Below are 144,179 nucleotides of genomic sequence, written 5' to 3' on the forward strand. Positions count from 1 at the left end.
GGATCAGAGGTGGAGCAACCACATCTCGAACCGACACCCATACCAGATGCCCGCATTTCAGGCCCAGGTGTTAACCCACTGTGCCACAGCACTGGCCCCAACTCCATGTCTTTCCATCACATTCTTTGTCCTTTTTCCCCCAAGTTCAGTTTGCAGTGCCAGTGCCTATCCCACTCGTCATACACACAGAGTGGAATTAAACTCTACATTTCAGGCCCCTCACAACAAACAGCAGTGAATTCTCCTCTTGCCCTTTTTCCATTTTCTCATGTACATTCAGTTTTCCTGTTCTTATTGCTCTGTGTCCTGCTGGAAATTGGTCATGTCTCAGTCTGTTTTCCTTCCCTCTATCATTTAGTTCTTCTCCATTTGCCTCACTGGGGATGACATTTAATATACCAATCTGTCCGAGTAGTTGCCAGATTTTATTGGTCTCATTATTTACAGCAAATTATTTTCATGTAAAAAATAACAAGTATTTTGATAATATTTGGAGGAAATAGAAAGATACATATTAACATACTTTATAAACAATTTTTTAAGAAATAGCAAGTGCATAAAACTCATTGGAATTAGGTCAAGCACATAAATAAAGTGTCACCTAAGTATCAGCTCTTTAAACACCTTCCTACTTTTACCACCTCACAACCCAAGGCCACTCACTTAAAAATGCTACAGGTTTTAGGCCTGGTCTGGGTTCTCTGTGCTTTTAACAACTGAATGGCTGCATCATATTCTTATGAGCAATTCTTGCATGAGTGAACTGAAACCTGATAATAAAGAAAAATCCATTTTTAAAAACATTCTTGCATCCTGCACCATGACATAGCAGGTTAAGCCATGGCCTGTAGCACCGACATCCCATATGGGTGCTGATTTGAGTCCCAGCTCTCCTCTTCCCATCCAGCTCCCTGCTAATGTGCCTGGGAAAGCAGTGGAAGGTGGCCCAAGTCCCTGATCCCTGCACCCACATGAGAGACCTAGAAGAAGCTCCTGGCTCCTGGCTTCAGTCTGGTATAGCTCTGGCTGTTTTGGACTTTTGGGGAGTGAAGCAGCAGATGGAAGATTTTCTGTCTCTCTCTATCTCTACCTTTCAAGTGAAAAAATCTTTAAAACATAAAATAAAGAAATTATTTGCTACCCTAATTGAAGATGTTCTCCTGTAGTTTGTCAAGAATGTTAATTCAGTCCTGTGTTTATACTTGAGTCTACAGACCACAGTCTGAGCTCCTTTCACAATCACTAAAAATGAGCTCCAGAATAAGGGAAACTCCATTGTAGTGGTTTTGGAATTAGAAAATTAATATAGAAGCAAGATTTTTTTCCCTATGATTATGCTTTCTGTTGCTAGGTAGATTACAAACTAAGCTGCACCTTATCAAAAGAAAATAATATGCACACAGAATGCAATCCCAATCTTTGATGAGAGCAAATATAATCAGGAGATGCTGGTGTCTTTTGAAGATCTGGCTGTGGGATTCAGCTAGGAAGAGTGGCAGCATGTGGACAATGCTAGTAGGACCCTGTAGAGGGATGTGATGCTGAGAACTACAGTCTTTGGGTGAGTAAAACTCACCACAGTCTTTGGGTGAGTGAAACTCCCCTGAAATGGACCACTTTATTCCCATTTGACAAATAAATGGACACCTTGCAAGGTTTTGGGCTGGGTAGGTTTAGGAATTGAGTGCATGAAGGGTGAGCAGAGCATTTAAATGGGCACTTTTGCTGGGGCTGGCACTGTGGCACAGTGGGTTAAAGCCCTGGCTTGAAGTGCTGGCATCCTATATGGGCACTGGTCCAGCAGCTCCTCTTCCAATCCAGCTCTCTACTATGGCCTGCGGTAGCAGTAGAAGAAGGCCCAAGTCCTTGGGCCCCTGGACCCTTGTGGAAGACCCAAAAGAAGCTCCTGGCTCCTGGCTTCGGATTGGCACAGCTCTGGCCATTATGGCCACCTGGGAAGTGAACCAGTGGATGTAAGACCTCTCTGTGTGTCTCCACCTCTCTCTGTAACTCTGTCTTTCAGATAAATAAAATAAATCCTTAAAAAATAAATTGGTACTTTTGCTGCATAAATTCTAGGACCAAATATTGTCCTTCAGCACTCTAACTTACTGATTTCACAAAACCAGTATCATTTTCTAGGAGCAGGGTGTTACAGCACCAAACGTCAGGAGGTCTTCAAGCTGGAGCAAGGAGAAGAGCCCTGTGTGGTGGCAAAATCCATCAATCAGAGCCTCTCAGGTCAGTCAACACACAATGGGCAGGGAGGCCGGGACTAAAAGAACTGCAGAAAGAACTCAGCAGATGACAACTGTGTAGAGCTCTTATCACTAATTTTTCCCCATCCCTGCTCTGAGAACAGCTGGTATCATGCACCAGACACAGGGATTCTGCGGTTTCCAAGGAAGGCTGCCATGTGTATGTTCATCTACTTGCTTTTCTGCTCTTAGTGAATATTATCTTAGATTTTTACCAAAAATTCAATCAATTTCTGCCTCTAATAAGGCTGTTTTCTAGATTAGACAGAGCCTGTACATTCTACCTTGTCCTTGTCTCTACTTTTTTAAGGTAAACAAATTTCATGTATTTCATGAGTGTATGTATTTCATATATGCAGATTTAGGAAAATAGTGATTCTTCATCTCCTGCCCTTCCTCCTGTCCACTCTCCCACCTGTTCCTCCTCCCTTCCTCTTATTTCTGTACAATTTTTACAATGATCTATTTTCAGTTTACTTTATACTCATAAGATTAACCCTACACTAAGAGTTCAGGAAATAGTAAGAGGGAAAAAGCCCATTTCCTCCACAGCAGCCTTGTCTCTACTACACACCTGGCTTCTTTTTAGACATCCATTTATGTATTTGTTACTTCTTTCAATGCTTATTAGCTGGAAAGTCATAGGCACTGGTTTCTTACTGGTTACAGAGACTGAACTCCTAACTCGTGCTTTCAGCCAGGAAAGGCATTGTGTTGCCTAAATCTGAGGACTGCACCAGTGAATGAGAACTAACTCCTTCTCCCTCTCCCTCTCCCTCTCCCTCTCCCTCTCCCTCTCCCTCTCCCTCTCCCTCTCCCTCTCCCTCTCCCTCTCCCTCTCCCTCTCCCTCTCTCTCTCATGTTTCTCTGTATTTTCTCTCTCTCGGTGGCTGATTCTCAAATAAATATGTAAGAAAAAATAATACACTGTTGGCAATAATTGAAAAGTAAACCAGTGGATGGGTTCTGGTTTCCTATGTGCTACTCTCTGGATCTCAAATCAAGAGTAGGAAAGAAGTAAAAATAACAGCAAAAGACACCTCTGTATTATGACATCAGAAATTGAGACACTAAGCAAAAGGAAATGGGTGGTGCTAAACTAACTGAGAGAATCAGGAGAATATGGTTACCAAGGCTACATGAATCCATGGATTCTCAGTGAATCACTGACATTTTTTTGGGAGGGGAGATTGTACTTAAAGTTTTCCTTCAAGGACTGGCACTGTGGTTCAGTGGTTTAAAGCCCCAGCCTGTAGTGCTTGCATCCCATATGAGCAGTGGTTCAAATTCCAGCTGCTCTAATTCTGATCCAGCTCTCTGCTATGGCCTGGGAAAGCAGTAGAGGATGGCCCAAGTCCTTGGTCCACCCTCCCCCATGCCGCTCTTCTCTCAGGGTGTAATTATACTTTCAAATAAATAAATAAGTCTCTTTTTTTGACAGGCAGAGTGGATAGTGTGAGAGAGAGACAGAGAGAAAGGTCTTCCTTTTGCCATTGATTCACCCTCCAATGGCCACCACGGCTGGTGCACTGTGGCCAGCGCACCACGCTGATCCAAAGGCAGGAGCCAGGTGCTTCTCCTGGTCTCCCAGGGGTGCAGGGCCCAAGCACTTGGGCCATCCTCCACTGCCTTCCCGGGCCACAGCAGAGAGCTGGCCTGGAAGAGGGGCAACCAGGACAGAATCTGGCACCCCAACCGGGACTAGAACCCGGTGTGCTGGTGCCGCTAGGTGGAGGATTAGCCTATTGAGCTGTGGCGCCGGCCAATAAATAAATCTTAAAAAAACTTTCCTCTTCTGGGGATTAAAAACCTCAACAATCATTAAGGTTAAGTCTGCTTTTGGGGTCCTTTGATCTTGTATCTGGATGTACATGTCTCTTTCAAGACCTAGGAAATCCTCAACTACTTTTTTAAAGATTTATTTATATGAAAGGCAGAGTTACAGAGATGGAGAGGCAGAGGCACAGATAGAGAAGCTTCTGCCTGTTGGTTCACTCCCCCAAATGGCCACAATATCTGCAGCTGCGCCAGTCTTAAGCCAGCAGCCAGGAGCTTCCTCTTGGTCTCCCATGTGGCTGTAGGGGCCCTAGGACTTGGGCCATCCTCCACTGCTTTCCCAAGTGCATTAGCAGGGAGCAGGATTGGAAATGGAGCAGCCAGCTCTCAAGCCAGCACTGATATGGTATGCTGGCACTGCAGGCAGCAGCTTAACCCACTATGCCACAGTGAAATCCCCCTCAACTATTATTTTCTTCAGCAGGTTCTCAATGCCTCTTCTCTTTTCCTTCATGTATACCTGTAATTTGAATATAATGGTATTCCAAATTTCGTATAGACTTTTAAAATTCTTTCCTGTTTATTTTTGTTTGATTGAGTTGTCTTGTCCTCAAAGTCTGAAACTCTTTCCTCCACTTGGTCTCTTCTGCTGTTAAAGGTCTCAATTGTATTTTTAATTTCACTGATTGAAGATTTCATCTCTAAAATTTCTACCTGGTTCTCCTTAATGATTTCTATCTACTTAGTGATATTTTCATTATGCCATTTATTGATTTCTTCATTTCTTTAACCTATCTGTATGCTCTTGCATTGCATTGAGTTTTCTGACAATCATTCTTTTGAATTCTTTTTTTTACATTTAATGGAATTTATTGCTAAATGGTAAATGCAGGTAATGGAAACAGGAAAAGACTAAATTAAGGGTATAGGCATTTAAAACACAGGCGCAAATGTTGAGATGGGAATCAATTTAGTCTTGGAAGTCTAACTGTAAATTCTGAAGTTTTTATCTCCCCACTATATTTAGGCACAATTGACAAGTGAAAATCAAATATACATGCTATGTATAATATTTGTGTTGATATATGTGTACATTGTGAATGAACCACCACAAATTCAGAGTATGGTAATTTAAGCAAGCTGGTGATGTTCATTCATTTAGTGAATAAAAACAAAACAGGCTTAAAACTAGCTGATATTCAGTTTAAAACCTACTTACCTTACTAAACTTAATAAATGAAAAAATTGGGGAAAATATGCAAAAAGACTATCAAGAGCCAAGGAAGGGATTTGTTATGAGCAAAAAGCTGGTTTGTGATTCTTATTCTCACCACTCTCTTGGAATCCGAGACAATGAGAATACTTTATAATATTTTTTTCCAGAGAGAAAAAGTCAAATAATCTGCCCCATATCCTTTGCAAACCAGGAGAAGAATGACAGTCCTGGAGCAGTGAGGAGTCATCACTTCCTCTAATCACTCTGCCCTGTGAGCTGTGGTCCAACTCCATGCCAGGGGGAATGGGTAGAATATACTTGGACTCAGTATGATCTTCTGTTTCCTTAAGGGTCTTGTCTAAATGGTAACTTTTCCAGGCACGGATTCTGGTATTTTATGATTTCTAGTTGTCCATTGTGTGCATCTACAATGCAATAATACAACTCAAAGCATCTCATAACAATTTCTGAAGCACCACGTACTACACAACAAATGATTGTGTGAAATTTCTGCTCAAAGAAAGTAAGCTTTTCCTTTTTGTTTTGGGTATGGATTGCAGGAAGGGATCAAAGAATAGAAACTTTTCTTTGATTTTGTTTTTCTCCGGGACCTTTTTCTTATACTTTCTTTTTTTTTTTTTTTTGAAGGTGGTCAGAAAAGCAAAATTTATTTAAAGACAAAGTACATGCTCAAGGAATAATTGCTGGTGCTGGTGTTGTGGTGCAGTGGGTTAAGCTGCTACTTTCAATGCCAGTATCCCATGTAGGAGTACCTAATCACATCTTGGCTGCTGCACTTCTCATCCAGCTACCTATTTTTTTAACCTTCAAACGCATTTATTTTATTTTTTTAACTGTTATTTAATGAATATAAATTTCCAAAGTACGACTTATGTATTACAATGGCTTCCCCCCCATACCGTCCCTCCCACCCGCAACCCTCCCCTTTCTCACGCCCTCTCCCCTTCCATTCACATCAAGATTCATTTTTGATTCTCTTAATAAACAGAAGATCAGCTTAGTATACATTAAGTAAAGATTTCAACAGTTTGCTCCTACACAGAAACATAAAGTGAAAAATAATAGATGATTTTTTAAATGATGATGAAATCAGATCAGACCTATTGTCATGTTTAATCCCAGTGAAAGTCAAGTTGGGAATTGATAATTTCTTTTTTTTTACAGAAGATTAGTTTAGTATACATTAAGTAAAGATTTCAACAGTTTGCACCCCCATAGAAACACAAAGTGAAATATACTGTTTGAGTACTCGTTATAGCATTAAGTCTCAATGTACAGCACATTAAGGACAGAGATCCTACATGACAAGTAAGTGCACAGTGACTCCTGTTGTTGACTTAACAAATTGACACTCCTGTTTATGGCATCAGAAATCTCCCTATGCTCCAGTCATGAGTTTCCAAGGCTATGGAAGCCCTCTGAGTTCTTCGACTCTTATCTTGTTTAGACAAGGTCATAGTCAAAGTGGAAGTTCTCTCCTCCCTTCAGAGAAAGCTACCTCCTTCTTTGATGACCTATTCTTTCCACTGGGATCTCACTCACAGAGATCTTTCATTTAGGTTTTTTTTTTTTTTTTTTTGCCTGAGTATCTTAGCTTTCCATGCCTGAAGTACTCTCATGGGCTTTTCAGCCAGATCGGAATGACTTTAGGGCTGATTCTGAGGCCAGAGTGCTATTTAGGACATCTGCCATTCTATGAGTCTGCTGAGTATCTCGCTTCCCATGTTGGATCACTCTCCCCTTTATTTATTCTATCGGTTAGTATTAGCAGGTACTAGACTTGTTTATGTGCTCCCTTTGACTCTTAGTCCTTTCATTATGATCAATTGCGAACTGAAATTGATCACTTGGACTAGTGAGATGGCATTGGTACATGCCACCTTGATGGAATTGAATTGGAATCCCCTGGTATGTTTCTAACTCTACCATTTGGGGCAAGTCAGCTTGAGCATGTCCCAAATTATACATCTGTTCCCTCTCTTATTCCCACTCTTATGTTTAACAGGGATCACATTTCAGTTAATTTTCAACACTTAAGAATAACTGTGTATTAATTACAGAATTAAACCAGTCATATTAAGTAGAACAGACAAAAAAATACTAAGAGGGATAATGTATTAAGTTGTTCATTAACAGACAGGGCTATGCTGACCAAGTCACTGTTTCTCATAGTGTCCATTTCACTTCAACAGGTTTCCTTTTTGGTGTTCAGTCAGTTGTCACTGATCAGGGAGAACATATGGTATTTGTCCCTTTGGGACTGGCTTATTTCACTCAGCATGATGTGTTCCAGATTCCTCCATTTTGTTGCAAATGACTGGATTTCGTTGTTTCTTACTGCGATATAGTACTCTAAAGAGTACATATCCCATAATTTCTTTATCCAGTCTACCATTGATGGGCATTTAGGTTGGTTCCAGGTCTTGGCTATTGTGAATTGTGCTGCAATAAACATTAGGGTGCAGACTGCTTTTTTGTTTGCCAATTTAAATTCCTTTGGGTAAATTCCAAGGAGTGGGATGGCTGGGTCGAACGGTAGGGTTATCTTCAGGTTTCTGAGGAATCTCCAGACTGACTTCCATAGTGGCTTGACCAGTTTGCATTCCCACCAACAGTGGGTTAGTGTCCCTTTTTCCCCACATCCTCGCCAGCATCTGTTGTTGGTAGATTTCTGTATGTGAGCCATTCTCACCGGGGTGAGGTGAAACCTCATTGTGGTTTTGATTTGCATTTCCCTGATTGCTAGTGATCTTGAACATTTTTTCATGTGCCTGTTGGCCATTTGGATTTCCTCTTTTGAAAAATGTCTATTGAGGTCCTTGGCCCATCTCTTAAGTGGGTTGTTTGTTTTGTTTTTGTGGAGTTTCTTGATCTCTTTGTAGATTCTGGTTATTAACCCTTTATCTGTTGCATAGTTTGCAAATATTTTTTCCCACTCTCTCGGTTGTCTCTTCACTCTCCTGACTGTTTCTTTTGCAGTACAGAAACTTGTCAATTTGATGCAATCCCAATAGTTGAATTTGTCTTTGACTGCCTGTGCCTCCCGGGTCTTTTCCAGAAATTCTTTGCCTGTGCCAATATCTTGAAGGGTTTCTCCAATGTTCTCTAATAACTTGATGGTGTCAGGTCATAGATTTAGGTCTTTAATACATGTGGAGTGCATTTTTCTGTAAGGTGTAAGGTAGGGGTCTTGCTTCATGATTCTGCACATGGAAATCCAGTTTTCCCAGCACCATTTATTGAATAGACTGCCCTTGCTCCAGGAATTAGTTTTAGATCCTTGATCAAATATAAGTTGGCTGTAGATGTTTGGGTTGATTTCTGGTGTTTCAATTCTGTTCCATTGGTCTATCCATCTGTTTCTGTACCAGTACCATGCTGTTTTGATTACAACTGCCCTGTAGTATGTCCTGAAATATGGTATTGAGATGCCTCCAGTTTTGTTTTTGTTGTACAAGATTACTTTAGCTATTCGAGGTCTCTTATGCCTCCATATGAATTTCAGCATCATTTTTTCTAGATCTGAGAAGAATGTCTTTGGTATCTTGATTGGGATTGCATTGAATCTATAAATTGCTTTTTGGAGAATGGACATTTTGATGATGTTGATTCTTGCAATCCATGAGCATGGAAGATTTTTCCATTTTTTGGTATCCTCTTCTATTCCTTTCTTTAAGGTTTTGTAATTCTCATCGTAGAGATCTTTAACATCCTTGGTTAAGTTTATTCCAAGGTATTTGATTGTTTTTGTAGCTATTGTGAATGGGATTGATCTTAGCAGTTCTTTCTCAGCCATGGCATTGCTTGTATATACAAAGGCTGTTGATTTTGGGGCATTGATTTTATATCCTGCTACTTTGCCAAACTCCTCTATGAGTTCCAATAGTCTCTTAGTAGTGTTCTTTGGATCCTCTAAGTAAAAAATCATATCATCTGCAAAGAGGGATCCTTTGACTTCTTGCTTCTCAACTTGTATTCCTTTAATTTCTTTTTCTTGTCTAATGGCTCTGACTAAAGCTTCCAGAACTACGTTAAATAGCAGTGGTGAGAGTGGGCATCCCTGCCTGGTGCCAGATCTCAGTGGAAATGCTTCCAACTTTTCCCCATTCAATAGGATGCTGGCCGTGAGTTTTTCATAAATTGCTTTGATTATATTGAGGAATGTTCCTTCCATATCCAGTTTGCTTAGAGTTTTCATCATGAAAGGGTGTTGAATTTTATCAAATGCTTTCTCTGCATCAATTGAGATAATCATATGGTTTTTCTTTTGCAGTCTGTTAATGTTGTGAATCACATTGATTGATTTGCGAATGTTGAACCATCTCTGCATACCAGGGATGAATCCCACTTGGTCTGGGTGGATGATTTTCCTGATGTGTTGTTGTATTCTATTGGCCAGAATTTTATTGAGGATTTTTGCGTCTATGTTCATCAGGGATATTGGTCTGTAATTTTCTTTCAGTGCTGCATCTTTCTCTGGCTTAGGGATTAAGGTGATGCTGGCTTCATAGAAAGAATTTGGGAGGATTCCCTCTTTTTTGATTGTTCTGAATAGTTTGAGAAGAAATGGGATTAGTTCTTCTTTAAATGTCTGGTAGAATTCAGCAGTGAATCCATCTGGTCCTGGGCTTTTCTTTGTTGGGAGGGCCTTAATTAGTGTTTCAATTTCTGTTTCAGTTATGGGTCTATTTAGGTTTTCTATGCCTTCATGGTTCAATTTTGGTAGATTGCATGTATCCAGGAATCTATCCATTTCTGATAGATTTTCCTGTTTACTGGCATACAGGTCCTTGTAGTAATTTCTGATGATTCTTTTTATTTCTGTGGTGTCTGTTGTTACGTTTCCTTTTTCATCTCTGATTTTATTGATTTCGGTCTTTTCTTTTTTTTTGGTAGTTGGACCAATGGGGTGTCAATTTTGTTTATTTTTTCAAAAAACCAGCTTCTCGCTTGGCTGATTTTTTGTAGTGTTTTTTTGGATTCAATCCTGTTAATTTCTTCTCTGGTTTTAATTATTTCTCTTCTCCTACTAGATTTGAGTTTGGTTTGCTGCAGTTTTTCTAGGTCCTTGAGATGCGCTGAAAGCTCATTTATTTGGTAGCTTTCTAATTTCTGATATAGGCACCTATTGCTATAAATTTGCCTCTCAATACTGCTTTTGCTGTATCCCATAAGTTTTGATATGTTGTGCTGTTGTCTTCATTTACTTCCAGAAAGTTTTTGATTTCTCTTTTGATTTCTTGAATGACCCAGTGTTCATTCAGGAGTATGTTGTTCAGTCTCCATGTGTTTGCATACTTTCTGGGGTTTCCTGAGTTGCTAATTTCCAGCTTCATTCCGCTGTGGTCTGAGAAGCTGCATGGTATGATTCTAATTCTTTTAAATTTGCTGAGACTTGCTTTATGGCCTAGTATGTGATCAATCCTAGAGAAGGTTCCATGCACTGCTGAGAAGAAAGTGAAGTCTTTAGATGTAGGATTGAAAGTTCTGTAGATATCTGTTAGATCCATTTGGGCAATAGTGTTAATTAAATCTGCTGTTTCCTTGTTGATCTTCTGTCCGGATGATCTGTCTATTTCTGAGAGTGGAGTATTGAAGTCCCCCAGTACTATTGTATTGGAATCTAAATCTCCCTTTAAGTCCCTTAACATATCTTTTAAATAGACCGGTGCCCTGTAATTAGGTGCGTATACATTTATAATAGTTACATCTTCCTGTTGAATTGAACCCTTAATCATTATATAGTGTCCCTCTTTGTCTCTCTTAACAGTTTTTCTATTAAAGTTTATGTTGTCTGATATTAATATGGGTACACCTGCTTTTTTTGGTTTCTGTTGGCATGGAATATCTTTTTCCAACCTTTCACTTTCAGTCTGCATGCCTCTTTGTTAGAGAGATGTGTTTCTTGTAGGCAACAAATAGTTGGGTTGTGTTCTTTGAGCCAATCAGCCAATCGGTGTCTTTTAACTAAAGAATTCAGACCATTAATGTTTAATGTGACTATTGATATGTAGTGACTTTTCCCTGCCATTTTCCCTGAGCTATTTTCTAGTATATGCTTTGAGCTTCCCATGCTCTTTTACTGGTAGGTTTTCTTCCTTTACCTTCTTTCATATTGATGGCCGTGTTTCTGTGTTTCTGAGTGTAGCACATCTTTAATTACCTTTTGCAGGGCTGGACGAGTGGCCACAAAGTCTTTCAATTTCTGTTTGCTATGAAAGGTCTTTATTTCACCTTCATTCACAAATGAGAGCTTAGCAGGATATAATATTCTGGGCTGGCAATTTTTCTCTCTTAGCACCTGTGCTATGTCTTGCCATTCCCTCCTAGCCTGTAGTGTTTCTGATGAGAAGTCTGCTGTGAGTCTAATTGGAGATCCTTTGAGAGTAATCTGACGTTTCTCTCTTGCACATTTTAGGATCTTTTCTTACTGTTTCACTGTGGTGAGTTTAATTACCACGTGTCGTGGTGAGGAACTCTTTTGGTCATGTTTATTGGGGGTTCTATGAGCTTCCTGTACTAGGATGTCTCTGTCTTTTTCCAAACCTGGAAAGTTCTCTGCTAGTATCTCACTAAAAAGGCCTTCTAATCCTTTCTCCCTCTCCATGCCTTTAGGAACTCCTAGAACTCGAATGTTGGTTTTTTTAATAGTATCCTGTAGATTCCCAACAATATTTGTTAGATTTCTAATTTCCTCTTCTTTTTTTGGTTTGACTGTATGTTTTCCTGTGCTCTATCTTCTAAGTCCGATATTCTCTCTTCTGCTTCACCCATTCTGTTTTTAAGGCTTTCTAATGTGTTTGTCATTTGATCTATTGAGCTCTTTATTTCATTTTGATTTCTCCTCACTATCACGCTTTCCTGTTCTACTAGTTTCTGCGTTTCATTTTGATTCTTCCTTCAAATTTCATTTTCACGAGAGAGATTTTCAATCCTGTCCAGTAAGGATTTCTGTAGTTCAAGGATTTGATTTTGAAAACTTCTAAATGATCTTATCATAAATTTTTTGAAATCCATATCTTGCATTTCTTCTAACTCATCATTTTCATAATCTTGCCTTGGGGTGTTTTGTTTATTTGGAGGCATCATAGTGTCATCATTGATCTTGTTCCCTTGATTTCTGTGTTTGTTGCTTGGCATAGTTAATTCTTCTTTCGTCACTGTGCGTTTTTTTTTTATTATTTTATGCTATGTCCGTGTTAAGTGGACTGCCTGCTGTTGGAGAAGCCTTGGAGGCTTGAGATGGGTGTGGCCTGAAAGCTCTGCTTGGTTCTTCCAGGTTATGGGTGTGCAAAGGTGACACCCTCAGGTTATGCGTGGTAAATCTCTCTCTATTTATTTATTTATTTATTTATTCAGGGGGTAAGTAATACCGCACTGCATGGCTGTGCAGAATTGATGGTATTTAGCTTCCGATCTCTGGATTCTACCCAAAGAGTCTGTGCAGGCTCTGTTTCTCCTCTGGACTCCCACTGGGTTGCCTAGGCTACTGAATTGTAGTGACTCAGTTCCTTAGCTCTCCCCTGTTGTTATGTAAATCCAGAGAGGCGGCCTGCTCTTTGTCTCTTGCAAAATCTTGTAAACTCTTGCAAGCCTTGCAGCCTTGCCACCTTTGCAAGGTTGGTGTAGCGAGAAACCCCCCCACCTTTTTTTTTCCTTCTCTCCGGTAGTGAGTCTGGTGCACTTTCCAGCTCCCGTCTAGATTCTGACCCCCATTTCCCTGCCAATGTCTTGGGTTATTGAGATCACCTCCCCTTCCAGCGCCGATGGGTGGACTCGGAGCCCTTGGCTTTCCTGCTCTCCCCACTGGTGTCTGTGTGACATGCATTCCCCTTCCTGCACTGGCGCGCAGACCCTGCAGCTCCCGCAGCTCAGCTTCCATGTGGTGGGCGACCTTGTTCTCCCAGTAGATCCAGAAGAGTTTCCTCTGCGATTTTTTCCTGGTCCTTTTTCTGAGGCTACCATAACTCCCCTTTTATTAAACTAAATTTTCCCGGACTATCGGTGCATGCCCTCACTATTCTGCCATCCTCTTTTGAATTCTATTTCTGACATTTCATGGATTTCCCTTACTTCAGGATCTAATTCTGGAGAACCATTGTGGTTTTTTGGGGGCCACATGTACCTTGCTTCTTCAAGTCTCCTGTCCCTATGCTGACACCTGTGCCTCTGGTGTGATTATCTTTTTTTTAATGGAGCGGATGTTATTGGTAGAGCTTATGGTTTAGCAAGAATAGAGATATCAGAGCACGACTGGCTGTTGCAGCCATTTAGGGAGTGAACCAGTGGATGGACGCTCTTTCTCTCCATCTCTAACTCTAACTGCCACTCAAATAAATAAAATCTTCAAAAGGTAGGTGTCACTGTGGCATAGTGGATAAAGCGGCCACCTGCAGTGCCGACATCTGATATGGGCACCAGTTCTGATCCTGGCTGCTCCACTTCTGATCCAACTCTCTGCTATGTCCTGGGAAGGCAGTAGAAAATAGCCCAGTTCCTTGGACATGTGCACCCATGTGGGAGACCTGGAAGAAGCTCCTGACTCCTGGCTTCTGGCCTGGCTCCAGCCATTGTGGCCAATTGGGGAGTGAACTGGTGGATGGAAGAACTTTCTCTCTCTCTCTCCCTCTCTCTCAGCCTCTGCCTCTCTCTAACTGTCTCAAATAAATAAATAAATACTTTTTTTACAGGCAGAGTGGACAGTGAGAGAGAGACAGAGAGAAAGGTCTTCTTTTTGCCATTAGTTCAACCTCCAATGGCCACCGCGGCCAGCACACTGCGGCTGGCACATCACGCTGATCCGAAGGCAGGAGCCAGGTGCTTCTCCTGGTCTTCCATGGGGTGCAGGGCCCAAGGACTTGGGCCATCCTCCACTGCACTCCCTGGCCACAGCAGAGAGCTGGCCTGGAAGAGGGGCAACTGGGACAGAATCCGGTGCCCTGACCAGAACTAGAACCCAGTGTGCCAGCGCCACAAGGCGGAGGATTGGCCTATTGAGCCACGGCACCGGCTTAAATAAATAAATCTTAAGAAGATAAAAAGAAAAAAAAAACAGGCAATTGAAAGACTCCAGTGAGTCCTTAGGGCAGATAAACATGCAAGTACCCATGACCTTCCCTGCCTGCATGGTGGAGGAGATGGTTGAAAGGAGAGAATCCTTTCCTACCTCTCCTGTTCCAGAAAGGGCCAACAGTAAAGTTTTGGATCACAGTAGCCTGAGCTCCCCCCCACACCCCCAGTCTACCACATTCCCTCTCTTGCGACAGACATTCCCAGCTCTACTAGTACATGAACAAAACTATGATCACTCTGGAGAAGATCCTAAGTTTGAGCAGAAGGTCAAGGTAAAAACTGAGAAGGCAGGAGGAGTGAAAAACCAGGACTGCCCAGCTCTTGGGCCTATCAGTCTTGTGTACATCTTCTTCCTGTTCCATGGGGAATGAAGATTGATTGGTCTGAGAACATTCTTAGGGGCTTTTCTGATGTTTTGTCTGGAAGAAATCAGAAACTTCTATAATCAAAAAAATTTACAATATTCCATGATGATTCCATCTGGAATCAAGGGATTTCCCTCTCCCCCAGGGCCTTTCAAATGTTGGTGTGTCACTTGTGCCACCCTGTCGAATGCACAGGGTGCAGGACTGCAACTCTGAAGAGGCAAACAGGTCTCCCAGGTTCTGAAGAACCTTGACTCACCGGTGTATTCTGATTCCTACAAGTCCATGTGAGCTAACCCAACTCTTCCTGCACATGTGCAAAGTCACATGAATGTAGCTTTTGAGACAAGTGTCCATCTCTCAGTGGCTTATGAAAATTAAACTTCAACATATGCATATTCCCTTGATGACTTTATTGGGTTCTTTTTTGATTTAACTTGGATTTTCACTGAGTCCTTTTACCTACTGACCAGTAGAAAAGTTATGCACACAAGCCTACCGACCTCAAAAGTAGTAACTCAGGGAAAATCCCTGTGGTGTAGCAGATAAAGCTGCCGCCTACAGTGCCAGCATCTGATATGGGCGCTGGGTTGAGTCCTGGCTGCTCCACTTCCAATGCAGCTCTCTGCTATGGCCTGGGAAAGCTGATGATGGCCCAAGTCCTTGGGCCCCTGCACTCACGTGGGAGATCTAGAAGTTGTTTCTAATTCCTGGGTTTGGATCAGCCCAGCTCCAGCTGTTGCAGCCATCTGGAGAGTGAACCAGTGGATGGAAAACAAATTCTCATTCGCTTGCTCTCGCTCTTTCTCTCTAATTCTGCCTCACTCTTTCAGATACGTAAATAATATCTTTAAAGAAAAAAGCAGTAACTAACTCAGAGAGAGACTTGGTGTTAGACATTCTAGTGAAAGACCTGAAAATGAAGCAACTACCTTCTACTGAAATCAACAGACCCCAAAATAGAAATCCACATGCCAATTCTACCTGCCCACGAGTTCTCAGCACTGGTGCCACTTTATCACTGTTGTTTTTCCAAAGGATCCTTATATATGTAAGCTACTGAATACCTCTGTGACCATTTTGTCTCATATTGTGCATAAAATTCGCAGTTTACAACATTTTCACATTTTTAACGACAGTTGTTCATTACCCACAGGCTAGTTTATATTTTCCCATGATTCTACAGCATGCGCACTGTGAACCCCATGCCCATGTTTAGGAACTGTGCACAATCAATCCGCCCTGTGCGCATGCGCAGTGTGATCTCGGACATTTCGACGCATGCACAGTGTAAAATGGCCGCCATGGCCAGGAATGAGGCGCATGTGCAGTAGGAAACATACCCAGCGCACATGCGCACTGTGACCCTGGGCAATTTGACGCATGCACATTGTGAACCTGGGCCATGTTAGCTCATGCCCATTATGACTCACGGATTTTGCGCATGTGCAGTGTCCCCCAGGCACCGCCCCACCATGGCCACGCGCCGTGCACCTGGGGCTGCTGCTGTTGCTGCTGAGCACGGGGCTGCACGCCCAGAGTGAGCTGGGGTGTGGCCAGGGATGCCGGGGGCGCCGGGGTGGGGGCACAGCGACCCCCCGAAAACAGCCCCAGGGTTCACGGGTCCTGACTCCACCCCATACTGAACTCCCGGCGTGCACCGCAGCAGCAGCAGGGCTCTGTGGGCTCCATCCAGGTCTCCAGCAGGTGCAGAGGGGCTCCATCCGGGTCTCCTCTGGCAGGTGCACGGGTCCCCAGGAAGCTGTTGCGGACCCGGATGAAGCCCCTGTGGGACCCAGACGCAGCTCGCGGGGTCGGTCTGGGGCCCTGGGAAGCTGCTGGGAGCTCGCGGGGGGGCCCGGGTGGAGCTTCTGGGGCAGATTCTGGGGGTGACAAAACATTCTGGACTTTTTATTTTTTTTTTCATGGAAACCTCATTTTTTGTTGCTTTTTGACCTTTTCCTGTCAAAGAAACAAATTTTCTGACTGAAAAAATATTCTAGAATGTTCTGGAGTGTTCTAGGAATCGCTTCCATGTTGATTGTTGGCCCCTAGGCCATTTTTCTCATTTTTTAAATCTTTTTTTGTCAGAAAACAGGTTTTCAGACTGAAAAAAATTTCTAGAAAATTCTGGAACATTCTGGGTTTTTTTAAGATTTTTTTTTAATGGAAACCTTATTTTGGCTCATTTTTTTGCCTTTTTTCTGTAAGAAAAACATGTTTTCTGACTGAAAAAAATGTTCTAGAAAGTTCTGGAATGTTTCTAGAAGTCGTTTCCATGTTTCTCCATAGGCTGTTTTTTGATCTTTTTAAAAAACTTCTGTCAGTAAAACAGGTTTTTTAACAGAAAGAAACATTCTGGAACCTTCTAAAACAATCTACAATATTCTGGAATTTTTTTGAGGATTTGTTTTCCGCGGAAACAGATTTTTATCTTTTTTTGACCTTTTTCTGTCACAAAAATGGACTTTCTGACTGAAAGAATATTCAAGAATGTTCTAGAAATTGATTTCTTGTTGATATTCCCTAGGCTAGTTTTTCTCATTTTTTTAAACTTTTTCTGTCAGAAACAGGGGTTCCCTAACTGAAAGAACATTCTGGAACATTCTGGAATTTTTTTTTTTTTTTTTGAGATTTCCTTCATGGAAGCATCATTTTTGGGCGATTGTTTTTACCTTTTTTGGTCAGAAATACAGGTTTTAAGAAAGAATGTTTCTAGAATGCTCTGGAATGTTCTAGAAATTGCTTTTGTGTGTTGATTGTAGGTCCCTAGGCCATTTTTTCTCATGTTTTTAGATTTTTTCTGTCAGTAAAAGAGGTTTTCTGACAGAAAGAACCTTCCAGAACATTCTGGAATTTTTTAAGATTTTTTTTCCATGGAAACCTCATTTCGGGTCATGTTTTTGACACTTTTCTGTCAGAAAAATGGATCTTCTCACTGAAAGAATGTTCTAAAACACGTTTCCTGACAGAAACATCATTCTAGAATTTTCTAGAACATTCTAGGATGTTCTAGACATTTGCTTCCATGTTGTTTCTCCATAGGCCATTTCTTTTCATTTATTGACTTTTTTTGTTAGAAAAATGGATTTTTGATGGAAAGAACACTCTACAACATTCTGGAATATTCCAGAAATTTTTTTAAAGCATTTTTTTCATGAAAGACTCACCTTTGGCCTTTTTTCAACTTCTGTCAGAGAAACTGATTTCCTGACCCAAAGGAAAAAAAAAAGCTATGTTCTAGAGCATTCTGGAACATTCTAGAAAATTCCAGAAGCGAGAAATGCCATACAATCTTCCAGATTTGGTGCCAGGTGTTCGCAGGCAGGTCCTGGCACACACTCCCATGCTTCCCCTGGCCACTTTGTTCTGGCCAGAGCCAGCCTGAGCCCAGTGCAAGTAGAGCGAGAAATGGGATTAAAGGATTTCACACTGTGGAACTGGTCTGAGCCAGTTTTTTCACTGAGAATGAAATCTCCAGGAGCGTTCAGGTACCTCCTCCCGTCCCCGGCGGTAACCCAAATGTTTGCACGACCTCGGCCCCGCCTACTCCCGCCCCCCCAGCCCCAACTATAAATAGACGCTTCAAAGACAACGAAGACGAGGATGAGGACGGTGATGAAGGCTCTCCTCCTCGCCCTCGTGGTGGGCGTGCCCTGTGCCAACGTTGACCCCACCCAGGCATTATTAATTTGCGTCATTAAATCGCATCATTAATTGACATTAGTTCACGTCATTAGTTCGCATCATTTCTTCGCATCATTAGTTTGCATCACTAATTCGCATCATCAATTTGCATCATTTCTTCAGGTCTCTGGGCCCTGGCGCACCATCACCATTGCCTCTGACAACCCCGCCCTGACCGCGGACAGCGGCCCCCTGCGGGTGCTGCTTGGAAACATTCAGGGCGGCAACGCACTGACGATCACCTTCTTCGTCAGGTGAGCATTGGGGCAGGGCCAGGGGAGACGAGCCGAGCCCAGAGTCAGAGACACAGGGGGGAGCAGTGGATCCCAGAGACGGGAGAGCAGTCGAGCCCAGAGTCAGAGAGCTGACGGTTGGCTTAGATGTCAAGTGAGCGGGGGTGGGGCCAGGCGAGCTAGCCAGAGGGAGAGACGGGGGGAGCAGTGGAGCCCAGACTCAGAGAGCAGGGAAGATAGGAGCAATCGAATCCAGAGAGAGCCAGGGGAGAGCAGTCGAGCCCAGAGTCACAGAGCATATGGCCCAGGGAGAACAGTCAATCCAAAAGACATAGGGAAGACTAGCCAAGCCCAGAGAGAGAGCAGACAGGAGCAGTCAAGCCAAGAGACAGAGCCAGGGAAGAGCAGTCGAACCCAGAGAGTCAGGGGAGAGCAGTCAAACCCAGAGAGAACGACGGGTAAAGCAGTGGAGCCCAGAATCAGAGAGCAGATGGCCCAGGGGGGAGCAGTCAAGCCCAGAGACACAAGGAAGATGAGCTGAGCCCAGAGAGAGGGCAGGCAGGAGTAATCAATCCCAGAGACCAGGCATTCATGAGTAGTTGATCCCAGAGCCATCGAGTGGGTGGGCCAGGCAGGAGCAATCTATCCCAGAGAGCAGGCCAGGCAGGAGCAGGTGAGCCCAGAGACCAGGCAGGCAGGAGTAATGGATCCCAGAACTGTCCTCCCGGCCCATCCCCCCACCCAGGGAAAACGGGGTCTGCACCCTGCACACAGTTGTGGCCCAGAGGAACGCGGACGGCGTCTATGCAACTGTGAGTGCAGGGGGGGATTCTGGGACGTTCCAGAAAATTTCAGGACATTCCATGGGGCAGGGGCAGGGGCAGGGGCAGGGGGTGGGGGTGGGATTGTCTGTGCACAGCCCTGGGGGGGGTCGCAGGTGACTCCAGGTGATATTCCAGGAAGAGAGCTTTGCAGAATGTTCTACAATGTTCCAGAATGTCCCAGAATATTTCAGAAAATTCCCAGAATATCCCGGATTTGCTCTAGAATGTTCCACAGTCTTCCAGAAATGTCCCAGAGTGTTCTAGCATTTTCCAGATGCTTCCACAAATGGTCCATGATGTTTTTCTGGAATGTTCTAGAACATTTCTGAATCTCCTGGAATGTTCTAGAACATTCCGGAATCTTCCAACTTTGCGCCAGACAATTCTAGGATGTTCCAGAATGCTCTACACAATACCATAACGTTCTGGAATGTTCTAGATAAAGCTTCTGGGATGTCCCAGCATGCCCCAGAATGTCCCAGCATGCTCCATAATGCCCTGAAATGTTGCACAATGTCCCAGCATGCCCTGGCATGCCCCAAATGCCCGCCTCTTCCCCACAGTTGAGGGCCATAACTACTTCAAGTTCCTGGAGCAGGACAACGGCCACATTGTCTTCCTCAGCCAGAACGTAGGTACTGATGGCACAGTCAGCTGCATCACCCTTGCCGCCGGTGAGCACCCTACACACACGCGTGCATACAGCCGGCGCCCACTACAGAGAGCCTGCCCCCAACTGTATGCATTTGGCACCCACTAGATAAAGTGAGCAGATACAATTGGCACCCCCAGACAGGGCGAGTGTATACAGTCGGCACCTACTAGATATCCAGGTGGCTTTTGCTGAATGTATACAGTCAGCACTTACTAAGCAGAGCCATCCTGACCCCATCCTATCCTGGGTGCATTTGGTCAACTGTACACAGCCGGTGCATACTGGAGAGAGAAAGCCATCATGACCCTGACTGTATAAAGTTGGCACACACTAGCAGAGCCATCCCGACCCTGAGTGTAGACAGTCAGCACCAACCGCATGCTGCCCCGGGTGGGTCCGGCCAGCAGTATGCAGCCTGGGTGTATACAGTTGGCGCCAACCCCAGTGGTACACTGAGGGCACCAACTAGATGGAGGCACCCTGACTGCATATAGCTGATGCACACTAGACAGAGGCACCCTGAATGTATACAGCCGGTGCTGACCTTGTGCTGCCCCGGCATTAAGCAGTGGGTACCCACTAGACAGCGTAAGTGTATACAGTCAACACTGAACCTGGTGGTATGCAGTGGGCGCCAACTAGACAGGGTGAGTGTATACAGTCAGCATTCCCTGTAGCCTGGGACCAGGAGCTGAGTGACGAGCACCTGGCGCGGTTCACGGCGCTGACAGAGGAGACTGGGATTCCCAGGGAGAATGTGGATTGTGTGGCCGGCACGGGTGAGCCTGGGGTGTGGCCGGGGTGGAGGGGGTATGGCCAGGTGGGAGTGGGGGCGTGGCCATTGTGGGCATGGCCATAAGTCAGGGGCGGGGCCGGCATGTGAGAGCTGGGTGGAGGGGGCATGGCTGGCACGTTCCAAGGGGCTCCAGAAAAACCCAGAATGTTCCAGGGAGTCCCAGAAAATTCCGGAACGTTCTGTGCAGCCCATGGGCTGCCCTGTGCTGACTCAGCTGTGTCTCTCTCTCCCTGACAGACACCTGTCCCCAGTGACACCAATGCTGAGGCCCCGGTGAGCAGAGCCGTGGTGCCAGCTGGTCCCCGCACCTCCCCAGGAGAGCTTTCTGGACATTCCGGAATATCCCAGAATGTTCTGGAATGCCCTAGATGTTCCCACCAAGGCCACAATTGCCCCCAGTGGGCGGGGCCATGTTCTAGATTGTCCAGATTATTCTAGAATGCCCTGGAACATTCTAGATGCTCCCAACACGGCCACGATCGCCCCAGTGGGTGTGGCCATGTTGCAGAATGTTGCAGAATGTTCTAGAATTCTCTGGAATGTTCTTGAACATTATTTAACATTCCAGAACATTCCTTTTTTCTCTGTTCTCCCCCCCGCAACAGAACAGCCGAGATACTCTCGCCGATGTCTCCCTGCCCCTCGGACGCAATCGCCACTGGAAGCTTCCAGAATGTTCTGGAATGTTCTAGAATGTCCTGGAAGCCTTTGTCCCCAGCTCACCCTCTCTCTGCTCCTCTCTCTCACTGACGCCATAAACTGCATTGCACACGACTGTGGGTTCTGTGGTCTTTCTGGAATGTTCCATGGATGGACCCCCACATCTGGCTCCCAGAATCCCCTGGGAGAAGCCAGGACCCCACTTCTGGCTCCCAGAAACCCCTGGGACTCCTACTCCAGCACCGTCTTCCCCACCACCTGTGCCTTGTGGGGACACAGGTTTGGGGATCAGGACTGTCAAACACCATAGTCCCGCCTCTTTCTGGCTGCCAATCATGATAACACCGCCCCATCTCTAGGCCCTGAGCTTCCACCAGGGGCTCCATCCGGGTCCCCAACAGGTGCACAGGGCTCCCAGGAGCTCTATCCGGGTCCCCAGGGATCTATCTGGGTCTCCAGAGGTCCCTAGGGATCTATCCAGGTCTCCAGGGCTCCATCTGGGTCTCCGGGGCTCCATCCGGGTCCCCAGCAGGTGCTCATGGCCCCCAGGAGCTCCATTTCTGGTCCAGCTGGGACCTCAACAAAGCTGGGATAACCCAGTGGCCGCCAGGCCAGGACCATGGGACAATCCGGGAACCGTGGGAAAACATGGTGCCCTGGCACCTCTGGGCTGAGCCCAGATTCGGGGGAAGGGAGGGATCGCCGAGCCCCAGTGAGTGTCCCTAAGGGCAGAGACCCCCGCCCCTCCCCCACCCCTGGATCTGGGTCTCCAGGGCTCCATCCGGGTATCTAGCAGGTGCACAGGGCTTCATCCGGGTTCCCAGTAGGTGCCCAGGGGCCCCAGGAGCTCCATTTCTGGTCCACCTGGGACCCCCGAAGCCTCCGGCCAGGACCATGGGAACATGGCTACGCAACCCATGCAGGCGCCCTCAGGGCCTCTGGCCAGCTCTCTGTTGCTAGGCAACAGCCACAGACAACCCGGACCTCTGGGCTTAACCCAGTTTCTAGGCAACGCTAGCGGGCGCACTAATTCCTTAATGAATTTTTAATTTTTTAAATAAAATTTTAAATTAATTTTAATTGAATTTATTTTAAATTAATCTCTGAATTTTTAAAATTAATTTTTAATGAATTTATTTTTAATTATTTTGGACAGCAGTGGCAGCCATATTGGATTCTGGCAAAACTTCTCTGACAGAAACTCGAGGGCGTCCCTGTCAAGGAAAGTTGCCTTTCGGACCCAGGACCGATTTCCTGACAGAAACTTGTATGAGAATTAAAATGTTTTTCCTGAGTGACAGGTTTCTGAGTGATGGGCAGGGGTGATCGGTGTTGACAGGTGTCCCCACTGAGACCCCTGGGACCCCCAGAGACACTGAAAGACACCCAGAGACCCCAGAGAACCTGAGACACCCAGAGAACCCCTGAGACCCTCACAGACCCCCCAGAGCTCCCAGAGACCCCCTGATACTCCGAGAGACACACAGGGACCCCAAGTGGCCCCCAGAGATGCTGAGAGATCCAGAGATCCCCAGAGACCCCTGGGAACCCTGAGACCCCTGGGACCCCCCAGAAAACCCCTGAGACACCAAAAGATGCAAGGGACCCCGAGTGATCCCCAGAGATGCTGAGACCCTGAGGGACCCCCCCCAGAAACCCCCAGAGACACCTGAGACCCCCCAGGAACCCCCAGAGACACCCTGCAGTGACTGTAAGAACTCAGAAGTGGACCAGAAGTATCCAAAAATGGGTATAAAAGGGACGGAAGTGGACCAGAAGTGACTTAGGAACCCAGAAGTGCAGGGAAGGAAGGAGGGAGCCCATTGAGCTCAGAACCCCCCCCCCCAACCTGGGCTGAGAGCCCTGCCCCTGGGTTGAGAGCTCCCCCCGCTCTTTTTAAAGAATTTTTTGGCATCGCGGCTCTTGTCTACCCAGTCCCTGTCCTAGTACAGCATCCTCCGCCCTCTGCCATCCACAGGGTTCATGCCTGCAATGCCCACAGCAACAACCAAGGGGTGGGGCCAGGCTGGAGTTAGGAGCCTGGAGCATTCCATCCAGGCTTCCAGCAGGTGCACAGGGCCCCCAGGGGCTCCATCCGGGTCCCCAGAAGGTGCACAGGGCCCCCAGGGGCTCCATCCAGCCCTCCAGAAGGTGCACAGGGCCCCCAGGGGCTACATCCAGGCCTTCAGCAGATGCACGGGGCCCCCAGGGGCTCCATCCGGGTCCCTAGAAGGTGCACAGGGCGCCCAGGGGCTCTATCAGGGTCTCTAGCAGGTGCACGGGGCCCCCAGGGGCTCCATCCGGGTCCCCAGAAGGTGCACTGGGCTCCCAGGGACTCCATCCAGGCCTCCAGCAGATGCACAGGGCCCCCAGGGGCTCCATCCAGGTCTCCAGCAGATGCACAGGGCCCCCAGGGGCTCTATCCAGGTCCCTAGAAGGTGCACAGGGACCCCAGGGGCTCCATTAGGGTCTCTAGCAGGTGCATGGGGCCCCCAGGGGCTCCATCCAGGCCTGCAGCAGGTGCACGGGGCCCCCAGGGGCTCCATCCGGGTCCCCAGAAGGGGCACGGGGCCCCCAGGGGCTCCATCCGGGTCACTAGAAGGTGCACGGGGCCCCCAGGGGCTCCATCCGGGTCCCCAGAAGGTGCAGGAGGCCCCCAGGGGCTCCATCCGGGTCCATAGAAGGTGCACGGGGCCCCCAGGGGTTCCATCAGGGTCCCTAGAAGGTGCACGGGGCCCCCAGGGGCTCCATCCTGGCCTCCAGCAGATGCACGGGGCCCCCAGGGGCTCCATCCAGGCCTCCAGCAGATGCACAGGGCCCCCAGGGGCTCCATCCGGGTCCCCAGAAGGTGCACGGGGTCCCCAGTGGCTCCATTCAGGCCTCCAGCAGGTGCACGGAGCTCCCAGGGGCTCCATCCAGGCCTCCAGCAGATGCACGGGGCCCCCGGGGCTCCATCCGGGTCCCCAGAAGGTGCACGGGGCCCCCAGGTGTTCCATCCAGGCCTCCAGCAGGTGCACGAGGCCCCCTGGGGCTCCATCCGGGTCCCCAGAAGGGGCACAGGGTCCCCGGGGCTTCATACAGGTCCCCAGAAGGGGCACGGGGCCCCCAGGGGCTCCATCCGGGTCCCCAGAAGGGGCACAGGGCCCCCGGGGCTTCATACAGGTCCCCAGAAGGGGCACGGGGCCCCCAGGGGCTCCATCCGGGCCTCCAGCAGGTGCACGGAGTCCCCAGGTGTTCCATCTGGGCCTCCAGCAGATGCACGGGGCCCACAGGGACTCCATCCGGGTCCCCAGAAGGTACACTGGGCCCCCAGGGGCTCCAGCCAGGCCTCCAGCAGATGCACGGGGCCCCCAGGTGCTCCATCCGGGTCCCCAGAAGGGGCACGGGGCCCCCAGGGGCTCCATCCGGGTCTCGAGGGCTCCATCTGGTTCCCCCAAAGATCCATCCAGGCCTCTAGCAGGTGCACAGGGCACCATCTGGGTCCCCAGGGCTCCATCCTGGTCTCTAGCATGTGCACAGGGCCCCCAGGGGCTCCATCTGGGTCTGGAGGGCTCCATCTGGCCCCCCAGTGTGGGCAGCCACAGGCAGTCACTCCCTTTGTTTACACTTAAACATATGAATGGAGACTTCCTGGCACAGACAATTAGGCTAGGGAGATTCCAGAAAGAGGCAGGAAGAACCTAAACCTTTCACAAGAGATGATATAGATAATCAGTCACACCTGAAACCTGCATTTATCACCTAAGTGTAATCAATAATTAAGAACCTTATCTGGAACTCTTTGTAACCTTAAAAGCCTTTTTGATATGTAAATCTTTTGTGCTCCTTCTTGTAAACAACTGGTCATGTTTAAATACTACTGGATTTGTTCAATAAACGAGCCTTGATCAGGACTTGTCTTGGCTCCATTCTTTGTCCTTGTCCCTGCATTCCCACTCTGTTTCAGGAAACCCGGTTCATTGTGCTGCAGGCCGGCACACCCCAGAGATCCATCTGAGCCTCTAGCAGGTGCACAGGGCTCCAACTGGGTCCCCAGAGCTCCATCCGGGTCTCTAGCAGGTGCACCGGCCCCCAGGGAGGGAATGCATGCACGGGGTGACAGAAGAAGAAACACAAGAGGGGGCCAGCGGGGACCCAGATGGAGCTCCTGTCATGGATTTAACACTGGGGTGATGATTTATGACACCTAATGTAATATAACCCCTCTGTGGAGTTGTTATGACAGGAAAAAATATGGAAGAGTCAAGATGGCGGGCAGCAGCGCGCAGGGGGCGGAGCAAAGGTGGAAGGGGAGTGGCCTCCGTGTGCCCCGACCCCTCCCAAGGACCCAACATGGCCGCACCGAGGGCGCAAGATGGCGGCGCGCAGCGGGGACGGGGCCTAAGGGGCGACGCCGCCCGGGAGTCGCTGCCCCCACTGGCTTCCCTCAGCTTCTGTCGCCGCCGCCCGCGTTCCCCGGACCCTCAGCCGCCCTCAGCACCTCAGCCGCCGCCACCTTCGCCCTCAGTGCCCGCGTCCCCGGCGTCTCCCGCGTCCCGCGCGCTCTCAGCGCCTCAGCCGCCTGCGTCCCCACTGACCACTGACATGGAAGCCGGGTCTCTGCGCAGACCTCCTCTCCCAGTCCCTCCCCTCCCTGCCTGCCCCTGCTGACGTCACTGTGCCCGCCGTAGAGTGTGTCCTGATTGGTGATGTCTTGCCCTCGCTGCCCCTGGTCCTGATTGATTGGTGATGTCTGCTGTGGGCAGGGCGTCCCTTAGAGTGCATCCTGATCAATTGGTGATGTCTGCTGTGGGCAGTGAGTCCTGTAGAGTGGGTCCTGATCTATTGGTGATGTCTGGCCCCCCACTGCTCCCCTGCAGGCACCCTGGCCTGAGTCATCGACCTGACTGTGGACCAGGGTCATCGACCTGAAGGAGGGCATGTGCCTGTCCACCTTCTGGTTCAGCCACAAGCAGTGTTGCTGGATGTCCAACGAGACCACGTTCAAGGACCCGAACCACTGCCCACTGTGGCAGACGTGGGCGTAGCTGCTGGTCAGCTGCTCTAAGGTAGGTGGGGCCGGGGGCGGGGCCTTGGGACTGAGGGCATTGGGGGTGGGCAGGGCCAGGGGACCCAAGGGCATCGCCCTCAGCGTCGGCCATGTCCATCCCCTCTGTCCACCATCCAGGGGCCAGCAACTACGTCCTCAGTTACCTGATGTACGTCTTGTGGGCGCTGTTGTTTGCCTTCCTGACCGTGTCTGTGGTGCATGTGTTCGCATCCTACACCAGCGGCTCTGGGATCCCGGAGGTGAGTGGTGGATGTGGTGGGCGTGGATCCTGTGGGTGGGTGTGGCTCCATGGGTGGGCATGGCTCCCAACACTGTCCCTGACCCTCATCTCCCATCATCACCCACTTCAGGTCAAGACCATCCTGAGAGGCTTCGTGATCCGGGGCTACCTGGGCAAGTGGACGCTGCTAATCAAGACAGTGACGCTGGTGCTGATGGTGTCGTTCAGGCTCAGCCTGGGCAAGGAGGGGCCCCTGGTGCATGTGGCCTGCTGCTGCGGGAACCTCTTCATTGGCCTTTTCTCCAAGTTTAGCCACCACGAGGGCAAGCGGCAGGAGGTGAGTGGGGGCCGATGGTGACCACCCCAGAGCCTGCTGTCCAAGGCCCGCCCCCTTCTTGTCCAAGGCCCGCCCTTGTCCACAGCCCCGCCCCTTCCTCTCTGAGGCCCCGCCCCCTCACTTGCACATGCTCCTGAGGCCCCGCCCCATCTTGTCCAAGGCCCACCCCTTACTCTCCAAGGCCCCGCCCCCTCCCAGCCCCTACTCCTCCTCAGGAAGCCGTGGGAGCTTACCAGCCACTGTCTGTCCTGCAGGTCCTGTTGGCTGCCTCCGCCGCCGGCATCTCTGACTTTCGGGGCCCCGATCAGGGGTGTGCTGTTCGATTGGAGCCAGCACTGTTGCATAGCAGGCTAAGCCTCCGCCTGTGGTGCCAGCATCCCATATAGGCACCAGTTAGCACCCTGGCTGCTCCTCTTCCAACCAGCTCTCTGCTTATGGTCTGGGAACCGTAAGTTCTCTGCATATGCTATAAGATGGTCCAAGTCCTTGGGTCCCTGCATCCGTGTAAGAGACCTGGAAGATGCTCCTGACTTTGGATCAGTTCAGCTCTGGCCGTTGAAACCATTTAGGGAGTGAACCAGCAGATGGAAGACCCTTCTCTCTGTCTCTCCTTCTGTCTGTAGCTCTACCTCTCACAGGCGGACATCAAACATCAGTGCCCCACTTGAATTTAATCTGTGTGTGTGGATAGTTTTTAGAGACTTTCAGGTACTGAAAATCACTACTCCTCCAGCAGACCATGTTTCTCTAAAATTAACTTTTAAATTTATCCTCAAATTACCCAATGATGCCCACAATGGGATATGGGTAGGCTAATTTGGAAAACTCCCCAAAGAAGTCCCTGACTGGCTCTTCATGCCTATTGTGCAAGCTGTGATTCCTGTGTAAAGACTAACAACTGGCAAAAATGTGCAGAACTTGTTTCTGACTCAAGCAAAAATCATAAATAATATAACTTCTACTCTGGAAGACCACTACATGGTTGTACATTTAGTATCTATGGTTGTCTGAGTATTCACTTCACACCTTGATTTCTTCTAGGCACGGGGAACTCTGTGCTATAGCAAACACTGCTTACTATGGCTATATACCATAAGAGAGGTAAAATAGCTGGGGATAAACCCATCTGTTCCCCAAAGTAATAATAATTTCATTTTTGGTCATTGTTTTGCAGTTGGCTGATGTGTCCTTACGGAGTTTCAAAAGCCACTACACAGTTATTGACCAAGTGATGGGATGCTAAAGAATACAGTCTTGTAGTTAAGGGGACAGATGCATTGGCTGATATGGGTACAAAGCCCAGCAATCAAGGTCCCTCGGATGAAGTATGAACACTCAGTGATCTGGCCATGGCTGCTCCAGGATAATTACCAGATAAGCCACTGTCTGCCATTATAGCATCGATTCAAGTCCCAGCTGCTCCACTTCCCATCTAGTTCCCTGCTGATGTGCCTAAGAAAAGAAGAAGAGGAGGAAGGGGAGGAGGGGGGGAGGAGATGGAGAGGAGGGGGATGGGGCGAAGGGGGGAGGGTGAGGAAAAGGAGTAGGTTAGGGGGAGAAGGAGGGGGGAAGGAGGACAAAGGGGAGGGGGAAGAGGAGAAGGAGGGGTAGGTGGAGGGGGATGGGGAGGAGGCAGAGGGGGAAGAGGCAGAGAGGGAGGCGGGGGAGGTACAAGTGCCTAGCTCTCTGCCACTCCTGTTGGAGACCCAGGTGTTAAGAGTTCCTGATTCCTGGATTCAGCAGATGAAAAATCTCTCTCTCTCTTCCTCTCTTTATGTAGCTCTACCTTTCAAATAAATAAAGAAATCTGAAAGAAAGAGACAAAGAAAGAGAAAGGAAGGAGGCTTCAAGAGTGAGGAGCAGGAAGAAAGGGAGAGAGAAAACAAATAAAATTCCAGTCATTTTCATGAAATAGAAACTTAAGGACAATGTTGTATGTTGGAGGAGTGTGTCAGTAAGTTGCTTTTTAAAGTTTTTTGTTGGGGGGCTGTACTATGTCAAAGCAGGTTAAGCTGCCATCATAACATATTGCAGTACTGGGTCAAGTCTGCTGCTCAACATGTAAACCAATTCTCTGTTAATGCACCTGGGAAAGCAGCAGCAGATGGTACAAGTGCTTGGGCCCCTGCCACCCATGTGGGAAAATTGGATGATGTTCCAGGCACCTGGCCCGGCCTCGGCTGTTGCACCCATTTTGGGATAAGAAAAAAATTCGCCCCCCTCCTCTCCCCTCTCCCTCCTCCCCCCTTCCCTTCCCCCCTCCCCCTCTCCCCTCTCCCTCCTCCCCCCTTCCCTTCCCCCATCCCCCTCTCCCCTTTCCCCTCTCCCCTCTCACATCTCTGTCACGCTGACTTCCAAATAAATGCATGAATCTTTTTCAAAAGGTTCTTTGGGAGGCCAGCACTATGGCACAGAGGGTTAAAGCCCTGGCCTGAAGTGCCGGCATCCTATATGGGCGCTGGTTCTAGTCCTGGCTGCTTCTCTTCTGATCCAGCTCTCTGCTGTGGCCTGGGATGGTGGTAGAAGAAGGCCAAGTCCTTGGGCCACTGCACCCACATGGGAGACCAGAGGAAGCTCCTGGCTTTGTATTGGCACAGCTCCGACAGTGGTGGCCATCTGGGGAGTGAACTAGCAGATGGAAGACCCCTCTCTCTGTCTCTACCTCTCTCTCTAACTTGTAACCCTCTCTTTCAAATAAGTAAAATGAATCTAAAAAAAGAAAAAAATAATAATAAATAAAATAAAAGGTTCTTTTAATTATGCTTCCATTTGGGATGGCTTGGTGAGCAGGTGGCAGCTCACCACAATGAGAATAGAACTACATCTGTTTCCAGCCACCCTGACTCCCAGATGTCATGAGAGCAGCTCATTCCCTGGGCCAGGCAGGAAACAGAGGAAGCCAGAGAGATGCAACCAAGAAGGGTCTAGGGTCTTGAGAAGGGGTCAACTATGGGGTCACAGCATCTCAGAAACAGTTGTTTCTACCTGAGAATCAGCAGAGAACACTTTCCCACCTTCCTTCACAGGCATAGGAAGAGAGTAAGGTCATTGGAATGATCTGTGGCGTGCTTGAGAGCAGATTCTCAAAGCTTCCATCTGGAAGGTTATAGAGGAGGACTGACTTGGTCCATCTGGACTTCCATGCTGTTGCTTACACTACGGCCACACTAGCCATGGGTCCAGTTTGCATCTCCTCCTGGAAAGCCCAGCCCCTACAAAGACACCATCTCTCTGTCCCTTCCCCCAACAGGAGGGAGAAGAGGGGAGGGGGAGGGGGAATAGGAAGAGAAGGAAGAGGAGGGGGATGGGGAGAAGGAGTGGGAGAGGGAGGACAGAGGAGGAAGAGGAGGTAAAAGTGCTGATAGAGTCTGCATTTTTTAAAAGCCACATTCCTCCACCAGTCCTGCAAACAGGAGATAATGAATAGAAAGAATAAGTTAACATCCAACAGAAATATTTCCAAGGTGCTGACCATCTTTATTGGAGTCTATGACCAGAAGGAGAGTGTAGTTTCCCAAAGTATGTTTCAGAGAATACCAGTTTCACTGGATGCTGAAAGGTGTCATACCAAAAAAAAAAAAAAAACACAGTTTTGCAGGACAAACATGTTTGGGAAAGCCTGGGTTAATCAACATTTAAAAAAAAAAAAGGACAGTCTCTCTCCTTTGAGACTTCTGAGGACTTCTACACTAACATGCATTATGGTCTCTAAAAGATGGCGCGAGTACAGCTTGATATCATTTATCAAGTGCTCACTGTGTGCTAGCCTCTGTGTTAAATGTTTCACGTGTATTAATCCTTGCTTAATCTTGTCACATAACATAGATAATATCATTACCTTAATGCTATGGATGAAGAAGTGAAGGCATAGAGTGGTTAAGTACCCCATCCAAGATCACAAGCAAGAAATCAGCAGAGCTGATACTCTGGGGACTGCACAGATGTTCACTGAATCCATTTCCTCTTCTCATTGGGCTCACCACTGAAGTACATTCCCCAGGCCCTTTGGAAGTTGAACAGATGGGCCCCCACCCTATACTCTGCAGTTTTAGGTACGTATTTATTTGAGAGAGAGAGAGACACACACACACACACACACACACACAGAATCTTCCATCTGCTGCTTCACTGTCAAATACCCACCAACAGCCAGGGCTAGGCCAGGCCAAAGTTGGCAGACTGAAACTCCCACATGGGGGGTCAGGGCCCCAAGTACTTAATCTCATCACTTGCTACCTTCTAGACTGTGCATTAGAGGGAATCTGAATTGGAGGTGACGTCCTGGAACTTGAACCAGGCCCTCTGGAATTGGATGAGGGTGTGCCAAGGGGCAGCTTAACTGCTGTGCCAAATGTCTGCCTTTATATTCCCTTTTCCCGTATCTGTTGGCAGATTACAAAGGACTCAATAAGAGATTCTAAGGATGTAAAAGATGGACAAGAAACACCATGAAATGAACTTGGACCCCAGAATGACTGCACAAGTAGTCCATCAACCAAACCCACCCCCACCCTTTCCAAGCAGCACCAGACTGTGACACTGATTAGAGTTATTGATTACCTTAAACCCCTGAGATTTGGATGGTACCTGTTACAGAATTTATGCTGTCCTATCATGACTAACAGTCAGGATGTCCTTTTTTCCTATGGAAACTCTTGTGCCCAAGATCTGGGGGAGTGTTGGCACTGAGGAATGACTGACTGACTAGCATAGCAAACACTAACTTCAAAGTGATCAGAACTGATTCAAATCTTGGGTCTGCACCAGCTGTGTAACTTCAGGCAAGCCACTTAACTTTTCTGAGTTCCTGTTGCCTAATTTAACAGTGGAGATTTTAATGACCAACTCACAGAGTAATCACTGTGAAGTAAGTGAGTTCATGGACAGAAAGTACCTGAGACTCAATGGATGCTCATTCAAAGGTAGCTATTATGAAAGGGAGATCATGGCACCTGCCTGGCATAATGAGGACCTAATTGATCGTAATTCCCCTAACTCCTTTCCCCACTCTGATGCCTATACGCTGGCTTAGTTTGACAGGCACCTTGTGGTGGACTGTTGCTCTCCCAGCTCCATCCTGGCCAGCATCTTCTTGGTGGCATCTTTTCCCTCACTCTTAAGAGCTGGTCCATGACCCATCTTCACCTACCCCAAATGCAAAAGCCCCAGGTGAAGCCACTCTGCTGAGCACCTTCCCCTTGAGAATGCCTTGTGCAGTGAATACTGTCCCTCTTCTGTAGATACTTGTGATCTCATTGTTATCACAGCATTATTCACGATGGCTAAGACAGAGAAGTTTCCTAGGTGTCCATTGACACACGAACAGATGAATATTATATACAACAGAATCCTATTTAGTCAGAAAAACAAATGAAATTCTGGGGGCTGCTGTTGTTGTTCAGTTGGTTAAGCCACTGCCCACAACTCTGGCATCCATTTGAGCTCCAGTTCCAGTCCTGACTGCTCAACTTTTGATCCAGGTCCCTGTGAATATGTTTGTGAAAACATCAGAAGATGGACCAAGTGCTTGGACCCCTGATATTCACTTGAGATACTCAGGTGGAGTTCCAGGCTCCTGACTTTGGCCTGGCCCAGCTCTGACTATTGCAGCCATTTAGGGAGTGAACCAAGCAGATGTAAGCTCTCTGTATCTCTCTTGCTCTCTCTCGCACACACTGTCCTCCTCTCTCTTTCTGTAACTCTGCCTTTCAAATAAATAAAATAAATCTTAAAAAATCCAGTCACTTGCAGCATGGATGGAATTGCAGGGCATGCTAAGTGAAATAACCCAGCCATAGAAGGACAAATACCACATGTGCTGTCTCATATCTAGAAGCTAAAAATGTTGATTTCACAGAAGCAGAGAGAATGGTTACCAGATCCTGGGAATGGGGAGAAAAAACTATGTACACCAGCTTGATGGGTACAAAAATAGTTATATAGAAGAATTGGTTTCTAGCATTTTATAGCATAACAGGGCAACGGCAGTTAACAATAATAATTTATTATGTATTCCAAAGTAGCTATTAAGAGAGAATTCTGAATGTTCTAATCACAATAATAAATTGATAAAGGTCTGAGGTGATAGATAATGCCTATTATTCTGTTCTGAGCATTACATTCGGTCTTCATATATTGAAACATCACACCAGACCTGATAAATATGTACAATTATTATGTGTCAATTAAAAATCTTTAAGAATGATGTCTGTCTCCTATACCCAGTCTGTCAGCCTCAATCCCCTCCTATGCCTGGAATGGTGTTCTCGTCATTCCTCAGTGCCCAGTCTAATGCTACTGTAGGTGCACATGGATCAAATTCTTCAAGTGTCACCTGTAGGCAGAGGCTGGTGGGGGCATAGGGGATTCTGGTGACAAGGGAGCCCTTGATCTGTGTGCAGTGAGTGAGTGCTCTGGGCAGTGACCCAGAAAATTTCATTCACATGTATCTTCTCCTCCCAGAGAAGACAAAACACATGCTTCTTGTGTCCCAGACAGCACCGGCCATCCTCAGTCTGCCTCCACCATCCAGAGGGAGAAGAAAAAAAAGATTCAAAGTTCCACTATTTTTAATTCTCTGCTTCTCCAGAGTTGGCCTGGATCTTTCCACTCTCATTTCCTTTCCCAGTATACCACAGTTTTCAATGATTAGAATCTCAGTGATTCCCTGTGCCTTGGGCTGCTGAGCCTCCTGAGCCTCTTTGTCTGGCTGCATTGCTGGATGTTGGTGGGGAGGTTGCTCTTGCTGGAAGTGTGAAGCGCCTTCTCTCAGGTGCTGCCAACATCGTCGACCTGCCCCAATTCCCTCTGGCAGGTGCAGCTGTTCTTGACTATGACGCACAGGGACACCTTACCATTCTTCCCCACACTAGTCCATTATGCACCCCGTGTGGAGAAGACCACTGGGAAGTAAGCCCTCAGGGAACCACAGAGTCACAGAGGCACAGGCGGTACTTTCTAGAGCTCTCCAAGGCCACGGGGCTGACCACACTGGTCTGAGGCTGAGCCGATGATCCATGGAGAGAGCACTTGAGAATGTTCCATGGCCCCTTATCAGGACGGGAAGAAGCCTGGGAGTCAGAAACAAGTCATCCTAAGCCCAGTTCCTAGAAGCCACACTAAAAACCACTTATGGCTAATAGCTATTGCATGCGTGCTATATCTCCAGTTCTGTTTCAAATAATTCATATATAAGCAAGCATTGAATCTGTAGAATGTCCCCGTTTTGTGGGAAAGGCAACAGAGGCACAGAAGCTGCACCATTCTGAGCTGGGATAATCCACCTCTAGATCCCATACTTTAACAACTCTACATACACCTGCCTAATGAACCCCTGTCCTGCCCGCACCTCTTGATCTACTCCTTCTCCCCTCTGATTCTCAGCCCCTGGAGGCTTGACCTGCCTCACAGAAAATCCTAGTGTTTGCCTTGTAGGATGCTGGGACAATGCGGCCTCAGGGCCCAGAGCAGGGAGTCCTTCCTGAAACCTGAAGGCAGCCAGGAAAGGAAAGAGCAAGGGGGGCAAAACCAGGTATCTGGAGAGAGGTAGCTGGAAAGTGGGAGAGAATCGCTTCCTCTCTCCGTGCAACAAAACACACCGCCCCAGCATCTCCTACTTCTGTGTGTATGTGTGCACTCACTCCTGTGCTAAATGATTCCAGCAGAAGGCCAGGGATGCCAGAGAAAAGACTGCCTGTTAGCGAAGGAATTTGGCAAAGGTGCCTTCCAGCTCTGCTTTTGAAAGAAGTCAAGATGCTGCAACACCCCGGGGGCTCCAGTGAGACCCTCCAGAGAGGGCAGATGTGCTGGGAAGACACTCAGCTGCTCTGCAGAGCCAACTCATTCAGGACATTGGAGCAAAGCTCTGGGGGAGATCTCCTGGGCTACCAATCAAGCCCTAGCTCACCATTCTGGAACCTTCCTAAGGCAGGTTTGCTAGGAATATTTGAAACCAATTTCATTCCCTTGTGACTCTGCTTACCCTGAAGAACAGCTCCATCTTGCTCAACCAGTAGGTCACCTGGGGACAGAGCTAGTCTGCATCAGATCCTTGGGCTTCCAATCTCTCCACACAAGTACAGTCCCAAGAGCAAGCTGACCGTGAGAGCAAGGTCCTCCCATGATGCTCCTCTCCCAGTGACTCCCCATCCTGTGTGGTGAGAACCTGTCCACATCCTATCACCAGATGCTCTAACATTGTCACCTCTATTCTTTTTTTTTTCTGACAGGCAGAGTGGACAGTGAGAGAGAGAGACAGAGAGAAAGGTCTTCGTTTGCCATTGGTTCACCCTCCAATGGCCGCTGCAGCCGGCGCACCGCGCTGATCCGATGGCAGGAGCCAGGTGCTTCTCCTGGTCTCCCATGGGGTACAGGGCCCAAGCACTTGTTCCATCCTCCACTGCACTCCCGGGCCACAGCAGAGAGCTGGCCTGGAAGAGGGGCAACCAGGACAGAATCTGGCGCCCCAACCGGGACTAGAACCTGGTGTGCGGGCACCGCAAGGCAGAGGATTAGCCTAGTGAGCCACAGCGCTGGCCGTCACCTCTATTCTTATTCCCCTTTAATAGCCCTATGGTCCCACAGGTTCTCACATGACTCAGTCTGTCCATCTGTAAAATGAAAATGATAGTGCCCTGCGTTATCTGCTAGAAGTTTTGAGAATCTGAGGATATAATATTCTGGATGCCCTTGTGTCTTAGGGATACACATAATTAAGCTCATCTATTAATCTGTGAGCTTCTCATCAGCCTGACTGCACCCTTCCTGGTGTCTTGTACAGAACCTGGCACATGGTCGATTCCCAATACAGTGGTGCTTTGTGAATTCGAGACGTTGCTGGGAATGTGGCATTTTAGGAATGCAGATGCTGTCAAGCCGCCATTACCATGAGCTGCTTTACAGCCCAAACCCTGGACCAAGCCCTTCCTCTAGTTCCTAAGAGCAGCATTAGAAGAATCCAAGTGAAGCCAGTGTCACTCAGTTTTCTTTAGAAAGGAGAAATGGGAGTGGGGTGGTGCTACTTGTAGACAGGCAGTCAAAGCACATTCAGTCCCCATTAAGACAAGGGGCATGCCTGGAACCGACACTGTGAAGGTAGCCGGCAGCTGCGGATAGTCAGACACGGAGACCATTTGGCTCTGGCTTCTTGTTCATGTCACAGCCTTTCAGACCCAGGCAATGCGAGCATAGCACAGGAAGATGGCTTAGTGGGGCCAGATCACTCCAGCAGCAGGTACAGGGCCTTGGACTTGAGAGAGGGTAAGGGATCACAGACCCAGAGAACTGGATGGCCCCTTGGAGGCCACCTCCATCATTTCGCAGTTGAGGTCGGGAAACTTGAATTCATTCATCCAATGTCACAGAAGCAGGGACGGCTACAGCCATGACTGGACCCCAGGCAGCCCAACTCATGGATCAGCTATTCCACACCCACCACCCACACACACCAGGATAATGGCTCCTTATTATTCCATTTCCCCCAAGGAATTTAACCTTCATGGCAGTCTCAGAAGTAGGGCAGGACAAGTGCCATCATACCTGGAGTTCGCCAGGAGAAACTGAGGCCCAGGGAAATGTCTGCATTAGTAGTCACACACATTGGTGACATGGCCAGGAGCAAAACCTAGCACACCTGTCAGGAGAGCTCTGTGGTTAGGGACATCTCAGCTAAGGTCAAAGCAAGCTAGAAAAGTTTTCATCTCGGCTCCACAGACTACTGCGTGCAGACCTTGGAGAAATTCATCTATCATCTTTGGAGCCCAGCTTTCTCTACTATGAGCTGAAGAATGATAGTAGCGACCTCAAGGTGCTGTTCTGAGCATTAAGTGAAGCAAAAGCATGGTATAGCTGGAGGAATGTAGTTTGTATTCCATAGCTCAGTGGTAACTGCTTTCTCTCTGCCCCCTCTCCAACCTCAGTGGGAGGAGATGGATGGGAAGTTGATAAAAGCTGAGAAGTTCAGCTTTGAAATACATAACCAGCAGTCTCTGCTTATCACCTGGCTTTAGCCCTGATTCCTTACTGCACTCATCCAGCCAAAGACATCAAACAAAAGAGTACACAGAGCAAACCAGCACTTCCCGTGCTAGTGTGTTCCTGGGCAGGCAGACTGCAAATTCTTACAACACAGAAAACATAAATAAATCAGCAAATCCCAACCGCCTGACCTTGGAGACAGAGAGAGAGAAACAGATAACAGATGCAGAGGAATGAACAAGGAGAACTGAGAGACCCACAGCTCATAGCAGGGCAGAAGGTGGAGGCAGAGTCAGAATGAAGGTAAACACAGGTGCTCTTGCCTCCTTCCCCTGTCCTGTACACAGCCAAACAGTTATGGCTCAATAGGACCAGGACTCCATCTGTCTTAGTCCCAGTAAAACAAAACCAGTGCCAAATCCTGACATTGACCCAAGAGAACTAGGCTCAGAAGAAAAATGAAGTGACAAGCAATTGCCATTTCCTGCAACCCTTCTCCTGTCTGCCCACCATGTATACTTTCCCATCTATACCATCTTTCCTAGATTTTACAACACTAGCCCAATTCTGTCTTGAAATTATGACTACGTGGGGATGCGATTCCACACTGTAAAGTAGATCAGAGACACACTGGTTGCCTTCATTGTCGTAACTCAAGCCTCATGGATTGGTCTTCCTTAAACCATGCCCCTGGGGGGAGACTCTTCCTGATGTAGTAAAGATTAGATAGATCAGTTTAAGGTCATGAGCTGAGCTTTGTCATGTTCATCAACCTGTCAATCAGAGGACCCCTCCCCTAGGAAGTATCTCTTACCTGGGACATGGCAGTGGTACCGTGCCAACACTTCCATGCTTCCAAGCGCATAAAAAGCTAAGAAGAATGGAAGCATGCTCTCTCCTCCATGTGGACTCAGGACGAGCAGAGCAGGGTATGATAATCCCCTTTCTCTGGCCTCATTCTCCCCAAATGAAACCCTAATGGGCCTGTGTATTTTTCCCATTTGGTAAAAAATAAAGTTTACCACACCACATGCTGTGTTTGGGTCTGTGCTTAGAATTCTTATCTGAGTAAAAGACAAGCATCTGGAAAATTAATTCAGGCACAAACCCTGTCTGTAACATTCCCATTGCTTCTCTCCTTTGTCAGCATGTTCCTGAGTGCTACAAGTCCTGGGCCCCCACACCTGCATGGGAGACACAGAAGAGGCTCCTGCCTCCTGGCTTCAGATCAGCTCAGCTCTGGCTGTTGTGGCCGATTGGTGAACGAACCAGCAGATGGAAGACTGACTCACTCTCTCTGTGTGTGTGTGTGTGTGTGTGTGTGTGTGTGTGTGTGTGTAATTCTGACTTTTGAATAATCCATGTCTCTGCAATCATTTGCTGTGTCCCTAGATATGGAAGATGTTTCCTTAAGCCAGTTGTCAGGAGTCTTGACCCTTAGGTTCCTGAGCGATAGAGCATTTCTCAGAGCAGCTGGGAACTGCTGTAGGGCTGACTTTGTCAGAAGAGGCCAACCTCCTCCCTAACCTTGAGTGAACAAGGTGGCCAATCTCAGTGGATCACTGACAACTGGGCTGATAGTGCTCCTTGGGTCAAGTTCTCAGCACACGGATGCTGGGTTTAGGGACAAGAGTGCAAAGGGATCTCACATCCCAGTGAGAAACATTCCATCTCTAACCCAGTGTCCTTGTTCCACGTTCAGTGCTGTTCCACAGGGGCAGCACCCCTCCAGGTAAACCACGCCAGTGAGTCCAGGCCAGAACATAGGCTTTTGTTCTCCTGTTTGCCAGAGAACAATTACTGAGTGCTGGTGCAATGACCTGACACTGCCATTTCTTTTATTTTTTTAAGATTTATTTTATTTATTTGAAAGATACAGTTACAGAAAGAGATAGAGACAGAGAGAGAGGTCTTCTATCCACTGGTACACTCCCCAAATGGCCACAATGGCCAGAGCTGCGCCAATCCAAAGCCAGGAGCCAGGAGCTTCTTTTGGGTCTCACACGTAGCTGCAGGGGCCCAAGGACTTGGGACATCTTCTACTGCCTTCCCAGGCCATAGAAAGAGAGCTGGATTGGAAGAGGAGCAGCCAGGACTAGAACCAGCACCCATATGGAATGCCAGTGCGTCAGGCCAGGGCTTTAACCTCCTGCGCCACAGTGTGGGCCCCAACACTGCCATTTCTTAATCACAGAACTGACATTCCAGAGGGTGGGGTGGCAGGCACACAGATGTGTCAGGATACCCTGAAGAAGAGAGAGAGTATCAGATCATTAATTCTTTATTTTAAAAAATTTATTTATTTTTTTATTTGAAAGGCAGAGTTACAGAAAGGCAGAGGCAGAGAGAGAGAGAGAGAGGTCTTCCCCCAACTCGTTTACTCCCCAGATGGCCACAACAATTGGAGCTGCACTGATCCAAAGCCAGAAGCAAGGAGCTTCTTCCAGGTTTCCTGTGTGGGTACAGGGGCCCAAGGACTTGGGCCATCTTCTGCTTTCCCAGGCCTTAGGAGAGAGCTGGATTGGAAGTGAAGCAGCCGGGACTCGAACCAGTACCCATATGGGATGCCAGCACTGGGCACTGTGGGCGGCAGCTTTACCTGCTACGCCACAGCACTGGCCCCAGATCTTTAATTCTTGACTTCCCGCTATAGAGGCTTCTTTTTTTAAGATTTATTTATTTATTTATTTGAGAGGTAGAGTTACAGACAGTAAGAGAGAGACAGAAAGGTCTTCCTTCCATTGGTTCAGCCCCCAAATGGCCAACATGGCCAGCACTGTGCCGATCCAAAGCCAGGAGCCAGGTGCTTCCTCCTGGTCTCCCACATGGGTGCAGGAGCCCAAGCACTTGGGCCATCCTCCAGTGCACTCCCAGGCCACAGCAGAGAGCTGGACTGGAAGAGGGGCAACCGGGACAGAATCTGGCGCCCCAACCAGGACTAGAACCCAGCATCCATGTGGGATTCTGGCGCCACAGGCAGAGGATTAGCCAAGTGGGCCACGGCGCTGGCCCCCACTATGGAGGCTTTGCCATACTCTTCATAGTGAGAGGTCTTTCTCTGAAAGGTCTTTACATTTGGGGTGATCTTGAGTTGGATCTGTACTTTGGACACTCTAGGGTAAGAGTGGCTGGATACCAGGTCACCAGGGGTGTTCTAGCGATACCCAGGGGATTTCTAACAGCCACCAGCATTTTGCAGTTTAAAGGGCTGGTGGCCTACCCGCAGCTTTACCATGCCTGGCTCTGGCTGGGAGTGCAGGGCTCACTTTCTCCTATGGCAGCTGGAGCATCCAGAGCTCACTGAGGCAGACAGAATACAAAGGTGAAGAGGACTATCATGGGTACAGGAAGAGTGCAAAGTGGGGATGGGGCCGAGCCACACAGAGCAGAGGTTCCCAAAGTTGTAGGGGTGACGGAGTTCAGGAGCAATAACACATTCAGATCACTTTTTAAGAAAAGAAATTATTTACTTGAGAGGTAGAGTTACAGGCAGTGAGAGGGAGAGACAAGAGAGAAAGGTCTTCCATCTGCTGGTTCGATCCCCAAATGGCCACAACAGCTGGAGCTGAGCCAATGTAAAGCCAGGAGCCAGGAGCTTCCTGCAGGTCTCCCACGTGGGTGCAGGGGCCCAAGTGCTTCAGCCATCTTCTACTGCTTTTCCAGGCCACAGCAGAGAGCTGGATAGGAAGTTGGTAGCTGGGACTCAAACTAGCGCCCCAGATCACTCTTGTGCTTACTGCTGTCTGGGAAGACTTCCTGAGTGTAGGCTTCAGTGAAAGCATAAGGAAGAGTTCTGGTTGTTGTCAGGAGGCAACACAAAGGCAGTCCAGGCTGTGACCATTACTCCTCAGGGAGCTTCAGGGCCAGGGCCGGCCCAAGCTCAAAACCACACCAAGACCGTGGACCACCCCCAACTCCAACTCCACCACCAGATTAGGGGCAGATACCAGGTGTAGGTAAATCTAAGGGGCTGTGATCTAAAGCCAAACCCATTGTGGCAACCAGCTCCAGAGCGCCAGAAAACTCTACCAAAAATTCCAGATCCAGAAGCTTAGTCAAATTCAGCAGAAGCAACTCCGGAGCCACTGCAAGCTCTGGCACCAGTTGTGGGTCTGGACCACAGCCAAAACAGCAGCTCCGTTAATAGCAGGGCTGATGCCAGGAACACCTGCTCCCCCACCACAGAGCTCAAGTTCACCATAGCTACAAGGTCAGTGCCAGACATCCCCTATGACTGGTGCCATCTTCTGCCCCAGAGCTGACATGGCCCTCCCCTACCATGGTATTCATTTATTTTTTTACCTTCATCTCTACAAGGTTAACTACATTTTTTCAAAAATTTGTTTCCAATAAAAATCTTTGCAGGGAGCTCCAGCATTTGGAGTTTCTCTGCCTCACAGGAATGCCTCTCACTTGGCACTGGTAGTCTCAAACCACTGTGTTAGAAATTCACTCAATTTCATTCAAGGCTCCATGGCACAACGTAAGTTAGCCTTTTTTAAAAAAAGATTTATTTATTTATTTACTTACTTATAAGTCAGAGTTACAGACAGAAGGAGAGGCAGAGAGAGAGAGAGGTCTCCCATCCACTGGTTCACTCCCCAATTGGCTGCAATGGCTGCAGCTGTGCTGATCCAAAGCCAGGGGCTTCTTCCAGGTCTCCCATGTAGATGCAGGGGCCCAAGGACTTGGGCCATCTTCTACTGCTTTCCCAGGCCATAGCAGAGAGCTGGATCTGAAGTGGGGCAACCGGGTCTCGAAACAGCGCTCATATGGGATGCCAGCACTGCAGGCAGCGGCTTTACCCACTACACCACAGCACCAGTCCTGTAAGTTAGCCTTTCTGAATCAGTTTCTATTTTAAATGATAGTACACCTGCCCATTTATTTCATCAGGCAATGTTATCAGCAAATGAGCTAACCCATTTGAAAGCCATATTAAAGAAACTAAAAAAGTGGGAAGACTAAAAGGGAACAGGCAGATGATATGTGATACATCTGAGAGTTGATATAGAATTCTGACTCATTCTCTTGCTGCCCATGTGATCTGGGATTTAAAACCAAGCTGCACTCATTAACTTAGTGAATAAGAAAGTGTAACCTTCAACTCACAGAACTGTGAGAATGAAAGTCAACACATCATCGGAGATGGCTGATCAGAGATGGCTTTCTTTGCACAAGAGAGAATTCGAACGTGAGACAGGGAAGAGCAGTAAGTTTGTTAGCCAAGTCTAAAGAAGAGAGTACACCTGCTAGACCAAGCAGACACCTCAGTAAAAGACCAAGAGCCCAGTCTGTATTCACACTGGAGTTTTTAAGTATTTGGTATGAGCCCTCCATTTCACTCCAAGATGGGACATTACTGGGTGGAAGTCTTTCTGGGCATTAAACTCATCATATTCCTCCCAGAACTTCATAATGAAGCCAACAGTACCCTTGAAACAAGGTGAAAAAGGTTCCTCCAAGCTGGTCCTGGGAGAGGCCGGGACCCACCTAACAAGGTTACCAGACAAGAGCAATACTTTAGATAGAAATCTCTGGTCACACTTGCTTCTACAAACAGATATATGTAAGCCCCACAAAATACCCATTTCAATCAGTTCTGGCACTAGATTACTAGCTCTACTTATGAGAGAATAAATACAAGACCTCAAGAAGTTTCTGTTAAATGCATTTGGATGATGTTAATCTTTGGGAAAAGCTTGTGCAAACTCATGAATATCAAGAGTCTTCCAAAGTGTAATGAAGGATAGTTCGGGGAAGAAGAAAAGACCTGTGTCAATTCAAACTGCTTTGCACCAAAAATTATTTCTTTTTTTTTTTTTTTTTTTTTTTTTTTTTTTTTTTTTTTGACAGGCAGAGTGGACAGTGAGAGAGAGACAGAGAGAAAGGTCTTCCTTTGCCGTTGGTTCACCCTCCAATGGCCGCCGCGGCCGGCGCACTGCGCTAATCCGATGGCAGGAGCCAGGAGCCAGGTGCTTTTCCTGGTCTCCCATGGGGTGCAGGGCCCAAGCACCTGGGCCATCCTCCACTGCACTCCCTGGCCACAGCAGAGAGCTGGCCTGGAAGAGGGGCAACCGGGACAGAATCCAGCGCCCCAACCGGGACTAGAACCCGGTGTGCCGGCGCCGCTAGGCGGAGGATTAGCCTAGTGAGCCGCGGCGCCGGCCCACCAAAAATTATTTCTAAAATCCATTTTCTGGGGCCGGCACTGTGGCAGGGCAGGTTAAGCCGTTGTCTGCAGTGCTAGCATCCCATGGTGCTGGTTCGAGTCCTGCCTGCTCCACTTCTGACCCAGCTCCCTACTGATGCGGCTGGGAAGGCAGCAAAGGATGGCCCAAGTGCTTGGGTCCCCGAACCCACGAGGGAGACCCAGGGGGAGCTCCTGGTTCCTGGCTTCAGCTTGGCCCAGCCCTGGCTGTTGCAGCCATTTGGGGAGTGAACCAGTGGATGGAAGATCTGTCTCTCTCTCTGGCTTGGCCTTCAAATAAATATTTTTTAAAAATCCATTTTCCATAAACTTTTACAGTGCACTTGTAGAAGATCTTCAAATCAAAGAACTAATAGATTAGTGGAAAGGACAGTAAAGTGAAAAAGAAAACCAGAAGATGTCCTGATGGCCCTTAAAAACAAAGGAAGCTAATTAGGAATGAAATTATTCAGAAAGTGACCAAGAGTGGTGACGAAGCAAGGGGTGACATGTGAGGAGATGTTTCAAGGAGGCCTTACACTCTGGGTTAAGGACACTCATTCCCACGATGAGATAAAATACCACCAGACCACAGTGGGTCTTCTCAGTGGACACACGATCCACACAACGTGACTTGGCTGGGGAGGGGGGTCACAGAAACTCCCACAACTCCAACTTGATTCCATATACTTTGTCCTACGCTGGGAATGGCAGGATTCAGTGATTCCTTCCTTAGCTGTCACCACTTCTGACCTCAGACTGTGCTGTGTTCCACTCAGCAGAGCCAGGCAGTGGGCAGCTGACTGGAGACCAGAAGGGTGGTCAGTGGTGAATGACGCTGGTTTACAAGAGGCTGCTGTGCCTTCTTTGCCTATGTCTGATATGAGTGAGGACAGCAGGGCTGGTATGGGATGTCAGCAGCCAGTGGGGCCAGTACAGGGCTAAGGCAGATCAGGAGTGACATTCACCAACGTGTGACTCTAGGGATGCCACTGGACCGCGTGGGCCTCGCGAGTCTTCCTGCATGAACCCTGTGCTTCAACAGTCAAATCATTCCTTTAAGAGTCATTTATTTATTTGAAAATCAGAGTTACAGAGAAGGGGGGGGGAGAGAGAAAGAGAGGTCTTCCATCCACTGGTTCACTCCCTAATTGGCCACAATGGCTGGAGCTGTGCTGATCTGAAGCCAGGAGCCAGGAGCTTCTTCTGGGTCTCCCACGTGGGTGCAGTGGCCCAAGGACTTAGGCCATCTTCTATTCCTTTCCCAGGCCATAGCAGAGAGCTGGATCAGAAGTGAAGCAGCCGGGACACGAACCGGCACCCATATGGGATGCCAGCACTGCAGACAGCGGCTTTACCTGCTATGCCACTGAGCCAGGCCCCAACCCATCTTCTTTAATTGTGGTTCCAAGGGGCACAAGGGGATAATGTGGGCCAGGAAGAATTGGCATGGGCTTGTCTTCAAACTGGGAACAGAATATGAGTCACACGCAAAGTACGTTGTGGGGGCACCCAGGGCACAGTGCAGCAGCAGGCACAGTGCGGTGGGTGGCACAGTGCCTCCAGCTTGGCCTGCGGAGCTCATTAGCTACCTGCAGAGGGTCTCGTGAGGAGTGGTTGCTGAAGTCCTTGTCATTCAGGTAAGGAGCCAGACCCCTGGGGTAGTGCACCAAAACACTGTGCCCATGCTGTCGGCTACCATGTACCTACACAGCACCCCGACTGCCTAAGTGCCTTCCTTGGGAAGGTGATGGAGCAGAGGGGGCCACTGGGATGCCCCCCTTCCGGGCTCCATGCAGCTGTACCCTAGCCTGCATCCATACTGTTATGGGGAGGACTGGGGCTGACATGCAAGAAGCTGAGGGCCAGTGTGCGGGGATTCTAACCACAGCCACAGGCACATGGCAGGGTCTCCTGTGGCAGCCAAGCAGAGTGTAGGTGATGGCAAGAAGGGATACAGGCAGGCGGGAGAGGCTGGGGCACTCTGCTGCCTTTGCAATCTCCTGTGGTGGACAGACGTCGTGGCTGCCCAGCACCAGGGCTGCTCAGTACCCGCCAGGTGTGGGTCTCCAGATGTCCCTGCAGCCTGTGGGTGGCGCCAAGTGCTCGCACACATCACAGCCTCCATACTGGGGCCAGGGCAGCCATGAAATGCCCTGCGGGTACAACAATGAAGTGCTCATGGCTCTCACCCTTCTTTCCGGGTCAACACACAAAGCACTGGGAGCTTTTGCAGTTCAAGAGTTTGCAGTGATGGTCTAGGTGGGTGCAGTTAACCACCCCCCCCCCACACACACACACAGATCACGGGCTCCCTTTGCAGCCGCTATCCCATGCAAGGTCAGCAGAGAACGCGCCTGTGCAGTCAGAAGGTGACTCAGGGCCACGACCAAATTTTCCAAAGTCTAGGAGCAAAGCTTTGGGATGCTGCTTGGGATCCTGATTCTAGTTCCCAATGTCTACCCCCAGCCCACCTACCCAGAAAAAGAAACGGGGCATAGGAGGGGCTACCTGTGACAGCAGCTTGGTGAGATGCATTTTTTAAAGCAATTGCAGACCCTGGGGTTCCTGGGTAACACACAGGGTACAAGAGGAAGCCATGGAAGGTGTAGGGAGAAACGTGAGGCCTTTCTAAGTCAGAGTCTTGCATCCTTCTCACTGGTCACCAGGAGAATCCCTGAGTGGTTTTTCTCTATCTCAACTTTTTCCTCACAAAGGCACACAACAAATGTGCTGCGCCCCAAGACACACTCGGTCACACACTGCAACACACCTTGAACTCCTCAGCTGGAAGTCACAGACACACTTCCAACATCAGGCAATTCCCTTTAGCTCAGTGGCAGCTTCTTCCCCAGGGGTGTTTAGAAGTCCATCTATGGCATGTGTCTGTGGAGACTGGCAGGTGTCCTGTTCCCATTTGTTTCCTTTCTTCTGACACTTGTTGTACCAGAAGCTTCTACTGGGTATTAAGATTCCTCTGAAATCTCTAGCCCCTGGGGCTGGAGTTGGCATTGTGGCATAATGGGTAAAGCCACCACCTGCAGTGCCAGCATCCCATATGGGCACCAGTTCGAGTCTCGGCTGCTCCACTTCTGATCCAGCTCTCTGCTGTGGCCTGGGAAAGCAGTAGAAGATGGCCCAAGTCCTTGGGACCCCGCACCATGTGGGAGACCCGGAAGAAGCTTCTGGCTCCCGATTGGCTCAGTTCTGGCTGTATAGTCATTTGGGAAGTGAAGGAGCAGATGGAAGACCCCCCCCCCCTCTCTCTCTGTAACTCTGCCTTTCAAACAAATAAATTTTTTAAAAAATGTATGAATACATGTTTATACAATATTTCTGCAATGGCTTTAGAGTTCTTATGGGCTTCAATTTTGTAAAATGATCCCAAAGTATTTTATTTACTTGTTTCTCCCAAAAAACACAATCAAGTACTTTTCTTTTAAGTGAAGAAAAAAAAATCATACATGGCTGGGAGACACTTAATTCTGGTAGGTAATAATGTGACTCCCCCAACTGCCTACAATGGTCCTGGACCAGACCAATGGCTGAAGCCAGGAGCCAGAAATTCAACCTGGGTCTTCCATGTTGGTGTCACGGACCCTCTAAAGCCAAAGCTGCCGCCTCCCATGCACTGCATTACCAGGAACACAGCATTGGGAGCAAGAATCAGGAGAAGCTGATGTTGGGTGTGAGTGTTATCACTTAAATCATCACCACCAGGCCAAATGTCCACCCTAGGTGTATTTTAAATAAAGATATTCAATTGTTCATTTTTATCAACACTGAAGAGTTTACAATATTTTCTCGAGTTTTAATTCCTATCATTTTTTAAATTTAAGGTAAGCAAATTTTATGTATTTCATGTATAGAGGGCTGGGAATACAGTGGTACTCTGTATTCTTTCCTTCCTCCTACCCACGCTCCCACCCTTCCCCCTCCTTCCTCTCATTCCCTCTCAGTTATTACAGGGATTGGAGTCTGGCACTGTGGCACAGCAGGTAAAGCTAATGCCTGCAGTGCCAGCATCCCATATGGAAGCTGGTTTGAGTCCTGGCTGCTCCACTTCCAATCCAGCTCCGTGCTATGGCCTGGAAGAGCAGTAGAAGATGGCCCGTCTTAGACCCCTGAACCCGCGTGGGAGACCCAGAAGCTCCTGGCTCCTGGCTCCTGGCTTCAGATCAGTGCAGCTCTGGCCGCTGCAGCCAACTGGGGAGGGAACCAATGGATAGAAGACCTCTCTCTTTCTCTGTGCCTCTCCTCTCTGTGTAACTTTCTTTTTTTAATTAATTAATTTATTTGAAAGTCAGCATTACACAGAGAAAGCAGAGGCAGAGAGAGAGAGGTCTTCCATCCAATGGCTCACTCCTCAATTAGCTGCAACAGCTGGTCTCCCAAGTGGGTGCAGGGGCCCAAGGACTTGGGCCATCTTGTACTGCTTTCCCAGGCCATAGCAGAGAGCTGGATCAGAAGTGGAGCAAACTGGCATCCATATGGGATGCTGGCACTTCAGGCCAGGGCATTAACCCGCTGTGCCACAGCGCCAGCCCAAACTCTATCAAGTAAATAAATCTTTAAAAATTATTATAATGATCTACTTTCAGTGTACTTTATACTCATCAGATTAACTTTACCCCAAGTAAAGAGTTCAACAGTAAGAAGAAAAACATGCTGTTCCTCACAGTGGAGACAGGGGCTGTAGTCAGTCCTCGAATCTCCAAATGCCCACTTCACTCCTCTCCATCACAGTTCTGGCACTGTTAGTTGTCACTGCACTTTCATTCTTCTTGCAAGCTTGACTGTGAGTCAAAGACCAGGAACGAGTGGCCGCCCTCCCACACGTGGATCTGGTTGTCTGCCTGGCCAGGGCCTCCCTGTGAGGTCCCTGCCTGTGCCATTACCCCACAGTCCAGCTCAGGGCATGAGTGGCCATGGGAGTTCTGCCAGAAAACTGCCACACTGCAAATGAAAGCTAGCAAGCTGTGGTGGTGGCAGCAGCCAGCTGCCGTGAAGCTGAGTCCTAACTGCAGTGGGCTGACCTGACCGCTGTGCCACAAGGTTAGTTTATATCAGGAAATCAACTGCAATGTTAAAAGAAAAAGGAACCCCACTACACGATGGAGAGCCATTTCTGCTAATTTTCTTCAAGATTTTAAAATTTATAATTTGATATGAAAACTATCATGGAGGAGCAAAGAAGATAATGATGACTTAACTGATAAAAAGCAGCTCAGTATATCCACATTGAAAGCCTTCAGAGCAAGTGATCATGGAAGGCTACAATGTTTACAAAGACTTAGCCTGGGGGCTGGTACTGTGGTGTAGCAGGTAACTGGAACCTGCCATACGGGTGCTGGTTTGAGTCCCGGCTGCTCCACTTCTGATCCAGCTCTCTGCTAATGTGCCTGGGAGAGCGGTGGAAGATGACCCAAGTCCTTGGACCTCTGCACCCATGTGGGAGACCCAGATGAGGCTCCTGGCTTCGGCCTGGCCCAGCCCTGACCATTGTGGCCATTTGAGGAGGCCAACAGAGGATGGAATGTATCTCTCTGCTTCTCCTTCTCTGTAACTCTTTCAAATAAATAAATGAATACATCATTAAAATAAAAACAGCCTGGATGCATGGAAACACACACCTGCCAGCACCTTGCATTTATTCTGACGTTATGGAGGCACTGAGGCTCACCCAGGAGTGTCTCTTCTCAACCTTGGAAGTGGAACTGGATACTGATGTATGATGGTGGGCTGCATCTGAGGTCCTGCTGGAATAAATCATGGGCTTGAGCTTAACTTCGACGTGTCGGGATAGGCCAAGGAAACACTGGAGAGCTTCATCAAAAACAGGGGCAGCTTGGAGAAAGTCGAGTTCTGTGAACCTGTGTTTGTGGTTGGTAACTGCCTCCAACAGTCATCTGTGTGACTGAATGTTGTGGTGCTGGAGTTCAGAGACGCCCTGAAAACTACACGAAAGTCTCAGTGAAGGTGGGAGGCATGCCAGCACGCCTACAGATCAGTTAGCACAGACAACGCCAACTGGACAAAACACCAGGGACAGCCAAGACACCCTTGCTGTTTCATCTGCTCCACTTGCACAGCCAAGTAAGAATGATAACGGTTTACCAGGGTCTGCAAGGTTCACCCGAGCAGGCAAAGAATGCTAACGGCACGCCCCACGTGCTGTCAGGAACCTGCAGGCCACACTTGGAAATCTCACAAATGATGAGATGCAGGGAAAGGAGATTCCTCAAAGGGCTCCAGCCAGGAGGAAACACGTGAAACAGAGAACTAACACGCACGTCTTGGAGGGCAATCTTGTTCCTCGGTCTCCAGTGACGAGCATGAGACGAGGAGACAGCCCACAGTGAAACCACAAAGCCAGGAGAGCTGCCTCAGAATTCAGAGAAAACCAGGAAGCTGCCCTTCCCCGGGCCTCTAAAAGCTGACTTGACATATGTCAGAGACAAACAGCTTAGACTGACAAGAAACAGCACCGACTGGTAATTTCTTTAGTCCTCAGGAGTTAAAAGAATTCTCTCATCAGAGTGACTTATAGGGGGGAAAAAAGTATTTCTGTCAGTATGAAAATGACATATTTAGTAATTAAAAAGCGTGTCTTCTATAAAAATCTTTCTTTAAATCTTGGGAAAATGCTGTTTCATCTCAGAGTGAATTGAAAGTGGAATGCAACCACACTCGAGACCTTGGGTCCTGTAAATGCTTCTCTGACTCCTTCAGATTTATGCTGATTTTAGATAAGGTTCAGATGTGATTCTACGTAAGGTTTAAATCATTGTCAGACATAATTAAAGTCAAATGAAAACAAAAGTATGAGACCTCAACCCACGCCGGTGTCCTGTAAGAAGAGACACAAGGGATGCGTATGAACAAAGGAAATAGTGAGATGACACGGCAAGATCATGTCTGACGGAAGCCAGAGAGAGATGCCAGAAAACACACAACCACACACCTTGATCAAACCTCCAGAATCACGAGAAAATCAATCCATGTTTAAACAACCCCACCTGTGGCGATTTGCCATGCTTACCCTGGGAAACTAAAGTATGCGCTCCCCTGCCTACTACAGCTGCTGCCACCTCACTGCTCCTCACAGTGAGTTATCAGAGAAAACACAGAAATACAAACCGTGGCTTTGGTTCCTAAAGACTTAAGCCACACACACAAAAGAGTACAAAGTACAACAAAAAATCTAGTTACAGAATTACAGTTATACACATTTTTGAAAAGTACAGAACTTGATCCAACTGGAAATCTAGAAACTGCAAACCCGTTTCCCACATCCAGTGTGGCCTTCGTATTATGCAACTGCTCATGCTCTTGGTCTACTCTGAATTCTCCCAATACAAAGACCCCATGATCCCACCCCTAAAGGAGAAATCTGGTAGGAGTTGCCCTTTCTGTGCCAGTGTTGATGGTGCTTTCAAGAGGCAAGTTGTCTCCTGTCAGTAAACTTTACACTCCCAGGGGAAAGGGTCTCTTCACCAGTTCCTCCCCCACTCCACTCTGCTGGCTCCCATCATGACACCCTTCCCTGAGCCTCCAATCAGGATCACCACAAGCACACCTTTCCCGGAAGGTTTCTGCCCCGCACAAATATGAGGCTACTTCAACTCAACTGTGGACAACAGAATTCAAAGATACGTTTATTTTGCTGCAAAAAAAAAAAAATTGGATCCACATATATAAAAGATTTTCCAAAAATTTCATGAAAAACATTTACTATGAAAAACCATGTATGGCTACAGAATTCTCTGCACCAAAATGAGTTTACTTTTTTATTTCATTTTTTCACCAAAAAATGGCTGTGCCATCATGTATGAATGGAAGCCCTTTACCCGATGGTGCTGGTATCTGGAGGAAGTCTCTGTAAGGGAATTCATGTTATAGCTGGCTATGAGGTGAGGCCTTCCTGGTAGGATTAGTGTATAAGAAGAAGATGTATAAGAAAAAAGAGAACGTTCTACCCTTCCACTGCACACACATCCCAAAGACCCTCTGAGGACACGACGGGAAAGCGCCTAGCTCCTGGCTCTCATAAGAAGCCAAATCAGTCAGCAGCTTCATACCGTACTGCCCAGCTCCTAGAACTGTGAGAAAAAAAATTTCTTTTGTCAAAACACCCCAGCCTATGGTATTTTGCTCTGGCAGTCCATGTAGATTAAGAAACATTACATTACCAAAAGTAAGGTATTTTTGTCACAATTACATAAACATAAGGAAGTGCCTCCGAAACTGGATACTGGTATGCGGGTTGCAAGGATTTTAAGCCATATACAGGAAATACGGACATGGGGGTGATTCACATGTGTCTCAGAAGGAAATGGGAAACATGTTAGCAAAACCTGGAGGAAAGGCATTTCTTCTAAAGCAACTTGGTTCTATCCTCTGTGGAAGGTCTAGCGTGAGCAATAAAGATCTACATGTAACTGAGACAATGTCTAAGCAGAGTACTGAAGCAGCAGCTTGATCTCCCCTGACTACTTACAGTAAGACGCAGGAGAGCCATGAATCGGAGGAACTGACAGCGAACTGCAACGAGAACGTAAAAGTTTGAGAAATTCTCAGCCTAAGTCTCCAAAACGTGAGAACACGTGTTCAGAACAGGACATAAATGCTGTGGTGAGAGATGATGGTATCGTGGGAGGAAAAAAATTGCCACCTTAAAGGGAAAGGGACAACATTGTGTAAGGGAAGCAAGCCAGATAGACAGATCCATTCTCTGTGTAACATGTGGACTCTGACAACCACAAATTCATCAAGCAGAGAGCACACAGGTGGTTACCACAAGGTGAAGTAGAAATGGAAGGCTAGGGGTGAAAGGAGACACTGGGCAGAGGGTACAGTTTCTGATAAGCAGGAGGAATGGGTTCCCCTGCCGCACTGCACAGCAGGAGACTGTGGTAATGCATCTTTCAAAGTGGTTAAAATGGCCTTTAAATATACCTACCACAAACGAAACTTAAAAGTAGATAATGGGATAGCTATATTACTTGGCGTGATTGGATAATTCCAGAACACATTCACTGAAATGTCATGTTTTGCCTACAAATATATACAATTATTTTACAGCTGAAGATGAAATTTTTAAGAAGGCAAAAACTGGGGTAGGCATTGTGGCACAGTGAGGTTATCTATTGCCTAATACACACTTTCCACAGTTCAGGACCTGGCGTGAGTTCTAGACCCTTCCTGCTTTTGATCTTGGTTCCTGTTAATAAACCTGGAAGGCAGTAGATGATCACACAAGTACTTGGGCCCCCACCACCCATGTGGGAGACCTGCATGGAGCTCCTGTCTCCCAGCTTAGGTTTGTCCTGTCCCTGGCTGTTGTGGTCATTTGAGAAGTGAACCAATAGCCAGTGCCATGGCTCACTTGGCTAATCCTCTGCCTGCGGCGCCAGCACCCAGGTTCTAGTCCCAGTTGGGGCGCCAGATTCTAGTCCCAATTGTTCCTCTTCCAGTCCAGCTCTCTACTGTGGCCCAGGAGTACAGTGGAGAATGGCCCAGGTGCTTGGGCCCTGCACCCGCATGGCAGACCGGGAGGAAGCACCTGGCTCCTGGCTTCAGATCGGTGCAGCGCTGGCTATAGCGGCCATTTGGGGGGTGAACCAACAGAAGAAAGACCTTTCTCTCTGTCTCCCTCTCTGTCACTGTCTAACTCTGACTGTCAAATAAAAAAGAAGTGAACCAGTAATGAAAGATTCTCTCTCCTCCTCCCCACCTTACTCTCAGTGTCACTCCATCATTCAAATCTTTTACAGAGGCTAATTTTGTCTCATTAAATTAAAATAAGATAAAATCAAGCAAGCTATCATGTACAAGAGAAAACAAATTCAAAATACGAAAGGTTCAAAAGTTAAAAGAATGAAAAACAATCTGCCAATGTGTAAGAGTGACGGCTGTACAAGCAAACAATGGACAGCCTCGAATTTTAGGCCAGCACCGTGGTGTAGCAGGTGAGGACACTGGCTGCTGTGCCTGCATCCCATCATGGCACCAGTTTGAGTCCTGGCTGCTCCACCTCAATCCAGCTCCCTGCGGGTGTGTCGCTCCCCGTCTTCGTGGAGGAACAACACAGGACCCTGTGCTGTTCTTTCGTCTGCTCGGCCCTCCCCGGGTTTGCTGCTGGTTCTTCCCGGGTTGGCTACCGACCCTTCCACCTCCGTGGAAGGGCGGTTCCCCTTGGCCACTTTCCCCACTTCCGCGGGGGAGCGGCACACTGCCGGCCGGCTCTCTCGGGGGCTGCACAGGTGTTCCTTCAGATAGATGTTCCCCTTAGATGTTCCTGGTGCATGTTGTCTCTCTCCTCCTTTATAGTCCTCTTCCGCCAATCCCAACTCGGCTGCCCACACGCCGAGTACGCTGCTCTCCTCCAATCAGGAGCAGGATCAGCTCCTGGAGGTCATCACTCAAGTTGGCAAGAGGCAGCTGCACAGAAGCTGTTTCCTCCTCTCCCAGCGCCATATTGTGGGAGAGCAGATGCATAGAATAAGTCTTAATTCCAGTAACTTAGTCTAGTCCGAGTTGCTCCCCACAGGGTGCGCCCAGGAAATCAGCAGAAGATAACCCAAATGCTCGGGGCCCCTGCACCTGTGTGGAGGACACAGCAGCAGCTCTTGGCTCCTAGCTTCAGATTGGCACGGCTCCAGCCCTTGTGGCCATCTAGGGAGTGAACAGGTGGATGGATGGACGATATCTGTCTGTCTGTCTATCTTTCTCTTTCTGCTTCTGCATCTCTGTAACTCTTTCAAATAAATAAATAAATCTTTAAAATAAATAAATAAAATCTTTAAAAAAAGAATATTTATATTCAAGTGAATATGCAACATTTTCCAGAGAAGAATGTTTGCTAGATCATATAAAAGCCTAAATAAATCTGGAAGGACTTAAACCATAAAGCATTTCTCTGAACACAAGGGAGTTCAACTGAAACTCAGAGGTGCATGGCCAAGTGGTGAAGGTGTCTCCTGGTATGTCTGTGTCCAACATTAGAGTGCCTGGGTTCAAATCCGGTTCTGCTCCATTTCCAGCATACTCTTAACACAAACCCTGAGAAGCAGGTGGTGGCTTGGGCGGTTGGGTCCCTAACACCCATGTGTGGGCCTCAATTGATTTCGCAGCTCCCAGTGTGGTCTGTATGGCTCAGCTGTTGTGGAGATTTGGGGAGCAAAGCAGCAGATGGATCATCTATTTGTCTTTCCGGCTCTTAAAGAAAAAATTTTTCCAAAACCTGAAAACCAAAACCCAAAGGATATTTGAGAAGTTGTAATATACATGGAAAATAACTAGCATACTCCCAAGTAGCCAGCGGGTCATAGAAGAAATCACAATGAATTTAGAAAATGTGATAGGATTGGGGCTGGCATTGGTGTAGCGAGTAAAAGCTGCTGCCTGCAGTGCCAGCATCCCATATGAGTATCGGTGCAAGTCCCGGCTGCTCCACTTCCAACCCAGCTCACTGCTATGGCCTGGGACAGCAGCAGCAGAAGGCCCAGATCCTTTGGTCCCTGCACTCACGTGGGAGATCCGGAGGAAGCTCCTGGCTCCTGGCTTCGAATCGGCCCAGCTCCAGCACTAGAGCTCCACAGCCTGCAGGAAGCCCCTGTGGGGAAGAAGCTCCCGGGCGGGAGCAGCCATAGCTCTGCAACTCCTCTCCTGGGATGGGCACAGCCTGGGCTCGGGCAAGTCCCATGCGTTCCTCCAGCTCACAAGTCAGCTTGTGCACTCAGCATGCTTGGCTGTGCCCTGGCCTGGTGGGAAACATCAATAAAAATCAGCACCGGGAATTCTAAGCTAATACTGGAGACCTCTCCACGTTTACTTACTACTTCCGTTTTGTGTCTTGGCTGTACTCCTACTTGTCACTTGCTTTCAAATCTCAGTGGAGTTTTAAAGTGTCTCCTACTATGACCTGTACACTTTCTTTTATCTGAGAGGCATAGTTACAGAGTTATATGTGTGTGTGTGTGTGTACATATATATGCAGATACTGACCCCCTGCCAACCCCCAAGTACCAGGGGGAGGGCCCCAGGGGGTGGGCACACCTCCTGCGATGTGGTTTGCAGGTGGGGAAGCAGATCTGGCGAGCAAGGCTGTGAGCAGGGGCACAGGGTTGAGCCTGAGCTCGGATGAGGAGGGGCCCAGGAGGATGGAGGCCCTCCCCGCCCACTTCTGCAGGTCCCAGTGCTGGCACACGCTCTTTGCCAGGCGCTGTTTCACACGTTCCCGCATTCACTCATCGGACTCTTTCTACAACCCTGCATCTATTAGTGGCCCCATTCCACAGGTGTGGTAACTAAGACCCAGGGGGGTAAAGCCCCCTGCCTAAGGTCACCAAGGCCAACGAGTGGCAGAGCCAGGATTTGAACCCAGGTCTGTCTGACTCCTGGGCCTGGCACTCCAACCTTAGCTCCTAGGCACGTGGAGGGACTCTGGCAGGACAAGGAGACCCAGTTCAATTCTGAGCCTGGGGAGCCCCTAGGTTTTCCATGGGCCCTGGGGTGGCTCTCAAAGTTGGGCAAACCACATTAGGGCCACAATGCCGACAAGTTTGGAGCTGTATCCCAAGGCCCAGGAAACCACAGGGGAGGGGGCCATGGGTGGGCTGGACAGACCAGGCTGGGCCAGAGTTCCAAGCATTCCAGCCATCTTCACAGGAAGCAGAATAGAATAGAAACTAGCGCCAGCCTCCTCCCCCAGAATCCAGTGGACAGTCAGGCTAGGCTGCACAGAGGCCCACTTTGTACCTGCCCTAACCCACCACTGGCGGCTGGTGCGGGTTTTGAGTTTCCTGGGTGGGTAGGGGCCCAGCCACCTCTAAGCCTGGATCAACCTCCCCTTCTGGGGGCAGTCACAGAAGTCCACAGCCAGAGGAGGAAGCAAGCAGATACTCAGGGCTTCCCTAGAGACCCTGGGGGGCCTGAAGTCCACCCACATCCCATTCCCCCAACACTCACACACCCTAGTTAGGAGCTAGAGGCAGAAAGAGGGACTCTGGGGCAGAGCCTGAGCCCGCCTCCTTGCCAGCAGCCACCAAGCCCATCATGACCCACCTGGAAGCCCCACCTGCTTCATCCTGGTGCTCTGGTGTGCACAGATGATGTAAAATTTTTATTTTAAATCCTCTAACAGGCATCTTCAAGTTCATTAATCTGGTAAGCCCAGTGCACGTGCTGGAAAACACAAATAATGATAGATTTGATAAACTATTAAGTATTGTAAGAGGCTGTCAAAGAACTGAAAATCCCACAGTGACTCACTAATGTGATTTAGTAGATAATGCTAAGAAAATCAGAAACATTTGTTAAAATCTTTGTTATAATGGCACTAGATTGACCATTTGCAGAATATATCTCTCCTATGTGTATTACAGTCTTAAATTCTAGTTCTGTGTAACAGTGATTTAAGATTTGAAAGGGCTTAAGAATATGTCCTGATGCTGACTAACCTGTAAGGTTTATATTTCATTTTTCATACATCAATGTTTTTCTTTTAGCAACTGTAAATATCAAATATCATATATATTTCTGTTTCACTGCAGGTTTTATTATCATTCTTTCTGATCTCTTCCTGTTTTAACGTTTGCTAGTATGCCCTCTTATGGATTACTATACTGATATTACCTACAGAGAGCCACTGGGTATTCCAACGTCAGCATGTGTATGGATGTTCATGTGTGTGTGTGCACGTATATTCAAGCTGTGATGAAGACAGAATTGAAAATAACACTGTGAGAAACTCTTAACACTCACTCCAAAAACTAAGTCCTCCTCAGAGACAGCTGCCTATGGGGCAAACCACTGGGCCCCTTTTCACTGCTATGAACTGAAACTTGTCTCCTTAAAACTTGTACATTGAGGGGCCGGCACTGTGGCTAAGCAGGTAAAAGCTTCAGTCTGCAACACCAACATCCCATATGGGTGCCAATTTGAGTCCTGGCTGCTCCACTTCCAATCCAAATCCCTGCTAATGCACCTTGGGAAAGCAGCGGAAGATGACCCAAGTCCTTGCGCCCCCACACCCACGTGGGAGACTTGAAAGAAGTTCCTGCCTCCTGACTTCAGCCTGGCCCGGTCTCGGTCATTAGAGCTATCTGGGGAGTGAACCAGCAGATGGAAGATATTCTCTCTCTGTAACTCTGTCTCTCAAATAAATAAATCTTTAAAAAAGAAACCTCATACACTGAAGTGTTAACTACAGAGCTTTTAGGCAGGTAACTGAAGTCAAATGATATCACACATGTGAAGTGATCATTCAAACTGGCCCACGCCTTTATAAGCACAGACAGGAAGGATACACACAGAGAAACACCATGTGAGAACACAGCAGGCTGATGGCCATCTGGTGGCCATGAACAGAGAGAGGCCTCTGAAGAAACCAAACCCGCCATGACTTTGATCTTGAATTTTCAAACTCCACAACCAAGAGAATCAAATTTCCACGATTTAAGCCACACAGCTGGTGGTATTTTGTTGGCAAATCAATACATTCTCATTTTTGCCAACATTTCCTCCAGTCACCTAAAAGGTCTCCCCTCTTATGAGGAAAATACAGGAACTAAAAATTACGAATTCAGGTAGCCACCTAAAAATAAAATAACAAAAAAAAAGATATGAAATAAGCAACCTAACTACCCATCTCAAAGAGTAAGGGAGTAGCAAGAGTACACCCAGCCAGAAAAGCAGCCAGGACAAATCACAATGGCATCCGTGTCGACTCATGAAAGCCGGGAGAAAAGTCCACATTGGCCACCGTTAAACAAGAAGAGCCTGCTGTTTTGTCCGAAATCAAAACCGCACATCCAAAACGGAGAGGCTGCAAAGATCTGAGAATGTCAAGGACAAAGTCTCTGGAAGACAGCTCTGACTTCTCTTGTAAGCTCGCTTGTCACCCAGGGACTAGTCCACCAAGGTTACTTAGCAGCTAATCCAAGATCTGGATCATTGCCTAAAGTGGCACTTGCTGGTATCTTGGGATTAGGCCCAGGAAAGGCATCCTACATGGAGTGTGCCAGAGTAAATTCCATTCCTTTGAAAATCAGCTGTGAGGGGCTGGATTTAGTCCACATCACAACAGGCAATGCCTGTTTACCTGTGAGGAATGCAAAACAAGGCGCAGATTAAGCCAGAAGGGAACTCACAGCCAGCAGCTTCCTAAACTCTGTGTCCATGGCTTTTGAAGATTTTAAACTTCTGAATTTGGATGCATTAAAAATTTCAAGTACACTTTAAAATATACTTGTAGAGGAATAAAAACATTGTGAATCTGTCACTCCACTGAAAGGCTTTCTGTGGAAGGCCATCCATAGAACTAAGCACGACCTGTGTCCCTGCTCTGTTAATAATGTGTTAGGGGAGCCAGCGCTGTGGCACAGAGGGTAAAGCCACCACCTGCAGGGCCAGCATCCCATAGGGGCACCAGTTCTAGTCCTGGCTGCTCCACTTCGGATCCAGCTCTCAGCTATGGCCTGGGAAAGCAGTAGAAGATGGCCCAAGTGCTTGGGCCCCTGCACCCATGTGGGAGACCTGGAAGAAGCACCTGGCTCATGGCTTTGGTTTGGTGTGGCTCCGGCAGTTGCGGCCATTTGGGGAGTGAACCAACGGAAGGAAGACCTTTCTCTCTGTCTCTCCCTCTCACTGTCTGTAACTCTACCTCTCAAATAAATAAATAAAATCTTAAAAAAAAAAAAAAAAAGTTTGCCCTGTGGAAACCAAATCAGACTAGAAAAAATAAGAAATAAGTAACTTTTTTTTTTTTTTTTTTGACAGGCAGAGTGGACAGTGAGAGAGAGAGACAGAAAGGTATCTTCCTTTGCGGTTGGTTCACCCTCCAATGGCCGCCGTGGCTGATGCACTGCGGCCGGTGCACCGTGCTGATCCGAAGGCAGGAGCGAGGTGCTTCTCCTGGTCTCCCATGTGGGTGCAGGGCCCAAGCACTTAGGCCATCCTCCACTGCACTCCCTGGCCACAGCAGAGAGCTGGACTGGAAGAAGGGCAACTGGGACAGAATCCGGTGTGCTGGTGCCACAAGGCAGAGAATTAGCCTATTGAGCCGCAGCATCGGCTATAATCTGTTTTTGTTTTTTTTTTAATTTTATTTATCAGATAGAGTTAGACGGTGAGAGAGAGACAGAGAGAAAGGTCTTCTTTCCATTGGTTTACCCTCGAAATGGCCTTTACGGCCGGGGCTACGCCGATCCGAAGCCTCCTGGTCTCCCATGCTGGTGCAGGGCCCAAGCACTTGGGCCATCCTCCACTGCCTTCCCTGGCCACAGCAGAGAGCTAGACCGGAAGAGGAGCAGCTGGGACTAGAACCCAGCGCCCATATGGGATGCCAGCATTGCAGTCGGAGGATTAGCCAAGTGAGCCACGGCGCCAGCCCCAAGAAATAATCTTAAATGCTATTAAAATTAATAAAATGAAGAGTTGATTTTTTTGGAAACAAAATAATCACTTTTAGCTACAATAATGAAAAAAGATTCAAATAAATAAAATCAAAGAATAAAATAAGATTTTACATCTGATACCACACAAACACAACAGATCAATAAGAACTATTAACTAACTATAAACTAACAAACTGGAAAACCTAAAAGAAATGGTAAATTTCTAGATACATATAGCTTACAGAAACTGAGTTGCAAAGACACAGAAACATGAACAGCTCAATAATGAATGAGAAAACTGAATTAGGGGCCAGCGCTGTGGTATGCTGGTAAAGCCACCACTTGTAGTGCCAACATCCCATTGGGGCACCTGTTCTAGTAGTCCCAGCTGCTCCACTTCCAGTCCAGCTCTCTGCTATGGCCTGGGAAAGCAGTAGAAGATGGCCCAAGTCCTTGGGCCCCTGCACCCAAGGGAGACCTGGAAGAAGCTCCTGGCTTTGGATTGGTGCAGCTCTGGCCCTTGCAGCCATTTGGGGAATGGAACAATGGATCAAAGACCTCTCTCTGTCTCTCTCTCTGCCTCTGCCTCTCTGTAACTCTTGCTTTCAAATAAATAAATAAATCTTAAAAAATGAAAGATTGAATGAAAAGTCTCCATACAGGAATAGACAGTAGCATGGGATTTTTCTACCAATCTCTATAAAATTTTAAAAATGGAATCACATTAATCCTTCTCAAACTATTCCAAAAATTTGAAATGAGGGAACCTTTGCAAACACTGAGACACTTCCCAGATTCAAAAATTGGAGTGAATCAGCACATGGGAAATCACTCAATCAATCTTTCTCTCAATCTTTCTCTGTCTCTTTCAAATAAAAATTTAGACCAATATGCCTGGTGAACACAGATGCCAAAATTCTCACTATAATAATAGCAAACTGAATCCAATAACATTTATCTAAAAGGTCAGGCATCCTAATCAAATGGGAATGATCCCAGGGATACAGGGATGTACCAGTATATGTAAAGGGGTGGGGGTGTGTGCAGGTGCTGTGGCACAGCAGGTTAAAGCTCCGGCCTGCACTGGAGGGTGAACCAACGACAAAAAGGAAGACCTTTCTCTCTGTCTCTCTCTCTCACTGTCCACTCTGCCTGTAAAAAAAAAAAAAAAAAAAAAAAAACAAAAAAAAAAACTCCAGCCTTCAGTGCCCACATCCCATATGGGCGCCAGTTTGGGTCCCTGGCTACTTCACCTCCAATGCAGCTCCCTGCTATTGTACCTGGGAAAGCAGCTGAGGATGCCCAAGACCTTTGACCCCTGCAACCATGTGGGGTGCCCGGAGTAAGCTCCAAGCTCCTAGCTTCAGATCAGCTTAGCTCTGGCCACTGCAGCCATTTGGGGAGCAAACCAGTGGATGGAGGAACTTTCTGCCTCTGCATCTGTCTGTAACTCTTTCAAATAAATAGAATGAATCTTAAAAAAAGAAATTAAGGCCAGCACCACAGCTCAATAGGCTAATCCTCTGCCTTGCAGTGCTGGCACACCGGGTTCTAGTCCCGGTCGGGGCACCGGATTCTGTCCCGGTTGCCCCTCTTCCAGGCCATCTCTCTGCTGTGGCCAGGGAGTGCAGTGGAGGATGGCCCAAGTGCTTGGGCCCTGCACCCCATGGGAGACCAGGAGAAGCACCTGGCTCCTGCCTTTGGATCAGCATGGTGTGCCGGCCACAGCGCACCAGCCATGGCGGCCATTGGAGGGTGAACCAACGGCAAAAGGAAGACCTTTCTCTCTGTCTCTCTCTCTCATTCTCCACTCTGCCTGTCAAAAAAAAAAAAAGAGCCAGCATTGGGACACAGTGGGTTGGGCCACCACCAGTGGTGCCAGTGTCTTGTATGAACATCAGTTGCAGTCCCAGCTACTCTGCTTCCCATCCAGGTCCCTGCTACTCTACCTAGAAAAGCAGTAGAAGGTGGTAAAATTACTTGGGTCCCTGTCACACACATGGGAGACCCAGATGGAGTTCCAGGGTCCCAGCTTCCGCTTGGTTCAGCCCCAGCTTTTGCAGTCAATTGGGAGAGAACCAGCAGATGGAAGATCTTTCTCTCTCTGTGTGTGTGTGTCTCTCTCTCTCACTCCACCATGCAAATAAATAACTCTTTTAAAAAAGCAGAAAAATCAATAAACCAAATAAATCACATCAATAAAATGAAAAATAAAATTATAATTATCACAATAGATGTAAAAAAACTATTCAATAAAATTCAATAGCTATATATGATTAAAACTCTGAACAAAACTTTTCAATCTAGACACAATAAAAGCTTCACGTGACAAACACAAAGCCAATACCCCATTGAATGAGGAAAAGCTGAAAGTAGTTCCTGTAAGATCAGGAGCCAAAGCTGTCCACTCTCACTACTGTTATTGCACACTGCACCATAAAGTTTAGCCAAAGCAATTAGGTAGCAGAAGGAAATAATATGGATTCAAACAGAAAAGGAAGAATTCAAGTTATTTGTTTGCAGATGACCAGAATCTATATACAGGGTGACCTAGCAACACCATCAGAAGAATGCTAGAATGAATAAATTAATTCCATAAAATTGCATGATCAAAAACAAAATCAAAATCAGTAGCACATCTGTACACCAATGGTGAACCCACTGAGAAAATAAACTGTAAGTACAGTATTTACACAGTGACCAGAAAATATAATACCTCAGAATAAATTTAACCCAAATTGCAAAAGTCCTCTATAATAAAAATTACAAAACACTGAAGAAAGAAATTTAAGAGGATATGGGGCTGGCACTGTGGCATAGCAGGTAAAGCCCACTGCCTGCATTGCCAGCATCCCATATTGGGTGCCAAATGCCTGGCCGCTCCACTTCCAATCCAGCTCTCAGCTATGGCCTGGGAAAGCAGTAGAAGATGGCCCAAGTGCTTGAGCCCCTGCACCTGTGTGAGAAACCCTGGAAGAAGTTCCTGGCTCCTACCTTCAGATCAGCCCAGCTCCAACCATTGTAGCCATTTGGGGAGTAAACCAGCAGATGCAATCAATCAATCTCTCTCTCCCTTTGCCTTTCTGTAATTCTGCCTGTCAAATAAATAAATAAATAAATCTTCATAAGAAAAATTTAGGGGGCCGGCGCCATGGCTCACTTGGTTAATCCTCCGCCTGTGGCACTGACATCCCATATGAGCACTGGGTTCTAGTCCCAGTTGCTCCTCTTTCAGTCCAGCTCTCTGCTGTAGCCTGGGAAGGCAGTGGAGGATGGCCCAGTGCTTGGGCTCCTGTACCCACATGGGAGACCAGGAGGAAGCACCTGGCTCCTGGCTTCAGATCAGCGCAGCGCCGGCCATAGCGGCCATTTGGGGAGTGAACCAGAAGACCTTTCTCTCTGTCTCTCTCTCTAGACGTCTCTACCTGTCAAATAAAAAAAAATAAAATAAAAAAAGCAAGAGAGCAAACTCATGGCCCCTAGCTATTAAAAAAAGAAGAAGAAAAATTTAGGAAGACACAAAGACACAAAAACTGCAGACTTCCCAAGCTCCTGGGTTGCAATTGCTATGGTTGAAGTTTTTATGCTATCCAAAATAATTTACTGATTTAATGGAATTTGTGTCAAAACACCAATGAAATTCTTCAGAGGGACCAGTGTTACGGGTCAGTGGACCAAGCTGCCACCTGCAATGCCAACATCCCATATCAGAGCAACAGTGTAAGTCCCAGCAGCTCCATTTCTGATCCAGCTATCTGCAAATGTCCATGGGAAAGCAGCAGAAAATGGTCCAAGCGCTTCAGCCTGGCTTTCAATGTGGGAGACTCAGATGGAGTATCAGGCTCCTGGTCTTGAGCTGACATAGCTTCAGCCATTGTGGCTGACTGAATCAGAGGACAGACGTCTGTTTCTCTCTTTCTCTCACTCAGCCATTTAAATAAGTAAAATAAATCTTTTTTTTTAAAGAGAAATTCTTCAACGAACTAGAAAAAACAAACCTACAATTCACATGGAATCAGAAAACTCCCAAATAGCCTAAGCAATCTTGAACAATGTAACAAATTTGAAAGCACCACAATATCTGTTTTCAATACACTTACAGAGGTAGTATCACCACTGGCATAAAAACAGACACGCAAAACAGAACAGAAATCCCAAAACAAACCCACATACCCACAGGCAACTGATCTTTATAAAAAAGAACCAAGGGGCCAGTGCTGTGGCCTACTAGATTAAGCTTCTGTCTGTGGTGCCAGCATTCCACATGAGCGTCAGTTTGAGGCCTGGCTGTTCCACTTCTATCTAGCTCCCTGCTAATGTGCCTGGGAACACGCAGAAGGCTACCCCAGCACCTGTGTGGGAAACCCAGAAGAAGCTCCTGGCTTCAGCCTGTGGGCCTGGCAGCTGCAGCTATCTGGGGAGTAAATCAGCAGATGGATGACCTCTTTCTCTCTGTAACTCTGCCTCTCAAATAAATAATTAATTAAAGAGAAAAGGAACAAAAATACAGTGAAGAACAGTCTCTTCAGCCAATGGTGCAGAGCAAACTGAAAATCCAAATGTACAAAACTGAAACTACACCCCTACACCTTTTACACTTAGTCAACTCAAAGTGAATCAAAGATCAAAATAGAGGATGGGGCCGGCGCTGTGGCACAGCGGGTTAACGCCCTGGCCTGAAGTGCCGGCATCCCATATGGGCGCAGGTTCTAGTCCCAGCTGCTCCTCTTCCAATCCAGCTCTCTGCTGTGGCCTGGGAAAGCAGTAGAAGATGGCCCAAGTCCTTGGGCCCCTGTACCTACGTGGGAGACCTGGAAGAGACTCCTGGCTCCTGGCTTCAGATCAGCACAGCTCCAGCCGTTGCAACCATCTAGGGAGAGAACCAGCGGGTAGACCACCTCTCTGTCTTTATCACTCTGTAACTCTTTCAAATAAGTAAAATAAATCTTAAAAAAAAAAAGGAAAAGAAAAGAAAATGTGAATTATCCCAGGCATTATGGAGAACAGCACATTCATAAAATAAGGATAAAAATTGGTCTAACATATGGCATAACTACCTTGTGGCTGACTGTGTGTCAGAAAGACATGAAATCAATGTATCAAAGATATGGATAAGGGATAAAGGCACTCGGATCTGGCTGAAAAGCCCATGAGAGTATTTCAGGCATGGAAAGCCAAGACACTCTGGCAAAAAGATCTCTGTGAGTGAGATCCCAGTGGAAAGAACAGGTCTTCAAAGAGGGAGGTGCCTTTCTCTGAAGGGAGGAGAGAACCTCCACTTTGACTATGACCGTGTCTAAACAAGATAAGAGTCGGAGAACTCAAGGGGCTTCCATAGCCTTGGAAACTCATGACTGGTGCATAGGGAGATTACTGATGCCATAAACAGGAGTGTCAATTTGTAAAGTCAACAACAGGAGTCACTGTGCACTTACTCCTCATGTAGGATCTCTGTCCTTAATGTGCTGTACACTGAGGCTTAATGCTATAACGAGTACTCAAACAGTATATTTCACTTTGTGTTTCTATGGGGGTGCAAACGATTGAAATCTTTACTTAATGTACACTAAACTGATCTTCTGTAAAAAAAAAAAAAAAAAAAAAAAAAAGAAATTATCAATTCCCAACTTGACTCTCACTGGGATTAAACATGACAATAGGCCTGATCTGATTTCATCATCATTTAAAAAAAATCATCTATTATTTTTCACTTTATGTTTCTGTGTGGGAGCAAACTGTTGAAATCCTTACTTAAGGTATACTAAGCTGATCTTCTGTATATTAAGATAATCGAAAATGAATCTTGATGTGAATGGAAGGGGAGAGGGAGTGGGAAAGGGGAGGGTTGTGGGTGGGAGGGACGGTATGGGGGGGAAGCCATTGTAACCCATGAGTCGTACTTTGGAAATTTATATTCATTAAATAAAAGATAAAAAAAAAAAAAGATATGGATAAGGGAACATTATTCAGACATAAATGCCATAAATGCTGCAAAATGGGTAGAATTGCAGATCATTAAGTGAAATAAGCCAGACACAAAAACACAAATATCACGTTGTTTGTCATATAGGAAAGTGAAAAAATAATGCATCTGAACATGGAACAGGCTGGGGGTTGAGGATTGAGGGGGTTGGCTCTCAGGTGCCAAAGTACAATAAGGTAGAAGTAAATTCTAGTGTTCCATGGTGCAATATAGTGACCACAGTTCACCATATTTATACTGTGTGAAAAACTGGAGGAGAGGAGCTAGTCGAAAATGGAAAGGCTGGGTATCTGGCTTGGTCAGCTTATATTCAATACAAGCTTATGTTCAGATACTGCACTATGGCTGGCACCGTAGCCACTGCCTAATTTGCTAGCATCCCATGAGTACTGGTCCAAGTCCTGACTGCTCTACTTCTGATCTGGCTCCCTGCTACTGTGCCTGGGAAAGCAGCAGAAGATGGCCAGGTACTTGGGTCCCTGCTGCCCACGTGCGGTACCCAGATGAAGCTCCTGGCTCCTGATTTCAGCCTGGCCATTTGCAACTCTGGCCATTGCAGCCATTTGGTGAGTGAACCAGTGGATGAAAGATCTCTGTCTCTTAACTCTAACTATCACTCTTCACTCACTCTCACTCTAACTCTAACTAACTCTATCTTTCTTTAAGATTTTACTTTTAGGGGCTGGCTCCATGGCTTCATGGAGCTTCTTCTGGGCCTCCCACTAGGGTGTAGGGATCCAAGCACTTGGGCCATCTTCTGCTGCTTTCCCAGGTGCATTAGCAGGGATTGGAGTTGGAGCACCTAGGACTTGAATCAGTGTCCATATGGAATGCTGGTGTTGCAGGCGGCGGTTTAACCCACTATGCCACAATGCCAGCCCCTTTACCTTTCAAATAAATAAAATTTTCTAAAAACAAATATTGCGCAATATCCTATAGTAATGTAAAAGTAGGGCATGTTTTTAAAAATTGCTTAAATAAATGTTTTAAAAATCAGAAGCATCTCTATATACTAACAAATGAACTATCTTTAATAGAAATTAGAAAAACAATCCCATTTATAACAGTATAAATTATCAGTTAGGAGCCAATATCCACCAGTACTGTCAGGGAGTTAATCAAATATCCAGTTCTATCATCAGTAAGTCAAGGTGGAATTTTCTCTTGAATTTTCTATTTTTTAAACATTTATTTATTTATTTGAAAAGCAGAGTTACAGAGAGAGAGGGTGAGGGAGAGAAAAAAAATCTTCTATACACTGGTTTACTCTTCAAATGGCCACAACTGCCAGACCTGGACTGAACTGGGTCAAAGCCAGGAGCCTAGATCTCCATCTGGGCATTACATGTGGGTGGCAATGGTGTCTGCTGCTTTCCCAGGCACATTAGCAGGCAGTTAGATTGTAGGCAGAGCAGCCGAGACTCAAACAGGTGCTCATATGGGAAGGTGGCACCTTGGGCAGTGGCTTTGCCTGTTCTGTCACAATGCTTTCTCCGCCCCTTAAATTTTCTGATTAGCCCTTATATGATTTACAACTAAGTATTCTGAAATTCTGAAAATGCCACTATTTTAAAACTAATCTTGAAGCCAGATGGAAGGATGCTTATGCTGTTTATTCATTGTTAACACTGCTATCAATTTACATGCAGGGCGTTCAACCTTGTATCTGTGCCTCTCAGTTAAAACACAGATTGCAGGTGGATATTTAGCCCAATAGCAAAGAAGCTTGGGTCCTTCACTGGAGTGCCTCAGTTCAAATCCTGGCTATGGCTCCCTTGTAATGTACCTGGGAAGACAGCAGGAGATGGCCTAAATACTTGGGTCTCTGCCACCCATGTAGGAGACCTGGATGGAGTTTCAGGCTCCTAGCTTTGGTGTGGTCCATCCCTAACCATTGCAGCCATCTGGGGAGTGAACCAGCAGAAGAAAGATTGCTCACTTGCTCGCTCGCTCTCTCTCTGTCGCTCCAGCCTTTCAAATAAATAAATTAAAAAAAAAAAAAAGTTATGTGAAAAAATGCATATCATGATTAGCTTGATTTATCTAGTCTGCAGCATATAAATAATTCCAAATTTCATTTTATATGCTAAAGACCTGTTTGTAAACTTAAAATACATAAGTATTTTTAAAAGATAAACATAAATGGATTAGGGGCCTAGATAGCGGCATAGCAGGTTAAGCCACTGCCTGTGACACCAGCTCAGGTTCCACTCTGATCCAGCTTCCTGCTAAGGCACCTGAGAAAGCAGCAGAAGATGGCCCCAAATCCTTGGGCACCTACACCTATGTGGGAGATGTGGCAGAAGCTGTTGGCTCCCAGTCTTGGCCTGGTCCAGCCCTGGCTGTTGTATCCATTTGGGGAGTGAACCAGTGGATAGAAGATCTCTGTCTCTCTGTTACACAGCCTATCAAATAAATAAACTAAAAAGACAGATTAGGCCAGTGCTGTGGCTCAACTCACTAAGCTAATCCTCCACCTGTGGCGCCGGCACCCCGGGTTCTAGTCCTGGTCGGGGCGCCGGATCCTGTCCCGGTTGCTCCTCTTCCAGTTCAGCTCTCTGCTGTGGCCAGGGAGTGCAGTGGAGGATGGCCCAGGTTCTTGGGCCCTGCACCCGCATAGGAGACCAGGAGGAAGCACCTGGCTCCTGGCTTCGGATCAGCGCAGCACAGCACAGCACACTGGCCGTAGCAGCCATTTGAGGGGTGAACCAACGGAAGGAAGACCTTTCTCTATGTCTCTCTCTCACCGTCTAACTCTGCTTGTCAAAAAAAAAAAAAAAAAAAAAAAACCACAGATTAAATATAAATATATACAGAAATATACACCATTATAACACCAGTCTAATTTTGAGATTCGATGATTGTTTATAGCCCTTGTCTCTTCGTTGAGGAACAGTGTTTTTTTTCTTCATATTATTTGTTGAACTCTTTTACTTAGTGTAGGGTTAACTTTATGATCATTAAGTAAACTGAAAACAGATCTTTGTAAAAATTAAGAGTGGGAATGTGAGAGACAGGAGGAAGAAAGGTTGGAGCAAGGGTGTGAGGGAAGGTAGGGTGGGAAGTATCACTATGTTCCTAAATCTGTATAGATGGAATACATGAAACTTGTATAGCTTAAATAGAATTGTTTAAAAATCAAAAAAGAAAAACCAAACACCCATCCAAAGAAAACTGGAATAGTTATATCCATTTCAGACTAATCAGGATTTAGGTCAGAAAAATACAAAAAGGTTACATAAAATGCAGCAGGCAGTTCTCTAAAAAGACATTAAAATGTTTTATGTCTCTGAACATAACAGAGTACCAAACTACATAAGGCAAAAGCTTATAGAACTACAGAGAAAAATAAATATACCAGTATCTAAATAGTATAAATAAATACACCAGTATACACACTAAGTGTTTATTAGCAATGATTAATCACACAGATACCACTGCAAGGAAAAAAAATATCAATAAACAAATTCAAAACTTTACCAAAGTGTAAAATAAAAAAACTGCAAAAGTTTGAAGGTTATATGGTTAATCCACCTACTCTACTAACGCTTCCTTTGAAGCCTGAATTTATTTACGATCTAAAAAAAAAACAATATTTTCCCATTATGTAAAAAGATACAAATACTATGCATTAACACTTAAGAAATCAAAACAAAAAGACAGACATCGTCACCAACATCAAAAATAAACTTCAAACAATCTAAGTTCCGTAAACAGCAGAAGCAGTGAAGGAATTAGGTGACTCACAACCACAGCAGCATGCTGTGTACGCAAAAGCCTGAGCTAAAATAATAATAATAATAATAATAATAATAATAATAAAGAGTATAGTATCAAAAGGTAACATCAACGCCTTGAAAATTCACAAAAGGTAAAAAAACAAGCAAACCTCTCCTTTGGGAAAAATAGACAATAAGTTACAAAAAACACCAAAAGAATCAGGGCTTGGTCACTCCTGGGGGCAGGGGTAGAAGAGAGCAGGAAGCCACCCGAACTGACCAAGGCCCATGTATTCACTTGGGTGGCAACTCTACGGGTGTTTATATCGTTCTTGAAAATCAGCAGAAAAGAAAGATGTCAAGAATTCTCTTTCCCTTTTCAGGCATTATTGAGTAAACCCAGGTTCCATGCAAGAAAATAAAAATCCAACACTCAAATCACGGCACATAATTCAGAAATAAGTGGGCAAAGCAGAATTAGAAAGCCGCAAGTCTCACCCAAAATCAGCTTAAGGTTCTCACCTAGGGCTGCCTTTGTTTGACAGCACTTTTAACACTCAATGTGTGATGCTGGCTGATCACCCACCGATTCCCCCACTCCCACCAATCACCAAGCAATGCAGTTCTAACACCAGCTAGATTCAGCAGGGACCTCAGTGGCTAAGGGCCACTGCGGATGCCAGCCCACCTAGACTTAGCAGTGGATAAAGGCTCACTCCCACCACACAGTCCCACGCAGAGGGCAGTCCAGTCCATGTGTTGGCTCTTTCTGCTCCCCTCTCCTCATTCCAAAGTTATCCAGGGATCCCATCCAACCAGGTCACTAATGCAAGCTTAGCTACTGTCTGAAAGGGGTGTGCCTTAGGTAGAATCAGAGCCACTCCTATCACTCAGAAAACCCCATGGGACTTGGGATCTCTGTGCCAGAAAGTGAGGGCAAATCCAAATAAATATTTTATTAGACCAGAAACCTCCCCCCAAAAAAACCTCTTAAATTCATAAACTTTTTGTCATCAGAATCTGATGTTCCCCAGACATTCCCAATTGGCACAAACTGTATCCTGACAGAACCAGCTCTGTGGACGCAAAACCAAACTGCTGTGTGCCCAGAGTGCATTTGCTTTTCGGGTCTCACGTCACTTAACTGGGGTGGGTTTTCTTCCATCTTCATGGAAGTTTTTCCTCCCTTCACAAGGCTGAGAGAACCATGAACCACTTTCGGCTTTTTTTTCCCCTTCAATCCCAGCATCCGCTAAGGTAGCTGATAATTATATGTCTCCAAGGACGGGGATTATATTTAGGAGGAGAAATTTTACTTTCCCAAGGTGTTAGCAGTAGAGATGGAAGGGACACAGCAGAGGCCCCGGGCTCAGGGCACCGCTACTCCCACGAAAACCTCTCCTTCTTCCACGTTCCCCAAGAATGACAGGGGCTTGCCAATCACTCCAAACTCCTAGGGACTCTGACCCCTTGGGACATCCTGCACCATCACATCATGATGTCTTTACCTGAGACAAGGAAAAGAGAGGTGTGCTGCCGAGATACCCCTCTATGAAGTGTCTGTCCTTAAGGAAAGGGAGACGGGCAAAGATTTTAGATTAAATGTATTTCTGCTTACTTGAAAGGCAGAGAGAGACACCGACAAAGAGAGATCTTCCATCTAACTGGCTCACTCCCCAAAGGGCCAAATCTGGGGCCGGCTGCAAACAGGCGCTCACGACTAAAATCTGCATTTCCCACGTGGACAGCAAAGGACCCCAGAACTCGATCCATCCTCACCGGCCTGTCTCCCAGGCCAAGCCCTGTTAGCAGAAACCGGAAGTAGAGCCAGCACTCAAACTCGGGCATTCCGATACAGGACTGTGGCCACGCCAAGCAGCGCCTTCATCTAGCATCCGCTCAACCACAAGAGTTTTTTTTAACGCTGTAGCATCACATGGGTATGCTCGGCCTCTCTCTCCCATGAAATGCGCACCAACAGAAAATAAACTTTCCAAAGAGCTGCTGGCTATTCTCTGGCGGGAAAAAACATATACAGAAGTTCAGTTACGCATATCAAGGGGGACGCAGCTCACAAGTCCCCCGCCCGGGCAGCACGGAGAAAGTTCTAGTTCTGAGCTGAAATCGCCCGGGGCGGGGTCCCGGCTGCCGGCCCAGCTCACTTTCTGCAGCCCACAGGGCCCCGGCCGCACACACTCACGACTTCCCACCTTCCAAGCTGCCCCCGGATGCTCCTCGTAGCTTCCGGCAGCGCGGGAAGCTCACAAAACACCAGCGCCAGGGCCACCCGGTCCCCTCTGAACTGTACAGGCGGACGACGCCATGATGAGGAAGATCTCGCGGGATTACCGCAGCACCGCCTCCTGGCGCGCCTGAGTGGCCCGTTTCCACAGCCCGTGAGCACGCACGACGTCAGGGAAGACGCAGCCAATCAGCATCGCCCCCAGCACGGGGGCGGTTCCCGTGAAGTGTCTTCCGGGTCGGGGAGGTGAGCAAGGAGGCCTGTCTGAAGCCGCCTTATCCGCCAGGGATGCGGGCCTCCAGCCGGCAGGGGGCGCCATCACCTCCCTGACGACCTCACTGCCTGTGAGCTTGCGGGGCGGAGGTGTCTAGTAATCCGCTTCCGGTGAGTTACAATTCCCAAATATTTGATTGCTGGGTTCAGAGCCCTTCTTTTTCCAGGATTCTTTTTCTCTTGGGCCATTTACAAGGTTTTTTTGTTTTGATTTTTTTTTTACATAGCGATTTGAATAGTGCTTAAATATATTACATCGTCGGATCCTTCAAAGAATTTCTATCCTGGTCTGTATTTGGTCGTTTAACGTTGTTTCTTGCTGGTACGTAGTAACCCGCTTGCTTGTATGTAATCTCGCCTGGTTCTGTTATCGGTGGTTTTTTTTTAACTTTGGATTATGTGGGATTATGTAATAGTGTCATCCGCATTCACTGACTGGTTTTCTTAAGTTTCCTTTGTGTTTTATTTTCCTGGCGACGACTCCAGTACATGCTAAGGAGAGCGACAGGAGGTAACTTCTCTAGAACATTTAGTCCAAGTGACCATGTGTCTTGCATTTCTCATCCACGTGGGAGATTCACAAAATTTATTTTATCATGACTTAACTATTATTTACATAATTTATTTTTACATAATTATTTCCCATCTACATGGATGATTTATATAATTTAGATTGTAATCCACGTATGCATTTTCTACTGTATTCATTTTGCTATTAATCTATTATGCATCTGCATATGCTTTAATTAAAATAATATTTTGCTTAAAATAGTTACGGCTTTGTTTATAAAAACAGTTGTTCCTTAAGTACCATTTATGTCCTGAACTGATGGTTTCATCCGTGTGATGTTGGATGCACAGAAGAGAGTCAGACATATTCTGTTTATCTCTACGTTGGGTGAATCTGTGAAATTTATGAATGTCTTTTTTTCTTCCTTAAAAGTTTGGAACGCAGAAAACATACGCACTACGTTCAGGTTGGGACCAGGTCTTGCTGCTGTGTAGGCTGCCCACTGTGCCCCACTAGACCAGCCACGATAACCTTTAGGTGTGTGCGACCAGCAAAGCCCTGCCTTTTCTTACCTGTTTGTGCTCTTGCTGAGGCTCGGGGGCTGCTACCTGGTGGGTAGTACAAGTCCCCCCAGAGTAGGTGGTGGCAGAGTCACCTGGTTACTGAGCCAGGGTGGCATCCGCTGACCATCGCAGGTGCCTGGGCAAGCAGTGTCGTGAGATGGGGCGAACCACGAAAGACAAGCGTGACGTCTACTACCGCCTGGCCAAGGAGAACGGCTGGCGTGCCCGCAGTGCCTTCAAACTTCTGCAGCTGGATGAGGAGTTCCAGCTCTTCCGAGGTGTGACGCGGGCCGTTGACCTGTGTGCAGCCCCGGGCGGCTGGAGCCAGGTGCTGAGCCAGAAAACTGGGGGCCAGGAGGGTGGCCAAGTGTTGGCTGTGGACCTGCAGGCTATGGCTCCACTACCAGGTGTGACCCAGATCCAGGGGGACATCACCCAGCTGTCCACTGCCAAGGAGATTATCCAGCACTTCCAGGGCTGCCCCGCAGACCTGGTGGTGTGCGACGGGGCTCCCGACGTCACTGGCCTGCATGACGTGGATGAGTACATGCAGGCCCAGCTCCTCCTCGCAGCTCTGAACATTGCCACACACGTCCTAAAGCCGGGGGGCTGCTTCGTGGCCAAGATCTTCCGAGGCCAGGATGTGACGCTGCTCTACAGCCAGCTGCGCATCTTCTTCTCCAGCGTGCTCTGTGCCAAGCCCAAGAGCAGCCGGAACTCCAGCATCGAGGCCTTCGCTGTCTGCCAGGCCTCAGGCCTCCTGAGGGCTTCAAGCCAGACCTGAGCAAGCCCCTGCTGGACCACTCGTACGACCCAGATTTCAACCAGTTGGATGGACCCACCGCGTCATTGTGCCTGTTGTGACTTGTGGGGTCCTGAGCGCCTATGATTCGGACTGCAGTTACCCTCTGGACCTACAGGATGGCTCCGAGTACAAGTACACCCCGCCCACACAGCCCCCCATCTCACCCCCATACCAGGAGGCCTGCACGTTGAAGAAGATGGGCCGGCTAGCTAAGGAGGTCCGCCCTGAGGATGGCCCCATCAGCAGAGCAGCCACAATGCCCCAGTCCCTGGACACCCAGCTAGCCCCTGAGATGGAAGGCAATGAAACTGAAACAAACTGTTCACTTTGGTGCGGTCAGCTGGCAAGCTGATAACAACGCCAAAGCTGCTTGCTATCAGGAAAGCCAGAACTGGAGTTGAGCCTGTTTTCAAGATCACATCATCATGGGGCCCAAAAAACAAGCCACATGTTGGAATCTGCAAGGCCACTGTGAAGACGCCAAGGAAAGAAGTAGAACACTACTCTGGGGAAGCCTGAAGACTGAGGCCTCCCCCTGATCTCTGCCTCTCCAGGGTGCCCTAATTATGTCCACAGTTTCCCCTGAAAGCACAGATTTTTCAGCCGGATGGAAATCAGGGTATGCGTGAATGTGATGGAGGAAAAAGTTACCTATTTTCATGAATGACTGAAATTTAGCTTGATTCCCAGATGCTAAATAGGCATAATAATAATAGCCTATGATGTAGGCTTCATGACAACATGTCAAGATGCCTTGTAAAATCGGGCAGGTGTCGTGGCATATCAGGCCAAGCTGCCACCTGTGATACCATTGCTGGTAACAAATTCCAACAGGAAAAACGGTACCTGTGATTTTCCAACGAAAACAAAATACCATTTTTATGTTATGTTCCAGTTGGATGCGTATGACAATATTGTTCATATTTGTCACCACTCTGAATGATAGCAGATTTTATAACTTGATGTTCTAACTAATGTTATTGGAAAAAAAAAAAAAAAAACAAGTTTGGAACGCTCAGTACCTCTACCCTTGAAATTTTGCTGGTCAGTGTTTTTATTAGTTGGTTGCTGTGATTTTTCCAATATAGATTAAACTTACTTTATATGAGTTTCCTGTTCTTTGTATATTTTTGTTTTGATAAATTGGCTTCCAAAATTCAGTAGATTTTTGTCTGTTTTAAAAATGTTACTCCTAGTGAAGAAAATCCTGTTAGTACTTTGTGAAGGTCTATAAACTCTAAATAATTATTCATTTTGATTCCTGAAATTGGTCATTTGTGTTACCTTTCTCTTTGTTTTCCTTAATCACGTTTGCTAGTTTTTGTTAGTATTGTGTCAGCTTTAAGAACTCCTTTTTTCTTGTTTGTTTTTATTGTATTTCATAATGCCTGCTGTTATCTTTTTTTTATTCCAGTCTTCTAGGTCGATTTACCTGTAGCCAGTTTGTCTTTATCTTTCTGCCTTTCCTGTTGGTCCCCATGCCAGGTGCCTTCACCCCACAGAATGTGTGTGTCTGTATCCCCTGATCTGCCTCAGGAGTCTTCACTACTGTGACAATTGGATCATCTGTTGATCTGCTGAAGGAATCTTGATTTCCTAAAGCTTTTGTCATTGTGAATAAAGCCATTTTATGTACTGTATGTATATTTATAGATATTCCTATTAATGTCAAGTTGTTTGAGGCCTAAGTTTTGTTTTTATACCAGTTGGATAAATGTAGAAGGAAATCTTTGCTACATCATATGGTGATGCTATTGTAGGCTTTATGACAACATGTCAAGATACCTTGTGAAATCGGGCAGGTGTCGTGGCATAGCAGGCCAAGCTGCCGCCTGTGATACTGACATCCCCTATGGTCACCAGTTTGTGTCCCAGCTGTTCCACTTCTGATCCAGCTCCTTTCTAATGTTCCTGGAAAAGTAGCAGAGGATTGTCTGAGTTCTTGGGCCTCCGAGTTCTTGGGCCTCTGTACCATGGGGGAGCCCTGAAAGAATCTCCTGGCTCCTGGCTTCTCAGCACAGCCACAGCTGTTGGAGCCATTTGGAGAGTGAACCAATGAATGAAAGATGTCTCTCTCTTCCTCTCTCTCTCTCTCTCTCTCTCTCTCTCTCTCTGTGTGTGTGTGTGTGTTGCTCACTAATCTGCATTTCAAATAATCTTTTTAAAAAATTTGTAAATTACCACTGTACATTCTAACCAGAAATGAATGAGATTTTTACGATATTTTCTGTCCTTTTTTTTAAAAAGTTTTTTTTTTTATTTTTTATTTGAGAAGTAGAGTTAGAGGGAGTCTTCCATCCACTGGTTCACTCCCCAAATGGCAGCAACAGCCCAAGCGAGGAGCTTCTTCTGGGTCTCCCACGTGAGTGCAGGGGCCCAAGGACTTGGACCATCTTCTGCTGCTTTCCCAGGCCATAGCAGAGAGCTGGATCAGAAGAGGAGCATCCAGGACACGAACTGGCACCCCTATGGGATGCCGGCGCTGCAGGCTTAGCTCGCTATGCTGCAGTGCTGGCCCCCGATATTTTCTATCCTTGTAAACCATTGTCATTGTCATAGGTGTTTATTTCTTTTTTTTATTATTATTATAAACACCCTTATACATGTGTAGTGTATCTGTCTCATTGCTGTGTTAACTTGCAGTCACTTAATGCACAGTTCATTCCTTCTCATAATTTGCTAATTCAGCACATCTTATTTGTTTATTTCTGGCCTGTGTTTGGTGCAAAAGTGACTTTTCATATATATATACCAAGTTTTAAATTGGGGAATTTATTTTTCTTATTGTCAAGTAAATTCTTGATAAATTTTTAATGCATTGCCTATATTTCCTCAAATGGGGCTTATCTTCTGCTAGTTGTACGGCATCTTTTTATCTTTTTTTTTTTTTTTTTTTTTGACAGGCAGAGTGCACAGAGAGAAAGAGAGAAAGATCTTCCTTTTCCGTTGGTTCACCCCCCAATGGCCATTGCGACCGGCGCACCGTGCCAACTGAAAGCCAGGAGCCAGGTGCTTCTCCTGGTCTTCCATGCGGGTGCAGGGCCCAAGCACTTGGGCCATCCTCCACTGTACTCCCGGGCCACAGCAGAGAGCTGGACAGGAAGAGGAGTGACCGGGACAGAATCTGGTGCCCCAACAGGGATTAGAACCTGGTGTGCCGGAGCCACAGGTGGAAGATTAGCTTAGTGAGCCACGGCACCAGCCAATGTATGGCATCTTTTTAAATATTTATTATTTATGTTAAGGGGTGGTAAGATGGAGAGAGAGAGAGAGAGAGAGATAGATTTTCTATCTGCTGGTTCACCCCCAAATGTACACAACAGCCAGGTATGAGCCAGGAACTTCATCTTGCCCCCCAATATGGGTAGCAGGAGTCCAAGAACCTGGACCTATGCTGACTTCTCAGGCACCTTCTCAGGAAGCTGAGTCAGAGAGTAGCTGGGACTCAAACTAGCACTCTGATTAGGGGTGTGGACAACACAAGCAGCTTAACTCATTGCTCCACAGTGCTGATGCCCTGAAGTGTGGGCATCTTTAATTTAACAAACTCTGCATTATCTTTTTTACAGAGTATGGTTTAAGTGTTGTGTATAAAATGAATCACTAAACACAGAGAGGTTAAAACGTGTCAAATATTCTTCCTAAGAAAGCATGTCTCTTTAATAAATTACACATGAGTATTTCCATTTCAATAAGTCTTTCATGAAAAAAATAACCCAAAAAAGTAAGTTCTTATTTATATTATGTGGTATATAGAGTGATATAATGTAAAAGTAGAGATCTGGTTTTTTTAATATTTGCCAAATTACCCAAAATTAAATTCATTGCACAAAATCAAAAATATTAATTTTACTGCATAGGTTTTCTCAACAGTTTATCAGAACAGACAAAAAACACTAACCATTCCCAAAAGCTACAGATAAGTAGTCTCTACATTAGAAAGCAGAGAAATATTAACCCCCAAGAGTTCATTTTACTTATGAGTTGGCATCGCATGTCTAGAAACGCTGGTGACACCAAAACAACACAGCGCAGACATGACCAGTCTGTAAATGTGATGACACTGGTACAACATGGATCTTGCTGATCAAGCAGAACTATTTCTTGTTGCAAATGTTTTGAGGAACAATGCTCAAAATTGTACAAAAGTTGAAATGAAGTTAGCATGTAAAGGGGGAACATCAAAGCTGCTAAAAGTCTTTTAGCTTGTTTACAAATGGTATCCTTATAATTCCCCAGAGGGTGGGAGTATCTTTGTAGGAAAAATAAACTGATTGCAAACTGTGTTTCCTCCATCAGAGTCACTTCCAGATCTTGGTCTGCTGTTATATCTGTCTATCTAATAGAGATACAGATACAGATATAGATACAGATACAGATACAGATATAGAGAGAAGATGATGTTGAAGAAGGAGGAGGAGAAATATTGAAATATAAATCCAGGAAAATATATACAAATATACATGGCAAAACTTTGAAAAACTGTTAAAAGAAAATGTAAATTGGTGGAATATATGCCTTTTTAATGACCAAAGGACACAACACTATTAAGATATCCATTCTTCCCATCTAGGTGCAATCCAATAAGTGACACTTTTCCAAACCTTGAGAAGTCTAGAAAATATTGAATAAGAGCAACCTTTGGCTGGCGCCGTGGCTCACTAGGCTAATCCTCCGCCTTGCAGCGCCAGCACACTGGGTTCTAGTCCTGGTCAGGGCACCGGATTCTGTCCCGGTTGCCCCTCTTCCAGGCTAGCTCTCTGCTGTGGCCAGGGAGTGCAGTGGAAGGATGGCCCAAGTCCTTGGGCCCTGCACCCCATGGAGACCAGGAGAAGCACCTGGCTCCTGCCTTCGGATCAGCGCGGTGCACTGGCATCAGCGCGCCCACCGTGGCGGACATTGGAGGGTGAACCAACGGCAAAGGAAGGCCTTTCTCTCTGTCTCTCTCTCTCTCTCACTGTCCACTCTGCCTGTCCAAAAAAAAAAAAAAAAAAAAAAGCAACCTTGAGGAATAGGTAATTCCTGACTTCATGCTTTCATGCTTCATCATAAACCTGTGGTAATCAAGAGACTTTGGTGTTGAACAAAGAATATGCATGTGGATAAGTGGAATGGCATAAATAGCTAAATACTTGTACTTAACTGATCTTGGTCAAAGGAACAGGGGCAGTCCCTGAGGAGTATATAGTCTCTCCAGCAAGTGGGGATGGTGCAAGTGGATGACCACGTGGAAAAAGAGAAGAGACACATGCTTTGCATCTATCTTATAAACTCACTCAACATACAGAATAGACTTCTATCTAAAATGAAACATCAACTTAGCCCAGTAGAAATTACACAAGAAAATTTCTAAGAATTCAAACTTAGAAAAAAAAAAAAAGGTCACTAAATGTTGGCAATCTACCAAAACCCAAATATTGTAAAATATAGGAAACTCCTATATAAATTAAATAAGTTGAATCAGTGCTTGAAAAATCAAAATAAGCAATAAATAACAAAATTCCATAAACAAAATTTCAGGGCCAAACATACAGAACATTCCAGACTTTTGAGGATGAAAAAGATTCTCAATTTCACAGATTTCCCCACAATGGTAATAAGCAGAAACATTTTAATTTCCTTTCTGAATCCAGCATTCCATAGATGACATAGATCAGGAAATAAAAAGAACATAAAAAATCTCTTTTTATAAAAACAGCTAAAATATTCAAGGAAAATTTTTGGCAAATATGAAAACATAATAGATCATTGACAAGCAAGATACACTAAAAGATGGTTGGCATTCCAAAATAAATGATGTAAGTCATTCAAGTGGGTGACTAACACAAGAATAAAATCACATGATCATTTAGATTAAATGTTAAATTACATTTAGTTTATTATTTGCATATCACTATAAAATTAAACTGTTAGCAGAGTAGTAAAAATAAGGAATTCCATTATTTGGATGAAGGATGTCTATAAAAATGTATACCAAATAGCATAATAAACACATAACATTTAAGGCTGTTTCCCTGGAAGGCTCCCTCCTCTATCTCTCTTCAACATTGTTCTGGATGTGAAGTCAGAGAAATTAAAAAAAGAGGTAATGTGGGGCCAGCATTGTGGCATAGCAGGTAAAGCCACCACCTGTGACACTGGCATCTCATATTAGCACTGGTTCAAGTCCTGGATGCCCCACTTCTAATGCAGCTCCCTGCTAATGGCCTGGGAAAAGCAGCAGAGGATGGCCTAACTATTTGGGCCCTTGCCACCCACGTGGAGACCTGGATGAAGCTCCTGGCTCCTGGCTTCCTCCTGGTCCAGCTCCAGTCATTGCTGCCATCTGGGGAATGAAAGAGTGGATGGAAGATATTTTCCCTCTCTCTCTCTCTCTCTCCCTCTCTCTCTCTCTCTCACACATACACACACACACACACGCTAGAACTTGGGGCAACGTTTTTGATCAAGATTCTGTGGCAGCATCTGGTGTCCTCCTTCTGGTTGGCCGAGGCCTGGAGTGGCACTGAGCCCATGTGACCAAATAAAGGAAGTGCAGAAGAGGCCAATGCAAAGTGGCTTCTATAGCACACCGCTGCAGATAACCCATTGACCCATTAATCACAAGAGTGGATTTGTCCCAATCATTACATACGAGGTCCCATGTGTCCCACCTCTTAATTTCTTACAATTGAGATTAAATTTCCCCATGAGTTGCAGGGGGATAAGCTGTGTTCAATAGAGAGCATTAGGCCAGTGCCACGGCTCAATAGGCTAATCCTCCGCCTGCGGCGCCGACATACTGGGTTCTAGTCTCAGTTGGGGCACCAGATTCTGTCCTGGTTACTCCTCTTCCAGGCCAGCTCTCTGCTGTGGCCCGGGAGTGCAGTGGAGGATGGCCCAAGTGCTTGGGCCCTGCACCCGCATGGGAGACCAGGAGAAGCACCTGGCTCCTGCCATCGGATCAGTGCGATGCGCCGGCCGCAGAGCGCCTGCCGTGGCGGACATTGGAGGGTGAACCAACGGCAAAGGAAGACCTTTCTCTCTGTCTCTCTCTCACTGTCCACTCTGCCTGTCAAAAAAAAAAAAATACTATTGCTTAGGGGTTGGCCCTGTGGTGTAGTGGGTTAAAGCCCTGGCCTGAAGCACCGGCATCCCATTTGGGCGCCAGTTCTAGTCCCAATTGCTCCTCTTCCGATCCAGCTCCTGGTGTGGCCTGGGAAAGCAGTAGAAGATGGCCGAAGTCCTTGGGCCTCTGCACTCAACATTGGAAGACCCAGAGGAAGCTCCTGGCTCCTGGTTTTGGATTGGCACAGCTCCAGCCATTGCGGCCATCTGAGGAGTGAACCTCTAGACCTCTCTCTTTCTCCCTCCCTCCCTTTCTCTGTAACTCTTTCAAATAAATAAAATATTTTTTAAAAATACTATTGTTTAAATAATTTAAATATTGGGTGATTACGGGGTGGTGGAATAGAGACAAGGCAGACTGCTCTAGCCTAGAGGAAAATAGTAAAACAAACAAACAAAAAAGTGGAGAAAGTGCACTCTCGGAGAGTTGGAGGGAAAGCTGCAGTGGAGATTCTGTGGAAGGTGCAGACACGCAGCAACCAGCACAGACACAACACACAACCCTGGCAGCTCTGAGCTGTCGAGAGCACCATCTTTGGAGAGCAAGGCGAGATCAGACTGCAGTGGCCCATGCCACTGGAGCTATAGCCAGAGGCAGAGCTCAGTAGTCTACAGTGTCTTTGAGTCCAGCCCAGAGCTCTGAGGGGCTCAGGGTGCCCATTCACCCAGAGAAAAAGAAAAGGGGCACATCCCTCTCTCTCTCCCCCATTCCTCCCACAACAGTGCCAGGCAACCAGCTGAGAGACAGTGGGCACCATTTTGGATATTAGTAGATAACAGCTGTTGCAGCTCTTGTGCAAGCACCCAGCAATTGGTGGGGAGAAAGAGCCATTCTGACAGTACCAGCTGCAGAGACATTAAAAAAGAAATTTACTTACTTGAGAGGCAGACTTAGAAGGTGAGAAAGAAAGGTCTCCCATCTTCTGGCTCACTCCCCAAATGGCTGCAATGGCCAGAGCTGGGATGATCTGAAGCCAGCAGTCAGGAGCTTCTTCAGGGGCCCCCAGGCAGGTGCAGGTTCGCAAGCACTTGAGGCACCCTCTACTGCTTTCCCAGGCCATCCACAGGGAGCTGGATTGGAAGTGGAGCAGCCGGGACTTGAACTGACACGCATATGAGTTGCTGAAGCCGCAGCCGGATGCTTAACCTCCTATGCTACAGTGCTGGCCCATGCAGAGACTCTTGTACATGCCCAGGAACTGGTGGGGAGAAGGCATGATTGTGAAACATGTAGGGCTGTGGCCAGCAGATATTGTGCAAGCACTGTGATCCAGGGATTTTGCCAGAGGGAAAAATCCATTTCCCCACTGACTTTGAGTCTGGCTGGGAGGATTGACAGGAGGTCAGGCACCCACATATGACTCTGAGGTGTCCCCAACCTCTCAACATACCACCTAAATGAAACACCTACAGGCAGATAGCTCTGGGAGCCTCTCAGCCTCTCTGTGGACGGGACAGGCTAGTGGGGCAGAGTGGATTCTCTGCCCTAACCCTAACCCTAACCCTAACCTTAACCCTAACCCTAACAGTGGGAGCCCTGTGTGCTGAGACTGGGAGCTCTGTGACTGCATGAAAGGGTGCAGGGGGTAGCTGGGTCTCTGGACAATCACTGTGTGTGGCTCCACATGCTCAGAGCTCCCTGATAATCTTTTGAGTATAAAAGTAAATTGAAAATAGATCTTTGTAAAAATTAAAGAGCGGGAATAGGGGAGGGAGAGGGAAGAAGGGTGGGAGTGGGCAGGAGGGAGGTAAGGTGGGAAGTATGACTACGTTCCTAAATCTATATATGTGAAATACATGAAATTTGTGTACTTTAAATAAAAGCTATTTTTAAAGATTTATTTATTTGAAAGAGTTACAGAGAGAGGAGAGGCAGAGAGAGAGGTCTTCCATCCGATGGTTCACTCCCCAATTGGCTACAACAGCTGGTGCTGTGCTGATCTGAAGCCAGGAGCCTCTTCTGGGTCTCCCATACAGGTTAAGGGGCCAAGAACTTGGGCAATCTTCTACTGCTTTCCCAGGCCACAGCAGAAAGCTGGATTGGAAGTGGAGCAGCCAGGTCTCGAACCAGCACCCATATGGGACGCTGGCACTTCAGGCCAGGGTGTTAACCCGCTCTGCCACAGCATCTGCCCCTAAATAAAATATTTACAAAAAATACTGTATCACCCCAGCTAGAATGGCTACTAACAAAAAGATAAAAAACAAATGCTGGTGAGGATGCAGAGAAAGGGGAACTCTCATACACTGTCGATGGGAATGTAAGTCAGTGCAGCCCTTGTGAGAAACAGCATGGCGTTTCCTCAGAAATCTAGATCTAGAACTGCCATGGGACCCAGCAATCCTACTGTGGGTATAAATCCAAAGGAAAAGATATCATTAACAGTCAGGGCAATGCTGATCAAGTCATCGTTTCTCATAGTGTACATTTCACTTCAACAGGTTTCCTTTTTGGTGTTCAGTCAGTTGTCACCGATCAGGGAGAACATATGATATTTGTCCCTTTGGGGCTGGCTTAATTCACTCAGCATGATCTGTTCCAGATTCCTCCATTTTGTTGCAAATGACTGGATTTCATTGTTTTTTACTGTGGTATAGTATTCTAAAGAGTACATATCCCATAATTTCTTTATCCAGTCTACCGTTGATGGGCATTTAGGTTGGTTCCAGGTCTTGGCTATTGTGAATTGTGCTGCAATAAACATTAGGGTGCAGACAGCTTTTTTTGTTTGCCAATTTAAATTCCTTTGGGTAAATTCCAAGGAGTGGGATGGCTGGGTCGAACGGTAGGGTTATCTTCAGGTTTCTGAGGAATCTCCAGACTGACTTCCATAGTGGCTTAACCAGTTTGCATTCCCACCAACAGTGGGTTAGTGTCCCTTTTCCCCACATCCTCGCCAGCATCTGTTTGTAGATTTCTGTATGTGAGCCATTCTAACCGGGGTGAGGTGAAACCTCATTGTGGTTTTGATTTGCATTTCCCTGATTGCTAGTGATCTTGAACATTTTTTCATGTGCCTGTTGGCCATTTGGATTTCCTCTTTTGAAAAATGTCTATTGAGGTCCTTGGCCCATCTCTTAATTGGGTTGTTGGTTTTGTTTTTGTGGAGTTTCTTGATCTCTTTGTAGATTCTGGTTATTAACCCTTTATCTGTTGCATAGTTTGCAAATATTTTTTCCCATTCTGTCGGTTGTCTCTTCACTCTCCTGACTGTTTCTTTTGCAGTACAGAAACTTCTCAATTTGATGCAATCCCAATAGTTGATTTTGGCTTTGACTGCCTGTGCCTCCTGGGTCTTTTCCAGAAACTCTTTGCCTGTGCCAATATCTTGAAGGGTTTCCCCAATGTTCTCTAATAACTTGATGGTGTCAGGTCATAGATTTATGTCTTTAATCCATGTTGAATGCATTTTTGTGTAAGGTGAAAGGTAGGGGTCTTGCTTCATGCTTCTGCATGTGGAAATCCAGTTTTCCCAGCACCATTTATTGAATAGACTGTCCTTACTCCAGAAATTGTTTTAGATCCTTGATCAAATATAAGTTGGCTGTAGATGTTTGGGTTGATTTCTGGTGTTTCAATTCTGTCCCATTGGTCTATCCATCTGTTTCTGTACCAGTACCATGCTGTTTTGATTACAACTGCCCTGTAATATGTCCTGAAACCTGGTATTGAGATGCCTCGGCTTTGTTTTTGTTAAACAAGATTACTTTAGCTATTCGAGGTCTCTTGTGCCTCCATATGAATTTCAGCATCATTTTTTCTAGATCAGAGAAGAATGCCTTTGGTATCTTGATTGGTATTGCATTGAATGTATAAATTGCTTTTGGGAGAATGGACATTTTGATGATATTGATTCTTCCAATCCATGAGCATGGAAGATTTTTCCATTTTTTGGTATCCTCTTCTATTCCTTTCTTTAAGGTTTTGTAATTTTCATCATAGAGATCCTTAACATCCTTGGTTAAGTTTATTCCAAGGTATTTGATTGTTTTTGTAGCTATTGTGAATGGGATTGATCTTAGCAGTTTCTTTCTCAGCCATGGCATTGCTTGTGTATACAAAGGCTGTTGATTTTTGTACATTGATTTTATACCCTGCTACTTTGCCAAACTCCTCTATGAGTTCTTAGTAGAGTTCTTTGGATCCTCTAAGTAAAGAATCATATCGTTTGCAAAGAGGGATAGTTTGACTTCTTGCTTCTCAATTTGTATTCCTTTAATTTCTTTTTCTTGTCTGATGGCTCTGGCTAAAACTTCCAGAACTATATTGAATAGCAGTGGTGAGAGTGGGCATCCCTGTCTGGTGCCAGATCTCAATGGAAATGCCCAGTTCTCCCATCTTCACGACAATCGAGAATGTATTTTATGAGAACAAAGTAAAATTCTGGTTATGATTCTCCCCCTTGCAGTTCCAAAAGTAGGTGAAAGTATTGTGCATCCACAAGCTTTCAAGGTAGAAATAGCACTGTCTTCCATCTCTACCCAGAACAGAAGACTGATTCCGCCTCCTGCAATCCAGAAGCACATCTCCACACTATGGGTGGGAGTGTGAGTGAGGGGACAGAAGTCTGATCACTATTAAGTTAATCCCTTGTGTCCCTGAAGGCACTTGTCTGCCTAAGTAACAAGTAAAGATTCTCCAAAGGATGATACACACTGGAAATATGCATACCTTAGAAAACTATGGGGTATATTAAAGGAGGTTGAGGCAAGCAGAAATTTTTTTTTTTTACAGGCAGAGTGGACAGTGAGAGAGAGAGACAGAGAGAAAGGTCTTCCTTTACCCTTGGTTCACTCTCCAATGGCCGCTGTGGCCGGTGCACTGCAGCCGGTGCACCATGCTGATCCAAAGCCAGGAGCCAGGTTCCTAACCCTGTCTCCCATGGGGTGCAGGGCTCAAGCACTTGGGCCATCCTCCACTGCACTCCTGGGCCATAGCAGAGAGCTGGCCTGGAAGAGGGTCAACCGGGACAAATTCCGGCGCCCCAACCGGGACTAGAACCTGGTGTGCCAGCGCTGCAGGTGGAGGATTAGCCTAGTGAGCCGTGGCGCCGGCCACAAGCAGAAATTTTCAACATGAAGGGAGAGAAATTTATGAAAGCAGAATCACTGAGGTGAAAGACCTACCAGGAGGATTCACAAGCTGTCCAAGTGTCTGAGTCTTATCCATGAAATTTGCATGGAGGAGGGAACACAAAGCAGAATCCACAAAAATTCAGATGCAAGACTGAGAAGTCTTCTGAGGTCATGATGCAAATGGAACAAGGGCGCCTAGTGTGAAACGGCTCATTAGCCAGAGAGGCTGTAATGTAGACAGCCTTGCTTGCCACTTGTCACATGAGCCGAAAGGCAGGCAGTACTCAGCGTACCTTTTAAAGGAAGAGGTACATGTGGCAAAATGGAATTTGAAAAGCGCCACAAGTCTAGAGCATCCTAGAATCATCCTGGACACTGAACAAATAGTGGCCATTAATCTACCCTCCAAGCATCATCTCATTAATCCCATTCAGATTTCAAGGCAACACGTTTCATTACTTTGGTTCAACTGGACATGGGTAAGACTCAGCCTCCGTAACAGGGTTTAACTGAGTTCCTGCCTTGCTGACACTGTGGTGAGAGAGTTATTTTGGAAAATATTTCATTTGAAATTTATATCTATAGGAAAATCACAGTAGCTCTACTATAAACTCCTGTAAGCCCCTTGCCCTGTTTACATGATTAGCTGACATATGCCCCTTCAATATAGGGCAGATAGCCTCAAAATACAACACTCTCTTCAATAACCAAACCCTGTAATCTAAACATCATCATTTCAACACACATCCAACTGATGGTCCCAGAAAAATTCTATCAGCTGAGCCAACGCTTCCCTCCCAATCCGGTCCTCTTCCCTTTAGTCTGGAACATATCTCAAGCTTCTCCCTCACTTTCTTGCCCCAGGTTAATAAGCTCATATGATTCAAACCCAGATCTGCCCAATGTCTAATTCAGAGAACAGAATTTCTATGTCATCAGGACAAACCAGCTCTGTGTGCCCACATTGGGTCACCCCACCCACCTACCACTAGAGATGGGAACTTGATAGATGGATGATATTTCTGTCAGGATTCTCTGTGAACACACAGACTATTTTTACTTCAATGTAAAGGAGGATATTTTTGTTTGTGTGGAAAAGGACAGGAAACAAAAACAAGCAGAAAGGAAATTTTTATCCATTGGTTTATTCTCCACCTGCCTACAATAGCCATGGTTGGCTGAGCTGAAGCTGGCAGCCAGGAAATCACTCCATTCTCCCAAAAAGGTGAGAGGGAACCACACAGTTGAGCAATCACCTTCTGCCTCTCAGGGTCTGCATTAGCAATAAGTTGGAGGCAGGAGCTTGAGTGAAGCCTCAAATCTAGACATTCCAGTATGGACACAGACATCTTAACTTCTATGGTATTTAAAGGGGAGACAGTCTGAGTTTATGGCAATATCACAATCCTCCTACAACCCCATCCACCAACCATGGCAACCTTTGATGATTCTCTCCTGAACCAAGAACCACCACATTGATGCTATGCACTCACCAGAACCACCAAAATATGCTTCCTTGATTATCTCAGGTCTTCATAATTACCTCTTGCACTCTACTACCCCAATGAACTCCACAGCCACAGGAAACCAAAATGAAGTGTATCCTTGGTATTCTTTATCGTGAGATGGGTCTTTAGAGATTTCGTAGCATTTATGGGGTTCCTTCCTGCCCTGGCTATGGCTTGTTACAGCCCATTCAACATCCCCTGTGCTTATAAACAGCTTTGCTGCAGAGGCATAAGAACGTCTCATCCTAGTGTTCCCAGGTTGGTCAACTGTACTAGGGTCAGAGACTCCAGGATTTGGAGTGAAAAGGTGGGTGTAGCAGCCAGGTCAGTGGGCACAGGCTAGGGGGATTCACTTTTCTGGTGTCTAACAGGGCTGAGGGATGACTGAGGACAGAAAGTCTTAAGTTGCTTTCCCTTGATACTGTAGTAGGATGATATTTCTACACAGCTATCAATAGCTAGTGCAAATTAGAGAGGATGTGGTGTTGGGAAAGGGAGCATGACAAAATCTGGGGTGGCCAAGGTGGATGCTGCCCATGAGGATATTGAAAGGAGTGGGAGAGAACACGAAGATCAGACCCCTGCTTTTGAAAAGTAAAAGTAAGCAGGAGACATTTGGCCACCACTGAGGCATCTCACTATGATGTAGCTTTTGACTTGAGATCCCCATGTTCCTGTATTCTTTTTTTTTGAACCTATATATTTTATTCTATTATGATATCTTTCATACCTATGCATTATGAAGTCAACAGAAATCTAATCGCATTCCCATTTGATCTATGCAATCAGAAGCCACATACACACTTTTTTCTTGTATTAATGCCTTTTTTTACTTCCATAAATGGATATTTAGGGATTTCACACAATTTGTAAAACCATGTCTACTGGGACTGGCATTGTGGCATAGTAGGTTAAGCCTCCACCTGCAATGCTAGCATCCCATACAGGCACTGGTTCGAGTCCTAGCTGCTCCACTTCTGATCCAGCTCTCTGCTGTGGCCTGAGAAAGCAGTAGAAGATGGCCCAAGTGCCTGGACTCCTGCACCCATGCAAGAGACCCAGAAGGAGTGCCTGGCTCCTGAATGGCTCAGCTCCAGCCATTGCAGCCATTTGGGGAGTGAACCAGCATATGAAATACCTCTCTGTCTCTCCCTCTCTCTGTAACTTTGCCTCTCAAATAAGCAAATAAATCTTTTCTAAAAATGTCTCCTTTGAGGCAAAATTTTACAATTATAATCAAAGGCAGAACTGCCTTTTTGAAACATACCTTATTTATTAATATAGTAACACATATCTAATTCTTTGAATACTGAGCTGGAGGGGACTCTTCTTTCACAATGGAAAAATCAAGTATATAATATGCAGTGTGTTCAAACATATACACTGAAGAACCCTGCAAAATTTACTCAAAAATCCAGTTTGCTAAGTAATTTCTTCGGAGAGCTACTGAGAGATAAAGTATCCTCATGATACAATCAGGAATCTCTTCAGAATTCATTCTTATAAAAGCAGTTTTAATTATGTCGATCCAAGGAACTGCAATGCTGGCAGATTGGGTAGTGGCAGAGTTTTAGTTTCCCTAAATGTTGTCTCACCTGACTTAGGAGGGCTTGGGAACACCCAAGAGTTATCTTCTACCATTAGGAATAGATCTCTCATTATCTATCCATGATTGGAGAACTGCTTTTTTTTTTTTTGGATAAAATCTTTATATCTCCTGGTAAAGGGGAAGAAGTAGTGTGAAAACAGCTTTGCCATTTGGTGATAGACAGACATGTCTTTTATAAGATGCAGTAAAATTTGTCAAGTGGAGTTTTGTGCTCTTTCCCAAGGTCTTCAGCGCAGGTTAGTGGGGCACAGGCTTTCTTGAATGCAGTTGGCATTTTCAGTTTTCTTAGCCGTTCAGCTTGTACTTGAGTCATCAGATGTAAGTCAGACATTTCCCTCTTCAGTTCCCAGTACACTGTTGCATATTATCCCTTGAAATGCTTGCTCTTCGAAGAGCACTGTTCTTCAGGTTGTCTTCCTCGGATGGATCCATTTGTTTGGCCTTTTGTAGCTCTATTTTGAGATCGCTACATTCTTTCCTCACCAATTCCAGCTCTTTTTCTAAACCATGGATCATCAGGTCACAGTTCAACTTTTCCAATTCCCAGTTCCTTAAAGGAGGATTTGAATTTCTCATCACCTACTGAGTTCCTACTTCTGTTCTTAGCTGAAGCCGTTTTATTTCTTTAGACTGTACCTGTTCATTCAATGCTTTCAGAGGTTCAGGGTTGTTTTGGTTCATTTTATTCAGCGTTGTTCTTCAAAATTTCTCTATCAATGTAAACCTCTCAATATGCATGATAAGCCTTATTTAGTTGTTCTCGTCCCACGGAATACGTCTCTTCATCTAACTGAGCGCCTATAAGCTTTTCTTCCAAAAACCTTACTCGCTTCTTTAAGAATGAGTTCTCCTTCTCTGACTCTTTAAGGCGTTTTTTGATATCCTCATATGCAATGACAAGGGCGAAGCGTGAAGTGACAGATTCATCCCCTGAATATATTGAGACCGGAGTCACTGGATCTCTCTCATGAGCTTTCTCCTGATTCAGAATGCAGATATCATCGTCTATGAGCGCATCCATGACAGCCTGCGGCGGCCCAGGTGAGGCCACCGGGCTTCCTTTACCCAGGGTCGCCAAGGGCCACCAGGGCTCACGCTTTCCTGGAAGACCAGGCCGCTTCTCCAGCAAAGCCAACTGCTGTGGGTGCGCCGTGGAGGAACGCTCATGTCTTTAGCTGCCGCTGCTCCATACCCTCCGCAGACCCGCCCTTTGGCAGGAGCCCTGGAGCTTCTGGAAGGAGCGGCAAGCGGGGCAGGAGCCGCCAGCTAAGGCCCGTTACCCAGCAACACCCGCGTGCGAGACCCGGCCCACAGGCGCTGACTGGCCTCGTCAGAGCACCAGCAACCCTCCCGCGGGGCCTGCCCGCCGGTGCTGGCCGGCTCCTCAGAGCACTCAGCAACCCTCATGCAGGGCCTGCCCGGTGGTGCTGGCCTACTCGTCAGAGTACCCAGCAACCTTCGCGCGGGGCCTGCCCGCAGGTGCTGGCCGGCCTCGTCGAGTACCCAGCAACCCTCGCGCGGGGCCTGCCTGGCGGCGCTTGCCGTCCCCGTCAGAATACCCAGCAGCCCTCACGCGGCCTGCCCGCCGGTGCTGGTCGGCCTCGTCAGAGTACCCAGCGACCCGTGCGTCGACCCGGCCAGCCCGTGTTGGCTGACCTCGTGAGAGTACCCAGCAACCCGCGCGCTGGACGGGCCAGCCCGTGTGGTCCGGCCTCATCATCTTCTACTATTGCTTTCCCAGGTGCGTTTGCAGGGAGCTGGATCAGAAGTGGAGCAGGCAGGACTTGAACCAGTGCCCATATGGGATGTGAGCACGGCAGGCCAGGGCTTTAACCTGCTGTGTCACAGTGCTGGCACGTTATGTATTTTATTTTATTTAGTTAATCTTACTCCTGGCTGTGTAGGATAATACATATTTTTTTGCTTTTGTTAACAAAGCTGAAATGAATAACGGTACACAAATCCTGGTTTACATTGGCTCACTTTTTTATACTATAGTTGCCTGAAAATGGAATTACTGACATATTTCTAGACAGCTTTAAAAAAAATTTTATTTATTTGAAAGTCAGAGTTACACAGAGCGAGAAGGCAAGGCAGAGAGAGAGAGAGAGAAAGGTCTTCCATCCAATGGTTCACTCCCCAATTGGCCACAAGAGCCAGAGCTGGGCCAATCTGAAGCCAGGAGCTTCTTCTGGGTCTCCCACGTGGGTGCAGGGGCCCAAGGACTTGGACCAACTTCTATTGCTATCCTAAGCCACAGCAGAGAGCTGGATGGGAAGTGCAGCAGCTGGGTCTCGAGCCAGTGCCCATATAGGATGCTGGCACTGCAGGCCAAGGTGTTAACCCACTGCACCACAGCAGCAGCCCCTAGACAGCTTTTTGGCAGTATAATTAATACATACTCCCACTAATAACATATGAAAATGCTCGTTTTACTGTTCCCTTACCAACAAACTGATTATGTTTGAAAAACATTGCTATCATTTGGGGGCCTGAAACATGTGTCGAACAGATTAGTAGGTGGCGCCACATCTTTGTTATGCTATCCAGGAGCACTATGAGGGGTTAACTATCTATTAGCCCAAGATTAGATGAAGAAGGTAGAATATTTACTTATTACTCTTACAAACAGCAAACTATTCCAACCCACTTTTCTTGATTGAACTACTTAAAATATAAAATCTTAATGAAACTGAAGGATTTCAATTGACTGCTAGGCCTTAAGGAAAAGAATGAGATTGAAATAAATTTCTTAGACATTGATCAAAAGTAGTATTACTCAACAGCTAATGAACCCATTTTAAATGTATAGTTATCAAATGTTGATCAAAGGTTAACAAACCTCAGTCACCTAGGAAGAATATGTTTAAGGACCCATTGTACAACATGGTGACAATAATTATTAAAAATGTATTCTATGGAAAACATTGTAATTAGATTCTTAGTATTCTTATCATAATCAGTGATAGGGATGTGATGTAGTGACTATGATTATCTGAATGTAGCCATTCCACAATGTATACTTACTTTCAAACATCATTTTAATATGGCAAATATGTTCAATTTTGTCAATTTAACAAAAAATTTAATAAAAGACAAACTTAAAAGTGTAGATAGACATTTTGAAGGGATGAAAAGTTATACACCATAATAACACTAATCCAAATAAATCTGGACTAGCTATATCCATTTCAGGCTTAGATTTTAAGGGAAATTACATGGGATGTAGTGATTACCTAATGATAAGCAAGCAGTTCTCCAAATACCTGGTAATTCTTAATAGGTATGCACCTAAACAGGGTAGCAAATTACATGAGTCACAAATACATACTACTGCAAGGAGAAATACACATATACCAGCAGTAATCAGTATAAGTATCACAGCATAAATATAAAAATAGGAATAATACATATTTAATAATGTATAATCACAGATATGCTAGTTAAAACTACATAGAATAAATTAGATCATTTAAAATGATAGCAGAATAAATAACACATTAACAATCATGAATAAATGGTCAAATGGTTAATCTATCTAGTCTATAAACACTTCATACTATATTTGAATTGATCCACAACCTATAACCCAGCATTTTTTGAATTATTTAAAAATATTTACCACTGGGGCCGGTGCTATAGTGCAGCAGGTTAAGCTGCCGTCTGCAGCACCCACATCCCACATGAACACCAATTCGAGTCCTGACTGCTCCACTTCCAATCCAGTTCTCTGCTATGGCCTGGGAAAGCAGTAGAAGATGGCACAAGTCCTTGGGCCCCTGCACCCACGTGGGAGACCCAGAAGAAGCTCCTGGCTTTGGATTGGCCCAGCTCTGGCCATTGCGGCCAATTGGGGAGAGAACCGGTGGATGGAAGACTTCTCTCTCTTTGCCTCTCCTTCTCTCTCTCTGTGTAACTCTTTCAAGTAAAATAAATAAATTAAAAAAAAAAAAGAGGCCTCCCTGCACATTTACACTCAGGTGTTTCAGAAGCTATTTTAGTCCCCAAGTATTGCTTTGTTCTTTTTTCTTTTCTTTTCTTTTTTTTTTTTTTAAGATTTATTTATTTGAAAGAGTTAGAGAGAGAGGTTGAGACAGAGAGAGAGGTCTTCTAACCGCAGGTTCACTCCACAACTGGCTGCAATGGCCAGAGCTGTGCTGCTCCAAAGCCAGGAGCTTTCTCCAGGTCTCCCACGTGGGTGCAGGGGCCCAGGCACTTGGGCCATCTTCTACTGCTTTTTCAGGCCATCAGTAGAGAGCTGGATCAGAAGTGAACAGCCGGGTCTCGAACTGACACCCATATGGGATGCCGGCGCCCCAGGCCAGAGCACTAACCCGCTGAGACACAGCACCAGCCCCACTTTGTTCTTTAGACAAGCATATCTGTGTGTGTATATATTCATATCCAAACACTTAGTGTATATGTGCGGCTGCTATTTGGTTACTTGTAGATTACAAAACACACTTCAAGTCCTGGATGCCATACTTCTGATCCAGCTCCCTGTTAATGTGCCTGGGAAGGCACTGGAAGCGGGTCAATTACCTGGACCTCTGCCACCCATGCGGGAGACCCAGCTGGAGTTCCTGACTCTTGGCTGCAACCCGGCCCAGCCCTGATTATTGTGGCCATTTGGGGATTGAACCAGCTGATGGAAGATCTTTCTGTCTCTCCCTCTCTATAAGTCTCCCTTTCAAATTAAAAAATATCTATTTTTTTTTTTTTAATCTGTGTACTGTTTTCCAACTCAGTAGCCCTGTAAGGTATGGCAAGGATCATTTGCCACTTCCCATTTTATATAAGAGTATCTGGGGCTCACCAACAGTAGCTGAACAGAGGAGTTAGATGGTACTTGTGACCCCAAGCCATATCCCTAGAAGAGCAAACGGGGGGGACTTGCTCACAGCAGCTCTGACATAAAAGTTGACTGATGGCTTGTCGGGTCCTTAGTGGAAGAAAAGGGATGGCAAACCCCTACCATGCTGACTGCAGTGCCATCCAGACTTGGGGAAGCAAACTGAAGGCAAAGATATAGTCAGGAAAGGGGGAAATCCCCATCGGCAAAAGTGCCTGGGAACTCCACCTCACTGATGGACCTAGAGGCAAAGGCAGAGGAAGCACCAGTGGATGGAACACACGCGTGGTTGTCTACAAAGACTGATTCACCAAAGGCTCATGCCTGCTCACAAGGCCTGGAAGTGTCCCGGCTGACCTCAGCCAGGGGCGCCAAAACCATCCAGGCTGGGAATGCTAGAACGTTGGGAAAGTAGGACAAGTTGTCCGTGTTGAAGATGCCCGGTGTTAAGTCCATCAGAGGCTCTGCCAGTGGACAGGGTCACACAGATGCAGTCTTCCCAGGTGGAGAGGCCAAGAGGTGTCTTGCATCACAAGGGTGAAGGCCGCCTGTGCAGACCAGCAGAAACAGCAGAGAATGAGAGACGGGGAAGAAAGCCACAGAGAGAAGGGAAGCCCTGAGTGGTTGGGCCTCCATGTTTCTGGCTTACAGACACCACAGGATTCAGGATCCAGTGGGCAGCAGTAACAGGGGATTCCCATTCAGAAAACATCAACCCACAACTTCCTGGGATCCACACATAGCTGGCTCTGGTCTAGACCCATTCTAGGTGAAACCCATGGGGCTGGCGTTGTGGTGTGATGGGGTAAGACACCGCCTGCAATGCCAGCATCCCATGTGGGTACCAGTTTGAGTCCTCTCCACTTCCTATCCAGCTCCCTGTTAATGCAACCTGGGAAACAGCGGAAGATGGCCCATATCCTGGGGGCCCTGAACCCATGTGGTAGACCCAAATGAAGCTCCTGGCTTCGGCATGGCCCAGACCTGGCCGTTGTGGCCATCTGGAGAGTCAACCAGCAGATACAAGATCTCTCTCTGTGTCTCTCCCTCTCTCTCTTTATAACTCTGCCTTTCAAATAAATAAATAAAATAAATCTTTAAAAAAATGACTGTTACTAATGGGGAGATGAATGGACATCATCAGACGGCTTCCTCATTTGGCATCTTACAGACATCAAGGTTGAATGACCAGATTATGTACCTCATATTTAAAAAAAAAAAAAAACAAAAAAACAATTCTCTCTCCCAGATGTTACATGACTTGCCTAGCAAGTCCAGGAGCACAGGGAATGACCTGCCAAGTTGACACATCCTATTCTCGGCCGTCTCCCAGATGAACATCCATGCAATACGCTTCTTCAGCAGGTGGGCCGACAGCTGTCTCTAGGCAGCTCTTCACACAGTAGCAGGACACGAGCACTGCCGTGGGAAACACACTGCAGAAAAGAACAAAAACAACGCACCAGGGCGGAGAGGCGGCGGCACGCTGCCACCACAGCATGCCCCAATCCAGGAGCACCTTTCTATTTTGACTCCCTGATGGCTTTACCCTGTACACTGAGCTTCAAAAATCAGTCATCTGGTAGGGGCTGGTGCTGCAGCGTAGTGGGCTAAGCTTCCACCTGTGGTGCTGGCATCCACTATGGGTGCCGGTTCAAATCCTGGCTGTTCCACTTCCATTCCAGCTCTCTGCTATGGCCTGGGAAAGCAGTGGAAGATGGCCCAAGTGCTTGGGGCCCTGCACCCACGTGGGAGACGTGGAAGAAGCTCCTGGCTTCAGAGAGGCCCAACTCCAGCCGTTGTGGCCATTTGGGGAGTGAACAAGCAGATGGAAGACCCCTCTCTCTCTCTCTCTCTCTGTTACCTTTGTCTCTGAAATAAATAAATCTTTTCATTAGCCATCTGGTGACAGCACCAAGCACTCTAACAGAACATGTGAATCACTCAAACCTGCTTATTCAGGTGAAAACTTTGTTATACCAAAAATCAGTCAGTGGGGCGGGCACTGTGGTGCAGCGGGTAAAGCCCCCACCTGCAGTGCCAGCACCCCACATGGGCACTGGTTCCAGTCCCGGCTGCTGCACTTCTGATCCAACTCTCTGCTATGGCCTGGGAAAGCAGTAGAAAATGGTCCAAGTGTTTAGGCCCCTGCACCTAAGTGGGAGACGGGGAAGAAGCTCCTGGCTCCAGATCGGCGCAGCTCCAGCTGCTGCGGCCATTTGGAGAGTGAACCAGTGGATGAAGAGTTTGCTTATTCTCTCTGCAACTCTGCCTTTCAAATGAATAAATAAATCTTAAAAAAAAAAAAAGAAAGGAAGAAAGAGAGAGAAAATCAGTCAGCAATAGCTTATCCGACGTTTTCTCTTTTCCCTCTTTCTTACCTCTTCATGATGGCAGGGACACTCTCTCCCCTTAGGCAGAAAAAAAAAGCGGCTAAAGGCAGAAACGGTAGGGTAGCCAGGGCTTTCTGAGAACTTCCGCCTATGCAATTAACACAACTAGTCAGCGGAAGTTAATCTGATGCCGGCAGCTGTAATGGCTGTATGAGCAGTCCTACAGCTGGCCACTATCCAGTCAATATGTAACCAAATGTACTGAAGAAACATAAACGAAGGCCAAACTTTAGAGTTGTTTGTAGAGCCCAGATTCTGGAGAAAGTCCCCTCTGGGTCTGCCGAGCATCCACCCATCAATGAATGAATGAAGCTGTTTTCCTGTTAAGAGCCTCGCTATCCCGCCCCTCCATCAGTCTCCTGCTACATCTACATGTCACGCCAACAACTTGTCCAAAGGCTTCCGCAGACCACAGTCCTTGTGCAAATCTGATGTTAATGCGCCCCCCATGCTAAAAATGTCTTGGGCTTCAGCACCGAACAGAAAATAAGAAAACTCGGCGACCCCCTTACTTCCAGCTGCAGGAGCTGTAGGACAACCAGCGGGGAGTGGCACTGCGGGGACTGTGAAGAACAGGGGGGAAAGTCAGCGGAGCCCGCGGAGCCCCAGCCGCCCCGAGTGCCCGTGGGAACCTCACCTTGCGGGTTGTGCGCGTGCAGAGTGGGGGCAGCGAGGCTGAGCCATCTGCCCGCCGCCCCGGGCTCCTTGCTGGGGGCCACCAGCCCCGCTCTGCCGCCGGAACCGCCGCAGGGTTGACCAGGAAGCCCGGCCAGAGGGCATTCTCTCCACCAAGCCAAAGTGGGACCGGGGCTCTATGAAAATATGGACGAGGGGAGTCCCGCTGCCTTCTTCCGCCGTCCTCTCGCCTACCAGGCTCGCCCAGAACAAAATGCAGGGCGGAAAGTTGGAGGGAAGCAGCGCACGGGGCCCGCGGGGCGCCGGGAGGCTGGAAGGCTGCGGTCGGAGCCGCCACAGCCCGGATCGGGGCGCCGGCTCGCTGGGCAGCGCACCCAGAGCCGGGTCCCCGAGCCGCCAGCCGCCAGCCGCCCTCGCACCCGCACGCACCCGCGTCCACGCCCCTCCCTGGTCTCCGCACTTGCCGGGGGAATTGGCGGGGAGCCCGGCGGCGCGCTCCAGGACACGCAGGTGCAGCAAGGCGGAGCGTGCGGGGCAGGCAAAGTCCCCGGCGCGTGGGGGTGGCCTCGGACCCAGCGACAGCAGCGGAAGGAGAAGCAGCGGGGCCGGCCGGGTGTTGCGCTCGCAAACTGCCTGGAATGGAAGGTGTACAGCAAAAGACCCCCGCAAGCACGTGTGGAGCAATAGCCCCGGCTCTGAACACTGCGTGAACTTCCGCTGCCCCGGGACGCGGAGCCACCAGCGCGCAGGCGCGCTCCGACGTGCACCCACGCACTAGGCGCCGAGGAACTCTGGGAAATGGAGTCCAGACCCAGCACAAGCCTAGCGAGCTGGCCGGTGCTCCCTAAGGGTTTGAAGGAGTTTGGGAGCAATGGAATGGAAACTAAGGGAGTTTGCCTTTGTTTACATCCCTCCTCTCCTGCCCCTCCCCAATCTCAAGGCTGGGCTGCTGCTCTGCTTCTTTTCTGGAACTATACAGATTTACTTATTTAACTATTTTTCTATTCTTCCTCCACCCTCTCTCTTTGAGGAGAGACATCTGGTCTTACTCACCGCTGAATCCCTTGGCAGAGGGACTCTGAGTATATGGTGACTCACTGAGCAACCAGGGTTCCTGTCCAGGTATCATCACCAGGTCTACCTACAAGAATGGTGGGATAGGCAGGTGCATCTCCATGTAAGTTATGAACACTTATTTTAGGTTTTAGGTCTCAATTGAATTCAGAACCCAAACATGTGATCCCTCTCCTCAGAGCAGCTGGAGCCTCCATGTTGGGATGGTTGATGGAGCCAAGAGGAGGCACATTGCACTGTTAGGGTCCGAAAACGCCCACCACCCGAAGAACGACAACAAGACACTTTCTCTCATGCAACCAGCAAAGGGTTAAGGATTTATTGATCCAACATGTAGGGGCTCTCTGAACATGCAAGAACAGAGGAGCCTTGAGGAACTAAAGTATAGGGTTTATAAAGGCAAAAACCGCAAAATCGGGAGGGGGAGAGAATACATGGTTGCTAAGCGGTTGCTAAAATCTTACAATCAGCAATTATGATCTTAAGACGTAGACAAATCACATCTTCATTATTAGCCCAGGTAACCCAGGTGCAACCTTTCTACTTTTAAGCTTGAGCAATCATGCTAGGGGTTTTTTGTGCTCTGCCAAGGGTGATGTAGTGCACTGCTATTGCCCGACTATTTGAGATCATAGTTTCAGACCAGAGTCTCATGGTGGGGGGGATGCTTTCCAAGAATGGAGTCTCAAGTGCCCCAAAATGGAGTCCCTACTGTCAAGGGGCTACTTCAGCACCATGCCCAGACTTAGCTTGAAGTCCCTGATACCCACAGTGTCCCAGCCTTATGAAGGGAAAGAAACAAAATTCACCTCCATGGGGGCTGAATGAATGTAAACGCAGCTAGTCCTTGGCAAGTTTGCTTTGCTTGAAATTTGTTTTGTGGTTTTTTTTTTTTCTTACATTTTCCACTATGCGTAAGATAAGTGCCATATTTTCCTAGGCCACATCTCTTTCCCCAATTTTCCCCACTCCATGGGCATCTCTGTGGGGGAAAGAGGGTGCTTATTTCTGGTCCCTTTTTCTGTTTTACCCCTCCTCACACATGTACAGAGGCCTCCACAAACCAGTCCTTGTGCAAATTAGTAGTTAGTGTGCTCCCAATGCTAAAAATGTCTTGGGCTTAGGCACCAAACAGAAAATAAGAAAACTCAGTGCCTCCATTCTTATTTATGACGTCAGTAATCACCCGAGGCTCTGGGCAGGAGCTGCCAAGGCCACGGAAGCCTCTTGAGTTCACAAACTCCGACCTTATTTAGACAAGGCCATAAGTAAAGTGGAAGTTCTCTCCTCCCTTCAGAGAAATTGAACCAACATCCTCAAAAGTGACACCCAGTGAAGCTGACCCCAATTTCAGGATGCTTTATAAACTCTGCCTTCTTCCAAAAAGTACATTACCTGCTGCTTACCTGGAAGATTTCTCTGGGTTTTTACCTGTAACAGTCAAATAGTAAATGAGAATGAATGCAAAATGATTTTTGATGAGTTGCAGAGGGGAAAGCTTAGCATCCAGATTTGAGAATAAAATTCGTATTGGTGTTTTATTGATGTTTGGTAGTTATTTTCAAATCATTTTATGTCATCCTTTAGTTCACCAAGTACAGAAAGATAAACAAGAGACCTGGATAGAGAACTAACATTCCTGAGAGACTAAATGCCTTACATCATATCTTTTAGCCCATAGATTAATTCTGGGGACCATATTATCACTAGTTTGCTAAGAGGAGACTCAAGTGGAAAAGGTTTTGTCATTTGCCCATGGGGAATATAGTCTTTTAGACTAGAAGGAACACCAGCTGAAGTCTAACACAGCTTAAGAAATCATTGTTTTGTCTTATGGCTCAGTTTCTCAAACCTCAGATTTCCCAGCTGGAAAAAAAATGAAAGGACCAGCAATGTAGCACAGTGGCTTAAGCCACAAGCTGCAAGGGTGGCATTCCAAATGGGTGCCACTGTGAGTCTGTACTGCTCCACTCTGATCCCAGTCCCTGAAAATGTGCCTGATAAAGCAGTGTGTAAGATGGCTCAAGTCATTGGGCCCTGCACACATGTAGGAGACCCAGATGGAGTTCCAGGCTTCTGGCTTCAACCTGCTGCAGCCCTGACCATTGTGACCATGTGGTGAGTGAGCCTACAGGTGAGACATTGCTCTCTCTGACCCCTCCCTCTGTTACTCTGCCTTCCAAATAAATAAATCTTTCCCAAAAAATGTGAGAAAGAGGAAGAATACCTGTAGAAGAACACACTGCAAAAAAACCATGTAGGATTTCAAATTGTCTAAAAAAATGAATTACACTCAAAATCTCACTCTTATTATTTCATGGTCATTTTTTATGTTTAATGTTAAGGTAACAACTTTGCTCAGATATGTGTGTGTTATTTGTATTTTAAGTTTTTAATTAGAAGCTGTTTAGATAAATAGTTAACTGGATCATTTGCAGTTTATGTCTGTGCCTTCTGTCTCTTGTTCACAAGATTAGAATTACTTGGTTTGGACGGTTTAAATCTTCAGCCCTTCACTTCACACTTAGTATATACTACATAAGGAAATATCGCTTGCCTGGTTCATTCTTTCCTGTCAGACTGCAGACTTCATGAGAGCAAGAACCATGTTTGCTTTATTTGACCCAATAACCTCAGAACCCGACAGTCTGTCTCTTAGCTGAATGGATAAATGAGGATGTAAAAATGAACATGGGGCTGGTGGTGTGGCACAGTGGGTTAAGCCACTGCCGTGACACTGGCCCCCCATATGAGTGCCAGTTCACGTCCTAGCTGCTTAACTTCTGATCCAGTTCCCTGTTAATGTGCCTGGGAAAGCAATGGAAGATGACCCAAGTACTTGAGCCCCCGTCACCTGTGTGTGAGATTTGAATGGGGTCCAGGCTTCTGGCTTTATCTAGCCCAGAGGCACTATGGCTTTTGGGGGAGTGAACCAGTGGATGGAATATCTCTCTCTCTCCCTCTCTCTCTCTCTCTCCCTGTCTCTCTTTCTCTCTATTACTCTACTTTTCAAATAGATAAATCATACGCACACACACACACACACACACACATATAAATAAGGGAAGTGTGGTTATCTTCTTGGAATCATACCCATGAAATGCATAAAATCTTTATATTAATAAAATAATTTTGGGGGTCCAGTGTTGTGGCATACTAGGCTAAGCCTCCACCTGCAGGGCCAGCATTCCCCATATGGGTGTCAGTCCATCTCCCAGCTGCTCCATTTCCTATCCAGCTCTCTGCTTATAGTGTGGGAAAGCAGTGGAAGATGTTCCAAGGGCTTGGGCCCCTGCACCCATGTGGGAGAAAACAGAAAGCCCCAGTAAGCTGAGCTTGGAGTTGAGATAGAAATGGGTGAAAACTGTTGAGCAAACTGAAGAGGAAATTGAAGAAAACTTCACCCATTAAGAGCCCAACGTATGCCAGTGGGTATGTGATGGGTGCCCTCTTTACTCAATCGGGCAGGTAAGTAATAGCTCCATTTTATAATTGAGAAAGCAGGCCAAGAGAAGATGATTTCACTTATTCAAATATATGCACAAGCAACCCATAGATGTGTAAGATTTTCCCAAGAAGCTCTGAATATCATAGGAGATACAGGCAAATCATCATATTACACAAGGATGCTTAGACAAGGTACAAAGAAACCGTAAGATCAGTCAGTGTGAGAGGCAGGATTCAAATCCTGGACTATCTGGGTGTGAACTTCACCACCTTAATGGGCCAGCTTTTAGTTAGCATCCTAACGCACAGTACAGTTCAGAGGGGCAGTGGTCCTTGCTGCTGGAAGGGAGGTTTTGAGAGCAAAGAGAGGATGTTGGGAATTGGGAAGCAGCATCTACAAGTAATCCAGCAGCAATTCAGACCCAGAAGAGATGGTGATATATGTCTCCAAAGTGAACAAGCCATAGTGATCCTTCCCTTGGGAAGGGCTGACTCCAGAGTCTAGAAGTGATAGTGGTTCTGGCTTTGGGAGCCACTGGAGGTAGGAAACCAGGTTGCTCATGAACAAAACAACCTGAGGACAAGGGAGTAGAGGGCTCTTGAGCTAGGGTGGAGAGGAGAGGACATATGTGGAATAGCACTGTTGATATGAGAAGGAAGGATGCAAATTCTTGGGTTAGGAGGAGAAAATAAACTCTGACAGGATTGGCTGCCTTGGAAAAAGTAAACCTTTGCTTCTTTCTTCCCCCTGTGAGCCCCGTAGCTCAGGGACCCTGGGCTCCAACATTTCTGGAGATGCATAGTCTGTGGCCAGTGGATGCATAGCTCAAGCAGGCCTTGTGCATTGGGACAGGCTGTAGACTTCATTGAGTTTGTGACCCATTCCTCTGGGGCATGTGCATGCACCACTCTGGACCAGTGGGCAAGGTTGGCTGAATGACGACAGAGGAGGTGAGGAGAAGAGGTGAGAACTAGATGAGATACAGGAAGTAGAGTGTGGAGCAGCTAGAGGAAGAGCTCCACTCTTGGCAGGTGGTTTCATTTGGTTTCTGATCAAATGGGAGGTTTGTAAAGCCAACAAGAAAAAGGCTAATTTAAAAAATATATTGGTTGGGCTGGCGCCGTGGCTCAATAGGCTAATCCTCCACCTTGTGGCACCGGCACACCGGGTTCTAGTCCTGGCTGGGGCGCCGGATTCTGTCCCGGATGCCCCTTTTCCAGGCCAGCTCTCTGCTGTGGCCCAGAAGTGCAGTGGAGGATGGCCCAGGTACTTGGGCCCTGCACCCCATGGGAGACCAGGAGAAGCACCTGGCTCCTGCCTTCAAATAGGCGTGGTGCGCTGGCTGCAGCACACCGGCCGCGTCGGCCATTGGAGGGTGAACCAACGGGAAAAGGAAGACCTTTATCTCTGTCTCTCTCTCTCACTGTCCACTCTGCCTGTCAATATACATATATATATATATATATATATATATATATGGCACTGGCATTGCAGTATAGCAGGTAAAGCCACTGCCTGTGATTCTGGCATCGCATATGGACATTGGTTCGAGTACTGGCTGTTCCACTTCCGATACATATCCCTACTAATGGCCTTGGAAAAGCAGCAAAAGACAGCCCAAGTGCTTGGGCCCCTGCACCCGTGTGGGAGACCTGAAAAAAGCTCCTGGCTCCTGGCTTTGGATTGGTGCAGCTCTGGCATTGTGGCCAATTGGGGAGTGAAACAACCTCTCTCTATCTCTCTCTCTGTGCATGTGTGTGTATGTGTGTCTTCTTCTCTCTGTGTAACTCTGTTTTCAAATATTATTTTGTTTTCAAATATTATTATATTTCAAATATATTATATTGTTATCAAATATTATCAAATATGGCATTGTATCATAGAAGGAAAACCACTGCCTATGACTCAAGCATCCCAAATGGACATCGGTTCAAGTCCTGGCTGCTCCACTTTCAATCCAGCTCCCTGTTAATGGTCTCAGAAAAGTAGTGGAAGATGCTCCAAGTGCTTAGGCCCCTGCCACACACGTAGGAGACCTGATAGAAGCTCCTGGCTCCTGGTCTCCTGGTTTTGGCACAGCCCAGCCCTTGCCATTGCAACCATCTGGGCAGTGAAGCAGTGGATAGAAAATCTCTCTCTCTCTCTCTCTCTCTGACATTCAAATAAATAAATAAATAAATTTTTAGAAAACATATTGAACTGCAGCATATGTGTCCCCAGGGAGTTCTCCCTTGCCATGAGGGGTCTCCCAGGGAGGTCGTGCATTCCCAAGCCCGCAGCTTTCTAGGCACTTGCAGGCCTGTAGAAACACCAATGTGCTGCTGTACTTGGTTTTGGTCACTGAAATTTTCAACAAATTCATATTAAAACCAAAGAGAAAAGTAAATGAGGCCAAGTGAGTGCTATGGAAGACCTTTCTCTCTGTCTCTCCCTCTCACTGTCTATACCTCGACCTTTCAAATAAATAAGTTCTTTTTTACAAAAGTGATCTGAATGTCTTATTCCTCCTGAACACCATCACCCCTACAACTTTTGGAAACTCTGCTCTGTATAGCTCATAGATAAGTATGCATGGAATCTGTACAATGTTCCCATTTTGTGGGAAAGGCAACCAAGGCACAGATGCTGCACAGTTCTGACGAGGTTGGCAGCACCCGAGAGAAGGCCATGCACAGTTCCAGCAAGAGCAAACTCTCAACCATCATCCAGCAGTGCAGCCAGACAAAGAGGCTCAGGAGGCTCAGCAGCCCAAGGCACAGGGAATCACTGAGATTCTAATCATTGAAAACTCTGGTATACTGGGAAAGGAAATGAGAGTGGAAAGATTCAGGCCAACTTTGGAGAAGTAGAGAATTAAAAATAGTGGGACTTTGGATCTTTTTTTCTTCTCCCTCTGGATGGTGGAGGCAGACTTAGGATGGCCGGTGCTGGCTGGGACACAAGAAGCATTTGTTTTGTCTTCTCTGGGAGGAGAAGATACGTGTGAATGAAATTTTCTGGGTCACTGCCCACAGCACTCACTGCACACAGATCAAGGAACCCTTGTCACCAGAATCCTGTATGACCCCACGAGCCTCTGCCTACATGTGACACTTGAAGAATTTGATCCATGTGCACCTACAGTAGCATTAGACTGGGCACTGAGGAATGACGAGAACACTATTCCAGGCATAGGAGGGTATTGCGGCTGAGAGACTGGGTATAGGAGACAGACATCATTTTTAAAGATTTTTAATTGACGCATGATAATTGTCCATATTTATCAGGTCTGGTGTGATGTTTCAATACATGAAGACCGAATGTAATGCTCAGAACAGAATAATAGGCATTATCTATCACCTCAGACCTTTATCAATTTTTATTGTGATTAGAACATTCAGAATTCTCTCTTAATAGCTACTTTGGAATACACAATAAATTATTATTGTTAACTGCCATTACCCTGTTGTGCTATAAAATGCTAGAAACCGATTCTTCTATATAACTATTTTTGTACCCATCAAGCTGGTGTACATAGTTTTTTCTCCCCATTCCCAGGATCTGGTAACCATTCTCTCTGCTTCTGTGAAATCAACATTTTTAGCTTCTAGATATGAGACAGCACATGTGGTATTTGTCCTTCTATGGCTGGGTTATTTCACTTAGCATGCCCTGCAGTTCCAACCATGCTGCAAGTGACTGGATTTTTTTAAGATTTATTTTATTTATTTGAAAGGCAGAGTTGTAGAAAGAGAGAGGAGAATAGCGCGTGCAAGAGAGAGCAAGAGAGAGACAGAGAGAGAGATCTTCCATCTGCTTGGTTCACTCCCTAAATGGCTGCAATAGTCAGAGCTGGGCCAGGCCAAAGTCAGGAGCCTGGAACTCCACCTGAGTATCTCAAGTGAATATCAGGGGTCCAAGCACTTGGTCCATCTTCTGATGTTTTCACAAACACATTCACAGGGATCTGGATCAAAAGTTGAGCAGTCAGGACTGGAACTGGAGCTCATATGGATGCCAGAGTTGTGGGCAGTAGCTTAACCCACTGAACCACAACAGCAGTCCCCAGAATTTCATTCATTTTTCTGACTAAATAGGATTCCGTTGTATATGATATTCATCTGTTCGTGTGTCAATGGACACCTAGGAAACTAATCTATCTTAGCCATCGTGAATAATGCTGTGATAACAATGAGATCACAAGTATCTACAGAAGAGGGACAGTATTCACTGCACAAGGCATTCTCAAGGGGAAGGTGCTCAGCAGAGTGGCTTCACCCTGGGCTTTGGCATTTGGGGCAGGTGAAGATGGGTCATGGACCAGCTCTTAAGAGTGAGGGAAAAGATGCCACCAAGAAGATGCTGGCCAGGATGGAGCTGGGAGAGCAGCAGTCCACCACAAGTTGCCTGCCAAACTAAGCCAGCCTATAGGCATCAGAGTGGGGAAAGGAGTTAGGGGAATTATGATCAATCAGGTCCTTATTATCCCAGGCAGGTGCCATGGTCTCCCTTTCATAATAGCTACCTTTGAATGAGCATCCATTGAGTCTCAGGTACTTTCTGTCCATGAACTCACTTACTTCACAGTGATTACTCTGTGAGTTGGTCATTAAAATCTCCACTGTTAAATTAGGCAACAGGAACTCAGAAAAGTTAAGTGGCTTGCCTGAAGTTACACAGCTGGTGCAGACCCAAGATTTGAATCAGTTCTGATCACTTTGAAGTTAGTGTTTGCTATGCTAGTCAGTCAGTCATTTCTCAGTGCCAACACTCCCCTAGATCTTGGGCACAAGAGATTCCACAGGAAAAAAGGACGTCCTGACTGTTAGTCATGATAGGACAGCATAAATTCTGTAACAGGTACCATCCCAATCTCAGGGGTTTAAGGTAATCAATAACTCTAATCAGTGTCACAGTCTGGTGCTGCTTGGAAAGGGTGGGGGTGGGTTTGGTTGATGGACTACTTGTGCAGTCATTCTGGGGTCCAAGTTCATTTCATGGTGTTTCTTGTCCATCTTTTACATCCTTAGAATCTCTTATTGAGTCCTTTGTAATCTGCCAACAGATAAGGGAAAAGGGAATATAAAGGCAGACATTTGGCACAGCAGTTAAGCTGCCCCTTGGCACACCCTCATCCAATTCCAGAGGGCCTGGTTCAAGTCCCAGGACGTCACCTCCAATTCAGATTCCCTCTAATGCACAGTCTAGAAGGTAGCAAGTGATGAGATTAAGTACTTGGGGCTCTGACACCCCATGTGGGAGTTTCAGTCTGCCAACTTTGGCCTGGCCTAGCCCTGGCTGTTGGTGGGTATTTGACAGTGAAGCAGCAGATGGAAGATTCTCTGTGTGTGTGTGTGTGTGTGTGTGTCTCTCTCTCTCTCTCAAATAAATACATACCTAAAACTGCAGAGTATAGGGTGGGGGCCCATCTGTTCAACTTCCAAAGGGCCTGGGGAATTGACTTCAGTGGTGAGCCCAATGAGAAGAGGAAATGGATTAAATGAACATCTGTGCAGTCCCCAGAGTATCAGCTCTGCTGATTTCTTGTTTGCGATCTTGGATGGGGTACTTAACCACTCTATGCCTTCACTTCTTCATCCATAGCATTAAGGTAATGATATCATCTATGTTATGTGACAAGATTAAGCAAGGATTAATACACGTGAAACATTTAACACAGAGGCTAGCACACAGTGAGCACTTGATAAATGATATCAAGCTGTACTTGTGTCATCTTTTAGAGACCATAATGCATGTTAGTGTAGAAGTCCTCAGAAGTCTCAAAGGATAGAGACTGTTGTTTTAAAAAATGTTGATTAACCCAGGCTTTCCCAAACATGTTTGTCCTGCAAAACTGTGTTTTTTTTTTGTATGACACCTTTCAGCATCCATTGAAACTAGTATTTAATCTTTCTGACAAGTACATTTCTTTGGCTCCATTGGAAAGATAGGTGGGTTCCGGGGGAAGTTTAGTAAACCAAGGTGTGAAAAGTATTGATTCTAGAGAGCATTAAAATTCATCCTCTACTTTCTAAATGCTTATGAATCATTTCAAGACAGAAACAACAAGAAATGAATTCATTAGTGTGGTTTTGAATGCCAGAATATGTAAATAAAAGGATGTGCTTGAAAACAAATGAAAGTATAGCAACATATTTACTTGATTCCCATGATTGAATAGATAACTGTTTATTCAAAAGGTTAGTATCAATAAAGATCAGGATTGACACCACTTCTAATAGCCAAAAGGAATGAGAGGGCCAGTGCAGCAGCTCATAGGCTAATCCTCCACCTGCAGCGCCAGTACCCCAGGTTCTACTCCTGGTTGGGGCACCGGATTCTGTCCTGGTTGCTCCTCTTCCAGTCCAGCTCTCTGCTGTGGCCCTGGAAGGCAGTAGAGAATGGCCCAGGTCCTTGGGCCCTCCACCTGCATGGGAGACCAGGAGAAGCACCTGGCTCCTGGCTCCTGGCCAGGGATACTATATAATGATTAAGGGATCAATTCAACAGGAAGATATAACAATTATCAATGTATATGCACCTAATTACAGGGCACCAGTTTATATAAAAGATTTGTTAAGGGACTTAAAGGGAGACTTAGACCCCAATACAATAGTACTGGGGGACTTCAATACTCCACTCTCAGAAATAGACAGATCAACAGGACAGAAGATCAACAAGGAGACAGTAGATTTAAATGACACTATAGCCCAAATGGATCTAACAGATATCTACAGAACTTTCAATCCTACATCTAAAGATTTTACATTCTTCTCAGCAGTACATGGAACCTTCTCTAGGATTGACCATATACTAGGCCATAAAGCAAGTCTCAGCAAATTCAAAAGAATTAGAATCATACCAAGCAGCTTCTCAGACCATAAAGGAATGAAGTTGGAAATTAGCAACTCAAGAATCCCTAGAGCATACAAAAACACATGAGATTGAACAACATGCTCCTGAATGAACAATGGGTCATAAAAGAAATTAAAAGAGAAATCAAAATTTTCTGGAAGTAAATGAGGATAACAGCACAACATACCAAAACTTACGGGATGCAGCAAAAGCAGTGTTAAGAGGAAAGTTTATATCAATAGGTGCCTACATCAAGAAATTGGAAAGGCACCAAATAGATGAGCTTTCAATTCACCTCAAGGATCTAGAAAATCTGCAGCAAAGCAGACCCAAATCTAGTAGGAGAAGAGAAATAATTAAAATCAGAGAAGAAATCAACAGGATTCAATCAAAAAAATTACAAAAAATCAGCCAAACGAGGAGCTGGTTTTTTGAAAAAATAAACAAAATTGACACCCCATTGGATCAAATAACTAAAAAAAGAATTGAAAAGACCCAAATCAATAAAATCAGAAATGAAATGTAACAACAGACACCACAGAAATAAAAAGAATCATTAGAAATTACTACAAGGACTTGTATGCCAGCAAATAGGGAAACCTCTCAGAAATGGATAGATTCCTGGACACATGCAACCTACCTAAATTGAACCAGGAAGATGTAGAAAACCTAAATAGACCCATAACTGAAACAGAAATTGAAACAGTAATAAAGGCCCTCCCAACAAAGAAAAGCCCAGGACCAGATGGATTCACTGCTGAATTCTACCAGACATTTAAAGAAGAACTAACTCCAATTCTTCTCAAACTATTCAGAACAATCAAAAAAGAGGGAGTCCTCCCAAATTCTTTCTATGAAACCAGCATCACTTTAATCCCTAAGCCAGAAAAAGATGCAGCATTGAAAGAGAATTACAGACCAATATCCCTGATGAACATAGACGCAAAAATCCTCAACAAAAATCTTGCCAATAGAATGCAACAACACATCAGAAAGATCATCCACCCAGACCAAGTGGGATTTATCCCTGGTTATGCTGGGTTGGTTCAATGTGCGCTAAACAATCAATGTGATACACCACATTAACAGACTGCAGAAGAAATACCATATGATTATCTCAATAGATGCCGAGAAAGCATTTGATAAAATACAACACCCTTTCTTGATGAAAACTCTAAGCAAACTGGGTATGGAAGGAACATTCCTCAATACAATCAAAGCAATCTATGAAAAACCCACAGCCAACATCCTATTGAATGGGGAAAAGTTGGAAGCATTTCCACTGAGATCGGGTACCAGACAGGGATGAACACTCTCACCACTGCTGTTCAATATAGTTCTAGATGTTTCAGCCAGAGCTATTAGGCTAGAAAAAGGAATTAAAGGGATATAAATTGGGAAGAAAGAACTCAAACTATCCCTCTTTGCAAACGATATGATTCTTTACTTAGGGGACCCAAAGAACTCTACTAAGAGACTATTGGAACTCATAGAAGAGTTTGGCAAAGTAGCAGGGTATAAAATCAATGCACAAAAATCAACAGCCTTTGTATACACAGGCAATGCCATGGCTGAGGAAGAACTTCTAAGATCAATCCCATTCACAATAGCTACAAAAACAGTCAAATACTTTGGAATTAACTTAACCAAGGACGTTAAGTTCTCTATGATGAAAATTACAAAACCTTAAAGAAAAGAATAGAAGAGGATACCAAGAAATGGAAAAATCTTCCATGCTCATGGATTGGAAGAATCAATATCATCAAAATGTCCATTCTCCCAAAAGCAATTTATACATTCAATGCAATACCAATCAAGATACCGAAGACCTTCTTCTCAGATCTGGAAAAAATGATGCTGAAATTCATATGGAGGCAAAAGAGAACTCGAATAGCTAAAGCAATCTTGTTTAACAAAAACAAAGCTGGAGGCATCACAATACCAGGTTTCAGGATATATTACAGGGCAGTTGTAATCAAAATAGCATGTTACTGGTACAGAAACAGGTGGATAGACCAATGGAACAGAATTGAAACACCAGAAATCAATCCAAACATCTATAGCCAACTCATATTTGATTGAGGATCCAAAACCAATCCCTGGAGCAAGGACAGTCTATTCAATAAATGGTGCTGGGAAAATTGGATTTCCACATGCAGAATCATGAAGCAAGACCCCTACCTTTCACCTTACACAAAAATGCATTCAACATGGATTAAAGGCTTAAATCTACAACCTGACACCATCAAATTATTAGAGAACATTGGAAAAACCCTGCAAGATATAGGTACCGGCAATGACTTCTTGGAAAATACCCCGGAAGCACAGGCAGTCAAAGCCAAAATTGACAATTGGGATTGCATCAAATTGAGAAGTTTCTGTACTGCAAAAGAAACAGTCAAGAGAGTGAAGAGACAACCGACAGAATGGGAAAATATATTTGCAAACTATGCAACAGATAAAGGGTTAATAACCAGAAACTACAAAGAGTTCAAGAAACTCCACAACATCAAAACAAACAACCCACTTAAGAGATGGGCCAAGGACCTCAATAGACATTTTTCAAAAGAGGAAATTCAAATGGCCAACAGGCACATGAAAAAATGTTCAAGGTCGCTAGCAATCAGTGAAATGCAAATCAAAACCACAATGAGGTTTCACCTCACCCTGGTTAGAATGGATCACATTTAGAAATGTACCAACAATAGATGCTGGAGAGGATGTGGAGAAAAAGGGACACTAACCCACTGTTGGTGGGAATACAAAGTGGTGAAGCCACTATGGAAGTCAGTCTGGAGATTCCTCAGAAACCTGAAGATAACCCTACCATTCAACCCAGCCATCCCACTCCTTGGAATTTAACCAAAGGAAATGAGATTGGCAAAGAAAAAAGCAGTCTGAACCTTAATGTTTATTGGAGCTCAATTCACAACAGCTAAGACCTGGAACCAACCCAAATGCCCATCAACAGTAGACTGGATAAAGAAATTATTGGACATGTACTCTATAGAATACTATACAGCAGTCAAAAACAATGAGACCCGGTCATTTGCAACAAGATGGAGGAATCTGGAAAACATTATGCTGAGTGAATTAAGTCAGTCCCAAAGGGACAAATATCATATGTTCTCCCTGATCAGCGACAACTGAGCACCAAAGGGGAAACTTGTTGAAATGAAATGGACACTGTTGAAATGAAATGGACACTATGAGAAACAGTTACTTGATCAGCTCTTGTCCTGATGGTTGATGTACAATGTGATACTTTATCCATTTTAGTATTTTTTTGGTTCTAGTACCATTGGTTGAACTCTGTAATTAATACACAATTATTCTTAGGTGTTTAAATTTTAACTGAAAAGTGATCCCTGTTAGGAATTTGGAAAACATTAGCTAAGTGAAGTAGGCCAATCCCAGGGGGACAAATACCACTTGTTCTCCTTGATAGGTGACAACTAATGGAGCACCAAAAAGGAAACTTGTTTAAGTGAAATGAACACTATGAGAAACGGTGACTTGATTAGCCCTCACCCGGACTGTTGATGAGCAACTTGATATGTTATCCCTCCTAACATTTTTTGTTTGTTCTACTTAATACTTTTGGTTGAATACTGTAATCAATACACAATTATTCTTAAGTGCTGAAACTTAACTGAAAAGTGATCGCTGTTAAAGGTAAGAGTGGGAATAAGAGAGGGAAGAGATGTGCAATTCGGGACATGCTCAAGCTGACTTACCTCAAACAGTAGAGTTAGAAACATACCAGGGGATTCGAATTCAATCCCATCGAGGTGGCATGTACCAATGCCATCTCACTAGTCCCAGTGATCAATTTCTGTTCACAATTGATCATAATGATAGGACTAAGAACCAAAGGGATCACATAAACAAGAATAGTGTCTGCAAATACTAGCTGATAGAATCAAAAAGGGAGAGAATGATCCAACATGGTAAGTGAGATACACAGCAGACCCATAGAATGGCAGATGTCCTAAATAGCACTCTGGCTTCAGAATTCGCCCTTAAGGCATTTGGATCCAGCTGAAAAGCCCATGAGACTATTTCAGGCATTGAAAGCCAAGACCCTCTGGGGAAAAAAAAAACCTAAATGAAAGATCTCTGTGAGTGAGATCCCAGTGGAAAGAACAGGTCTTCAAAGAAGGAGGTACCTTTCTCTGAAGGGAGAAGAGAACTTCCACTTTGACCATGGCCTTGTCTAAATACGATCAGAGTCAGTGAACTCAGGTGGCTTCCATAGCCTTGGCAGCTCATGACAAGAGCCTAGGGTGATTACTGATGCCATAAACAAGAGTGTCAATTTGTTAAGTCAACAACAGGAGTCACTGTGCACTTACTCCTCATGTAGGATCTTTGTCCTTAGTGTGCTGTACATTGAGATTTAATGCTATAATGAGTACTCAAACAGTATTTTTCACTTTGTGTTTCTGTGTGGGAGCAAACTGTTATCTTTACTTAATGTATGTGAAACTGATCTTCTGTATATAAAGAGAATCGAAAATGAGTCTTGATGTGAATGGAAGGGGAGAGGGAGTGGGAAAGGGGAGGGTTGCGGGTGGGAGGGACGTTATGGGGGGAAGCCATTGTAATCCATAAGCTGTACTTTGGAAATTTATATTCATTAAATAAAAGTTAAAAAAATAAAAAAAGTATAATACTTTACTGAATAAGAAGTTTAACAATTAAAAAAGCAAAAAGACCCAAATTTAACGGGAATCAAGAAATGGCTATAAACAGTAGTTGAATGGATAAATTGCCATTTCATCCTTATACAGTAAAATTTAAAGTAATTACACATCATTAAAACTATGGTAGTATAACATTCTTAACCATGGGATTGGCAAAGGTATAAAACAGTTTCGTAAAACTATATTTGCAGCAATAATGACCCACACAGAGATTTCATTCATTTATTAGATATTAACTCCCACATTTAAGGAGAACATGTGGTATTTGTCTTTGTGTATCTGGCTTACTTCACTCAACATCATGTCTTACATGTCCATTTTGCTACAAATGGCAGAATTTCTTTCTCTTTTATAGCTGAATAATATTCAATTGTGTGCCTATACCACATTTTCTTTATCCATTCAACTGGTGATGGAGACTTTGAATCTAAACTTGGGCTATAGTAAACAGTGCTGCTATGAATGTGGTAGTGCTGGTATCTTTGATACATTGTGTTCAAGTCTTTTTGTATATACTCAGTAGTAAATTGCTGGGTCATATGGCAAGACTATTTCTAATTTAAGAAATCTTGGCTGGCACCACAGCTCACTAGGCTAATCCTCCGCCTGCAGCGCCAGCACCCCAGGTTCTAGTCCCGGCCCGGGAGTGCAGTGGAGGATGGCCCAGGTTCTTGGGCCCTGCACCTGCATGGGAGACCAGGAGAAGCACCTGGCTCCTGCCTTCGGATCAGCAAGTGCCACAGTGGCCATTGTGGGGTGAACCAACAGAAAAAGGAAGACCTTTCTCTCTGTCTCTCTCACTGTCCACTATGCCTGTCCAAAAAGGAAAAAATAAAAAGAAATCCCCACATTGTTTTCCACCATGGCTGCACTAATTTACATTCCCACCAACAGTGTCTGAGTGTTCCCCCTTGTCCACATCCTTGCTAATGTTTGTTACTCTCTGTGTTGTGGAGTTTAGCCATTCTGACAGGGGTGAAGTGATACCTCATTTTGGTTCTGATTTACATTTCTGTGGTGGATAGTAATGTTATTATTTCATGTTTATTGGACATTTGTATTTCTTCTTTAGAGGGCTGTCACATCCATTGCCCATTTCTTAACTAGATTGGTTGTTTTTTGGTGTTGTCGTTTAAGTTGTTGATGTATTCCGGGTATTAATCCTTCACTGGATAGGCAGCTCACAAGTATCTTTTTCCAATTGTTAGCTGTAATTTCACTCAATCATTTCCTTTGCTGTGTAGAAGCTTCTGAATTTGATATAGTTCCATTTGTTTAATTTAGCTTTTGTTACCTGTACTTTGGAGATCTTGTGCGAGAGGTCATCCCCTATGCCAGTGTCATGGGATGTTTCCAGTAGGTTTTCTTCCAGTCGCTTCATAGTCTTGAGTTTTAATTAGTTCTTTGATCCATGTTGAGTTGACTTTTGCATATGGTGAGAAGTAATGTTCTAATTTAATTCTTCTATATATATATATATACATCCAGTTTTGTCAGCACAATTTGTTGAGAAATCATCTTTACTCGATGGTATGGTATGGTATGAGTACTTTTTATCAAAAATCAGTTGGCTGTGGGGCTGGCAACACCATGTAGGGGTAAAGCCACTGCCTATGGTACTAGCATCCCATATGGGCACTGGTTCAACTCCTGGCTGTTCCACTTCTGATCCTGCTCCCTGCTGAAGTAAGATCTCTGTCTCTCCCTCCCTTTGTAACTCTGCCTTTCAAATAAATAAATCATTTAAAAATTAAAAAAAAAGACATAATCTGTTAGCTTACTTGGTTATTACTATTCTTATTATTGTGCCTTAGCATAGGCACTGTATATATTACATATATTACATATACTCTCTATATATACATATACAAATATATATATTCATAGAGTTAAAAAAAGGGGGAATAAGCGAGGTGAAATCAGTGCCTTAGTCACAGAGATGGTAATTGCTAGAGCTGATATCCAAGACCAGATATATCTGAACTTGAGAGTTTATGGATTTTTAAAGAACTGGTACTGCAGCCATGTTCTAAAAACATAGCTCTCCAGTGGCCTTTAAAGAAAGCTGGACCTCAACACTAACAAAACACTGCAATAGCTGCTACTTTTTGTCAGCCTTCTTGGGGAAGGATAATAGGTTTCTGGTTACCAGTGAGCTCTTTGACATTGAGATGTAGGAGAATTTAGAGCATTGTGATTTAGGAATTTTGAGGGGATGTCAAAGGGTTCAGGGTCTGAATTACAGATAAAAGAATATATAGCCTACCAACCTAACTAAGGTTTTCACAATGACACTGTTTGACCTACATATGTTCCTCTTTCTTTTTTCCACTCTCCAATATACTGAAGAAACTTTAGAAAATAAAAATGGATCAACTTAAAGTTTTATTTCTGAAAAAATTTTGCTCTTTGTAATGTGCAGGACCATTCTCCTTTGATGGGAGACACAGATACTTACCTGAATCTAGGTTGAAAATGTGATGTAAAAAGGAATTATGATAAATAGATACTTCGCAATTAAAAAAAAATCTGGTGCTGGACAACTATTTTTGCTATTCTCAGCAGATCCAAATAGGATGTTCATTCTGATATTGTTATTAGAAGCTATTCTTTGTAACACTTTTTTGCATCAGACATGTATTTACTTCAATGGAAGAGTGAGGGAGTGAGAGATCTCACATCTGCTGGTTCACTCTCCCAGATTCCAACATGTCACCAATGATCAATCCGGTCCCACTGACCTTGGAAAGCAACTCAAGTGCGCATGCGCACTGAGCACTCCTGGCCACCAGGCTTCTGTGCGCATGCGCAGCCCACAGAGCTCAGGAGCCAGGCGTGCCTGCTCAGTTGTGTGTTCAGGTGTTGCTTGGCAACAGTTACTGTGAGCTCAGAGAAGTACCTGAGCCCCTGGCTTGTGGCTCCAAACAGCTGCCACAGGTGCCTCAGGCCTGGGAGTCTGTGAGAGGTGCCCGCCAGTCTCGGCCCGGAAGAAGGCTTGCTGCTTCCCATTTCAGAAGGGGGATCAGGTGTGAAAATGGTGAGTTGGATGAAATCCCAGTCCGGGGTCTGTCAGCGCGGGTGGAGCAGCCCGAGACCACCTTAGGTATGGACTCCCTGACCGACCTCCTCCTTGAATAATTCATCCATTGTCACAGCTTTTTAATGGGCTGTGGAGCTGTTTCCGAGGGTCTATCATGTCATCTGCAGATATGGACTTTTGGTTTTCCTCCTTTGAAATTTGATGCCTTGTTTTCCTCTTTTTCGTTCTTTTTTTTTTTTTTTTTTTCAATCCCACACCCTGTGAGTGAAAGCTGTGGTTTGTCCAGCCCCTGTCAGTGTGACAAGCCTGGTTTGTCCGGGACCTCTGGCTGTGGCAATTTTGCTTTGTCGCATCCCTCTGGGCATGGCAGGCTGCTTTGTACCTTCCCTCTGGTTGTGACAGTCTTGCTTTTTCTGCACACCCTGGGTGTGAGTGCCCTTCTTTGTCCTGACCCGGGGACTGACAGCCTTGTTTTGTGCTCCCCCTCAGTGATAGATAGCTCTGGTTTATGCCGCCCCATGGACTGACAGCCCTGCTTTGCCCTGCCCCTGTGGGTGTGACAGTCCTGCTTTGTTCTGACCCCAGGGTTGACAGCCCTTCTTTGTCCAGGTCCTATGGCTCTGGCAGTCTTGCTTTGTCCCACCCCTCTGGGCGTGGCAACCTGCTTTGTACTGCCCCTCAGGGAGTCACAGCCCTGCTTTCTACCGCCCCCTGGGACTGACAGCCCTGCTTTGCCCTGCCCCTCTGGGTGTGACAGCCCTGCTTTGTCCAGCCCCTGTAAGAGGGACAGACCTGGTTTGTCTGGGCCCTCTGCCTGTGGCAGTCTTGCTTGTCCCACCCCTCAGGGCATGGCATCCCTGCTTTGTAACACCCCCTGGGACTGAGAGCCCTGCTTTGTCCTAACCCCTGGGATTCAGAGCCCTGCCTTATCCTGTCCATTTGGGAGTGAGAACCAAGGGAACCTTTGCATTTCAAGTGTGAAGCGTAAATAGATGCTGAGTGAGAAAGATGTCTTCACAGTTGGTTATTTGAAAAAATTCCTCTGTGAAGGATTAACTGCTGTGTCTGAGAATGCAAGAGCACACAGGCCATGAACGAACTGAACTCTATTAAAAACACAATGAATTCAGAGCCCAGAATGAAAGTTGATCCAGAGTCACACAAGCTTAATGTTTACCCTTCTTCTCACTAAGGATGAACTTAATGTCAACCCTATTGCATGGCATATTTTATGTGTTGAAAGTAGATATCTCCATGTTTAAGTTGAGTAGAAAGTATGTGTAAAACATTTGTCATGAAGTGTGAATTCATTCCTTCTCTATAACTTGAATAGTAAAAACATTCTGTGTCAATATACAATGGGAGTATGGGAGAAATAATTTTAGTCTGGACTGGAGGACTAGAGAAGTCCCTTATTGAGAATATCTGGTACACCCAATGTTCCCTGTTACCACTTTCACAAGGTGACATAAGGACAGATATGTGCACTAGTAGAGTTTTCCCAAGTGTGTAATATAATCCATTGATGCATCACCAATGATTTCACTACATGAGAGCAAGCATCTTTATAAAGGGTTAGACATGAGTAGCCCTAAGAACCTTGTTTATTTGTTTCAGTGTCTTAAAGTAGAATAGAGTCATTGTTCCTATCCTCGTACTTTAAGCAAGCATCCATATGAAGTAACAGGGGTTCTATAACTACAATATAACTACCAGAACTTAAAATAAAAGTACTGACAATTATCATCAAGACTTGTGCTCACTTTTGATTTTCTCCATTCCTCATACATTTCTTTGAAACATGAGTTTGCTAAGTTAAGATTCATCAAAATTTGACTTGGATAGCACAGGGTTGCAGGTGGATTCTGATATATCATGTATGCTGTCCAGACAGCAGGACTGAGTACCCAGGAAATAGACGAATCATTCTTATTTGTTTTTGTTTTCACAGCTAAGGCGCCTGTTATTTTGCACTCATTTTTATCATGATTGTCACCTTTAAGGTGAAGGCAAACTGAGAGGCTTTTGAAAAACCACTGAACAGCATGTTGCTCTACTTAGAAATATCAAGACATCTACTCAGTTACTTATTGTATGGTATACTTTCCAGGTTTAAGAACAGGAAAACTTGGGCTGCAAGGGAAAGATGTGGCACTAATCACCCCTTTGTTAATTAAGTCTTTCATCATAAATCGCATTCCTTGAAGGCCTTGAGTTTCTTTATATTGGACCATCTTAATTATTTTTAATTAGGGGTCCGCGAAGTCCTGTTTTATCTAGCTAAGTTACAGCTTCCACAAACTTCATTTACTTTGAATTTGTTACTCATGGAGTTAGAGACTCTCTGCCTCCTATGAAATAAGTGGGTTCATTTAACTATGGAAAATTGAAGTATTGTTATAATGAAAGTGAAGTGTAAAATGTAAATAAGTTACTTCTGTTTTATGCTTGATAATTTTCCTAAAATCATACATGATTCTCTGATTAAACTTATTGAGGTCTCTAGATAAAATTCCAATTTGGACCACAGTATTGATTATACTGATGAAACTTTGTAAATGGGTGCATGTTGGAATCTGTGAGCACTAATTTTGTCCTTGTGCTGTAGAAATATCGAAGTCAATCAGTGTTCTTTTTATTTTGTTATTATATCATTAAAAATTTTAGTCTTCTAACTGGATTAAATTGTAGACTTTTAAAAAACACATTCATGTTTTTAAAAAAGGGCTGGTGCTATAGTGTAGTAGGCTAAGGGTGCCAGTTTCCATATGGGCACCGGTTCATGTCCCAGCTGCTCCTCTTCAGATCCAGCTCTCTATTTATGGCCTGAGTCTCTGCACCTACATGGGAGACCCAGAGGAGGTTCCTGGCTCTCAGCTTTGGATCAGCCTGGCTATGGCCATTTGGGGAGTGAACCAGTGGATGGAAGATCTTTCTCTCTGTCTCTGCCTCTTTCTGCAGCTCTGCATCTCAAATAAATAAATAAAATATTCAGTAAAATACACACAAATAATGTGTTCATTTCATATTTTCTTTCTCCTATAACTAAGTTTGGTGGACATATTTCTAGCTTATTTCCCCTTATATTTTGTCTTATTTCTCTTTCTCTAAGTTAGGCATTTTAGGTGCCTGAAGCCACAATTTTTAATTTCTATAGATCTCTGTTAACTCTTTTATTTTTAATTCTTTGAAGATTTACATTATTTATTAGAACTGCAGAATTAGAGAGAGAGAGAGAATCTTTCATCCACTGATTCATTCCCTAAATGGACACAATGACTGGGCTGGGCTAGGCAGAAGTCAGGGACCAGGAGCCAGGAGCTTCTTCTGGAGCTCCCATGTGAGCAGACTGAATCCAGGAGCCAAGAGCTTCCTCCTGGTCTCTTACATGGGTGCAGTGGCCCAAGCACTTGGGATAACAACTCCTGCTTCCCCAGGTGCATTAGAAGGAAGATGGATCAGAAGTGGAGTAGCTGGGACTTGAACTAGCATCCATATGGAATGCTGGTGCTACAGGTAGTGGCTTAGTCCACTACACCACAACACTGGTCCCTCTGCTTACTTAATGGACTTTCTAGCTGCCTTCAGGTAAAACAGACTGAGGCGGGGATGTATTACTTTGTCAAGGTCAAAATAGCATATTACCCAAGATGGAGTGGTTTACATCACAGAAAACTAGTTCTCATTGTTCTGTATATTGGAAGTCCATGATCAAGGTGTTTGCAGCCTCTCTCTCTCTCTCTCTGGCTTCCAGTAAGCCACCATCCTGTTATGTCCTCACATGCTATTGCCTCTATTGCACATGCATCCCTGGAGAACTCACTGTGTCACATTGATACCTTTTAGACCATGTTTAGAGCAGCGCTGTTCACAATAGACAAAATCTGAAATAAACCAACGTGTTCATTAGCAGGTGAATGGATAAACAAACTGGCATAAATACATAATAGAATACCATTCCATTATAAAAAAGGATGAAGTCCTGACATTTGCAGCAAAATGACTGGAACCAGAAGACATCATGTTGAGTAAAGTAAGTCATACACAGAATGAGAAATACCACCTTTCCCCCGATATGTGGTATATAATATTTTTAAAACCCAAATGTTCAATGCTAGAGACAGGGAAAGGTAGAAGTGATAAAGAAAAGTTTGGGTCAAAAATAGATGAAATGGGCACTGTTTCATGTCCTAGTTGTTCCACTTCTGATCCAGCTCTCTTCTATGGCCTGGGAAAGCAGTGGAAGAGGGCCCAAGTCCTTGGGCTCCTGCACCTGTGTGGGAGACCTGGAGAAAGCTCCTGGCTCCTGGCTTTGAATCAGCTCAGCTCTGGTTTTTGCAGCCAATTGGGGAGGGAACCATTGGATGGAAGAACTCTCTCTCTTTCTCTCTCTCTCTCTGCCTGTCTTTCTCTCTCTATGTAAATCTGAATTCCAAAAATTAAATAAATCTTAAAAAACTAGATGAAGCTAGGTGTTGTTCTTTAATTGCACAAACAAATAGGAAATTTTATCATGGAAACCTGGGGGAAAGATATCTGGGACATAGAGAAACTCATATTACTACCTCACAAACTTGGTTTGTAATTTCAAAATCAATAATAAAATATTTCTATGTAGAAAAGAAATATAATTACACAGAAATACTACTGTGGGAGATAGCTCCCAACCTGCAGAAACTAACGTAGGTGGTTTTGCAGGGGAATTAAATAAATAGTTTGCTATCATGAGAGGAGGAAGAGAAGGTTGCTCTGCTGGTTTTGGAAAGTGATTCCCAGGGCACTGAGGGAGCTAAAACAGGAGCATTGTAAAGATATGTAATGTTGCCTCACAAATATTTCAGTTGCTTTCAGATATACTATTTTCTTTTTTTTTAACTTTTATTTAATGAATATAAATTTCCAAAGTACAGAATATGGATTACAATGGCTTCCCCCCCATAACGCCCCTTCAACCCGCAACCCTCCCCTTATCCACTCCCTCAGATATACTATTTTCATAAATTACTTCCAAAATGTTTTGCTTGGTTTGGATCAGCACACTTTATGCAATATTAATGCCTCTAAAACTCCACAAATAGATTTCATTTTCCAAATTCAAGCCTTCACAAAAATAGTACATTCTTCTGGACAGTCTACTTGAAGGATATATGTGCCTACATTGAAGAAAAATATGTTGATGCCACGTAAGAATTGTGATCGCCTTAGATTCTGACTCCTAAAATCTCAATTGTTCAGGAGTAACTATGACAGAATTATTCTCTTTTCTAGAATCAAGGAACAGATCACTCAGCCCAGATAAGTTATTGGCCACAAGGACAATTTTAACATTATTTTATATATTTTCTTAAGTTTCTCCACATCAAATCTTATTTTCCATTTTTTAGAATCATCTTACAGATCAGTCAAAACTTTAAATCTATGTTTAATATCTAATCATCCCATGTAAAGCTTAAAACTACTTCAGATATTGTGTAAATGCATCCAAATTTGCTTAGTTTTAGTTCTGTACACTGAAAGGTAGTTTAATTTTCACCTTTGTTAACTTAGGGTTTTTTTTCTGACTGCTTACAGGTTAATGTGAGTAGACTGGACTGGACTGAAGTCTCCATAGAAACTCCAAATGTGGAGCTCTTCACAGAAGTAAACAGCTTTTCAAAGACCAAGAAAATCAAAAGACTAGCTATTCAGTAGTAACTCTCCAGGAACATCTGAAAATGGAAATTTGGCTGCCAAGTTTCTTTGTCCAAAAGGCTGAATTCTAAGCCTTCATCTGTGCCCTATGCCCTATGAGAAGTAAGAGAGAAAGCATCTAAACTGTCTCTGAGTAATGTTGATGACTTTGGCTTCCCTTGGGATAGATAGGAATGTGTATTTTGGGCCTCCCTTGGAGTCAATAAATGCAGGAAAAGATACACAAAAGACTTCCAATTTCTCAAACCTGCTCCAAAGATGGACCAGACCATGTCTTCCATTGCTATGATCACTTACCATCTATCTTTGATCCAGAGAAAGGGCTGGAGAGTGTGATTTTGCCAATCAAAGCACTGGCAAATTATACTCAACATACATTCAGTGACAGTGCTCCAGGAATTTTCTCGCTAAATGCTAAAGTTTTGCTAATGAGGAAATCAATTCTCTTTGGTTGAATGGCTTTGGATGCCCTTACAGCTATCTATGGTAGAACTTGTGGTCTCATTAAAACAGAATATTGGGGCCAGAACTGTGGCATAGTAGGTAAAGCCACCACCTGCAGAGCCAGCAACCCATATGGGCGCTGATTTGAGTCCTGGGCTGCTCCACTTCCAATCCAGCTCTCTGCTATGGCCTGGGAAAGCAGTAGAAGATGGCCCAAGGCCTTGGGCCCCTGCACCCATGTGCAAGACCTGGAAGAGGCTCCTGGGTCCTGGCTTTGGATCGGTACATCTCTGGCTGTTGTGGTTATTTGGGGAGCGAACCAATGGATGGAAGACCTCTCTCTCTCTCTCTCTCGTTCTACCTCTCTGTGTAACTCTCTTTCAAATAAATAAAATTTTTTAAAGAAAAATATAAAATGATAAAAATGTCAAATTTAGTGAATCCCTTTTTTGAATAACTTTCATGTTCTACACACCAAAGAGCTGGATCAAGGGGAAGTGAGAGACATAAGTTTTGAAACTGCATTCCATCTTGAAACTGCAAAATTGCATTCCATTTTTTTTTTGACAGGCAAAATGGACAGTGAGAGAGACAGAGAAAGGTCTTCCTTTTTCCTTGGTTCACCCCCCAATGGCCACGGTGCTGATCCAAAGCCAGGAGCCAGGTACTTCTCCTGGTCTCCCATGTGGGTGCAGGGCCCAAGGACTTGAGCCATCCTCCACTGCACTTTTGTGCCTCAGCAGAGAGCTGTACTGGAAGAGGAGCAACTGGGACAGAATCCGGTGCCCCGACCAGGACTAGAACCCGGTGTGCCAGTGCCACAGGCAGAGGATTAGCCTATTGAGCCATGGCACCAGCCTCCATTTTTATTTAAATATTAGCATTTTGTCCATCATGGATTTAAAAATTAATTTTGATTTTCTAAAAGATTTATTTATTTATTTGAAATTCAGAGTTACACTGAGAGGAGAAACACACACACACACAGAATTTTCCATCTGATGGTTCACTCCCCAAATGTCCGCAATGGCCAAGGATGTGCCAGGTGGAAGTCAGGAGCCATAAGCTTCCTCTAGGTCTCCCACATTCGTGTCAGGAGCTCAAACACTTGTGCCATCTTCCACTGCTTTTCCCCAAGCCATTAGTAGAGAACTGGATCAGAAATGGGGCCCCTGGGATTTGAATTAGTGCCTATATTGGATGCTAGCATTGCAGGCAACAGCTTTACCATATAAGCCACAATGCCCACCTTTAATTTTGATTTCACATTATTAAAGTTATCACATTGCATATAGGTATGCAATTAAAATAGTTTTGAATGAAAATATCTTATTAAATATTGTTTACCTTTTTTACTTATTGTTTTGATGGCTCCTTTAATTGTGGGCTATAGGTGTCACATGTCTAATCTCTCTCCAAAGAAGGAAATATAGAATACTTTGCATTTCTCTGCCCTCAAAAGATGAAAAATAGTAATATGCATAAGCAGCCATGAAGCTGGAAGTCACAAGCCAGAAGACCACAAGCTCCTGTGTATATTACTGGTCTAGTTGTTAATCAGAGCCACCCATTCTAGATATGTCTCCTTTACTTGGAATCTGAGAGGGGAGGAGCCATTTGAATAGCCATTCACTCTTGCAGCCTGATAAAAGAGGCTAGCAATTGGGAGAGTCATTTTTTTTTTCTCAGAGACCCGGATGAGAGGACATGCCAAAGTTGTTCTCTACTTCCCCTTCCCTACACCTTTTCTATTTTGGGGCAGCTTTACTTCTCAAATTTGCCTCTGTGTGTGTGTGTGTGTGTGTGTGTGTGTGTTTGGTTTCTCATCTTTTGAATAAAATTTATCACTTTGTGCATCATATATGTACATTTACTTAGAAAGCTTCTCAGTGGAGAAGACAAGGACCTGGACTAAAAATTAGAATCTACTGCCCGCACTTCAACAGGGAGACAGCATTGTGGCACAGTAGGTTATCCACTGCCTGCAATGGGAGTATGAGTTTGAGTCTCTGCTGCTTTACTTCTGAGCCAGCTCACTGCTAATGTGACTTGAAAGACAGCAGAAGATAGCCTAAATATTTAGGACCCTAGCTACACATGTGGGAGACGTGGATGGGGTTCTTGGTTCCTGATTTCAGCCTGGCCAACTGTGGTCATTGCAGCCATTTGGAGAGTGAACCAGCAAATGGAAGCGCGCTCTCTCTCTCTCCCCCTCTTCCTCTCTCCCTCTCTCCCTCTCTCCTTCTCTCATTGTCTGTGACTGCCTTTCAAGCAAATAAAATAAATATTTAAGACCCAAAATGAAAACATTATTAACTTAACTGGTGGTGGAGATATAGGAATAAATGACAAAATGTCAAAATATCTATGTAAACCCATCCATGGTGTTGAGGTTATGTCCCTCCACATTGCAGGAGTGGACACAGGATCCCCATTCTCATATACTCCCAATAAGCAGTTTCTACTTTCTATATTCCCCACCCTGCATTCCTCACTGTTTGCAGTGCTTGCTAATGGTCCCATCTGTGACACATTCTTTGCCATCCCAAGGGCATATTCAGAACCCACAGAGCTGATTAAGGATTAGGATCACAAAGAAAGCCTGTTGATGGTAAATCTCTAGACTTTAGGGCATTCACTCCTTGAAGTAAGTGGGGACCAGTATTGGGATGCTAATTTCCAGATGCCCTCTTGTGAGATGTGACTTGCTTCTGTCATTTCTCTTGTTTTGCTCTTTCCAGATGTTGACACAAGCTCTTTGCTTCTGGATGAAATTTTAGTCTTTTACTCAAGGATATTTTCCCTCTTGATCATTCCCCCAACCCCACAACTCTCCAGACTGCCTCTGCTTAACTGGAGAGAAATTATTTCTAAAACGAAATTCTTAAAAATCAATCTGTTATTTAATATTCCATTTTTCTTTTCTTTTCCTTTTTTTAAAAAAAGATTTATCTATTTGTTTGAAAGGCAGAGTTATAGAGAGGCAGAGAGAGAGAGAGAAAGAGGTCTTCCACTCTCCAGTTTACTACCCCAGATAGCCACAATGGCCGGCGCTGCACCAATCTGAAGCCAGGAGACAGGAGCTCCCTCCCATGCAGGTGCAGGGGCACAAACACTTGGGCCATCTTCTACTACTTTCCCAGATCTTAATAGAAAGCTGGCTTGGAAGTGGAGCAGCCAGGACTTGAACCGGTGCCCACATGGGAAGCTGGCACTGCAGGTGGCTTTACCAGCTATGCCACAACATTGGCCCCTAACCTTCCTTTTTTTCTTAGTATATGATTCAGACTCTAATGTGGTTATAAAAGCTCACAGGACCATTCCATGCTTCATCTCCAAATCCATTACCCAGTGCCTGCCAGCTCTGTAGCCCCAGTGGCCTTCGCATGTTTCCTACAGAAAACCAAGTACACTGGGACTTCAGGACATTTGCACCTTCTCAAACTTCCACCTGTAACACCTTCCCCCTGTCTACTTTTACACACACATAGGCCATACTTAAAAGAAACTTCCTTAAGAAGCTTTTCTTAATTACCCTACTCTCTATCACTCTATACCTTTGGCACACCACCTCATCACAACACATTTGTTTCTCTCAGAATTTATATCACCATTTAGCATCTGTGGTAATTAACCTAATCATCCCTCATTATCAGTGACATATTTGCTCCAGGAACCCAGAAGTTACCAAAATAGTACAGGAAAAACCTTAAGTGGGCCCAAGCTGCTTGTTGCTGAATGGCAAGTTCACCAGAGATAAGAATAGATGCAAGGGGATGGGTTTACTTGAGAGGCTACCAGCGTTGTGGGAATGGTGGACATTCCAACCTCACTATTTATCAGAGAATCTTAAGGTATAAATGGGGGTTAAAAGATATTGGGGGATAATATGTTTATAGCACTGATTCAAATTCTATCCACGATGAAGTTATACAAATAATGCATATATTGATATTTTTATTGCAAAAATTTAAAACTTGTATAATGTTCTTGTGCTTTTTGAAATAAAATATCTTATATGTGTATAAAAAAGATATTGGGGGGCCAGCACCGTGGCTCAATAGTCTAATCCCCCACCTTGTGGCGCCGGCACACCAGGTTCTAGTCCTGATCGGGGCGCCAGATTCTGTCCCGGTTGCCCCTCTTCCAGGCCAGCTCTCTGCTGTGGCCTGGGAGTGCAGTGGAGGATGGCCCAAGTACTTGGGCCCTGCACCCCATGGGAGACCAGGAGAAGCATCTGGCCTCCTGCCTTTGGATCAGCACGGTGCGCTGGCCGCGTCGGCCATTGGAGGGTGAACCAATGGCAAAGGAAGACCTTTCTCTCTCTCTCACTGTCCACTCTGCCTGTCAAAAAAAAAGATATTGGGGGATAAAATGAGCTCAGATGATTGATAAGCATATGTCCAAAGTACTTGACAACTGGTTGTGCTTGAAACTGATCGGGCAGTTGTTCATTTGATATAAGGCTTGACTAGTTACAACAGGTGGTCCTAGTTGTTGGTCTGGTTTGTCATTCTGGTGATTTCTCTGAGGTCAGTTCCTGGAATTCTTAAGCAAGAATTATTTGTTTAAACACAATTCTGAGTAGCTAGCAATTAGCTTTGATTGAGAAGAATGTGAAAAGTGAAAGGAAGATACATTGTTTTAGTTGTAGGTACATGACTAGTCACAGGGTTAGGCTGTGAAAAATGAAAAGGAAATGTATTCATTATGGTTAACAAAAATACATGGATACTTAAGTCCCTTGAATGAAATGACATAACATTTGCATATAGCTATGCACATCCTCCTGCATATTTTAAAATGAAAGTTACGAATATTTAATACAATATAAATGCTATATAAATTGTTGTTATACTGTATTGTTTATGGAGTAATGACATGCAAAGAATCTGTAAGTCTTCAGTGTAGATGCAATTAAAATATTTTTCTTTTAATCTTACTTTATATGAAATTTTAAAATGTTTATTTATTCAGTTTTTATTTGCAAAGGAGGGGATAGAATGAGAGAGATACAAAGAAATAGATTTTTTTCAATCTACTGCTACATTTCCTTTCTTTAAAAGATTGATTTATTTATTTGAAGTCAGAGTTACACAGAGAGAAAGGAGAGGCAGAGGCAGAGAGAGAGAGATAGAGAAAGAGAGAGAGAGAGAGAGAGAGGGGTCTTCCATCTGATGGTTCACTTTCCAGTTGGCCCCAACAGCCAGAGCTGTGCTGATCCAAAGCCATGAGTCAGGAGCTTCCTCTGGGTCTCCCACATGGGTGCAGGAGCCCCAGGACTTGGGTGATCTCTCACTGCTTTCCCAGGCCATAGCAAAGAGCTGGATTGCAAGTGGAGCAGCCAGGTCTCGAACCGGCACCCATATGGCAAGCCGGCGCTTCAGGCCATGCCGTTAACCCACTGCACTACAGCACTGGCCCCTGCTTCATTTCCTAAATGCCCCCAAAAGCCAAGAATAGGCCAAGATGAAACTGAGATCCTGGAACTCCTGGTCTTCCACATGGCAAACAGAGATTCAATCACTTGAACAATCACCAGCTCCCTCCCATAATTCACATTACCAGTAGGCTGGATCTGAGCCGCGGTAGTCAAGACTGAAACCAAGCACTCTGTTGTGGAATTTGAGCATCCCAAATGGCAACCTAACCCACTGTGCCACAACACCTGCCTTGCAGATGCAATTACATATATTTTGAGCCATAGTTGGTTAAATTCACTAAGGCAGAACTTATATGGCTTTTGAAGGGCAACTATATGGTCATTTGCTTAAAATCAATAGCCACTCCTCTCAAGCTGGGTAAACGTGTTCTTTTAAATGGTTCAAGGTTATATTGCCAGTGGTACCTAGAAAAGTAGGTAGTCAATAAATGTTTGTTGAATGAATACAGCAATATTTGTCATCCTTGGCCACCTTGACATGGGGAGGTTGGTTCTGTTTTTTGTATTATAGAATGTTCAGCAGCATCCTTGGCCTTGACCTATTAGAAGTTATAGCATACCTATCATTCCCTCAGAACAATCAAACCTGTCTCCAGAAATAAAAAAAAAATGTCTTTTTGGGGATGGGGTCAGAAGTTGCCCATTGGAACAACAGTGGACTCAAATAATAAGGGAATATTTGACCAATACATCTCAAACTGTAATAATCTTGTCTATATTGCTACCCTTAGAACGTGATTCATGAGATGATAAATTTCATGTATCCACTAGTTGCATTGTGAGATGCCCGATATCTAACTAAACATTGCTTTTAGATGTGTTTGTGAGGATGTTCTTGGAAGAGATTAGCATTCAAATTAGTGGACAGAATAAAATAGATGGCTCTCACCAAGGAGGGTGGCCATCGACTAATCTGACACAGAGAGAAAAAGAGCAGAGAAGAATTGATGCTCACCCCATCTGCCAGCATGAGTGTGACATTTGTCATCCCCTGCCCTTGATGCTCTTGTTTCTCATGTCTTCAGACTAAAATTGGAGTCTACATCATTAATTATATGACTCTCAGGGCTTAAAACTACATCAATGGGCCGGCGCCGCAGCTCACTAGGCTAATCCTCCGCCTAGTGGCACCGGCACACCGGGTTCTGGTCCCGGTCGGGGTGCCAGATTCTGTCCCGGTTGCCCCTCTTCCAGGCCAGCTCTCTGCTATGGCCAGGGAGTGCAGTGGAGGATGGCCCAAGTACTTGGGCCCTGCACCCGCATGGGAGACCAGGAGAAGCACCTGGCTCCTGCCATCGGATCAGCGCAGTGCGCCGGCCGCAGCGCGCCAGCCGTGGCGGCCATTGGAGGGTGAACCAACGGCAAAGGAAGGCCTTTCTCTCTGTCTCTCTCTCTCTCACTGTCCACTCTGCCTGTCAAAAAAAAAAAAAACTACATCAATGGGTTTCCTTAAATTTGAATTAGTAGATGCAGTATGAGATTTCTCAGTTTCCATAACTGCATGAGCCAATACCTTATGATAAATATTTATCTACCTACCTATCTACCTGCTATCCATTGTGTTTCTATATGTTTTTAAGGGTGCTTTAAAGTTTTTAAAAGGGCTGGCACTGTGGTGTAGTGGGTGGAGCAACCACCTGAGATGCAGGCATCTCATATGGGCCCTGGTTCAAGTCCTGGCTGCTCCACTTCTGATCCAGCTCTCTTTTATGGCTTGGGAAAGCAGTAGAAGATGGCCCGAGTCCTTGGGTCCCTGCACCCATGTGAGATACCTGAGGAAGCTCCTGGCTCTTGGCTCCTGGCTCCTGGCTCCTGGTTCAGATCTGTGCAGCTTCAGCCATTGTAGCCTTCTGGGGAGTGAACCAGTAGATGGAGGATGTTTCTCTTTGCCTTTGACTCTTTGTAACTCTGCTTTTCAAATAAATAAATACATCTTAAAACATAAAGTTTGTGGGCCAATGCTGTGGCACAGTGGGTTAAAGCCCTGGCCTGAAGCACCAGCATCACATATGGATGCCAGTTCTAGCAGGCTGCTCCTCTTCTGCTCCAGCTCTCTGCTATTGCCTGGGAAAGCAGTGGGAGATGGCCCAAGTCCTTGAGCCCCTGCACCCATGTAGGAGACTTGGAAAAAGCTCCTGGCTCCTGACTTCAGATCAGTGCAGCTCTGGCCGTTGCGGCCATTTGGGGAGTGAACCAGCAAATTTAAGACATCTCTCTCTGAATCTACCTCTCTCTGTAGCTCTTTCAAATAAATAAAATAAATCTTTAAAAATAATTTTTCTTTTTTTGACAGGAAGAGTGGACAGTGAGAGAGAGAGAGACAGAGAGAAGGTCTTCCTTTATCATTGGTTCACCCTCCAATGGCCGCTGCGGCCGGTGCACTGCCGCCAGTGCACCATGCTGATCCGAAGGCAGGATCCAGGTGCTTCTCCTGGTCTCCCATGCGGGTGCAGGGTCCAAGGACTTGGGCCATCCTCCAGTGCACTCCCAGGCCACAGCAGAGAGCTGGCCTGGAAGAGGGGCAACCGGAACAGAATCTGGCACCCCGACAGGGACTAGAACCCGGGGTGCTGGCACTGCAGGTGGAGGATTAGCCTATTGCATTGTGGCGCTGGATAAAAATAAAGTTTTTAAAAGCAGTTTACTGGGTGGGAGGGAAGTTATGGGGGGGAAGCCATTGTAATCCATAAGCTGTACTTTGGAAATTTATATTCATTAAATAAAAGTTAAAAAAAAGCAGTTTACTGGCCAGCACTGCAGCTCAATTTTGGTCTGATTGAGATATTTCCAAGGGTTTGTCCTCCATCTTGGACATTCTTTCTTCTGCCACACCAAGTGTGGTGTTAAGACTTCCCACTGTATTTTTGACATATTCATTTCTAATATTTTTGGTGATTTTTCTTTAAAATCTCAATCTCATGGGAAAATTTTTTCTGCATGTCATGTATGAATTTCTTGAACTCATGAATTTGCTTCTCATTGCTTGTGAGTAATCCTATGGTCATTGTTTTGAATGCCTTTTCAGGCATGGTATCAGTCTTTTCGTCTTCATATTCTAATACTGAAGTGTGATTATTTTCCTTCGGGGGAGTCATGTTGTCTTCCATATTCTTGTTTCTTATATTTCTGCATTTATTTTTAGGCATTTGTGGAAATTCCTATTGGTTTTCTCCTCTGATGGATTTTACCTTTGAACTATGACTTTCTGGGTTCTTGGAGAGTCTGCTGTTTTACTGAATACCTAGAAGCATTTGCTGGGTGTGGCCAGGGAGCTCTGGTTAGTGCTCCAGTGTGGGGTGAGCATTCACGGTGACACCTATGTTGGGCACGGTAGTTCTCTAATTGTCAGCATGAGGAAGGTTATGATCATTTCTGTTGCCATAATCACACTCTCACCTCCTCTCTTCCAAGGTTATAAATGCTCAAGGTTAACCCACTGTGGTGCAACCCTCATCCCTGATGCCACATGAACCACCCAAAGGGTATCTGTAGTCCTCAGTGTGAGCACAGAACCCTCTGTAATGACCCACCCCAGGTAGTCAGGGAGCTCTGAGTCTCTAACACAAGACAGTGTCTAGAGACCCAGCTACACCTTTTCACCTATCATGCAGTCAAGAGTTCTCATATCATAGCACAAAAGATTCCCACAGCCGTGGAATATAGAGGATCCTCTCCACACTGAGCTTGTCCTGTCCATGGAGAAAGCAGCAGAGACATCCATAGCTAGCTTCCTATGTGTACTCCACCTTGGCCATTTAAACCTCAGAGCCTGGAATATGTTGAGAGGCTGGGAGCACATCATAGTCCAGACTCAAATCAGTGGGAAATTTAACTTTTTCCCCTCTGGGAGAATCCTCTGGTTGCAAGCATGTGCAATAGCCACTGCAGCCTCTGCTGGTGTCAAAATGGTGCCTTCCCCCCAAGAGTTGCTGGGTGTTCTTGTCAGAGGATGTAGAGAATGAAACCTGCTAGTATTTCATTAAATTAGGCAGATAACCTGACCCCTGCTAGGAATCCATGAAAGACTTAAAGACAATGTGGCTTGCAAGGCTCTCTCTGAGGCAATAACACTAGTGGCTTGGGATGCCACAGTTTACTCTCACCTTGCTCCCCAAAGCTGGCACCCCCTACAGTTCCTGGCTTTTGGGGGGGTCATCCGTGGTTTCTCCACTCATTGCACATGTCTGCACCTTCCATGCTACTCCACTATAGCTCTCTTCCTTCTGTAGAATTTCAATTGCAAACTTCTATCCAACTCTCCCCTGGGAATGCACGTCCTCCGCTTTTCTTCTGCTATTTTCAACTCATCTAAAGCAGTACATCTTTTGCCTATTCAATCATCTTAGACTCCCTCCATCATAATATTCTGGGTAGAGGAAAATTTAAACAACTTATATCTCTCTCTTCATTGAGAATGTAGTGTGCAGGAGGAGGGGTAGAAGAAGGATTATCAACTCAACATATTTAGAAAGCATCCAGAGACAGCGCGATGATGTACCAGGTAGAGCCACCACCTGCAGTGCTGGCATCCCATATGGCTGCCAGTACGAGTCCTGGCTGCTCCACTTCTGGCCCAGCTCTCTGCTATGGCATGGGAAAGCAGTAGAAGATGGCCCACGTCCTGTGACTCTGCACCTGCATGAGAAACCAGGAAGAAGAAGATCCAGGTCCCTGGCTTCATGTCGGCCCAACTCTGACCATTGCAGCTATTTGGGGGAGTGAAACAGCAGATGAAAGACATCTCTCTCTCTCTCTCTCTCTCTCTCTCTCTCTCTTCCACCTTCCCTCCCTCCCTCCCTCCCTCCTCCCCTCCTTCCCTCCCTCCCTCTCTGTAACTCTGCCTTTCAAATAAATAAATCTTAAAAAAAATAGAAACCATCCAGGTGATACAAGATAGTTAGGTACTATACTAGCTAGGATAGTAGATAGTGAGAAGAGAAATGTTCCGGAAATAGTTTGAATTGAGAGTCAGCCTTGATTCGCTGATGTATAAGATAAAAGAAAGGGAAGAGTGGAGAAATTTTCCAAGAAAGTGAGATTAGTTGTTTTATGAGATAGCAAAGATTGTCAAAGGAAAGATGTCTAAAAAAGACAGATAATACAAATGTTCGTGAGAATATTCAAGAGTTATATATTTGGACACAATAAATTTAAGATGTCTATTGCATATTCATGTGGAGTAGGCAATTGGAAAGGGATAATGATACGGATTTGAAGACATAAATATAAAGATAGTACATAAATCCATGAAACTGGGTGGGACTTCCAAGGACTATAGGGACTCTAGTGGAGCACAGAATAATTTAAATGACTGCATTGCATTCCACTGTGTGAGTGAACCAACACTTATTCAATGGTTCTTTATCAATATTTATAACTAATGTTTTATAATCATAAATGTCACTTTTATAACATCATTTTGTTTACACAGATATGGAATACACCTATAGCTTGTCAATATAATCAGGTGGAAGATATTATCAGGAGGCAGGATTTTTAATCCAGGTGAGTCTGAGTCAAATGGATTTTCCACTTCTCTGGATGTCAACAAGATTCAACATTTTGGCTTCAATATTATGATGTATTAGTTCCCATATTGCTACTGTAAATGAAATACATGAGAGGGGCCTCTTGGGAAAGAAAAGTTTGGTTTGCAGTTGGGAGATTCAAAGATTGGAGCTGGCGCTGTGGTGCAGCGGGTTAATGCCCTGGCCTGAAGCACCAGCATCCCAAATGGGCGCCAGTTTGAGACCCGGCTGCTCCACTTTTGCTCCAGCTCTCTGCTATGGCCTGGGAAAGCAGTAGAAGATGGCCCAAGGCCTTGGGCCCCTGCACCTGCAGAGGAGAACCAGAAGAAACTCCTGGCTCAAGGATTCAAATGGGCGCAGCTCCAGCCATTGCGGCCATTTGGGGGGTGAACCAGCGGATGGAAGACCTCTCTCTCTCTTTCTCTCTTTCTCTTCCTCTCTCTCTTTCTCTGCCTCTCCTCTCTCTCTCTCTCTCTGTAACTCTTTCAAATAAATAAATAAATCTTAAAAAAAGGTCAAGATCAAGTAGCCCCATTAATCTGTCATCTGGTGGAGGCTGGTAATGGTGGAGTCAATGTGGATGAATGAACACGTGGTGATCCAGAAAGCCGATAGAGAAACTAGGGCATTTTCAGCTTAAACAACTAGCATGCTCATGAGGTTACCTTTAAAGGGAAAGCCCCCAGTCACTTATAGACCTTCCATTAGACCCACTTCTTAACCACTGCAACTAGATCAAGTCTTCACCCTAATTGATTAACCATTAGCATTAATCCACTAACTACTAATGTCTTTAAGATTTTGGGTAGCCAAATTCTCTTCAATCCATAACATGTGGAGTTTAAATTTGTCCATCTTAGAAATATTTCTTAAGAATTTCTTTTATGTTTCAAGTACAATATTGGCATTAGGTGTGATATTGAGGGAGGTGATCAAATGTCATGAGCTCATGAACTAAGTAGCTCAAAGAACACAAAAAGGTAGCATGAGAACCCAGTGTTTGACCTAAAATGTGAACCCAACTAGTTTCTACATTAGGTGCCAGTGGGACTAGAGGCCAGGTTGATTTTTCATTAAGAAAATTCAACAGTTTAACTTACATTCTTTCCAAAATTAGCTTTGGTGCTTGGGAAGGGGAATGCTTTAGCTCAAGGCTTAGAAATTACTGGGGAATCCTTATAAGAATAAATCTTATGGGCTGGAGCTGTGGCACAGCAGGTTAAAGCCCTGGCCTGAAGCACCAGAATCCCATATGGGCGCTGGTTCTAGTCCCAGCTACTCCTCTTCCAATTCAGGTCTCTGCTATGGCCTGGGATAGCAGTAGAAGATGGTCCAAGTACTTGGGCCCCTGCACCCTCATGGGAGACCTGAAAGAAGCTCCTGGCTCCTGTCTTCAGATCAGTGCAGCTCCAGTTGTTGATGCCATCTGGGGAGTGAACCAGCATATGGAAGACCTCTCTCTCTGTCTCTTCCTCTCTCTGTAACTCTGTATTTCAAATAAATAAAATAAATCTTTGAAAAAAAGAATAAACCTTATTTTATAGTAACAAAAGATTATGAGTTATAGAAACATTCCATCACTATTCCAAGGATGTATCGTCCACTATATAATAAATTTCACTTGCCCTCCTGTGCCAGAAAATTTTATAAGGATGTTAGGATGTTTGGAGAAAGATCAGTTTCCTTGCTGTTAGGACCTACTAGACCTATTTTAAGAAGAGAGTGAAGGGCTGGTGCAGTGGTGTAGTGGGTAAAGTCACCACCTGCAGTGCTGGCATCCCATATGGGTGCTGGTTCGAGTCCCAGGTGCTCCACTTCTGATCCAGCTCTCTGATATAGCCTGGGAAAACAGTGGAAGATGAACCAAGTCCTTGGGCCCTGCACCCCATGGGAGACCAGGATAAGTACCTGGCTCCTGCCATCGGATCAGCATGGTGCGCCGGCTGCAGCACGCCGGCCGCAGCGGCCATTGGAGGGTGAACCAACGGCAATGGCAAAGGAAGACCTTTCTCTCGGTCTCTCTCTCTTACTGTCCACTCTGCCTGTCAAAAAAAGAAAAAAAGAAAGTAGGGCATGAAGTCTTCTATTTTTTTCCTTTATGGGTATGTATTGTTGGCAGTAGTAGATGGCCTTGAGTTTCAGCAGGAGGAAAACAGATTCCAGGTTTGTAGCTAATTGAGAATGTGTCCTGCTGCAGGTAGAAATAATCAATTATTATTTTCTGGGTTATTATTTCATATATCCCTATTTTCCAAATAAATCTCTGATGTTGATTAATCATGTGAAAACATTTGTGGGTAGTCAACAAATGTTGCTATAAACCTTAAAGCATCAAACATAACTTAGTATATGCTCATTTCTAACAGAGGTGTCATTTCTAATAGAATTTGGTTACCCAACCTGGTTTTTCCCAAGTAGTTTATCTCAGATCATTACATTTTTTCTGGGTAGAATTTGCTGAGGAAAGTCTTTTTCATTGCATTTTTCAGCTCCTTGTTCCTAAGACTGAAGATGATGGGGCTGAGGAATGGAGTGAGGACTGTATATGTAATGCCCATCAAGGTGTCACCCTCCAGAGACTGAGGACCCTTGGGCTTGAGGTAGATGACAGAGGCAAAGCCATAGTGCACAACCACCACAGTGAGGTGGGATGCACAGGTGGAGAAGGCTTTGTGTCGACCCTCAACTGATGGGATATTCAAGATGGTGGCTACAATGAAGATATAGGAGAGTAGTATGAGGAGAAAGCAGCCAAGCAGGGCCATGATACACACTAGACCCACACTCTTGGCTACTACTGGTACGCCATTTCCACAGGCCAACTTCAAGAGAGGTGGCACATGGCAAGCAAAATGGTGGATCTCATTAGGTCCACAGAAGGTAAGGTGGAAAATGGCTGTTGTCACCACCATTCCCATGATTGAGCCACCAGCCCAGGACCAGGCTACCAGGCAGGCACAGCCCTGGGGGCTCATGAGCATGTTATAGCGCAGGGGGTGGCAGATGGCCACGTAGCGGTCATAGCCCATGATAGTGAGTAGAAATGAGTGAGTGAAGCCGAATGTGAAGGAGAAGAACATCTGGTTTGCACAGGCCAAGAAAGTGATGGAGTGATGGATGGAGAGCAGGTCAGCCAGCATGCGTGGGATGATGGCAAAAGTGTAGAGGATCTCAGAGATGGAGAGGGCACACAGGAAGAGGTACATGGGTGTGTGCAGGCTGTGTTCACTCCAGATGGTTACCATGATAAGCAGGTTACCCAGCAGCGTGAACAGGTACATCAGCAGGAACAGCAGGAAGAACATCATCTGAAGGTGGGGGAAGGTGGAGAAGCCAATGAGGATGAATTCAGTAACTTCTGAGTAATTGGCTCCCTGCATGGAGGCTGTGCCTAGAGTGGGGAAGAGGGAGAGGTCAGCTACCATGTGTGGAAAGGTCACCAGTTTCTGAACGTGCCCAAGAAGTTGCTCTGGATAAGTGGTTAATCCTGTCATCAGTCTAGTAAGGAATATACTAGTTTTACCCCACATTTTGAGTGTCTGGAATAAATTCAGTAAGAATATCGGGGTGTAGGGATCTAGGAACCTTGAAAGAATGAATCTGTTGAAATGCTACATCCAAGATTTGAATTAATGGCTGGATAGACCACAAAGGCTATATTCTTAATTATCCTAATATATTGATCCTCTGAAGAAAGAATATTCCTCCCAAACATTGCTGGAGCTTACAAGAATTGTTTTTCCTTCTACTCCCCAGTGATAAATCCTGTGTTCCCCGTAGCTTCAGATACCACGAGATATCCTTCACAAGCTAAAACATCTTTTATCCAGGGGCATATCTAACTTAACTCAACCCAAATCAGAGAATTCCTTTGGAACTATATATGTAGGAAATCAGGGACAGAATCTCTGTGCTTCTATCAAAGGAGACAGAAATACTACAGTGGCTGTTTTCCATTTCACATGAGAAACATCTGTGTGTTCTGAAGGAAAACAACACAATTATAAAAGACAGGGACATAAAAGTCAGAAGATCTGACTTTAAGTCTATTTTCTGTCCACTGTATATCTTTAGCAAATTTCTTCACCTCTTTCTCCTCCATTTTTATCTTCCCATCTCACTGGTTGTTGTGAGAAATAAATGGCTTACTCTTTGGAGATGAAATGGCACTAAGTGCTACATTCCATAAATCAATATAGTAAACAAACATATGAGGGTACTTTAAAAAATTAATATAAAAATTAAGTTTATTTCAGTGCACAGAAATTGAGATCCTTGCATATCATCTCTTCAAAACCTTCATGGAAAATGTACATTATGAGAAAACTATGCAAAAATTTCAAAAATTTTTGCACCAAGATGACATATCTTTATTTTCATTTTTATCAACTTTTGAAGAACTATCATACACAATTTGTACTCAGTAAGGAACCTAATGTAATGAGATTTTGATATGTCTTTGTGAATCAGTTCACTAAAACTAAATTACTATTTTGAAATTCAGCAATGTAAAGTTTAAAACAGTAAGCCACCAATGTGCTTATTATGTGTGAGATTTGTGTCCAGCTTTTTCCACTCAGCATTTTATTCCAAGATTCATTCACATTTTAGCATGAATCAGCACCTCATTCCTTTTTATGACCAAACAATTTATCCTATTATATGGATATGTCTTTAGTGTTTGGGTTGTCACTAGGTTGTGACTAGTTTGTGACTAGTGCTAAGTGAATGTGTTTGTGAGAGTTTAAAGTAGATTAGCTGTTGCTAAGGTTTAGGATAGGAGGGAATAAGAAGCTGCTCCCAATGGATGGGTGCAGGCTTTTCTTTTGGGGAGATGAAAATTTCAGGAGCCAAGTGATGATTGCCTAGCATTGTAAATGTACCTAATTGTACTGAATTTTATACTTTATTTATTGTGGCTTGGTTTTTATATTTATTATTAATACTATTTTTATTGAGATCATAATTTTATGCATTTATGGGGTACCATACAAAGTTTTGATACATGTATATAACATAGAATCCTTAAATCATGCTAATAAATATTCTGTATCTCACCTACCTTTCATTTGTTATGATGGGACATTTAAACTTTGCTCTCTTCATTATTTCAAGCCACATCATACATTATTAAGGAAAATGGTCACCTTGGTTCAACAGATCTCAACACCTATTTCTTTTATGTGACTAAAACTTTGCACCCTTTGATCAACAGGTATTCATTCACTCCCTCCCCTCCATACTTCCCCAGATTCAGATAACCATTTTTCTATTTTATAATGGTTAGGTGTTATATTTAATATTATGCATGTTTTATCATAATTTTTAAACAATTTAAAGGGTAGCAAGTATCCTCTTAGGTTTATGATAAGAAACAAAGGGGGAAAATAGCTACTTTGGTTAACAGAGGCTGAAATCACCAAACAGTACCAGATTCCAGCATTTATTGGTACCTCTTGCTGGAAATACTTTTAAGGATTTCAGTTCTGGGTCAACATCTTCCCATAGCTTCCCAACCCAGTGACTTCAACAGCCCACACAGTCTCATCATTTGCTATCTTAATGAATTTAAGAGCTTGGGAACAAGTGCCTACGATAAGCCCAATGGGTGAGACTGGTGTGTGGGTTGTGATAAGAAGTTCTTCTTCATCGTCTAACATCTAAGACAGGATTTTTGTCAACCTCAAGATTACTGACATTTGGGTCCAGAGCATTTACTCTGCATTCTTGGGTACTTAGCAGTATCCTTCGTCTTCATAGGCCAGATATCCACATCTCCTTAGCACTCATGACTATCAAAAAGGTCTCCAGGGCTTAACACCATGGTGCACCAGGTTAAGCTGTTGTTTGCAACACTGGCAACCAATTCTGGAGTGACAGTTAACATCCTAATTGCTTTGCTTCTGATTTGGATTCTGCTAGTGCACCTATAAAGGCAGCAGAATTTGGCCCAAGTACTTGGTCCCCCTCCACCCACGTAGGAGACCCGAATGAAGTTCCTGGTTCTGAACTTAGTTCCTAGATTAGGCCTGGCACAGCCATGGATATTGCAGCCATTTAGGGAGTGAAGCAGCAGATGGAAGAGCTTCCTTTCTTACTTTTCTTTCTCCTTTTCTCTGAGTCTTTCCCTCTCTTTCAAATAAATAAATCTTTTAAAATGTCTTCAGAAAGCACCCCCATGGACCTCACAATAGGAAAAGCTACACCCAGTTGAGAATTACTGATCCAGAATGCAATGCCTTGGCACCCTTCTCCACCCAGATTCCCTTTCCTCCCTTTCTCCGGTTGGCAAATCCGTTTATGTTTAAGCCTCTTGTTACATGCCACTTCCTCTGTGCATCCTCCTGGACATCCTCTTCCCAAAATACATTTAATTTCTCCTTTCTGGGTGCCTCAAAAATAATTCCAGAGTAAAAAATAATTGCCCATGACTTTGTCATAATTTTTCTCATCACAAGTCATCTTGGAACTATCTGGGTGCCTGTCACTGGACTGTAAACTATTCACACCAGAGACTGTTGTGTCTATGGCACAAATACTGTGAATTCAACCACAATGCACCAGATAAGAATATCTATGCTTTATTTAATGAATTCTATGGACTAGGCACCATGCTTAGAATATCTTATGCAATTCTTACTGAATCTTCACACTGCAATAGAAAGCAGCTGCTGCAGTTCCCATGTGCATATGAGGAAACTGTGTATTTAAGAGCACACATCCCTTGTCCAAGGCATCATAGCTCTGGAGCAGGGTGGTCAGTATCAGAACTTGGATCTGATTGATCACAATGTTTGTCTTTTGTTAACCTTTTGTCATCCTCACCACTTACTGATGGCTGTAAGTAAAGTTCAGAGGCCACTCCCAGGTCAAGAAGATGTTCCTTCCTAATGGCTGATTGTATACAAATTCTCACTCCTTGTATCACAGCCATTGGAAAAGGAAGAAATAAAACTATACAAATACAAATGTTGATCATATCTGAGGGAGATGGTCAAGGACTGTGGATAGTACACTATGAAATTGTGGGGGTGTGGGTTTCACCAAAAAGAGGTTCCTTTTTATTCAGAGAAGGCAGAAATAGAGAAGTGGCAAGAGAACTGTGAATTTCATGAGCTCACGGTGAAAGAAAGAATGCATAGTCAGAGCAAACAGGATAGTTGAAGTGGTAAAACCATGCCACAAAATGCTTTAGTGCATTTAGTTTTCACATTATGAAAACATTGAAATCCAGAGAATGTACCAAGAGTAAATCATAATATAAGTTATAGATTTTATTTAATGACAAAGTCAATATTGGTGCATTGATTGTAACAAATATATCAAAATAATAAAAGTTGCTAATCACAGAGGGTATTGTGTGCAGTGGAATGAAGGTATATTGAGATTGTCAGCACTGTATTCTGTAAACCTAGAATTGCTCTTGAAAGTAAAACCTATTAATTTTATTTTAAAAATTAAAAAAAACAGAAACAAAAACCTTAACGAATGCTTATTAAGGTGGCAGAAAGGGAAATTTTAAATCCTCCAGGCATTGATCTACCTGCAGAAAACCTGCAAGTTCCTCTTCAAGTAAATTGAAGAAAGAGAGACAAGGAGAGAGAGGAGAGAAGAGAGAGGAGAGAGGAGAGAGAGAGAGAGGGAGAGAAGGAGAGAGGTAAAGAGGGAGAGAGGGAGAATGTATAGAAATCTATAACAGCAATAATCTGAGTGCTATCTGGCACTTAGGGGCCCACAGAGGGAAATAGCTCCCCACCTAGAGACACAAGGTCTATCTCTGGCATTGACAAACCCTGCCCACATATATACTGAAGACAGGGTTTCCCAGCTTTAACATTTAGGGACATTTTGGGTACAAACTACTTGTTTATAAAATTGCTAATAGTATTTTTGGCGGACAAATGAGAATTGAACACATTTATGAGGATACCGTGTTATGTTTTGATATATGTCCACAATATAGCTCGGGTAAATATAACTTAGGATATTTATTAACCCAGTTACTTCTGTTTTTAAGGTGAGAAATTTGAAATTCACTCTCTGTTACTTTCATGTATACAATATTTTATTGACTTAGTTAACATATTATGTAGCAAATCTCAAAATTTATTCCTCCTATTTCAAATTTCGTTCCCATTGATCAAAAACTCATTGTTTTCCCTCTCATCGGCTTCTGATGACAATCCAGCAAAGCACAGAAAAGCAGACGCTGCATGATCTCACATGAGTGAGACCTGTCATCTAAAAAGGGAACTCTGAGAAACAGAGAACAGTGAGGGGCTGGATAATTTTCTGTGGTGGATGGTATTCTCGTATTGTAGCATCTCTAGCCTTGACATACTAGATGTCAGTAGAATATCCCAGTCATGACGATCAGAAATATTCTCAGATATTGTCAAATCTCCTCCTGAAGAAATCACTTTCAGTTGAGAACCAGGAACTGGGTGTGTCTTCTCTTTCAGACCCCATCCTGCCTTCTGGCTGTCTCTTCTTAGTAAATTCATTCCCTGTACCTTCTCTCTCAGTCACCATCTTGCTCCCTTTCCTCTCCATCTCCTCACTGACAACTTCTTAGCATTACCTTGCCTGTCCTGATGGATGCTTCTATAATTCTTTACACACCAGCTGGTAATCTAAAACCTCTCAAATCAGAACCTTCTTTGGGCTTCTTCTTTTCCTTTCCTCAATACTTTTTTCACTGGTTTCTGGCCAGTACAGATTGAGAATGGAGATAGGTAATGTCAAGAGATCTCTCTTCTCTCTACACCCAAATTTTCTCACCTTTCCAAGGAACCTACCTCATTAGGTAGCAGGAGCTCCAAACTGGGTTACGGTGGCTTAGTGATCATCACACTGGATCGATGCTCCTTACCCCATAGGCATAAATTGCTTGAAGAGTACTACAAACTGTTAAAATCTCTAAGTCACTGGAAGGTGCTGGTTCCTTGTGTCTCTCCTGGTCAACTTGATAGTGAAATGACTCACTTAGGAAGAGACTCACCTTGATCTGCAGACCCTGCACCTGTTTTTGCCTCACCCCAGTGGGAGCCCCTGGATGGAGTTTCCCGACAGATGAGGGTTGCACCAGTGTGGAAGGGGTGAGAGAATCAGGGGGCTTGATGGAGCCTTGGTCATTAATATTTATATCTTCCTTCTGCTGCCTTCTCTGACTGTGGTCCTTTTGCCTCTGTCTCTGCTATGGGGATGCTGAGACCCTGGGGATCCTTCCCGGTCATAAGTAACCTCAGGGACTCTGTGTCCTCACCTTTCCTCCCTCCCTTCCTGCCAAGGGTGAGCCAATTACCTAAGCATCTCAAGGGTTTGAGTAGAGGCTATTACACAAATGTCAGATTTGGGGCACTGAGTGTTGATGTTGACAAAAGAGTGCTCCTTCCATTACCCACGGGGTTCAGGAAGTTGCTTGAAATGCTTCCTCCACCTTCATCGTCCTCATCTGGATCTCTTTAAATGCCTTCTTAAAGATTTTTAAAATTGAAGAACACACTTTATTATCTTATTAAGTAGTTGAAATGCTACATATAAGGATATCATGAAATCATGGTAATGAATTTCACTGGCATTATTTCAGATCTTGAATACATGTGGCATACAAATAAATATAACCTTTGGAAATAAGGCTTATTTTTATTATATTGTTTTTTATTTAATATTAAGATTCACATAACATTATTAATCACTTTAAAATATTAATTCACTGGGAATTAAGGCATTTCTTTAGGTACTGCATTACTTCTATTAGTTCCAAAATATTTTTTGTCTCCTCACAAAGAAACCCCAAACTCCATTTGCAAGCACTCCCTGTTCTCCCTCTTCTTGTTGCTGGAAGTGATTCATCTGCCTTCTATCTCTATGTTCTTGATATTTCTATAAATCAAATAATATACTGTGTAATGGTTTGCATCTGGTTTCTTTCACTCAGCACAACGTGTTCAAGGTTCTTCCATGATATAGCACACATCATCACTTCTAACCTCTTCTTGAACTTTTAAGTAATTAATTATGAACAAAAGCCAATCTTCAAAGCACAATTTCAGAATCAGTGAAGCTATATACAGATATATATATATATATATATACAGATAGGATATATATATATATATATACAGATGATATATATATATATATATATATACACAGATAAGAAAATTCAAGGAGCTCATTAGTTATGTCACACCAAACTATGAAAAGCAAAATCAATTTTACATTGTACTTCTATGTAAATAAATATTCTTTTCCTATATGTATTCTTAGATATCTTATACAAATAGCAGTACTTATAACAAATGCTTTATTTTATTAAATTCAATAGCATGAATTTCCTAGAAAGAGCAAAAGGAGTTGATAATAAACTCTGAAATTTTATATTTGTTTTTCCTATTTCTGTCAATTTCCTGATATATATATATATATATAACATAAGCAGGAAAATATCTTTAGTAATTCAAGCATGTGCGTCTATAGGTGTCTTGTAGAACTCTGCCCAGTTATACATATCCTATGTTGCTCCCTGTTTTCCATTACTTCTTTGCTTCAAACCCCCTTGCAAACTTTTTTTAAGCAGCTTGCAAATTTTTAGTCTTTTTTGCTTCTATAAACTTTGACAAGAAATTGCTGTGGCAATGTTTTTTTAACTTTTATTTAATGAATATAAATTTCCAAAGTACGATTTATGGATTACAATGGCTTCCCCCCCCATACCGTCCCTCCCACCCACAACCCTCCCCTTTCCCACTCCCTCTCCCCTTCCATTCACATCAAGATTCATTTTCGATTATCTTAATATACAGAAGATCAGCTTAGAATACATTAAGTAAGGATTTCAACAGTTTGCTCCCACACAGAAACATAAAGTGAAAAATAATAGATGATTTTTTTTAAATGATGATGAAATCAGATCAGACCTATTGTCATGTTTAATCCCAGTGAGAGTCAAGTTGG

General features: G+C 45.2%; 2 protein-coding genes, 3 long non-coding RNA genes and 4 pseudogenes across 5 annotated transcripts; 6 read left to right on the top strand and 3 right to left on the bottom strand.

Moving 5' to 3' along the window:
- Positions 1–16,181: 16,181 nt before the first annotated feature.
- LOC127488465 (uncharacterized) lies at positions 16,182–20,887 on the top strand. Its single transcript, XR_007916160.2, has 5 exons — positions 16,182–16,248; positions 18,519–18,649; positions 19,374–19,440; positions 20,016–20,126; positions 20,785–20,887. It is a non-coding gene; the product is annotated as an uncharacterized lncRNA (long non-coding RNA).
- Positions 20,888–26,702: 5,815 nt separating this feature from the next.
- Positions 26,703–28,638, top strand: LOC108175876 (H(+)/Cl(-) exchange transporter 4-like; annotated as a pseudogene).
- Positions 28,639–48,950: 20,312 nt separating this feature from the next.
- On the top strand, positions 48,951–49,751 carry LOC127488757 (protein-L-isoaspartate O-methyltransferase domain-containing protein 1 pseudogene; annotated as a pseudogene).
- A 1,215-nt stretch (positions 49,752–50,966) lies between these two features.
- Positions 50,967–71,823, bottom strand: LOC138845736 (uncharacterized). Its single transcript, XR_011382923.1, has 4 exons — positions 71,648–71,823; positions 56,404–56,523; positions 54,868–55,100; positions 50,967–54,580 (listed from the first exon to the last, which is right to left on the bottom strand). It is a non-coding gene; the product is annotated as an uncharacterized lncRNA (long non-coding RNA).
- Positions 58,051–58,644, top strand: LOC100350211 (OCIA domain-containing protein 2 pseudogene; annotated as a pseudogene).
- A 25-nt stretch (positions 71,824–71,848) lies between the features above and the next one.
- LOC138845737 (uncharacterized) lies at positions 71,849–81,232 on the top strand. Its single transcript, XR_011382924.1, has 2 exons — positions 71,849–72,063; positions 81,014–81,232. It is a non-coding gene; the product is annotated as an uncharacterized lncRNA (long non-coding RNA).
- On the top strand, positions 72,070–75,471 carry LOC138845735 (tRNA (cytidine(32)/guanosine(34)-2'-O)-methyltransferase pseudogene; annotated as a pseudogene).
- Positions 81,233–92,154: 10,922 nt separating the features above from the next.
- LOC103345952 (uncharacterized) lies at positions 92,155–114,455 on the bottom strand. The gene is made up of 5 exons (XM_070059365.1): positions 114,369–114,455; positions 97,014–97,786; positions 96,889–96,939; positions 95,249–95,419; positions 92,155–94,531 (listed from the first exon to the last, which is right to left on the bottom strand). The coding sequence occupies exons 1-4, from the start codon at positions 114,453–114,455 to the stop codon at positions 95,296–95,298; spliced, it is 1,035 nt and encodes a 344-aa protein (XP_069915466.1). The 3' UTR covers positions 92,155–94,531; positions 95,249–95,295.
- A 21,197-nt stretch (positions 114,456–135,652) lies between these two features.
- On the bottom strand, positions 135,653–136,600 carry LOC100347199 (olfactory receptor 10H1). The gene has a single exon (XM_002723150.4). The coding sequence runs from the start codon at positions 136,598–136,600 to the stop codon at positions 135,653–135,655; it is 948 nt and encodes a 315-aa protein (XP_002723196.1).
- Positions 136,601–144,179: the final 7,579 nt, after the last annotated feature.

The sequence above is a fragment of the Oryctolagus cuniculus genome, chromosome 16 (genome assembly GCF_964237555.1).
Source record: "Oryctolagus cuniculus chromosome 16, mOryCun1.1, whole genome shotgun sequence".
NCBI classification, from domain to species: Eukaryota; Metazoa; Chordata; class Mammalia; order Lagomorpha; family Leporidae; genus Oryctolagus; species Oryctolagus cuniculus.

Excerpts from the sequence above, each read along its gene's own strand:
- LOC103345952 (XM_070059365.1), bottom strand. The coding sequence starts at position 114,455 with ATGAAGCGACTGGAAGAAAACCTACTGGAAACATCCCATGACACTGGC. Across the intron at positions 97,787-114,368 it reads ACAAGATCTCCAAAGTACAG|TGCGTGGGTGCACGTCGGAG; the intron begins GTAACAAAAGCT and ends CTCGGCGCCTAG. Across the intron at positions 96,940-97,013 it reads GCACGCGCACAACCCGCAAG|TCCCCGCAGTGCCACTCCCC; the intron begins GTGAGGTTCCCA and ends TGTTCTTCACAG.
- LOC100347199 (XM_002723150.4), bottom strand. The coding sequence starts at position 136,600 with ATGCAGGGAGCCAATTACTCAGAAGTTACTGAATTCATCCTCATTGGC.